At 42.4% G+C, this 144,179-nt stretch overlaps 1 protein-coding gene across 1 annotated transcript; it reads right to left on the bottom strand.

Annotated features, from left to right (window-relative positions):
- Window positions 1-731: 731 nt before the first annotated feature.
- LOC126162606 (prostaglandin reductase 1-like) lies at window positions 732-105,195 on the bottom strand. The gene is made up of 3 exons (XM_049919219.1): window positions 104,969-105,195; window positions 35,264-35,587; window positions 732-1,287 (listed from the first exon to the last, which is right to left on the bottom strand). Exons 1-3 carry the CDS (start codon window positions 105,167-105,169, stop codon window positions 805-807), a joined length of 1,008 nt encoding a protein of 335 aa, XP_049775176.1. The 5' UTR covers window positions 105,170-105,195; the 3' UTR covers window positions 732-804.
- Window positions 105,196-144,179: the final 38,984 nt, after the last annotated feature.

Raw genomic sequence — 144,179 nt, forward strand, 5'->3', positions numbered from 1 at the left:
AACCCTTTGTTGCACAGCTCGTACGGGTATGGCCTGGTGCGTTTGAATTTTGAATGGAAACATGTGTAGGCTCTTTCTCAGTATTTTCTGCGTGCTGGAACGCTTCAAACCAATCTCAGATGCAATTCTACGGACGGATGACATTGGATTTCGCTGAATAATTCCAGAAACTGTGGCGATATTTTCAGGCGTAACTGCGGTTTGCTTGCGGCCAACATGCCCCACTAGATCATCAGTTACGCTGCCTGTTCGTTGAAATTTTGCGAAGAGCGTATGAATGGTTTTCGCATCGGGTCCTTTTGGAACATTAAATCGGGCTTGAAAACTTCGCCTTGTTGCCGTAGGACTCTCTTCTAACCTGTGGTACTCTAGCACCATAAAAACGCGTTGTTCAATGGAGTACGTGGTTTTAATCTCTCCCTTCGGTACGCTAACCTCCTTTCACGTTTCAATAGTGGAACTGATCGCTCTGCGCTTCGGATCACTATTTATACTAGGCATTACGTATGACGATTACAGCGCCATCTGTTAGCAGCTTTTGTAGCTATTATTTCAAACTGCTGTATAAACTTCTTACAGCTTTCACAATAAACATATCGTTTACTGCATTCCTCTATCGATCTTTGTTTTCGAGATATTTAATTTTGAAATCAGGGAGTCCTTTTCTGGACACCCCGTATGAAAACTGAGCTACTTCGTCAAAAATAAAGGATACTAGCAGTTGACACACACTTTTTTTATTTTTGCTTTGGTACAGGGAGGCAGCTGAATGAGGAACAGCAGTGGTGGGTGAGCCGCCAGCCGTCAGACCTTGACGACGGCCTTGCCCAGGTTGTCGCCGCGCAGCATGCCGATGAAGGCTCGCGGCAGGCTGTCGAAGCCGTGGCTGACGGTCTCGCGGCAGACGAGCCGGCCGTCCAGCACCCAGCGGCGCATGCGCTCCACCGCCTCGTCCCAGCGCGGCAGCCAGCGAGACACCAGGAAGCCCTGCAGCACCAGCTCGCGGCCCACCACCGCCGGCTGCACCGTCGTCGCCCGCACCGGCGCCTCGCTGTTGTAGGCGCAGACGGCGCCGCAGATGGGCACGCGGCCGCCGTGGCGCATGCACGGCAGCACGGCGCTGCTCAGCTCGCCGCCCACGTTGTCGAAGTACACGTCCACCCCCGCCGGCGCCACCTCCTTCAGTGCGCGGCGGGCGTCCGTCGTGCGGTAGTTGAACGCCTCGTCGAACTGCAGCTCCTCCTTCAGCCAGCGCACCTTCTCGTCGCTGCCGGCGAAGCCTATAACCTGACACGTAGCAAACACAACTGAAGGCGGCGCCTTTCTGTCTCACAGGCCGTAGGCTAGATAAAATAACAGATATCTGTCCATTTACAAGGGCGTGCTGAAAAGTGATATCGCCGAATTTTTTATGTGTGTGAGGTAATGGGCGAGTTGTGGCGCCCTGTTCGGAGCTGGGGCGACAGCGCAGGACGCTCGTCACAGCCGCGGCTCGTTAGGCCGGTATTACACTATCAAATTTCTTTGTCAGATATCTTTGTCAAAGATATTTGATGGTGTAATAGGGAATTTTGTCAAATGTCGTCCAATATTTGATCAAATCTAGGGCCTCGCTGTAGATTTGATCAAAGAAGTCGCTTGTCTTCAGTTCACTGCAATGTGACATGTTACCACATTGAGCGTTAGCCTCGCTGCACTCTGTCGTCTGCAGTGTTTTTATAAACATTGCCGGTACATACAATTGGTGTGTGCCGACAACTACAAAATTAATAGAGATGTGTGAAGCTGATGAGACGCTTTACAACGTGAGGCACGCTGAATACAAAAATAGATTACGAAGGTTGGAGACCTGACCTGACCTGACCTGACATGACCTAACCTAACCCTCTTCTGTAGCAAGGAATCGGAGTGTTACAGTGAGCCTGTCCTCTGCAGATGTAGCAGTTCTTGAGGGAGTATTGTGCTTTGTGATATGAGGATACACTTCATTGAACACATACAGAAACGCATGCTCATCCATTCTTAAGTAATTGATGTACGACTTGACGTCCTCCACTATAAGCTCACGTAACAAGTTTTGTTGAATGCTTTTATCGTGTCGTAAAACCCACGGTTTTACCCAGGTTTGTTTCCTTTTTTTCTCCCGCTTCTCTTCCGCATGTGCACACAGTGCAATTGTGGTACATGCAGCTGCTGCGGTTAATAACAAGTTGTTGTTGTCAGCCATCTTGAACTTTGACGAAAAATTTAATGACAGTGTAATACCCCTTCTAGCGCTACGTCAAAGATCTTTGTCAAATATATTTGACGGAATATTTGATCACATCTTTGATCAAATCTTTGACAAAGAAATTTGATAGTGTAGTACAGGCCTTAGCAACCGCGTGATGCCGCACAATAGCTGGACCACGTAGTGCCGAATGTTAGCCGGCGTGGCGTGGCTGGGAATTCCCTGGCGACGAGGACGTTGCTTTGTGTCGATGAAAGAGATTTCTATGCCTTGTGAGCGAACTCAAAAATGGTTCAAATGGCTCTGAGCACTATGGGACTTAACTTCTAAGGTCATCAGTCCCCTAGAACTTAGAACTACTTAAACCTAACTAACCTAAGGACATCACACACATCCATGCCCGAGGCAGGATTCGAACCTGCAACCGTAGCGGCCGCGCGGTTCCAGACTGTAGCGCCTTTAACCGCTTGGCCACCACGGCCGGCTTGAGCGAACTGGTGTGTAGCATCTGTAAGTGGTTGTTCTTTGGAGGGCGACAATGCCCAGTGGCGCAAAGAGTCGCAAGCAGAGGCAGTTGTTGAGAGGCTGTTGAAGGTGTAGGCTGCGTGAGCCAAAGGCGGTTGCGTAGCGAAGGATTTATCTCTATGTTTAATAGTAGTGGCACACAGTTTGAATAATAGTGTGTTTATGTTTGTGCAGTGTGATAAAGGAAATAAATTAAATTTTACCAGTTTTTAATGCGTCAACATCAGTTAGTACCACACCATTGCATTTAACAATGAACAAAGTCTCGGTATACACGGTCAACTAAAACAAGAGGAATGTAACATAATAATCATTAATTAACCAATAATAGCTCCCATCTCCTTGGAGATTATATAGGTTAATTAATGATTATTAGCTGACAGGAAGAAGATGCTGTGATATGCAAATGATTAGCTTTTCAGAGCATTCACACAAGGTTGGTGCCGATGGCGACACCTACAACGTGCTGACAAGACGAAAGTTTCCAACCGATTTCTCATACACAAACAGCAGTTGACCGGCGTTGCCTGGTGAAGCGTTGTTGTGATGCCTCGTGTAAGGAGGGGAAATGCGTACCATCACGTTTCCGACTTTGATAAAGGTCGGATTGCCGACTTTGATAAAGGTCGGATTGTAGCCTATCGCGATTGCGGTTAATCGTATCGCGACATTGCTGCTCGCGTTGGTCGAGATCCAATGACTGTTAGCAGAATATGGAATCGGTGTGTTCAAGAGGTAACACGGAACGCCGTGCTGGATCCCAACGGCCTCGTATCACTAGCAGTCGAGATGACAGGCATCTTATCCGCATGGCTGTAAAGGATCGTGCAGCCACGTCTCGATCCCTGAGTCAACAGATGGGGACGTTTGCAAGACAGCAACCATCTGCACGAACAGTTGGACGACGTTTGCAGCAGCACGGGCTATTAGCTCGGAGACCATGGCTGCTGTTACTCTTGCCGTTGAATCACAGACAGGAGCGCCTGCGATTGTGTACTCAACGAAGAACCTGGGCGCACGAATGGCAAAACGTCATTTTTTCGGATGAATCCAGCTTCTGTTTACAGCACCATGGTGGTCGCATCCATGTTTGGCGACATCGCGGTGAACGCACATTGGAAGCGTGTATTCGTCATCGCCATACTGGTGTATCACCCGGCCAGATGGTATGGGGTGCGACTGGTTACACGTCTCGGTCACCTCTTGTTCGCATTGACGGCACTTTGAACACGGGACGTTACATTTCAGATGTGTTACGACCCGTGGCTCTACCCTTCATTCGATTCCTGCGAAACTCTACATTTCAGCAGGATAATGCACTACCGCATGTTGCAGGTCCTGTACGGACCTTTCTGGATACAGAAAATGTTCGACTGCTACCCTGCCCAGCACATTCTCCAGATCTCGCACCAATTGAAAACGTCTGGTCAATGGTGGCCGAGCAACTGGCTCGTCACAATACGCCAGTCACTACTCGTGATGAACTGAGGTACTCTGTTGGACTGCACGGGCAGCTGTACCAGTACACGCCATAGAAGTTCTGTTTGTCTCAATGCCCAGGCGTATCAAGGCCGTTATTACGGCCAGAGGTGGTTGTTCCGGGTACTGATTTCTCAGGATCTATGCACCCAAATTGAGTGAAAATGTAATCACATGTAGTTCTATTATGATATATTTGGCCAATGAATACCCGTTTATCATCTGTATTTCTTCTTGGTGTAGCAATTTTAATAGCCAGTATTGTATTTAAATGTAAATCCGATATTTCGAATGTGTTTCAATACCCTTGTGAGTATACATCTGCTTGGAGACATGGAGGGAGCTCTCTAGCCAATCACAGCGCTCTTTACTAAGGGAGGCGAGTACCGAAGTGAATGGAGGGAGTTAGCGACAGAGCGGAGCGATAGAGTCGCAGAGGACACGGGGAGGACGGCACAGGTCACGAGAAGTGCTGGACGCGACGGCGCGTTGTCGCGAGGGATAGAAATACTTAGGGGTGCCGACTTGTGCACTTGTTATATTTCCGTGGCTTCTACAGTGAAGACCTAGTGTGCGTTTGGAAGTGAATATCTCGAGAGCTATGTTGCCGTTCATAAGTAATAACGTGCAGTAGGAATCTATTATTTCCCTGTTATTCAGCTTATATTTTATTTAATTGCTGGACCATCGACACCAATAAGTGTTTTGCAGAAATATACCGCATTCTCAAAAGTACTTCGACTGTCGTACTCATCATTTAAAGTCGTTAAGATAAAATGCCTCCCCCCCCCCCCATGAACCATAGAACTCGCCGTGGGTGGGGAGGCTTGCGTGCCTCAGCGATACAGATAGCCGTACCGTAGGTGCAACCACAATGGAGGGGTATCTGTTGAGAGGCCAGACAAACGTGTGGTTCCTAAAGAGGGGCAACAGCCTTTTCAGTAGTTGCAGGGGCAACAGTCTGGATGATTGACTGATCTGGCCTTGTAACACTAATCAAAACGGCCTTGCTGTGCTGGTACTACGAACGGCAGAAAGCAAGGGGAAACTACGGCCGTAATTTTTCCCAAGGGCATGCAGCTTTACTGTATGGATAAATGATGATGGCGTCCTCTTCGGTAAAATATTCCGGAGATAAAATAGTGCCCATTCGGGTCTCCGGGCGGGGACTACTCAGGAGGACGTCGTTATCAGGAGAAAGGAAACTGGCGTTCTACGGATCGGAGCATGGAATGTCAGATCCCTTAATCGGGCAGGTAGGTTAGAAAATTTAAAAAGGGAAATGGGATAGGTTCAAGTTAGATATAGTGGGAATTAGTGAAGTTCGGTGGCAGGAGGAACAAGACTTTTGGTCAGGTGAATACAGGGTTATAAATACAAAATCAAATAGGGGTAATGCAGGAGTAGGTTTAATAATGAATAAAAATGTTGGAGTACGATAGATACGAAGCCCATACCTACTACAGTAGTACAAGTTCATATGCCAACTAGCTCTGCAGATGACGAAGAAATTGATGAAATGTATGATGAGATAAAAGAAATTATTCAGGTAGTGAAGGGAGACGAAAATTTAATAGTCATGGGTGACTGGAATTCAGTAGTAGGAAAAGGGAGAGAAAAAACGTAGTAGGTGAATATGGGTTGGGGATAAGAAATGAAAGAAGAAGCGGCCTGGTGGAATTTTGCACAGAGCACAACTTAATCATAGCTAAAACTTGGTTCAAGAATCATGAAAGAAGGTTGTATACATGGAAGAAGCCTGGAGATACTGACAGGTTTCAGATAGATTATGTAATGGTAAGACAGAGATTTAGGAACCAGGTTTTAAATTGTAAGACATTTCCAGGGGCAGATGTGGACTCTGGCCACAATCTATTGGTTATGAACTGTAGATTAAAACTGAAGAAACTGCAAAAAGGTGGGAATTTAAGGAGATGGGACCTGGATAAACTGACTAAACTAGAGGTTGAACAGAGTTTCAGGGAGAGCATAAGGGAACATTTGACAAGAGTGGGGGAAAGAAATACTGTAGAAGAAGAATGGGTAGCATTGAGGAATGAAGTAGTGAAGGCAGCAGAGGATCAAGTAGGTAAAAATACGAGGGCTAGTAGCAATCCTTGCGTGACAGAAGAAATATTGAATTTAATTGATGAAAGAAGAAAATATAAAAATGCAGTAAATGAAGCAGGCAAGAAGGAATACAAACGTCTCAAAAATGAGATCGACAGGAAGTGCAAAATGGCTAAGCAGGATGTAGAGGCTTGTCTCACTAGGGGTAAGATAGATACTGCCTACAGGAAAATTAAAGAGACCTTTGGAGAAAAGAGAACCACTTGCATGAATATCAAGAGCTCAGATGGCAACCCAGTTCTAAGCAAAGAAGGAAAATCAGAAAGGTGGAAGAAGTATATAGAGCGTCTATACAAGGGAGATGTACTTGAGGGCAATGTTATAGAAATGGAAGAGCATGTACACGAAGATGAAATGGGAGATATGATACTGCGTGAAGAATTTAATAGAGCACTGAAAGACCTAAGTCGAAACAAGGCCCGGGAGTAGACAACATTCCATTAGAACTACTGACAGCCTTTGAAGAGCCAGTCCTGACAAAATTCTACCATCTGGTGTGCAAAATATATGAGACAGGCGAATTACCCTCAGACTTCAAGAAGACTATAATAATTCCAATCCCAAACAACGCAGGCGTTGACAGATGTGAAAATTACCGAGCTATCAGTTTAATAAGTCACGGCTGCAAAATACTAACGTGAATTCTTTACAGACGAATGGAATAACTCGTAGAAGCTGACCTTGGGGGAGATCAGTTTGGATTCCTTAGAAATATGGGAACACGTGAGGCAATACTGACCGTACGACTTATTTTAGACGCTAGATTAAGAAAAGGCAAACCTACGTTTCTAGCATTTGTAGACTTAGAGAAAGCTTTTGACAATATTGACTGGAATACCCTCTTTCAAATTCTGAAGGCGGCAGGGGTAAAACACAGGGAGCGAAAGGCTATTTACAATTTGTACAGAACCCAGATGGCAGATATAAGAGTCGAGGGACATGAAAAGGAAGCAGTGGTTGGGAAGGGAGTGAGACACGGTTGTAGCCTCTCCCCGATGTTGTTCAATCTGTATTTTGAGCAAGCAGTAAAGAAAACAAAAGAAAAATTCGGAGTAGGTATTAAAATCCATGGAGAAGAAATAAAAACTTTAAGGTACGCCGGTGACATTGTAATTCTGTCACAGAGAGCAGAGGACTTGGAAGAGCAGCTGAACGGCATGGACACTGTCTTGAAAGGAGGATATAAGATGAACATCAACAAAAGCAAAATAAGGATAATGGAACGTAGTCTAATTAAGTCAGGTGATGCTGCGGGAATTAGATTAGGAAATGAGACACTTAAAATAGTAAAGGAGTTTTGCTATTTGGGTAGAAAAATAACTGATGATGGTCGAAGTAGAGAGGATATAAAATGTAGACTGGCGATGGCAAGGAAATCGTTTCTGAAGAAGAGAAATTTGTTAACATCGAGTATAGATTTAGGTGTCAGGAAGTCATTTCTGAAAGTATTTGTATGGAGTGTAGCCATGTATGGAAGTGAAACATGGACGATAACTAGTTTGGACAAGAAGAGAATAGAAGCTTTCGCATTGTGGTGCTACAGAATAATGCTGAAGATTAGATGGGTAGATCACATAACTAATGAGGAGGTACTGAATAGGATTGGGGAGAAGAGGAGTTTGTGGCACAACTTGACTAGAAGAAGGGATCGATTGGAAGGACATGTTCTGAGGCATCAAAGAATCACCAATTTAGTATTGGAGGGCAGCGTGGAGGGTAAAAATCCGTATGGGGAGACCAATAGATGAATACACTAAGCAGATTCAGAGGGATGTAGGTTGCAGTACGTACTGGGAGATGAAGAAGCTTGCACAGGATAGAGTAGCGTGGAGAGCTGCAGCAAGCCAGTCTCAGGACTGAAGACCACAACAACAACAACAACAACAAGATAAAATGGTTCAAATGGCTCTGAGCACTATGGGACTTAACATCGGAGGTCATCAGTCCCCTAGAACTTAGAACTGCTTAAACCTAACTAACCTAAGGACATCACACACATTCATGCCCGAGGCAGGATTCGAACCTGCGACCGTAGCAGTCGCGCGGCTCCGGACTGAAGCGCCTAGAACCGCTCGGCCACCGCGGCCGGCAGTCGTTAAGATAGTACCTGCTGATTTTATTTAATTGCAACCTTTTACTTATAAATGTATATGTTACTTTCATAATTCGCAATTTCCGAGTGACGGAAACCTTCGACCATTCGATTCATGTGTGTATTCTTATCGTTTACTGTAGACTCTGCAGTATTTGGCCTGTAATGAGGCAACTACGTATCCCAGCCCCTAGACAACGAAAACAGCCAAAACTTTTAATATTGCACCTCTGAGTCGGTGGGTGCGTAGTTATTTGAAAGCCCGGATGTGAAAACTCTTAAAGCTTTTAAATAAATCAAATGAAACTGTACGGTTGCAGAGACCTTTTCCAGTGTCTAAGATCTATGATGTTTATACAGATCAGCCAGAACATTATGACCACCGACCTACTATCGATATAAACCCCTTCAGGTGATCGCAACGTCACCTGTCGAGGAATGACCTCTAGTCAGACACACGCGTGTTGCATGCAGTGTCAGTGAGCGTGCTGTCCGTGTGTAGAATGGGGAAGGCGAGCGATCTATCCGAGTTTGACAGAGGGCAGATTGTGATGGCTCAGAGGCTCGGCACGAGCATTTCGGAATCTTCCCGGCTTGTCCGGTGTTGGGGGAATGCTGGTGAGTCTCTTCAACACGTGGCGAAACCAACGTGAAACCACGTCCAGACGTCCTGCAGCTTGCCGGCCACTCCCCGTTACTGATGTCGGACGTCGTAGGCTGAGCAGACATAAAACACGACAGGCGGCGAACTGTGGCGGAAATAACATCATACTTTAATGTTGGGCAGAGTACAAGTGCATCTGAACACAGGGTACACCTGACACACCTAAAGATGGGCGTCTGCAGCTAATGAACCATGTGTGTGCCAATGTTAACACCACGGCATTGCCAACTACGACTGAAATGGCCACGTGACCATCTGCACTGGACGTTGCCGCAGTGGCAGAGCGTTGCACGGTCTGATGAATCCCGATATCGTCTTCATCATGCCTATGGAAGAGCGCGAATCCGTCTTCTTCCAGAGGAACAGCTCCTTGGCACCTGTACTGCGGGATGGAGACAAGATGGCAGCGGCTCCATTATGCTCTGAGTGACATTCGTGTGGGTGTCCATGGATCCACTGGAGCTCGTGCAAGGCTCAAAGATGGCCAAGAAATATCGTACACAGGTTACAGACCACGTACATCCCTTCATGACGATCATGTTTCCCGACTGCAGTGGCATTTTTCAACGAGATAATACGCTATGTCACAAGGTCAAACGTATGAATCGTTGGTTCGAGGACACAGTAGCGAGTTCCAGTTAATGTGCTGGCCTCCCAACTCGCCAGACCTGAAACCGATCAAACACATCCGGGATGTGATTGAACGTGGCGGAATTTATGGGAATTAGGTGATTTGTGTCTGCAGATGTGATCCTAGCTCCATCCAGCGACCTACCAAGGCCTCACTGCTTCCACACCACGACACAATGCTGCTGTTATCTGCGCCAAATGTGGGCATACCGGCAATTAGGTCGTTATAATGTTCTCTCTGCTCAGTGTATGTGTGGACTGAAACGACGAATGAAAATTTTTACCAAGGCCAGTATTCAAATCGAGGCCTCTTACTTAGTAGAAAGATGCTCTGACCACTACGCCACTGTGGCATAGTGGCCTTGCACAACTCCACGGGCTATTACCCTACATGCTTCTCTCTTCAATCCAAATTCCCCTTCACACTTCTGCCCACTTGGTGATGTCCTAAATAAAACCAACGGTTTTAACATGTAAGGTGGCTATAATTTCGCACCTTACAAGCACTAATCTACAAACTTTGCCATGATTTACAAGCGGAATAACGTATCATTTGATAGGTTCTACACCTTATACAGGGTGTTACAAAAAGGTACGGCCAAACTTTCAGGGAACATTCCTCACACACAAATAAAGAAAAGATGTTATGTGTACATGTGTCCGGAAACGCTTAATTTCCATGTTAGAGCTCATTTTAGTTTCGTCCACCTACGCTCAGTGGAGCACGTTATCATGATTTCATACGGGATACTCTACCTGTGCCTTTACAAGTACGACACAACATGTGGTTCATCCGCGATGGAGCTCCTGCACATTTCAGTCGAAGTGTCCGTACGCTTCTCAACAACAGATTCGGTGACCGATGGATTGGTAGAGGCGGACCAATTCCATGGCCTCCACGCTCTCCTGACCTCAACCCTCTTCACTTTCATTTACGGGGGCATTTGAAAGCTCTTGTTTACGCAACCCCGGTACCAAATGTAGAGACTCTTCGTGCTCGTATTGTGGACGGCTGCGATACAATACGCCATTCTCCAGGGCTGCACCAGCGCATCAGGGATTCCATGCGACGGGGGATATTTTGAACATTTCCTGTAACAAAGTGTTTGAAGTCACGCTGGTACGGTCTGTTGCTGTGTGTTTCCATTCCATTATTAATGTGATTTGAAGAGAAGTAATAAAATGAGCTCTAATATAGAAAGTAAGCTTTTCCGGACACATGTCCACATAACATATTTTCTTTCTATGTGTGTGAGGAATGTTTCCTGAAAGTTTGGCCGTACCTTTTTGTAACACCCTGTATATGAATATTTAAAGAAGACTGACATTGTCACGTACACCTTGTAAATAGTTGTTAACGCTTATTGCACGAAAGGTGACGGAGTGTCTTTATTATCAAAACGGCGTAATGAATGATTGCCTGTACTAGTAGAGGTTGTAACGCCAGTCGAAATGAAACGGCAGGCGTAACGCAAGCGGTGGGTGGAAAAACCCGCACAGGTGTGCTGGTCCTGCTTGACACAGGAAGTAGCCGAGACGGACGGTCGGGGCACCTGAGCGCTGAAGCACAACACAGCGGCGGCTGGTCGGTTTTGTAGTGAGGCCGGAAGGGTAACCGGGTAATACTTCGAAAACTCTTAAAATCTTTGACGCATCAGAGAGGAGCGAGGAAGCGTTACCTCGGAAATCACGCAGGCTGGGTTATTTCCGAGGATTCTTACTCTGAGAAGCGTACCATTGTATGTATTCCTAATTAACGAGTATAGCTATTTCCTCGCAAACTTTCCGCGCTGGACGATAAAAGACTAAAATATGGTTGGTCGGCGTTCGGAAGAATCTGTAGAGAGGGAGAATATTCCGTGGTTTCGAGAATATGATTCGCCTTCTGCCGTTACGAGGGAGGGGAGCCGAGCTTTGCTGGGAATCCAGCGGTGGATGGAAAGAGGTCTTCCATTTTTGAGCGCACATGTTTGACGGTCGGTTAGTAGCAGATTTTGTTGGTACAGACCGACTTGTTGTCTTTGCTCTCAGTCGGTTATCTTATAGTTAGACCGGTTAGACACTGTACTGTTGCGAACCTATATGATTTTGGACTTCGCCTCCGGGTAGGGAGACGTCGTTGAACACACAGCCTTCAGTGACTGAGAACACTTCCTCTGTCTACACTCAAGCAGAGCCGTTATCTGAATAGCGTTCTTGTGGCTGGGAGTTCGCGTTTCTTGTCTGTAGAACACAGAGAGGAGAAGACAGTATTATATCGCACTAGTCAGAGGACCGCCTTCTACCGTCCTAGTGTTTGAAAGAGTTTTTATTTTGTGGCTGGAGTTCTTCCATCGTCGCAGACGTGTACGAGAACCATCACTCCGAAGCACCGGACACAGTACATATCGTCATATAGCTAACTGCTTCTGCTTATTAGGGCTATAAAGCTAAACAGCTGCGATCACGCAAATTTTATTTCCACGAGGTTGCACACCACTGTAGATCATTTTTGAAAGTAGTGTCTTCTAGTGCATGGTACGTAGGTGAAGTCAGTCATTTCGTGTTACTTATACAAGATCGCGTAGCCGTAAAAAGGGGTAGATTTGGGCAATTGATCAATCACATTAGTTATGAAATCCATTTGTATATCTTTATATCTATCGGAATCGATATATAAACATTTCTAATATTTAGAGGGGTTTTAATCCACAATAAATGTATAAGCAGAAAGAGCAGTTATCATTTGTAGCTACTTTTTCCTTTAACTATAAATTTATGTTTATATTGCAATTTATATGTTAAAGAGCAAGAAGGAGGAGATAATATCACCATTAAGAGATCCTAAGATCTGCTTCATGGGGTAGTCAAACAGAGCCAAATCTTCATTTACGCGTTCAGTATTTTCCGTTGCGCACATTCATTTTACACCCACCTGGAGTAGCATCTTGGAAACATTCTACATCTTTATTCTTCATGTCTACATTTTTGCAGCCCTCTGCCTCCACGGAGCCCAGAACTGTACCGTTTAATATGGTGTCGTCTAACATAACAATGTCAGTGCTTGAGAAACAGTGCTTCGAGTTTCTAACCAAAGAACAGACGAATAGAAAAACTGGTAGACGCCGACCTCGGGGAAGATCAGTTTGGATTCTTTAGAAATATTGGAACACGTGAGGCAATACTGACTCTACGATTTATCTTAGAAGCTAGATTAAGAAAAGGCATACTACGTTTCTAGCATTTCTAGACTTAGAGAAAGCTTTTGACAATGTTGACTGGAATACTCTCTTTCAAATTCTGAAGGTGGCAGGGGTAAAATACAGGGAGCGAAAGGCTATTTACAATTTGTACAGAAACCAGATGGCAGTTGTTGTTAGTTATAAGAGTCGAGGGACATGAAAAGGAAGCAATGGTTGGGGAGGGAGTGAGACACGATTGTAGCCTCCCCCCGATGTTACTCAGTCTGTATATTGAGCAAGCAGTAAAGGAAACAAAAGAAAAATTCGGAGTAGGTATTAAGATCTATGGAGAAGAAATAAAAACTTTGAGGTTCGCCGATGACATTGTAATTCTGTCAGAGACAGCAAAGGACTTGGAAGAGCAGTTGAACGGAATGGACAGTGTCTTGAAAGGAGGATATAAGATGAACATCAACAAAAGCAAAACGAGGATAATGGAATGTAGTCTAATTAAGTCAGGTGATGCTGCGGGAATTAGATTAGGGAATGAGACACTTAAAGTAGTAAAGGAGTTTTGTTATTTGGGAAGCAAAATAACTGATGATGGTCGAAGTAGAGAGGATATAAAACGTAGACTGGCAATGGCAAGGAAAGCGTTTCTGAAGAAGAGAAATTTGTTAACATCGAGTATAGATTTAAGTGAAGTGAAACATGGACTATAAATAGTTTAGACAAGAAGAGAATAGAAGCTTTCGAAATATGGTGCTACAGAAGAATGCTGAAGATTAGATGGGTAGATCACATAACTAATGAGGAGGTATTGAATACGATTGGGGAGAAGAAGAAGGGACCGATTGGTAGGACATGTTCTGAGGCATCAAGGGATCACCAATTTAGTATTGCAGGGCAGCGTGGAGGGTAAAAATCGTAGAGGGAGACCAAGAGATGAATACACTAAGCAGATTCAGAAGGATGTAGGCTGCAGTACGTACTGAGAGATGAAGAAGCTTGCACAGGATAGAGTAGCATGGAGAGCTGCATCAAACCAGTCTCAGGACTGAAGACCACAACAACAACCAAAGAAAGCGTCTGTCCACACATGGAGCACCCTCCCCTTCAGGATGACAACGCCAGACCACGTACGACAGCGCTGCGACATCTGCAACAATGCGACGCCTTGGGTTCACCGTCATCGATCATCCTCCATACAGTCCTGAAATTGTTCCATCCGACTTTTAAACTGTTTCCAAAAACGAAGAACACGTTTTTCACTTTGATAGCGATGAATCTGTGCAAGCAAAGGCTGTGCCTCCTTGAACGAAGTCAAACATTCTACAGCGACGGTAACAACAGATTTGTTTCGCATTGGGAGAAATGTGTTCGTCACAGGGTGACTATGATGCGAGATAAATATGTAGACATCGAAGAATAAAGATGTAGAATGTTGATAACGTTTGTTTTATTTAAAACGTTGAGAGTTTTCATATAATAAAATTCGGAGGCATTAATCTTCAACACTCCCTCATATTTACGAATTTATTTCACGTGGTAGCATTAACGCCTTCACTACCATTCTTACATCTTACATGCTTAGGGAGTAGAGTCGTAAAACTACTGTACGCTATTGTAGAATATCAGAAGTAAACGTAGACTACAGTAGTTTACCTAGAAGCCTTGGTCGATTAAGGTCGTAACCACATTACATTAGGTGTGTTGCATACCTATCGGGCTTTACCTCATTCTGATAGTGTTCTTTGCGTATGCATATTACTAGTTTCCGCTAGAAACAGGAAGCGGTCACCTGTCTAGAAACTGAATGAGGATATATAAAAGGCCTCGAAAACGATGGAACATTTTTGTTCTACATAGTTATCCTCCCACCTGTTACTTTAAAATAAATAGTATTTATAACAAAATTGAATGTGTCAGTTTAATTCAAGTTTTATTCGAAAATGTTGATCTGTAACGTGAAACAGAGAGGTTTGAAGCAAAAACAAAAAAAAAAAAATACAGATTGATCATGTAGCGTTAGAAAACGTAATGTCCTCAAAAAAAAGGTAAAATCAGAAAAACACGCAAAACGAACACATATCAAACATCGCGTCAGTACTTCTTCAAGCGTATGTAAAACAAGTTTCTGTTATTCGCAAACAACAGTCGCACTTATCAATAATAACAGAAAACTCTTGGCTTTGGCCATGATGAAGAACATAACTATGTAACTACAAAATAATAAGAGTAATCATGCAGATTTTTTGTATGTTTGTGGATGTAAGCCATTTCAAAAGTAATTGTTTTGAATGTATAAAAGACCAGAAATTGCGCAATGAACTAATTTTTTTTACTTATACAATTAATGTTTTGTAAGGATATAAAATATACAATGGGCTAACAGTGTACGATGTGCGGATGTGCGGTTTTAATTGTGTGTGTGTAGAAAAAAAACAAAAGAAAAAAAAAGATAAGTCGTTGGCTCCCAGATTCTCCCTCACACAATCATGTTCATTACTTTCCCTACCAATGCTACCGGCAATGCCAAAACTACCAAACCGTAGTTTCGGTAGAACATAACTGTAGTAGGGATTGAACATTACACTATCTATAATACAGGTTGGCGTGTAGCCGACTGATACGTTTCGACCTTGAATATTACACTAGCAGGGTAGGCTATATTGAGTGCCAGAGAGTAAAAGGTAAAGGAAAGAATGTCATTTTGTATGCCACAAATTGCAATTAAGTAAAACTCTTGATTGCACGGTCCTTTATTAAATGTTAATATCGAAAAATATCTTCAGAGATAAGATGTAGTTCTAGTTCTGAGTTTGACACTTGATTTCAGTGAATTCACAACGGTGTTACCATACGCAGCATTTACGAAGTGAGCATTGTATTGCTATATACAGTCAATGTGCCCAGTCTGTTGAGCCTAAAACTAGATCTGTGTCTTATGAGCGACCATGATTATTTGAAACGCGTAACATTTAATAAAGAATGGTGCAATCAGTCTTATGCAGAATTGAAATTTATGTCAAATTTGAAGGATCGCCTACCACTACTACTTTGGAAGAATTCCTGAATCAAGTAATTTTATATGCCAATAGCAATGAAAAGCTCGCTCATGCAACATCGTGTTAGCTCAGTTCGTAGTTATTTCTAAACTAAGTCCGTGAAAAAACGTAACTTTTTTTTAAGACAACACAGTCAGGTACCTTGATTTCTTGAATAATTTGTTCATGTTCAACAATGCCCGTTTCCATCTTTCACCAACAAAGAGAACTCACGATACAGGTCTCGAGTGAATCCTAAAGCGCTGCATGGAAGGTTGTCGTACTTCCCCAAAGTGACAGATAGTGTGGATTCGCTGTTTTTGGTATTGTAGACCGATATTTTTTGAGAATGAAGATGTGGAAACAGTGATTTTTAATTTAGACTGTTATGTCACTATGTTGTTGGAAAACTTTGTTCATCCTTGTTTATGACGGCTTTGCTTAACCCGAAGGCTCTTTACTTTCAGCAAGATGGTGCTGCATGCCACACCGCGCGAAACTGCTTGGCCGTTGTTCGTGGAAGGTTTGTGATTGTTATCTCTCGGTATGGAAACATCTCATGGGCCACGCGGTTACCAGAACTTATTGTCCAAGATTTTATTCCCGCAGGAATTCTTGAAAAACCGGATGTTCTGGACATGCACAGTGAACATTCGAGAAGTTAAACAAGCCACTGCTGATAAGATTACGACTACTGACGAAGATCTGTAGGGTTGCCAACACTTTAAAGAGAAAATAAGTAGTCGAGAAGGCAGCCTACAAAATAAATACTTCAAATGGTGTTTTCTACAAAGGACAGTAACAATATAATTAAAATGTGAGTGCATATCTTATTTTACGTTATTGCTTGTATTTATTTACAAACTATGCTTCGCAAAGGTTCATTCGATTTTACATGTGTACAAAATTCTCTGCAATTAAAATTCAGTATTACCTGCAGTTTTGCTTTTATAAGTTCGGTGGCACATCTGTTGCGTACCTCTGTCCACCTCTGCAGATAGAACAGAAGACTTTGGAAATATTAGCTCTCAGTGGACGAATCCAACATGAATAGTACACACACATTTTTAATTCTTTTCCTTGACAGTGATTTCACCTTATCTTCATCGTTATTCATACTAACACATGAAGTCGCAAACTCCGGATCAGACTAGAACAATGCTCACACACTCTAGCTTTGAATAATGTGGTCCTTCCTCCAGTTTCCGAGACGCCGGCCACCAGAGCAGGCTCGTAACGTAAGCGCTGTTGCCGGTTTACTTGTTCACCGCAGGAACAGAGATTGTGATAAAATCTATAATGTGTCAAGCAAAATAAATTATTTTAACTACCATTGCAAAAGCTGAAAAAATATGGGATAAAGTCTAAATAATACTGCATCTGACAAAAAAGTAGCCAACATACGGGATTTCCCGGGAAAAACGGTATAGTTGGCAACCCTGCTTATAGGGGAGTGTGTACGACAGCTGTGAACAGCCACTGCTTTTAGCTTCAGATGTCAATGACGCTTTTCCTTGCGGCACTCTTATTTTACTTCTGAATTTTTCTTTTCTAGGAGACTGAGTTGATAAATCGACTTCACTTACTACAGGAACAGCTGTTATGGGACACACTTCAGGAGCTGTGTCAGTGTTGGAATTTTTATTCATGCTTTCAACCCAAAAGCAAGACATTGGTATTACTTTGACTGAAGACAACAGAATGTGTTACAATTTAACTTATGCAAATGTTTTGAATTAGGCCCAGACCTATACGTTCACTCTAACAATAATGTAATGTGAACCACATTCGTTTTATAAATCATAATAAGTGTTGCAAAGAAAATTTTGTCAAGATTTGTCCTAAACATGAGATTATTTCAGCTTTTTCATTACGTAGCTATTCGTATGAAATGTTTTCTTCTTCATCATTTTCTACCAGCAGTGAGTACACCAACAACTAATGACCACTAAGTTGGGAAACGTGAATGTACTTCCTGAACTGCTCACAACTGAGCTCCAGATTACTTGTACGTGGTGCTGTGAGGCACTCAAATAAGATTTTTAAACTTCTATTTAGAAGCCTGCGCTGCGCTGCCTTGACTTGACCTGCCCTTCCCTCCGTCGGCTGCGTTCCAGTACGCGCCTGGCCTTCAGCGGGTCAATAAAGGTGCAAAGTAGCGCCTCAGTATTTATCAAACTGGGGCCGTGTGCGTGCAGCCGTGTGAAAAGGGCTGTTATCATGTTGGAAGGCAGCAGATGGTTCAAATGACTCTGAGGACTATGGGACTTAACATCGGAGGTCATCAGTCCCCTAGAACTTAGAACTACTTAAACCTAACTAACCTAAGGACATCACACACATCCATGCCCGAGGTAGGATTCGAACCTGCGACCGTAGCGGTCGCGCAGTTCCGGACTGACGCGCCTAGAACCACACGGCCACCGCTGCCGGCGAAGGCAGCAGAGTTTGCAGCATGTGCATCATGAAGATGAAGAAGGCAGGGCAACTCTTGGTCCCCGGGTATGTGAAATAAATGGTGGTTCATGTTCTCAGTAACCTGAATGAGTGGGCAAGAGTCACAGTACAGAAAACATCCCCAAATAACACCAGAACCACCTCCAGCGTTAACTACACCCTCCTCGCCCCCCCTCCCCCTAAAAAAAAAAGACTAATTGTTGAACGGCTTATTGGGCAGTCGTTGTAATCGACACCTTGCATCTTCTGAAATCGCTACTCGGCTAACCACACTATACGCCGCAGTCACCTACTGTCCACATTCGCCGCGTGGTCTCACGCGCCTTGCCACGGTTCGCACGGCTCTCCCCATAGGAGGTTCGAGTCCTCCCTCGGGCTTGGGCGTGGGTGTTGTCCTTAGCGCAAATTAGTTTAAGTTAGATTAAGTAGTGTGTAAACCTAGGGACCAATGACCTCAGCAGTTTGGTCCCATAGGAAATTACCACAAATTTCCAGATTCTGTGCCGTTTGGTCCATTTAAGATATTCAGAATTGTGTGCCACTGTAAACTATGGCATTTTCCGAGGTAGGGGAGACCGGGCGAATACAGACACTTTGCCAGCCGAGGTGGCCGAGCGGTTCTAGGCGCTAAAATCTGGAACCGCGCGACCGCTACTGTCGCAGGTTCGAATCCTGCCTCGGACATGGATGTGATGATGTCCTTAAGTTAGTTAGGTTTAAGTAGTTCTAAGTTATAGGGGACTGATGACCTTAGAAGTTAAGTCCCATAGTGCTCAGAGCCATTTGAATTGTTTGAATACAGACACTTTAAGAGAATTTTCGTTCTGTTTTGGAATCTGTCGATCCCATGTCGCAACAAAATAATAAAATTTTGTGAAACAAAGCAAAAAAAGTATTTCGTTTAGTTAATATAATTTTATTAGCCTAGCTTTGCCTTTATTATCTCTACTGTATCTATCCAGAGTCTTTACGCTGAAAACCTGTTCTACGAGTTGTGTTTTTCCAGTATTTCTGTTACGCTTCCCCGATGGTCAAACAAATCTGTGCTGCTCTTCTGCGTAAAAATTCGATGTTTCTCGCCATTCCGTCCTTGTACGAATTCCACACACTGGGACAATATGCTCGTACGGGCTGTACCGGTGTTTTACAAGCGATCTATTTCCTAGAAAAACAGCGTTGTTTCAGTCTCCTACTGATGAACCGAAATTTTGTATTTGCAATGTCTACAACTATTAATTTTACGTCATCGTTCCACATCATGTTTGTGTTCATTGTTACTCCCACGTATTTTCATGGTGTGAATGACTGGCTGTTATTCGTCACTCGTCACACCTATTCCGGTTTCCATATTAGCTACTGTATCTTTTGAGGACATTTATGCCTGCAGCCACCGCCTAAGACCCAAAACTTAACAGCTATCCTCTTCGCCGTTGATCCACTATACAGCCCGGGTATCGTAAAGAATGATAATCAACTCTTCGCAAACGGTTTGATATATGTTTGAAATTATGGATAGGTGAACGAAGCTATGGCTTGCTGGTCCAGTATGTTAGCGGATTAAAAATACAAAAAGAATATATAAGAACTTTTTCAGCATTTTGTACGGTCTGACTCTGTACAGCAACTAACTGGGATAAACCTTTTGAGAGTCACAATTCTTATAGGACTCGCTGTTTTTCCTATTTTGTCAACAACTAATCCTTTTTCCTGGACAATATTTGCATTTTGAGAAACTTAATAATCAACAGAAAAAATTTCACAGCAGATCGTATTGTTCATGTTCAGCGTAATTATAAAAATGTATTTCTCATAAAAGACTATTCGTAGACATTTTGTCTTAGTTAGTGTGATTATCACAGAGGAGATCTCATTATATATTCCTTTATTTTATTTGGAAGTAAGTGCCACGGAGACGAAACTCCATTCTCAGTGCGATGGACCAGTTCTACAGAAACAGCTTCGTGTCACTTTGAGCACTATCTAGAAAGAGTATTTACGTTTACGAACACTAGCTACAAAAGAGATTTAAGCCTAGAAGCCCAAAACCTCAGTTTGGGAGTACAATTTTCCCAAACACAGTGGAAGAAGAATGGAATAAACAAATTTATTAGTCATCACGTTTTTGTAAGAATTCACTTTCTTTTTATAAAGCACGATTTAGGCAAAGAAAGAATTTCATAAAAATTTCCGTTGTCAGCAAACTTTGTTTCTGTAGTAAACACTCGTAAGCATAGTATCTTCCTTGTTTTATTAACTGCCATTTCTTGAACTTCCAAAACGTTTGAAATTCGTAGAGAAAAAGATACTAACTGGAGATAGGGGGTGCCATTAAATGCGCTTACTAAAATGTCGTTAATTTTAATACATAAACTAAAAATTAGGACGGAATAAATTATTAGTTACTGCTTCGGCTTTTAATCAGACTAAACAACCATTTGAAAACGGGAATTTAGCAAACATGACGCACCAGCGTGTGTATCACAAATATCACACCCATGCTATTCTAACAGTCAAAACTAAAAATTAAAATAAAATAAATCGTAATCAGGGAAATCGCAACGACAGCACATGAATCAGCAGTTGCGTAATCGTTTTCCGTACGCACATTTGATTAACAGAGCACTTTCATTCGGTCGTCCAGTAATGTTAATTAGCTACATGACACGTTCTCTCTGGCCTTAATGGAAACAGAAATTTGTAATCAACGTTGACGAGTGATTTAAAGTTAAAAGTTTTGAATTACATCGAAGCTGGCATGGAAATATTGAGTTACAGTAACCAAAGCAGAAATGACGCAAGGTCTGAAAGTGTCACAATTATGAGACACCATTTCCGAACCTGTAAAGACGAATGTTTGGGGAATCAACTATCCTGTTCGGATTTTAATGGGGCGACTTTTGTTTTAATTTCTTTTGAACCTGCGGTGGTAACAATGGGACCTGAGCTTGGCTGTTGGCAACGCAGGACTTCGAACGCTGAGGATTATTGACGGTCGGCATCATTCTGTTGCAGGATAATGCTCGCCCACATGTTGCCACAACTGTTTCGACTGCGCTGCAGAAGCTTGGCTTGGAGGCCTTACACATCCTCCGTACAGTCCCGATCTCTCTCCATGCGATTTCATATTTTTGGAGCCCCCAAGAAAGACATTCGTGGTCGGCGATTAACTTCGGACGACGAGGTACACATCTGAGTACAATAACGGTTTCATAGGCAGTCGCAAACATTTTTCGATGAAGGCGTTGACCATTTTGCCTCACAGTCGGATAAATGAATTAACAGTTAATGGCGATTACATTGAGGTGACAAAAGTCAAGGATAACTCCTAATATCGTGTTGGACCCCCTATTGCCTGGCGTAGAACAAAAATTCTATGTGGCATGGACTCAACAAGTAGTTGAAAGTCCCTTACAGAAATATTGAGGCTCGCCGCCTCTATAACTGTCAACAATTCCGGAAGTGCTGCTGGTGCAGGATTTTGTGCACCAACCGACTTCTCGATTACATCCCATAAATGTTCGATGGGATTCATACCGGGCTATCAGGTTGGACAAATCTTTCGCTCGAATTGTCCAGAATGTTCTTCACACTAATCGCGAGCAGTTGCGCCCACGAGAAATGCCTATCGTCTCCCTAAAAATGTCATCGTTGTTTGGGAACATGAAGTCCATGAGTGGCTGCAAATGATCTCCAAATAGCCGAACATAACCAGGACCCAGTCAGTCCCATGTAAACAGAGCCGTCACCGTTATGGAGCCACTACCAGCTTTCACAATGCCTTGTTGGCTAATTGGGTCCACGGCTTAGTGGGGTATGCGCCACACTCGAACCCTACCATCAGCTCTGACCAACTGTTATCGGAACTCATCTGGCCAGGTCACGATTTTCCAATCGCCTAGGGTCCAACCAATGTGGTCACGGGCCCAGAGGAGGTGCCGCAGGCGTCGCGCTGTTAGAAAAGGCTCTCTCGTCCGTCTTCTGCTGCCATAGCCCATTAAAGCCAAATTTCGCCGTACGTCTTAACGGGTACGTTCGTAGTACGTCCAGCTTTGATTTCTGCAGTTATTTCAAGCAGTGTTGCTTGTCTGTTAGCACTGACAACTCTAAGCAATCGCCGATGCTCTTGGTCGTTAAGTGAAGACCGTCGGCCACTGCGTTGTCCGCAGTGACGTTGTAATATACCTAATATACAAGTACTTAATGAAAACTTCGATTCCCTGACATCGTGTAGTACAATACCTCACTTTAAAATGATTGGTGTTGTGGTGATTCGTGAATTTCATAAAAATGACACTAAATTGGAGACTAATTACCAGACACTATTACAAAATAAAACAAACAACGATGTATTTTAACAAACTGTGGCATTCATTGTAGTAATGGGAAAGACTTGAATTAGTGAAAGTGGTAGGAATAAAATATATGGTATTAATCACCAACTGTAATTATTCAAATAGCCTAATTGGACTTTTACGAAGGAAGTTTACTCATTCAAGAAGTTATTCTGTCGCTTGCAAATTAAGGTACATATTGTAAAACGTAAATTTAGGATGAAAGCTGTAAAGAACATTCCGTCTTAATGACTTCATTAATTAAACTCGTATTGTTGTAACCAGATATACGCCTAATTACAAAATTATACGCATCTGTTACAAATTTTGTCAATCAAAACCTGTTTCGTTTTACCCTCTTAGCTTCAATTATTGTTAGGAATGTGAGTCGTTGTGTAATTAGCGTGTATTAATTAATTTTGTGAAGTTCATTATTGTACTCATATTTAGATGGAATTTTGACATTTAAAAACATTTTTACATTATAACTTTCATATATTATTCAATTCCGTAATTTTAGACGTATTATTCAGTGTAATCAGAACATCTTAGCTTTGGAACTTTTATTGTAAATACGATTAAAATATGTTGTCATTATAAATAAAGGTCCAAGTTACCAACCATTATTTAGAATATATAAATAGGGAAGCAGCGAGGCTGCTGCAACGGGCAGTTTGAGCTGATATCTCGAAGTGTAACCTGTGTTAGTTATTTGAACATTATTTCACTAAGATTTAAAGTTGTGAAAAAGTATGTTTCTTGATTTGTGAACCAGTCAGTTGTTTTACGAAGACGTACTGTTCAACTCGTCCTCTTTGCAATGTGTCAAGATGGATTTGATCAGCTGTTACGAACGGAAGAATAAATGTTATAAAACTGGAACCGATCACTTTCACTGTTAACCGCACACTTGATGAAGATCCAGGCAATCTACGAATATTTCAGTTATGTGGAGAAAAATTTCGTTTTAATCTTCTACTTACGATTCTAGATAACATCAGACGACATGCATTTCTGATAAGTCAGTTCATCTGTCTTCAAAGTTTTGAGGATTACCTTACCGACGAGTAGATAATAATTAAGTAAAAATATTAAAACATAACGCTTGAAATTTGATATTCTCGACACACTCTTGACACTGTGAATCTCGTAATACTGAATTCCCTAACGATTTCCGAAATGGAATGTTCCATGCATCTAGCTCGAATTACCATTCTGCATTCAATGTCTGTTAACTCCCGTCGTGAAGCCTTAATCACGTCGGAAACCTTTTCATATCATCACCCGTGCATATCGCTGTCCCATGACTTTTGTCACATCAGTGTATTTTGAAATAATAAACGGTTTACTGACACTTTTTGCCAACTGCTTCGTTTTTATTTGATTGCCCCTTTTATGTACATAGTGTATCACAATTAATATTGCTGGCGCTGTGAACCTAACGATAGCAGAAGCAGAAGCATTTCGGTAAACATCGGTCCGCATACAAGCCGCTTGGAGGTGTAACGGAACCTATTAAAGGCTTTACTTTACCGAAGTATGCGACACCCTCCAAATTCAACCAGTTTCACGAGTATTTATGATCATAGAAAATTTATTGTGTATGTTAACAATGATTGCATAACATGTCTCCATAAACAGTCAACCCATTAAATTATACTGAATAACTGACCCACACAAAAGTTAATATCACTTGATCACTGATACAGCAAATGTCATCATGTAAAAACACTAAGTTCATCTTAAATAATTAATATGAAGTACGAAAAATAGTGGCCAACTTACGTATTTTGGATCTCCTTAAATAAAAATCACCCAGTGAAACCTATTTGTTCACTAGGACTGTTTTCACTCAGTATTCCGTAAACACACCTATTTTAGACGAAAACCAATGTAATCCTTAATAATTCATGCTATTTACTTATTTATGCAAATTAAAGAAGTCAATTGACAAACTTATAAAAAATGGCCTTTTTGTAACGAAGAATTATTCTGTCAAGTCAACAAATCTGTCTGTCATTTTAATAACCTGTTAAATTATGTCACTCGCTATAAATTAATAATTTTTCTGCACAAATTACGATACAAATGTACATGTGACTTATAAACTATATCTCTTTTTAGTAGTTCTTTGACAAGATTATAAATACAAGCAGCAAGAAGGGTCGGGAGCGGAGTCTGAATTCATTTTGATAAGTGTAAGTGTGTTATTGTTTGAGGTGGATAAACATTGCAAAGAACATGCAAAAGAAATGCTACTTTGTATTGTGTCATTGACTTTGGTGGACAGTGGAATTAAGATGGCCACCAGAGTAATAAATATTTGAAGTTTAAATATTTTTTGGTTTCGCTCATTATTTATCATCAAAAGCACATCAAAAACACGGAACCTCATCTTTTTACCCCTAGACAACCAGATTTAGAGCCAGCTTTCGCATCGAGACTCAGCAGTGATCCAGCGAGCAGCAGCGATTACCACAATGCATTTTAATGGCGCCAACCTAACATCAAGTGCTAACAAGCTCCGTAAATGGGAGTGAAATAGTGCGATTATAGCAATATCTACGACTAGGCGACCATTATACAGGGTAATTGCAAATGTATGTTTACGAACCGACACTAACTTCAGTATGAAGTACGAGGTGCATTCAAGTTCTAAAGCCTCCGATTTTTTTTCTCCGGACTGGAAAGAGATAGAAACAAGCGCATTGTTTTAAAATGAGGCCGCGTTCATTGTCAATACGTCCCAGAGCTGGCAGCACGTACGACAGATGGAATTTTACCGCCAGCGGCGAGAATGAGAACTCTTTTAAATACTTAAAATGGCGACGTTTTCCTTACTTGAACAGCGTGCAATCATTCGTTTTCTGAATTTGCGTGTTGTGAAACCAATTGAAATTCATCGACAGTTGAAGGAGACATGTGGTTATGGAGTTATGGATGTGTCGAAAGTGCGTTCGTGGATGCTACAGTTTAATGAAGGCAGAACATCATGTGACAACAAACCGAAACAACCTCGGGCTCGCACAAGCCGGTCTGACGACATGATCGAGAAAGTGGAGAGAATTGTTTTGGGGGATCACCGAATGACTGTTGAACAGATCGCCTCCAGAGTTGGCGTGGGTTCTATGCAGACAATCTTGCATGACGACCTGAAAATGCGAAAAGTGTCATCCAGGTGGGTGCCACGAATGCTGACGGACGACCATATGGCTGCCCGTGTGGCATGTTGCCAAGCAATGTTGACGCGCAACGACAGCATGAATGGGACTTTCTTTTCGTCGGTTGTGACAATGGATAAGACGTGGATGCCATTTTTGAATCCAGAAACAAATCGCCAGTCAGCTCAATGGAAGCACACAGATTCACCGCCACCAAAAAAATTTCGGGTAACCGCCAGTGCTGAAAAAATAATGGTGTCCACGTTCTGGGACAGCGAGGGCGTAATCCTTACCCACTGCGTTCCTTACGCACTTCGTTCCAAAGGGCACTACGGTAACAGGTGCATCCTACGAAAATGTTTTGAAGAACAAGTTCCTTCCTGCACTGCAACAAAAACGTCCGGGAAGGGCTGTGCGTGTGCTGTTTCACCAAGACAACTCAACCGCACATCGTGCTAACGTTACGCAATAGTTTCTTCGTGATAACAACTTTGAAGTGATTCCTCATGCTCCCTACTCACCTGACCTGGCTCCTAGTGACTTTTGGCTTTTTCCAACAATGAAAGACACTCTCCGTGGCCGCACATTCACCAGCCGTGCTGCTATTGCCTCAGCGATTTTCCAATGGTCAAAACAGACTCCTAAAGAAGCCTTCGCCGCTGCCACGGAATCATGGCGTCAGCGTTGTGAATAATGTGTACGTCTGCAGGGCGATTACGTCGAGAAGTAACGCCAGTTTCATCGATTTCGGGTGAGTAGTTAATTAGAAAAAAAATCGGAGGCCTTAGGACTTGAATGCACTTTGTATTGTCTTAGTCAGTACAAATGTTTTTGAATTGTTAACTTTTCGATGAAGTGCCTGCGTAATTGGGCTCAAATTTCACTCACGGCCTACATTACCTTGCGCAACTTGATACGCTCGATGGAACCCAGGCCTTTTCTGTTATTGATATAAGACGAAGTCTAACGTGCCATACCGTCCACGACGGGTGTGTCAAACGAGAACTGCCAGGATGGCACCACTCTACTGGTCGACGTCGGAGCCAGAGCCTTGCTAGATCAATAACCCCCACCCTCCCCCCATCATTATGTACTGCTTCCCCCGGAGTGCATACTTCATTGGGCCAAACAGATGGAAGTAAGAAGGTGCGAGATCCGGGATTTAGGGTAGATGAGAAAGAAGAATAAAGTTTTGTGAGCTCCTATCGGGTGAGCAGACTTGTATGAGGCCTTAGGTTGCCATGGAGAAGGAGAAGTTCGTTAGCAGTTTTGTGGCGACGAACACGCGGAAATCGTTTCTTCAATTTTCTGAAGGTAACAAAGTACACTTCAGAGTTAATCGTTGCACCATGAGGGAGGAAATCAAACAGAATAATCCCTTGTTAGCCCCAGACGACCATCGCCATGACTTTACCGGCTGATGGTGGTGCTGTGGCGCCACTACATGGATCGCAGTTTTGTTTCCTATTCGAGGGTGACCAAGCCATATTTCATCGCCTGCCACTATGTTCTACAAAAAATTGTCATGATCAGCCTCGTATCGCGCAAGCAACTACTCACAGAGGGTCCTTCGCTGTTCTTTATAGTCTTGTCTTAGGCGACGAGGAACACACCTTAGAGTACCCCAACTGATGGACGAGTGTGTCAACACTAACAGCACAGGCGCCCAGTTGTGCAGCGAAGTGTTTGTGATCTGTTGATGACCTGAGATGAGGGTGTGCGCACATTCCAACACCGCAGGTGACACAATTGTCTGCGACCGGCCGGAACGTGGCAGATCGGACAGGTTTGCGCGACCTTGTTGCGATGATGACAGGCGTGTCGCCCAACGAGTCACAGTGCTTTTGTTCACTGCCAGGTCTCCGAAGACATTCTGCAAGCACCTGCGACTATCTGCGATGCTCTGGTTTTACGCCAAAAGAATCTCAGTGACAGTTCCCTGCTTGGAACGCACCTCCGTTGCAGACGCCATTTTGAAGGCTACGTATGGCGCTGCCATCTATCAGAATTTCGTGAAACTATAGGGGCTGAGGCTCGAAAATTCCACACTGTCCGACATCAAATTCCGCATTTTTTTCATCCGAAATTGGGCGAGAAAAAAATATGTTGCATTACTTGTTGAATGCCACACATAGGTGTGCAGACCTACAGGGTTATTACAAACGATTGAGGCGATTTCACAGCTCTACAATAACTTTATTATTTGAGATATTTTCACAATGCTTTGCACACACATACAAAAACTCAAAAATTTTTTTAGGCATTCACAAATGTGCGATATGTGCCCCTTTAGTGATTCGGCAGACATCAAGCCGATAATCAAGTTCCTCCCACACTCGGCGCAGCATGTCCCCATCAATGAGTTTGAAAGCATCGTTGATGCGAGCTCGCAGTTCTGGCACGTTTCTTGGTAGAGGAGGTTTAAACACTGAATCTTTCACATAACCCCACAGAAAGAAATCGCATGGGGTTAAATCGCGAGAGCGTGGAGCCCATGACATGAATTGCTGATCATGATCTCCCCCACGACTGATCCATCGGTTTTCCAATCTCCTGTTTAAGAAATGCCGAACATCATGATGGAAGTGCGGTGGAGCACCATCCTGTTGAAAGATGAAGTTGGTGCTGTCGGTCTCCAGTTGTGGCATGAGCCAATTTTCCAGCATATCCAGATACACGTGTCCTGTAACGTTTTTTTCGCAAAAGAAAAAGGGGCCGTAAACTTTAAACCATGAGATTGCACAAAACACGTTAACTTTTGGTGAATTGCGAATTTGCTGCACAAATGCGTGAGGATTCTCTACCGCCCAGATTCGCGCATTGTGTCTGTTCACTTCACCATTAAGAAAAAATGTTGCTTCATCACTGAAAACAAGTTTCGCACTGAACGCATCCTCTTCCATGAGCTGTTGCAACCGCGCCGAAAATTCAAAGCGTTTGACTTTGTCATCGGGTGTCAGGGCTTGTAGCAATTGTAAACGGTAAGGCTTCTGCTTTAGCCTTTTCCGTAAGATTTTCCAAATCGTCGGCTGTGGTACGTTTAGCTCCCTGCTTGCTTTATTCGTCGACTTCCGCGGGCTACGCGTGAAACTTACCCGCACGCGTTCAACCGTTTCTTCGCTCACTGCAGGCCGACCCGTTGATTTCCCCTTACAGAGGCATCCAGAAGCTTTAAACTGCGCATACCATCGCCGAATGGAGTTAGCAGTTGGTGGATCTTTGTTGAACTTCGTCCTGAAGTGTCGTTGCACTGTTATGACTGACTGATGTGAGTGCATTTCAAGCACGACATACGCTTTCTCGGCTCCTGTCGCCATTTTGTCTCACTGCGCTCTCGAACGCTCTGGCGGCAGAAACCTGAAGTGCGGCTTCAGCCGAACAAAACTTAATCAGTTTTTCTACGTATCTGTAGTGTGTCGTGACCATATGTCAATGAATGGAGCTACAGTGAATTTATGAAATCGCTTCAATCATTTGTAATAGCCCTGTATTTGTATTGTAGGATGGTTGAAGGCTGTCATCTCGTGAGCGTTACTGCTTTCGCTTAGTTACCTTTGTTCAGTGAGTTATTAGCAAGTAAAAATGTTCTGTGTGTGTGTGTGTGTGTGTAAGCAATGCCACGTTGTGATGATGTGGACTGTAATGCTCACAGTCGTGAAAAAAAGGGACTGAAATAACGCTTCGTGCTTTGCGTCGCGATGAACGTTTGCAAAAAGATATGAGCGTCGGAATGCTGTAACAAAGAGTCTGTAAATATTTCAAACTGAAGACTTTGCTCTCGTCAATTAGAGAAAACTGATTATATTAGACAGTTGCCTCTCCTACTGCTAAATTTACAGCTGCAAATTCAAATCAGTTATTGCCTAGATCCATGTATACAACAGTTTGTCCAGGGAAGTTGCTGTCATTAAAGTTCCGTGTGCCAAACGTACCGAGTGTTTCCCTATTGTTCAACCAAAAGCAGTTAAAATTTATCCCAGAACGTTGGCTATCAACAAAAGATAAAACAATGAAAGCAGCAGCCGGTCACCATCGGAAAGAAAGGAAGCGCTGTTGGTCAGTTAGCTACTTAGCTGATTCGTTTGCTACATGTTCCATGGATCATTCAGCACAATAAATCGTAATGATGTGGAACGAGTCATTTTACATTCGCATCGCAAATTATTTTGTAAATATGGCTACATATTGAACATTTATAAGATATTTTTAAATATACAGATATGAGTTAGTAAATCCTATACAACAACTTTTACGCATTACGACGATAGGAATTCTCCCATGGAATAGGAGGAGTTGCTGTCTGTCAGACATTTTATATCACTGGACACGTGATCAAAATTTTGTGTTGCACCCCTTTTTGTGCTTAAGACAACCTTAGGTGTGGAGTAATGGACATCGTTTTTCCTTCTGGTACTATAATTATGTGCATCACTTTTCCTTTTCAACAGTAGTGGATTATTTACAACAAACATCATGATGGTATAAATATACTGTGAGACAGTAGTCAGAATGCCCAGCATCTTAAACAGATGTCTCCAATATGATCGTAGGTCAGCACCACATATTATTCTTCAGCAAGTTTTTGAGCAACGGAAACTTTCTTTCTTAAAGATGAACGACCCAAGAACATTATTCTACATGACGCAACTAAATGAAAATATGCAAAATATGTCAACTTACTGATTTGACTCTTCTCAAACATTGCTATCATTCTAAGTGCAAGCGTGTCTGAACTTAAGTTATTTTAGCAGTTCCAAAATATGCAATTTTCAGCTTACATTCTCATCGATATCGACATCTAAGAATTTCAAGTTTCCACCCTATTTGTTATTTCCTCACCATGTGTTATGCTTATCATTAGTGTAGTACCCCCAGATGTGCTGAACTGAAAATATTGCACCATTCTAAAATTGAGGGTGAGACCATTCGCAGAAAGAAATTTTTAGGAACATTGTTTTACATTTCTTCTGTTTCTGTATGTACCCTTGGACTGATTACACTACTAGTGTCATCTGCAAAAATAACCAATTCTGCTTGTTGTATATTAGAGGGAAGATCGTTTACCTATACGAGGAACAATAGTGGATCTAAGATGAGCCTTGGGGAACCCCGTACATGACTTCTCCCCACTCAGAATTACGTCCCCTGGCTATACTGGTGTAATTACTTAGTACACCTATTGGCATTCTTTTGGTTAGATATGACGTTTTTCATTGCTTGGCTATATCCTCAATCCCAACTTGGGATTGCGATTCATGCTGACAAATGTCTTAGACACGTCGCAGGAAATACCAAATGGTGCTATTTTATTGTTAAGTACTGACTGTAGGAGTGAGTGAATATGCAAAAGACATTCTCAATATTTGTCCGCCGCTCGTGGTCTCGCGGTAGCGTTCTCGCTTCCCGAGCACGGGGTCCCGGGTTCGATTCCCGGCGGGGTCAGGGATTTTCACCTGCCTCGAGATGACTGGGTGTTTGTGTTGTCCTCATCATTTCATCATCATCCAGGAAAGTGGCGAAATTGGACTGAGCAAAGATTGGATAATTGTACGGGCGCTGATAACCACGCAGTTGAGCGCCCCACAAACCAAACATCATCTCTCATCACATTCTCAATAGAGCACCTTTCATGAAAACCAGACTGTGGTATTGTTGTTGCTAAGGCGAGACTATTATAGGATACAACACCGTCTCAAAAATTTTGGAAAATGATGTCAATAGTGAAACAGGTCGGTACTTACTGATCTCTCTCCAAGTACATTTCTTAAAGAGGGGTTTAATAGCTGTTAATGTTGCACTCTACCAAAACTACAGTTTGATAGTTTTGGAACACTACATAAGTGACATATTAAATGGTAGAATTGGTAGTAGAAAAAGAAATATAAATGAATGTGTAAGGAAAAAACTGGGATCCAACGACTTCTCTTTGTTTTGTTTGTTTGTTTGTTTGTTTTGTACATAATTGTAACTACACATCATTCGGTGTTAGCCCACTGTGTGTTTTATTTCTGTACAAAATATAAATTGCATTTCATAAGTACAAAAAATCAGTTGATCATGTAACTTCGCAATTTTTTGTAAAGACAGTGTGTGTGTGTGTGTGTGTGTGTGTGTGTGTGTGTGTGTGTGTTTACAATAAATCGCGAAGTTACATGATCAACTGATTTTTTGTACTTATGAAATGCAATTTATATTTTGTACAGAAATAAAACACACAGTGGGCTAACACCGAATGTTATATAACTGTTGTTATTTTGGACTCAATAGAACATCCTTCATCGCGATCGAAGACAAGAGCTTGGTGTTTTCCCTGTCATTATTGATAAATGAGAAAGATGTTTATAGTAACATATGCTGGACGAAGTATTGAATCGATGTTTGCTATATTTTTGATTTTCAGTTCTTTTTATTTTAGCTTTTGGTAGGCAGGTTGGTTTCAAAGCGCTGTATGACAAATCTGTATTGTTTTCTTCATTTTCACTATCACAGCCCTCTGTTTGACATTACAAATCAACAATTTACGAATAAAATCAGAATTAAACTTTGATAATTTCAGTTTTTCTAGAAACATCATCATCTGTGTTCTGCCCAAACGCAAGTTTTCACGTGTTAACTCTCCATGTTCTCCTGTTTCTGCCATCCTCTTCAGGTCCGTGCAATTTCCACTTCCCTTTATGTCGGCTATCATCTTGTATCTCCTCCCACGAACTAGACCTTCCAGACTGTCTGTTATCAGGCACTCCCCTCGCCGCAGTGTCAATGTTTCTACTCCATGGAGTGCCACACTCCAGCCAAAAACTTGCTAAGTTTTTTCTTCAGACCTTGATCCAGTTTGTCACATAATAATCTCCTCTTTCTATTGGATGCCTCGTTCGCTTTAGCAATGCGAGTTTTCACCTCCTGATGGCATCTCAAGTCTTCAGTAATCGTACTTCCCAGATATTTAAATGTCCTTACTTGGCTAGTAACATCTCGTCCTGTCTTACCATGTGCCGATCTCCTTCCTTTGCCAATCACCATACTCTTTGTTTCTACTGTACTGATTCTCATCTCATATTATACACAAGCATCGTTTAGATCTTTTAGCATTTTATTTACTTTCCGCCACTAATACCGTATCATCAACAAATCGTATACATTCTATCCTTTTTCCACCAATACGCACTATTCCTTTTCCATCTAAGCACTCCGTCGTCAGGCCACAAGTGGCTCGTCGGGAACATCCGACCGCCGTGTCACCCTCAATTGAGGATGCGGATAGGAGGGGCGTGTGTTCAGAACACCGCTCTTCCGGTCGTTATGATGGTTTTCTTTGACCGGAGCCACTACTATACGGTCGAGTAGCTCCTCAATTGGCATCACGAGGCTGAGTGCATCCCGAAAAATGGCAGCAGCGCATGGTAGCCTGGATGGTCACCCAGCCAAGTGGCGGCCACCCCCAGCAGCGCGTAACTTCGGTGATCTCATGGGAGCCGGTGTATCCACTGCGGCAAGGCCGTTGCCCTTTTCCATCTAACTCTTTGCTGTAAATACTGTTTACTTTTAATTAACAAACAGGAGTGTAACTACACTCCTGGAAATGGAAAAAAGAACACATTGACACCGGTGTGTCAGACCCACCATACTTGCTCCGGACACTGCGAGAGGGCTGTACAAGCAATGATCACACGCACGGCACAACGGACACACCAGGAACCGCGGTGTTGGCCGTCGAATGGCGCTAGCTGCGCAGCATTTGTGCACCGCCGCCGTCAGTGTCAGCCAGTTTGCCGTGGCATACGGAGCTCCATCGCAGTCTTTAACACTGGTAGCATGCCGCGACAGCGTGGACGTGAACCGTATGTGCAGTTGACGGACTTTGAGCGAGGGCGTATAGTGGGCATGCGGGAGGCCGGGTGGACGTACCGCCGAATTGCTCAACACGTGGGGCGTGAGGTCTCCACAGTACATCGATGTTGTCGCCAGTGGTCGGCGGAAGGTGCACGTGCCCGTCGACCTGGGACCGGACCGCAGCGACGCACGGATGCACGCCAAGACCGTAGGATCCTACGCAGTGCCGTAGGGGACCGCACCGCCACTTCCCAGCAAATTAGGGACACTGTTGCTCCTGGGGTATCGGCGAGGACCATTCGCAACCGTCTCCATGAAGCTGGGCTACGGTCCCGCACACCGTTAGGCCGTCTTCCGCTCACGCCCCAACATCGTGCAGCCCGCCTCCAGTGGTGTCGCGACAGGCGTGAATGGAGGGACGAATGGAGACGTGTCGTCTTCAGCGATGAGAGTCGCTTCTGCCTTGGTGCCAATGATGCTCGTATGCGTGTTTGGCGCCGTGCGGGTGAGCGCCACAATCAGGACTGCATACGACCGAGGCACACAGGGCCAACACCCGGCATCATGGTGTGGTGAGCGATCTCCTACACTGGCCGTACACCACTGGTGATCGTCGAGGGGACACTGAATAGTGCACGGTACATCCAAACCGTCATCGAACCCATCGTTCTACCATTCCTAGACCGGCAAGGGAACTTGCTGTTCCAACAGGACAATGCACGTCCGCATGTATCCCGTGCCACCCAACGTGCTCTAGAAGGTGTAAGTCAACTACCCTGGCCAGCAAGATCTCCGGATCTGTCCCCCATTGAGCATGTTTGGGACTGGATGAAGCGTCGTCTCACGCGGTCTGCACGTCCAGCACGAACGCTGGTCCAACTGAGGCACCAGGTGGAAATGGCATGGCAAGCCGTTCCACAGGACTACATCCAGCATCTCTACGATCGTCTCCATGGGAGAATAGCAGCCTGCATTGCTGCGAAAGGTGGATATACACTGTACTAGTGCCGACATTGTGCATGCTCTGTTGCCTGTGTCTATGTGCCTGTGGTTCTGTCAGTGTGATCATGTGATGTATCTGACCCCAGGAATGTGTCAATAAATTTTCCCCTTCCTGGGACAATGAATTCACGGTGTTCTTATTTCAATTTCCAGGAGTGTAAGTAGAATAAAAATGTCCATAGGTTACACGACTCTTTATATATAGTAACTCAGTTCCTAGACGGTTCACTGCTTCAGGGGAATCTCGTAAGACATTGATCGTATACGCAAAGAAAGTGATCGTTATGAGGTAACGCCTGGTAATTATACAACACATCTAGCATACAGGTAAAGTGAGTACGAGATAAACCAAACAAAGGTACTAGGAAAACTACCGTTGTTTACGCTTCCTTACGATAGTCTACGGTAGCCTACGGTAGTTTTGCAACTCGAAGAACGGTATATTTCAGTTCTTTAGGACAAAAACGGACAGTATATTTTTAGGCGTGCAAGTTTATTTGGAGGCGCGGAGGTGAAGAGGTTACCTTGCAGCCGTGGATGCGAGCGATCTGTCCGACGAGCGAGCCGACGGCTCCGGCGGCGCCGCTGACGACGACGACGTCGCCGTGCTTGGGGCGGCCCAGCTCGAGCAGGCCGAAGTAGGCGGAGACGCCGGGGCGGCCGAGCGCGCCCAGCGCCAGCGAGTAGGGCGCCGCCCAGTCGGCGGGCAGCAGGCGCGTGGGCGTGGCGCCGGGCCGCGCGGGCGGCCGCCGCGGGTCCAGCACGGTGGCCGAGCGCCAGCCCAGGTCGCCCACCAGGTAGCGCCCCACCGGGAACTCGGCGCACCGGCTCTGCACGACCAGCGCCACCTGCCGGCACAAGCCAAAAAAAGGCTTCAAATGGCTCTGAGCACTATGCGACTTCTGAGATCATCAGTCGCCTAGAACTTAGAACTAATTAATCCGAACTAACCTAAGGACATGACACACATCCATGCCCGAGGCAGGATTCGAACCTGCGACCGTAGCGGTCGCTTGGCTCCAGACTGTAGCGCCTAGAATCGGGCACAAGTCACACGGACACGTCAACACACGCAGCACCGCAGGCTACAGCATTCGAAGAAAACCCTACTTCTTCCAGAACACGGCATACAGAAAAATGTATCAAACCGTAATAGACTGAGCTGACAAAAGTAATGGGATACCTCCAAATATCGTGTCGGTCCTCCTTTTGCCCGGCGTAGTGCAACAACTCGACGTGGCATGGGCGCAACAAATTATTGCAAGTCCCCTGCAGAAATATTGAGCCATCCTGCCTCTACCGTCTTCCATAACTGAGAAAGTGCTGGTCCAGGATTTTCTGTTCAAACTGACTTCTCGGTTGTGTATTATACGGGACGAGGTTCTCCTCACTCGGCTTCGGATAGGCAACAGTCCTATGACGCATGGCTTCCTGCTCATGGGTGAGGACCCTCCAATGTGTGGTGCTTGTGGCGTCCAGGTCACTGTGCGCAACGTTTGTTGGATTGCGTTTTATTTTCTGACCAGCGGGCCGCGGCTGACTTACCAGCGGATCTGCCATCTCTTTTAGAAAACACTCGAGCGAATGTGGTTAAAGTTTTAAAAATCTGTGACTTATCAAATGTTTTTACAAAGATTTTAGGGAGAGGGTCTTAATTTGCCCACTGTATGACACGCTCGCCCATATTTTACGTAAGAGGCCAGCCAACGACACTTCCCTGTGGCATTCTTCCTGCTACGTTTTCGTTCTCCTTACGTTTTACTTTCTTATGTAGCATTTTCCTTCTTTTCCTACTTTCTTTGCGTGTGTGCTTCGTTTTTGCTCAGTCTGTCCACATTCGTTACTTTTAATGTGTGTCAGGGCGGTGATGACCTCGACGTTGAGCGCTCGTAAACCCCAACACACACACTTGTGTATAATAAATGTTCAGTGGGATTCATGTCGGAAGATCTGGGAGGCCAAATGATTTGCAAGATTTGTGCAGAACGTTCTTCAAATCAATCACGAACAATCGTGGCTCGGTGGCATGGTGCATTGTCACCCACAAAAATTTCATCGTTGTTTGGGGCCGTGAAGTCCATGAATAGCTGCAAATAATCTCCGAGTAGCTGAACATCACCATTTCCAGTCAGTAATCGGTTCAATTGGACCAGAGGACCCTGCCCATTCCATACGAACACAACCCACACCGCTATGGAGCCACCACCAGCTTGCACAGTGCCTTGTTGACAATTGGGTCCATGGCTTCGTGGGATCTGCGCCACTCTCGAATCCTACTATCAGCTCCTACCAACTGAAACCGCGAATCATGCGCCCAGGTCACGGTTCCCCAATCGTCTAACGTCCAACTTGTCACTTCCAATTTGTCACTTCCAACTTGTCACGTCCAACTTGTCACGTCCAACTTGTCATGAGCTCAGAAGAGGCGCTGCAGGCCTCGTGCTGTTAGCAAAGACACTCGCTTTGGTCGTCTGCTGCCATAGCCCATTAACGCCAAATTCTACGGCACTGTCTTCACAGAAACGTTCGTCGCACGCCCCATATTGATTTCTGAGATTATTTAAAGCAGTGTTGCTCGTCTATAAGCACCGACAACTCAACGAAAACACCGCCGTTCCCGCTCGTTAAATGAAGGCCGTCAGCCACTGCAAAGTCTGTAGTGAGAGGTAACGCCTCAATTCGGTATTCTCGGCAAATCTTGATACCGTGGATCGTGGAATATTGAATTCCATAGCGATTTCCGAAATGGCATGTCCTATGCGTCTAGTTCCAACTACCATTTCACGTTAATTGCGTCGTGCTGTTATAATCAGGTCGTAAATCTTTTCACGTGAATCGCCTGAGTACAGCCAGCCGTTGTGGCCCAGCGGTTCTAGGCGCTTCAGTCCGGAACTGCGCTGCTCCTACGGTCACAGGTTCGAATTCTGCCTCTGACATGGATGTGTGTGATGTCCTTAAGTTAGTCAGACTTAAGTAGTTCTATGTCCAGGCGATTGATGACAGATGTTAAGTCCTATAGTGCTTAGAGCCATTTGAGCCTGAGTGCAAATGATAGCCTCCGCCAGTGCACTACCCTTTTATACCTTGTGTACGTGATACTGCCACCATCTGCATATGTGCATTTCACTATCCCATGTCTTTTGTCATCTCAGAGTAATTTTTCCAATAGGACAACCTATCAATAATGTTACAGTCAGGCGAATAGCTGGTCCCACACGGGCGGATTTCCGCGACGGGCCAATAAGGCGGACGAGATCAGCGGATATCTTACACGGATTCGGCCCGCCGAAATCAGGCCCGTAGTTTCCCACTGACGTGCAGGCCCTGCCCGTCACGGATTCACTTTCTCAGATCTTCCCAGAGGCCGGGCACCTTCCTGTGTATCACGAATCGGTGGATTTTCGTGACTTGCAAGCGAACTCAGGGCTACGATGCATGATCGACAGGTCAGATGCCTCGAGCGAGGGATTTCAGGAGTTCCGACTACGTTTCGCGTAAAGCACGAGGTCTTTTAGTCTGCTAAGGTCTAATCCGTTGCGAAATGGAAACCACAGAGAAAAAAAAATATTTCATTTGCAACAGTTAGCTATACTTTGCAGCTACTTCTCTACGTAGTCGCAACGCCGACTTAAGTCATTTGTTGTAGTATTGTTCAAATGGTTCAAATGGCTCTGAGCACTATGGGACTCAACATCTTAGGTCATAAGTCCCCTAGAACTAACCTAAGGACATCACACACACCCATGCCCGAGGCAGGATTCGAACCTGCAGTCGTAGCAGTCCCGCGGGTCCGGACTGCAGTGCCAGAACCGCACGGCCACCGCGACCGGCGGTTGTAGCATTGTACCAACTTCCCAATACCCTCGTCATACAAGACATGTTCAGGAAGTAAGTGTACTGTGATTTTTTGTTTTCTGAGGGTTGGCAACATTGAGTGGTAGAGAGGGGGGGGGGGGGCAAGAGAGAGCGATGCTGGAACATGGTTGTATGTAAACTCACGTTCTAGAGTCAAGTTGTGTGGAAGATTTCAGTAAGAAATCCCGACAAGTGCGAGCCGTGTGTTGATGTGCTTCCTAGACGCGAAAGTAATGATACTCACCGAATTTTTTTCGCTAACCAAAACGGTTTACGGTGAACGTGTTATGACGAGAACGAGTCTGTGTAATTGATGTAAGGAGTTTAGTGGAGACAGAACAATTGTTCATGACGAACAGAAGAGTGGGAGACCTTCCATTTTGGCTAATGAATTGGTGTAAAGAATAGAGGAAACTGTTCGTGAAGTTGCCGATTGATTGGATGAAATTTCTGCGATGTTTCCCACAGCCCTCCAAAACTGCCTTACACAAGTAACTCACAGAAACGCTGGGATACCGGAAACTGTGCAAGATGGGTCCCAAAACTGCTGACAGCACCACAAGAAAAATCGTGTCACTAGCTCCCGCAAGTGAATTGGTAGGAAAACATTTTTCTCGATAGTGCCCACGAGCGTCTTGAGCGACTTGAAATGGAAAATCAGAATTTTCTGAGCTGTACTGATTGCACGCCTTAGACAAAAGGACGGTCGTCACAGTGTCGTCACACCAATTCCCCCATCTGTCAAAAAAATCAAACCCACAATTCCGGGCAAAAAAACATGGCCTCTGTGTTTTGGAACTGAAAAGGCACTATTTTTGACGAATTTGTACCTGGGGGGGGGGGGGGGGAGTAGGAGGTGGGATCACCAATAATAATATTTTGAGGACCTAAAGTACTCTCGAAAGCAGCCAAAACATAAGGAGGGGAATGCTGACGAGAGGAAAGTGCTTGTTGTACAACACCGCCCATCCTCTTAGCCACCTAGGCGCTCTTGGGCTCATTTGGTTGGGACTTTTTAATCACACTCTGTATTCCCCTGACTTGGTGCCTCCAAATTATCGTCTTTTCACCTCTCTGAAGGCACACAAAAGTGAAATTATTCAAACGACGAGCAGGAGAAGGAGGAGGTTCTGAAGTGAGGGAAGGAGCTGGGGAGGGCGTCCTTCGAAGAGAGCATGAAGAAGCTTAGGCCACGGCTCATCACATGCAGTGTACAGTATCTTTACTATAGTACCGCGTGTCAGACCGGGGAACGAAGAACGGTGCCTCCAGCATATTTATCAGGTGATGGACTATGTACAGGCCTGAACCTGCCTTGTATCCAACGGTCTTAGTACATGGACCTAGAAGGTTATCGGTTGTTAAGCTTTTACTTATGACGTGAGCACATAGTTGCTTAGACTTATTTTTCTATATACATTCATATACATATGCATTCAAGTTCTAAGGCCTCCGATTTTTTTTTCTAATTAACTACTCACCCGAAATCGATGAAACTGGCGTTACTTCTCGACGTATTCGCCCTGCAGACGTACACATTTTTCACAACGCTGACGCCGTGATTCCATGGCAGCGGCGAAGGCTTCTTTAGGAGTCTGTTTTGACCACTGGAAAATCGCTGGGGCAATAGCAGCACGGCTGGTGAATTTGCGGCCACGGAGAGTGTCTTTCATTGTTGGAAAAAGCCAAAAGTCACTAGGAGCCAGGTCAGGTGAGTAGGGAGCATGAGGAGTCACTTCAGAGTTGTTATCACGAACAAACTGTTGCGTAACGTTAGCTCGATGTGCGGGTGCATTGTCTTGGTGAAACAGCACAAGCGTAGCCCTTCCCGGACGTTTTTGTTGCAGTGCAGGAAGGAATTTGTTCTTCAAAACATTTTCGTAGGATGCACCTATTACCGTAGTGCCCTTTGGAACGCAATGGGTAAGGATTACGCCCTCACTGTCCCAGAACATGGACACCATCATTTTTTCAGCACTGGCGGTTACCCGAAATTGTTTTGGTGGCGGTGAATCTGTGTGCTTCCATTGAGATGACTGGCGCTTTGTTTCTGGATTGAAAAGTCGCATCCACGTCTCATACATTGTCACAACCGACGAAAAGAAAGTCCCATTCATGCTGTCGTTGCGCGTCAACATTGCTTGGCAACATGCCACACGGGCAGCCATTTGGTCGTCTGTCAGCATTCGTGGCACCCACCTGGATGACACTTTTCGCATTTTCAGGTCGTCATGCAGGATTGTGTGCACAGAACCCACAGAAATGCCAACTCTGGAGGCGATCTGTTCAACAGTCATTCGGCGATCCCCCAAAACAATTCTCTCCACTTTCTCGATCCTGTCGTCACACCGGTTTGTGCGAGCCCGAGGTTGTTTCGGTTTGTTGTCACACGATGTTCTGCCTTCATTAAACTGTCGCACCCACGAACGCACTTTCGACCCATCCATAACTCCATCACCACATGTCTCCTTCAACTGTCGATGAATTTCAATTGGTTTCACACCACGCAAATTCAGAAAACGAATGATTGCACGCTGTTCAAGTAAGGAAAACGTCGCCATTTTAAGTATTTAAAACAGTTCTCATTCTCGCCGCTGGCGGCAAAATTCCACCTGCAGTATGGTGCTGCCATCTCTGGGACGTATTGACAATGAACGCGGCCTCATTTTAAAACAGTGCGCATGTTTCTATCTCTTTCCAGTCTGGAGAAAAAAAATCGGAGGCCTTAGAACTTGAATGCACCTCGTGTGACGAGGGAAGTCTGTTTTTGTCGATGCCCTAATCATGACACCCAAGACCCACTTTCTAACACTTGGTCAGTCTGAAGATACCTTGTTAAAGCGAAATGCGCATAATGAATAAATAAAGCAAAAATCAAATCTGCAATCAAGACTGCCGTTTTCAGCTCGTTCTCTAAAAAAAATTGTAAAACAATGTTTGAACATGCCTTTAGAAGGCAGCCACCTATGCTTTACGACAATTCTCTACATTGGTGTGCAGCTCGTGGTCTGTGACAAAATGTTGTCTTCATAGCCAGCGGTTTATGTGGGCAGAGCTGAAACAAAGAGTGAACAGTATGGTGGGTGATCAAACATATCCCACCGAAAACGCTGCAGGAGCGCCTTCATTGCCCCTGCAGAGTGCGGCCGAGAAACGTTATGAAGAAGGAAACACTTGACAGTCATGTTGTGTGGACTGCATGAAATCAGGCGAAAACTCTCAGCACGCCCTCATACTTGGCGGCATACATTATTTATCTCGGCATCTATACGTGTTCACTGTGCGATCAGAAACGGAAACAGTGACATGAGTGTTCGAGGACATACTAGAGACACTGACCAACTCATACATGGAACGTTTTACCCATACTTTCACTATGGTTTCCATTTCGCGACAGATCGGACCTTAATAAACGAATAGCACTCGTACGTTGCACAGTACGTCGTTTTCAAGACATTACTTGATTATAGTATATTTGCGGGTTTTGAAATTAGTTCACCTTGTGGAGAAGAAGTTATTATGGATGATAATAAGAAGAAAATTGTGGCAGTAGACGGCGATTTGTGCAACAAGTACTAATATATATCTCGAAAGAAAAATTCCAAAAAAGGTATCAAAAATTAATTGCCGAAATTGAACGTTTCAGACGTATAGATGTGATACAGAATCGTGAGCATTCGTCTGAGAATCATGACGGTGTAATATGCTAGGAACTAGGTGTTCTTGATCCTTTGTGAAGTATAGTAATTCGTAATATCCATAAAATACTGGCAATAAGACAGTTACAGGTAAAACAATACTGAACACAGTACAACCAACTTTTTATCGTCACCTAGCTTATAGAGTGCATTTCATCCTTTGGCGCTTCTTACAAGAGGCGTACACATTTCTGAGCCCTTTTCTGAAATTACTGCAGGTATTTGAAATTCATCTTTGCCAGTACAAGAAAATGCCTGTTTTTTCATCAAATGTGCTCTGTTTCAGTGAAATAAAACGTCACCAGTGGACCGTAAGTAAACATATTTACAATTTGGCATGCTTTCAAGGGATAAAAAGAGTTTGTTACAGAAGTTATTGATTTTTCGCGACTCAGACTTACCTATGTTACGGGCTTGCCATGCTCTTACGGTCTGATGTTAGTCATATTGTCGGATGACGTTTTAATGCAAGGAAAGTTTTCAATTAGCGTAACATTTTGACGTAAGCCAGCACTGCGGTGTACCTGACTAATTACTTCATATCTATTCTATGTAATTTTATGCCTCCTAGGTTACGGCATTAGTGTTAACTTGTTGATTATTCACTGGTTCAAGTATTATTATTTAAAACTCCTTATGAATTGTGAGACTTGTAACTTGTTTCGGTAATTATTCAAATAGTTCAAATGGCTCTAAGCACTGTGGGACTTAAGATCTGAGGTCATCAGGCCCCTAGACTTAGAACTACTTAAACCTAACTAACCTAAGGACATCACACTCATCCATGACCGAAGCAGCAGCGCGGTTACGGACTGAAACTCCTAGAACCGCTCTGCCACAGCCGCCGGCTGGTAATTATTATTATTATTATTGATTCTGAAAAACTAAGATTTTGCTTACATTGTGCTCTTTTAAAATAATCATCAAAAGAGAATTTGACTTCACAGTTCACTGATTTCGTTGAACAGTAGTGTTAATAATTAGTGATAGCATTGCTAAATTACCATTACCTTCACATCCCCCAGCCACTTCCACTCCACAGCCTATGTTGCCACTGATGCCAATTACTTTGCACCAGGCTGAGCGTGGCTGTGTGTTGTGAACGCATGTAGCTAATGTAGTATTCGATTTGCTTGTTTGCTGTTGCAGTATGTCTGTCGAAAATGTTCTGAAGATGGATTCACTGTGGAAGGATGTATTCTCCTACAACATTGTGGTTCATTGACAGGCCCCTGCTACTACGGTGCCTCAGCTGACAGAACTGCTTCCTCAGTCATTAGGAGAGTCAGTTCAGATTGCTTCTGATGGACAGCAGGATGAAGTTCAGGCAGCAGCTTTTGGAAGTGACTATGAGTCCTTTATTAAATTCCTGGAAGGAAAGTTCCTTCCCAGTCTCAATCTAAGAGGTTGCAAGCCAGGGTAGCACATTATGTTATTCGTCTGAGTGATTCGAAAATTCTGTTTAAGGAAGGGAAGGATAGTAATGTGGTGAGTATCCTCAAGTAAAGGTTGCGTAAGTGGAACTGGCATTAACTGGAACGTCAGCGGTGTCGTACTGATTAATAGAGGAGTCATAAACATAGAACAGGATGGTCAACGTTGACAGTCAGCAAATATCCGTGTGTGAAAGGTAGTTTTCTGCAGCGAGTGGCTAAGGCCATAGCATCACGGGAAACAGAATGGTTCAAATGGCTCTGAGCACTATGGGACTTAACATCTGTGGTCATCAGTCCCCTAGAACTTAGAACTAATTAAACCCAACTAACCTAAGGACATCACACACATCCATGCCCGAGGCAGGATTCGAACCTGCGACCGTAGCAGTCGTGCGGATCACGGGAAACCATTGATGGTTCTCACAGACAAGTCTGCTTCCAAGTAATCCCAGCTATGGAAATGTGGCATTTAACTGACGCGCAGGAACAAAGTGACAAGGAATCCTTTGGGGAGTATATGAACAGATTGAAAAACGTAGCAAGGGCCATGTGTCTGTCGTATACAGAGCAGGAAGTGGCATCGAACATCGTAGAGGGAATTGACCTTCGAAGAGATCGCGGATCATGTTTGCCCTACAACTCAAAAGAGTTTCATGGAGTTGAAAACGTTAGCGCAGAAGGTTGAAGGAATTAGGTACGTTGATAATTACCGGAGGGTCAGAAATTCTACTTACAGCCGAAGAAATTAGTCACTTTACGGACAAAAATTCCGATACATATCGGAAATTTTCCTTTCTATATTAATAAAAACCCGTAACAAATGTTTTATTTGAATACTTCACTTACAACACAAAAAATCTTAAAGCTATTATAAAATCTCCGCAGAGAGCAATGGGTCACAGAAAGAAATATGGTGAGAAATATACTGCTGCATTAAATTCCTGTACAGAAATAAAAGACAGTGTGTGGTGATTTCCCTGTCGTACTTGGAGTCTTCTAAGTTCATTGCTGCGAAGTGAATAGCCTCAGAAGTAGAAAAGAAAAGGAAAGTAAGGGAAACTGATTGGTATTGTGTAATGTATCAGATCACAATAAAATAACATAGGAGAAAAAAATCACAATAAAATAGTACAAGAGAAAAAGTTACCTAAGATTCTCACATTCCACAACAAGTTTGTAACATAGTGCTGAGGGTAAAGGCTAACGGAAATGAATTACATAATTGTAACCATTACGGGCACTTAAAAAATAAATCAATAAAATATTGTACTGTTACGTGGTCCATACAGTAGAAACAAGTGAAAAATGGAAAACGATGACTTCACAAATATTCTTTTCTATTACGGCATGAGATAATTGTCGATATGTGTGGCCATTAATTTAGTACGAAAAATGTTAAATACTCTTCCTACGAAATCTCTAATCGTTATTTGGACGTGCATATATTACTGTATAAGAGAACCGGACGTTGAAGCAGACTGCTGTTTCCCATCGTGAAGAGGGCTTTGCTGGGACTTTTCCGGAGCGGCCGTAGCGTACAGGTGGAGTGAGTCCACTGCGTGAGGGATGCGCCTGTTGCCCCACTGTTTGCCAAACACTCCAGTGCAAATGCCGAAACCTGGTTCCCTCAAGTAAAAGTTCATCGTTTCCACGAAAGGTAACGTTCGCAAAGCACAGAAAAAGCGCTTCTAAAGCAAACACTTTGGAACAGTAAGAATACCTATCCGCGTCCAGAAGTTGAACAGCATATGCTTTGTATACAGTGCAATAAATACAGTGATCATTTTGAATTCAGGACGGTTTAAAAAACAGAAAATACGATGAGAAATTACTCTCATTAGTCTCAATGGACTGCATCTTGGTTAGAAGAATTTCAAAAGGCTGTTGTGGGTGGTTAGCAAAATGGAGCAGTTTCTTGTAGTTTTTGGTATGCAGAAAAGTAGTTTTACAAATACTATCAACAAGAATACAGACCCAGAATGTTTGTAACAAACATCAACAGACATGAATTATTTTTTCTCGATGATCTCGTAATTGGCATTTTGTCCTTAAATTTCTCATACACGACATGAGTATAATATTTCTCATATTTTCGACTTCTCTTTAACGCATGATATTTCGGTTTCAAATTCAGTAATGGGACGGATTCTCAGCAGACACAAAGTAAAAGTGATTTTTCGTCCTCCACCCAAGACAGATGGACTCGTGGGCTCCGTCAAAGATGATTTGCTGCTCCGAAAATCTGGAGTTTACAAAATTCCATGAGAATGCAGCCTTTCTTACACTGGACAAACAACTCGTACTGTCCAAGAAAGATGTACAGAACACCGGAGGTACACACGACTTTTACAACCCAACAAGTCGGCAGTGGCAGAGCACTGTATTGACACTGGTCACAGTATGTTTTACGACAACGTCGAAATTTTGACAACTACATCGTCTTTTTGGGACTCGATAGTGAAGGAGGCAACTGAGATTCGCTTGACGACCAATTTAATTAATAGAGATAGTGGCTTCAACCTTGATAAATCATGGAATCCGGAGTCATAGATGTAACTCGCACATTGTGCACATCTCTGCCGCCGACCTACGTCTCTGGCGCATTTGCATCTAGGACCGCATGCGCAGTTTCGCGGTACACGAGTATAAAGGGACGAACCGAGCACTGGAGCGGCAGTCTTGCAGCTCACTTTGAAGATGGCTGAACGTTATACAGCTGAAATATTAGAAGAAGAAGAAGGAGAATTCTTGCGGCTGCACACCCGAAATTTAATGGAACAATTAAATAACTAATTGTAGATTGTAAACTATTCATATTTCTCTTATAAATGTTAATAATCTGAACTGGAGAGAACTTTATGAATGTATAATGTCAGCAGTAGTAGTCAAGAATTGTCGTTTTTGTTCCGTAACTTGGCGGAGACGCAAGCTGTGATGGGCGCATCGAACTGCTCATTGGCCTGAGGGGAGTGTCCAGCCTGATGGGTTCAAATACCGAGCGGATAGTAGACTTCTTCACTGCAGTGTTTCTGCTAATGAGCCGCCTCCGTGCCTTTTTCACGACAAGAATTAGATGAGAACTGTAAACGTGGCCACTCATTTCATTAATATAGAATAAAATAGCATCTTAAAGGCTAATTGAAAAACTATTTCTGTAGTCTTTTCGGCCCGAATTATGGTTCCAAAAATCCTGTTAAGTCAGATCGTTTTATTTATTATCATCAACACAATTGATTGTAGCCATACAACATCGTTGGTCTATCTGTCAAATAAGTTGTCACATAACTATTGCTTTAAAGAAAAGGAAGACAACCTGAAAATCATATCGAATAGCCAGTCATATCTAAAACACTAATGGAGTGCAATTAAAACAAAGAGACAGCGACAGAACCACCATAACTTACGGATGTCAGACCCACATGACATAACCTCAGGATGTCTATTTGCCGAAATACGCCTACTGTAACGAATAAAACGATCTGACTTAGCAGCGTTCATGGAATCGTAATTACTAAAACTTTTGTTCAAGTACCGTGATTTACCTGTTACAACAACCGATAAAGATGCTAGATAAACATATCTGATTGTTAAATTCGTGGGTAAAACTTAAAAAATTGCTGAAAACATTATGTGGTGGACTGCACTGAGAAGCAATTGCAACAAGCAACTCCAGAAATGCACTGTACCTGCTCATTACCAAAATATATGTATTAAAATTATTTTTAATAGCTAAGTGAGTGTGACTATGAGCGAAAAGTAAACTAATGTGTGAGTGAACGTAATTTTCATTATTTTGGCAATTAGATTTCTTGAAGCTGGTGTTCAGATCGCAGATACTTTGAAAGCCTTACTTGGATGTACGGCGTTGTGACTATCGTTGACATTAAAATTACGTGTGTTGTGTATCCTCGCCTGTAAACGTTTTATTCGTGATATTCTTGGTGATTTAGTGTTATTTCAGCGGGGGGGGAGGGGGAGGCGGAGAGGGGGGGGGGAGCTGAGGACTTCAAAAATGGATCAAATGGCTCTGAGCACTATGGGACTTAACATCTATGGTCATCAGTCCCCTAGAACTACTTAAACCTAACTAACCTAAGGACAGCACACAACACCCAGTCATCACGAGGCAGAGAAAATCCCTGACCCCGCCGGGAATCGAACCCGGGAACCCGGGCGTGGGAAGCGAGAACGCTACCGCACGACCACGAGATGCGGACAGCTGAAGACTACATTTATATTGGTTCAAATGGCTCTGAGCACTATGGGACTTAACTGCTGAGGTCATCAGTCCCCTAGAACTTAGAACTACTTAAACCTAACCAACCTAAGGACATCATACACATCCATGCCCGAGGCAGGATTCGAACGTGCGACCGTAGTGGTTGCGCTGTTCCAGACTGAAGCGCCTAGAACCGCTCGGCCACTTCGGCCGGCTACATTTATATTGTTTTAGTTAATTCTACCTGCTATCAGTTCGACTGCCAATAGAGACCGTAGGCTTTTTGAGCGGTAGGATTAAAAATGTGTCTCACTGTTGTGCGGAAATGCGTTATTTTAACGCAATATTTTTAACGCGTATTTTATTTTTAATTTTTAACGCTTTATTTTAACGCGTCAGTTGTGACGACGGCCCCCTATATGCTTACTCCACTTCTGTTTCGAGTAATCGTTTTAGAGTTGCTTTCTTTGTTACAGATACTGTTCGTATGCCATAGTCGTAAAGTAACATTTAGTGCTGCCAGTATAAGAATATATGAATGTACCCAAAGGAGCTGTTCTGTAGTATATTGATACACACTGAGAGAACTGGTAACTAAATATTTTGAAATGCAGCATTAGCACTAGATGTTTAAGAGAAACGACCACATCTCCCCTCATTGCCGCTCTGCACGAAGACTGAGCTGTCATTCTTTGTTCTAGAATCTTACTCACTCGATCGGAAGCACGAATGGGAGACTAGAGCTTGTCATGACTGAGATACACCCCTTACTAAGAGGGTAATGTTCAGCACGTCCGTATCTTTCCATGAGCTACACGCGCCTCCTGGAGGAGAGTAAACCAAGGAAACCACAGGAAGTTGAGTCTTCGATGGCTGGGTTCGGGGGTGACGATCCAGGGGATCCTGAGCAGATAGAAGCAGGCACTGCTGCCAGTCAACCGTAAGCGCCATGCATGCTTCAGAGACGATCGTGAGGTGTGATGGTAGAATGTTGTGTGTCGCAGAGAGCAGTAGTATTGGCTTGACCTCTTGGATAGCGTAGTTAGTACAAATCTCTATAAACAAAGAAGAAAGAAAGTTAAACCATTGACCTCGAGATGTGCCACGTGAGGATGATGTGGATGGTTGAGGAGAAACAGTCATTATCTGATTACGTACGGGGCCACTGCAGCATACCAAGTGAATTAGACTTGCTCAGATTACACTGAGCTCTGCCTCGATCGAGCTTTGTTTCCCTGGCTACTCGTGGGATAAAAATGGATCACAATTCTTCGGGATCAAAAACCATCCAGTTCGCTAAGTGAACCATTGACTGAAACTAGCTTCCAGCTAACCAAAAAGTGCTGGACAGGCTTATCTTCCAGACTAGCAAAAAAAATTATATTTGCTAGCAATAACATAGTAGTTCTGTATCACAATTGTAATCAAAAAGGTAGAACATTAATCAATATGTCATCTTTCTACATACAGCAGGCCTTAGAATCTATTACTGCCGACTTAAAGTCTCTATAATGGCGCTAAAAAATTCTTTGTTTATTCTACATCTACATCTATTCTGCACGTGAGAAGCTACCTTCACCCGATTCTTGTTGTAAGTGACGTCAAAATGATGTATTTGTAAAATTCGCCACGCGCATGAAACTCAATAGCAGGTCGAGAACGTTGGAGACACCATAATTGATTTCGTTATTGTCGCATTATTAGTTACCGTATTATAAGTTGCGCACTATAAGAGTATGTCACTTCAAAGCACGGGCGCACAAAAATCACTCTAGGTATGGTTAGTTACAATGTTCCTAGTGGTCCTGCCCTCCGACAATTTTGAAGTCCCGCTACCTACCGTGACGGCGCTCTAAGGCAAAGTCACGCCCCCAAACAGCTGTTTACGCAGCCTGCGGAGTGCAGCGTGTAGAGACGAAGTCTTCTCTCTCGTGACACCGAGCATGGCGGAACGAGGCTATGGGCTGCACCCGGCTGTGTGTTAAATTTTCCTCGTTTTGTTGCTGAGGCGCTCAGTCACGGATGAAATGAAATATCGTTCGCCTGGTGCAGGTCTTTCGAGTTGACGCCACTTCGGCGACCTGCGCGTCGATGGGGATGAAATGATGATGATTAGGACAACACAACACCCAGTCCCTGAGCGGAGAAAATCTCTGACCCAGCCGGGAATCGAACCCGGGACCTTAGGATTGACATTCCGTCACGCTGACCATTCAGCTACCGGGGCCGGACAGTCACGGATGAAGAAGTTGTATGACGCAGCAACTCCAAGTGCATAAGGTTTAGTGTTCTTACGGGAGCGGAAGTATTTTGAGTATTTTCCTCAGTGTTTTGCTTCTTTGGTTACTAAGTGGCGATTTGTTAGAGTTCGTACACTCTACACTAAGTGATCTACATCTACATACGTACTGCGCAAGCCGCCTGATGGTGCGTGGTGGAGCGCACCTTCTACCACCACATTTTCTTTCCTGTTCCACTCGCAAATAGAGCGATGGGAAAACGACTGTCTGTATGCCTCCGTAGAACCTAACCTTATCTTCGTGGTCCTTACGCGAGATGTACGTTGGCGGCAGTAGAATCGTTTTGCAGTCAGCCTCAAATGCCGGCTCTCTAAATTTGGCAATAGTGCTCTTTCCCTCCAGTGATTCCCATTTGATTTCCCGAAGCATCTCCTAATATTTGAGTGTTGTTCGAATCTACCGGTAACCAGTCTCGCAGCCCGCCTCTGAACTGCTTCGATGTCTTCCTTTAATCAGAACCGAACGAGTTGGCGCAGTGGTTAGTGCACTGGACTCGCATTCGGGATGACGACGGTTCAAACCGGCGTCCAGCCATCCTGGTTTAGGTTATCCGTGATTTCCCTACATCGCTTCAGGCATTTGCTGGGATGGTTCCTTTGAAAAGGCACCGCCGACTTCCTTCCCCATCTGTCCCTAATCCTATGGCACCGATGACCTTGCTGTTTGGTCCCTCCCTCCAAATCGAACAACCAACCTTTAATCAGACCCTACGGTACTCAACAACGTGTCGCCCTAGTGTCTTATTTGCGATCTGCGTTACAGATGAACCACACTTTCTTAAAATTCACCCAATAAACCGAAGTCGACCATTCACCTTCCCTACTACAACCTTTACATGCTTATTCCACTTAATATCGCTTTGCGTTGTAGTCCCCGGCACGCTGGACGCCTGTGTTGTTTCGCGGTAGGTTTAGGGTTCGTGTTGCTAGTCAGTGGCATTCGGAAATTTGGTTTGGCTCCTCTGTTTTTCGTAACGACGCGTAGTTGTAGATTATGGCACAGTCATTTGTTTCGTATGCAAACCGTGCGCAGGGTTACAGGGTCTGTTAGTATGACGTTCGCTGGGCCTGTGAAACATCTGGAGATTTGGGCCTCCTTCCTTATTTGCCGATGCTTCGTACGGTCGGCTGTACTTAAAGACGTTTTGGTTGCGCAGTCTTAGTGTAATGAAGTATTGCTTTCTGTAGCAGTGACTGCGCGTTGCTGTAATCAGCTTAGTGATGTGCAATAAAGCTGAACCGAGTTAGTTATTACGCGGTACCCTCCTGGAAGGGAAAGCGCGTTTGTTTTCAATTGTTCTCTCGGCTGTCACGTGGCTTGCTAATTTACGTATTAGTGCTTGATGCGGGACGTGAGAGAGAGAGAGAGAGAGAGAGAGAGTTTAATTTCGCTGGTTGTACAGTATTAAAGTGTCTGCCTTGTTGGTTGTCGATATGTTCGACGAATGCACCTAGTTATTGTCATTTCGTGCTGCTCTGTCTTGCCTTCACGATTATATGGCGTTTGGTATCACTAGGGACTGACCATACGGCTGCACAGTTAATTTAAGTTTCCACTGCGTTGTTGATTAGTTTGTCTTTCTCACGTTACTAGATGCTTTGTTATAAGCAATGATCAGTCGTTGCCTGCATTATGTGAACTTTTTGTAAAGTTGGTTCCCTTTCGGTGGACGTCACCGCATTTTATTGTGTTTCATTATGACGTGCGTACGTTCTCAAGTTGCATGCTGTCGTCATCGGCTATCCTGTACTCACAGCATAATCTTAGCATGAACCGTTTTCTTTTACTGATGAATTACCTTAGGGCGCTAATAGCCGTGTGCTTGTGGTATAACAGTGGTCAGGCTAGTACCTGCTCAGTGATAGAGGTTTACTCCCAGCTACAATCTGCAAATTTAGATTAAGGGACGGTTAGTGCCGACTCGTACAAGTGATTACCACCCTACAGTATTTCGTAATAGATGCCTACTCTAGTCAAGTAGCTTGGGTTTTGCTAATTGTAGCACCAAGAAGGTACGTCACATGTCTGTGTATATGACTTGTGGTGAATGTGTTCTCCTAATCGTAGTGCCTTCCGCACTTTGCATTTTATGGGTCCTGAGATTTCAGGGTCTTGATTAAACGATTTTTGTGTGCTTGTTCAGACTGAATATTGTTCGAAGGGATGTTCCCATTCGATATTTTTAAATGCGCTCAGCCATTGGTGCTGGCCGGTCTAAGACCACGTTGTATTGTATTGCATTGTATGGAACTGGGGACCTAGAAACGACGGAGAGGCTTCGTCCCCACCGTAGCCCCCAGTGGTTCACAACCCCACAACAGGCTACAGCAGTCCACTCACCCCACCGTCGCCCCATGCCGAACCCAGCGTTATTGTGCGGTTCGGCCCCTAGTGGACATCAGACGAGTGCAACCCCAATGTTTGCATGGTAGGGTTATTATGATGTACGCGTACGTGGAGAAAGTGTTCGGGCATCAGTCGCCGCCATAGTGCAACTGAGGCAGAATAAGGGGAACCAGCCCGCATTCGCCGAGGCAGATGGAAAACCGCCTTAAAAACCATCCACAGACTGGCCGGCACACCGGACCATGACGCTAATCCGCCGGGTGAATTCGTGCCGGGGACCGGCAGGCCTCCCCGCACGGAAAGCAGTGCATTAGGCTGCACAGCTAACCGGGCGGGCGAAGACCACTTTAGTTGTACAGCTGTCCGTTCCAACACGTCCGCTTTACATTCGTTGACTAGTCTCATCACATGAGAGGCGCGCCGTCTTTGACAACGACGTCGCGCTGGTCGAGATGGGAGGGTCTTCTCATCTGGCACCTAGCTCAAATTAGGGTGGTCCAGATTGGCATCGGATCGCAGTACTTTTAGCCGAATCGGAAATTTTTTTTAACAAAATTGAAAAATTTAGTGATGACCTATGGCGCTACATACTCGGATAGCTCCATGAATGGTATTTGCGTGGCTTTCTTCCTCCAGTCGTTCGGTACTCCATAGTGCAACGCCGTTTAGTATCTAGTTCGCAAAGTTCTGTCTGACAGGCGCATGGTGTCCTCAGTGAGGTGTTTGGACTGTTACCCTATTCGCCATTGTTATTAACAGTACAAGATTGACAGTGCAAACTCCAGTGCAATACTCCTTATTCGTGGACAATTTTGAAATTTTTCGTTCTTCCTCCAACCCTGTAACAGCTATTCGCCAGCTACAACTTACACTAAATAGGCTGAATGAGTGAATTCTCAATTTTGGATACATAGTACGAGGCTTAAGTACTGAATCAATACTTCCCAATGAAATTTTAAAACGTTCCTTTCTTCTGTGACTCAATTTCTGTGGCGTCGTGTGAAGCTTCAGTTGTGGCCGGCGACTGAATCCATGCTCTCCTAACAAGGGACACGTTTGAACTCGAATGCTCAAAACCACACAATACCATGCTGAGAATAACACTCCATCATAGAAAAACAGTGGTCTGCCTCATTTTCATGCGAAGCGTTGCATTCTACCACAGGTGACATTTTAATAAACAAGACGTCAGTACTATAGAAGGGAAATTATACGTAATCCAGTGACGTCAGTGTGTCGTTACATTTTCAATCAACGATGTCAAACACCCTCTGCATTAAGGAATTATAACAACGCAAAACACAAACACCTTACACACCTAACAGAGCGATGCGGGATTTCGAGGAAGTGGTTAAAACAAAGTAGAAGAGAACAATTCGCACACTCCAGTAAAGCCACGTTTCTACGATTGAAAATCACTTTCGCATTCAGGCATTCTAAATCAAAAGCCACACTAATTTCATTTCCGAATGATGATGTGGGTATATAAATGTCATAACCTGCCTTTCGCCAAGCATATTTTAACAAAGGCGTATACTGTAGTGCAGAAAATGGTAAATCAGGCCGGCCGCGGTGGTCTCGCGGTTCTAGGCGCGCAGTCCGGAACCGCGCGACTGCTACGGTCGCAGGTTCGTATCCTGCCTCGGGCATGGATGTGTGTGATGTCCTTAGGTTAGTTAGGTTTAAGTAGTTCTAAGTTCTAGGGGACTTATGACCTCAGCAATTGAGTCCCATAGTGCTCAGAGCCATTTGAACCATTTGTAAATCAGAATGAAGTTTGATGACGAAATAACGACCATGTATCTGCATTTGTGGTTCGGCACATTGTAGTCTTACCAAAGCAGTAGTCCTCCCGATAGGCCTATAGAGATTATATTGCTGAAAGAAGTAAACATCAAGGGCTTGGCAATATTTTTTTTGTTCACGGTGGCAGTATCTTCAAAAAAATGGCTCTGAGCACTATGGGACTTAACATCTGAGGTCATCAATACCCTAGAACTTAGAACTACTTAAACCTAACTAACCTAAGGACATCACACACATCCATGCCCGAGGCAGGATTCGAACCTGCGACCGTAGCGGTCGCGCGGTTCCAGTCTGAAGCGCCTAGAACCGCTCGGCCACATCGGCCGGCCAGTATCTTCAGCACAACATGTTTGTTTGGAAAACTAGAAGGGTACGATCGGAATGACCTGACCAGGAATCACACAGCAACAGGTTCTTTTTCACTTGTTACATATATCTGCCAAGGACTGAAGTTAGAAAACGTTTATGTGTCCTTTACTCGTTTTTCTACTTTTGCGCGCCTCCCCGTGAATGTTTCCCCGTGGGAAGGTTGTTTCAGGTTTCTTTGAAATACCTGGGCCGAAAATGCCTTTTATCCCTTGAAACCGGGTGTATAACTTGTTAGCTAGTCCGCTTGTCACTGATAAGGAAACATCAGTTGTGTAGCTGTGGGTAGACCTATACTCAGACGGTAACACAGTAGCTGTCGTTGTCTCTGAGAAAATGTTGGTGATGAAGGCATTTCATACTGTAATTGACTCTGGTCACTATTCCAAACTTCTCCTTTCACCATCCCTGCTCTCATATACATGTTCACTTCCTCCACGAACTGTTGCGCCTTCTGACGTATACTATTATCGCTTTGTATGTCCTTACGTGTGACAATTGTAGTAGTATGCCTGGATGAAATGTCATATCAGCCTTAAGATTGTCGATAAAAGAAATCAAAGTTTTTAAATTGTTCATGCCAACCATTTTAGGCGCTTCTGGTGCCCACGTTTGCAGATGTGTATAGTGAACTGTAGAGCCACACGACCTTTCTCTACCAAATTGCGATATTACATGCTTTTTTATAGTTCGTAATTGCGACAGTCTGTTTCCCTTGGATCCAGCTCCTGCTCCCTTTTTGCTAGACGCATAACTTAGAATTGATCTGCAGTTTGATTGACTTTTAATGCACTTCATTAGTTTGCTATAGGAAATGAAGCAAGGATTGTAATAGTCTTCATAAATGTTCTAACGCGCTATCATTAATAGCTTATACACTGGGCCGCGACTGTTGGGGTGGAGAGATTACGTATTCAGATTGACAGAACTGTTCCTCTTGCTCAGGAGACGAACCCCGTGTTCAGGTTCAGATTCTTCCTGTTCTTCGAAATCACTATAACGCAGAGGTGTACAAATTCTCCTTTGAGCCTGCCTGCCCCTTTCTCCGCCGCTACCATTAAAACAGCTTAACCTGCCCCAACGGAAGTCAAAGAGCACATCTGCACTGAAGTACAGTGGTTAAGGCAGGTCAACTTGAGTTTCCGCAGCCCTGGCAAGTTTCACCACGGGTCCCATTCAATCCGCTGCAGCCGACAACAGGTTGCACTGTCAATCCAACGTGACTATCCAGGTATATATTTGCGTAGGTATTTCACTCCATTTCAGTTATAGTCGCAGTGGGAGCAGCAATATGAACAATTCAAACTCAAACGAGATTGAGGTGAAACTGAGAAATCGGGAATATATATTAGGCACTTTCAGCAGTGGAAAAGTTTGCGATTATTTATGAGGCAGCTTCATATAAATCGGATGATGTCTTGCAATGTACATTGTGTGAAAAGTTACTAAACATTCATTTGGAAATCTCGAGTACTTTGACCAGCAGTTTTTCACTCCATAAATAGTTTGAAAAAGCACAAAGACTTAGTGGCCGACAAATGTATGGAAATGTATGCTACGGATTTGAGGCCATTCAGCAGTATAGAGACTTCCTAAATTTAGGGCAAATATTGATGGAAATTGGAAAAAATGAGTCAGTGGATATTATAAACAAAATTCTGGTGGTATGCAACATAGTGCGTAGGTTGCTTAGTATGAAAGTAAAGCTTCTTCTTTCAGACATGTGCTTCTTAGACAAACATAATACAAAAAACGAACTTAGTGTTTGCTAAAATGCATTTGGGAAGTTCAGATTGAACTATTTTGGCCTCTTAGAACTAATTCGCTGAACCCGCAATACACATCCCGAAAAGTTTTTAAAATTGGTATAACTGAATCACATTTGGCTTAAACATGCTAAGATTACAAAAACTAGACTTTCAAAACCACACTTAGGTTGGTTTTGCAGTATACAAGTCTTGTTCAGCTTCTTATGCGGAAAGGATTTAGATTTTCAAATGGTTCAAACGGCTCTAAGCACTATGTGACTTAACATCTGAAGTCATCAGTCCCCTAGACTTAGAACTACTTAAACCTAACTAACCTAAGGACACCACACACATCCATGCCCGAGGCAGGTTTCGAACCTGCGACCGTAGCAGCAGCTCGATTCCGGACTGAAGCGCCTCGAATCGCTCGGCTACAGCGGCCGGCATTTCGATTTTCAGAGATGGTTCTCGTTACCACAGAAAACGTGGAATATATGTGACCTCATAATGGTTCGAACTGAGAATAGGCAGTCCTAATGGAAAAGTGGTGAAGTCCCAGGGAAAACTGTTCCTAGCAAAAACAAACAAATAAATAAAACAGCCCGAGAAACGATGAAAAGGGAAAAAGGACGAATAAAATCCACCATTTTCCGGTCTACAATAACCTAAATGAATGTATGTTACGCGTATAATGACCCTCGTCTTGTAATAAAAAAGGCCTTCTCATCAACTTCAGAACCCTGCTCGTAACACTACATCAAAAACGTGCTAGATAAGCTGCTACGTAATGCAGCACAGCGGGAACACGGGCATCCAAGTATGATTCCCTTAGCCTGCTTGGCCTGGCGTATTTTGGATTGAATGGAAGTAAAGAAACCTGCCCGTTCCACTTAAAAGTGCGGCAACCTACCTGCCTAGCTGTTCCGCACGCAAGTTTATTTTTATGACAGTATTAGTCTAAGCATGGTTTCCTGCGGTTCCGAGCATTCAAGGTCAAAGGTGTCCATTGTAAGTGATGTGCGACGCCCGAGACAAATTACTCGACATACCGCTTTGCAGATTTTCTCGGAAATATTCATCCGCGAAGCCTGGTTAATTCTCAACTGTAATACACGTATAAAATCACTCTATATAAGAGTCCCCAGCCTCGCTATGAAAGATTAGGCAGGATTAAACTTCTGACCACACTAGTCATTCATTAAAAGCATTGTATCTGTCTAGGCAATCTCAGGAAGATTGAGACCCAACGACAGGGACATACACATCACTGAGAACAGTTCAGTCACTATCTCAGCTGGCTACTAGCAACTACCCCTCGATTATCTCCATAACAACAAAAATAGAACATATTTTAAAGTCAATATCGAAAGTCACAGAAAACATCATCACTTTAATTTCCATTGCCACAAATGGAATTTATTATCGTCAATTAAACCTCATGAATTCCGCCCGACTCCTGGATTTCGCGAACTCTGAACACATTCACGAATTAACATTCACGCCTTTTTGGCTAACCACACAGAAGCCGCACGCGGTCAGTCTCCTTCTGAAGTTAATCACTTCACTACAAAAGATCGCTTCCTGCAAGAACTTTTCAAAAGTTTTTATCAGGTGCCCTGAAACAATTGTCATCTTGAGAAAATCACTCCCCTTGAGCCGGCAGCGTAGACCACCAGCACATTCAGGAGGGTAGAGACAGACCAGACCATTATCTGCGAGCTGAGACCACATCCTTCTCCGAGACAGTGGCCCAGTTGTAGTCAATAGGCACAGGACGAGCACACAGATTCAAGCAGAAAATGTTACTATTTATCATGAATAATCCACCACAATTCTCTAGATAAAGTTTTGATTAAAAACTAGTAACATGTGTAGTACAGAAGACGAAGATGTTTATTTTGTTGTTCATTTAAGCATGTTTCACTTGCAACATGAGTAGTGTCGAAGATAAAGGTGACATGACTTAGTAAGCTTCAGTAAGACTTAACTTGTTGACTAAGCGTTTCGCTTGTTGAAGCAAGCCACAACTTGCCCTGGCTTGTCTGCATAAGAACGCGCACACGCATTTTTGTCAAATCAGTGGTGTATCACATGCATGGAGACTGCGAAAGTATTTACTCACTAAGCGAGAAGATATTCATTAGTAGAAGTAAATGACTGATGCTGCTGTCTCCTGTTCGTATGTCATCGGGGGATCTTGCACATCTGTAGGTGAAGATGAGGTAGCTCGGTAATCTAAGTGATAAATAATCTACGAATCAAGTTAAAATCAATGACGGTAGTCTAGAACGGGAGTGTGAGAATTCAACTCTTACCTCCAATATGTGCCGTTGTAATAGCCAATCCTGAGTTTGAATAGCATGTATAAGGTACAGCTAATATAATAATCAAAATCGCCATTCATACAGAAATGGGTTTGCCAAAGACCACATTAATCCAGTTCAGATCAAAACAACTAAATTTTCGTTAACAATAACACTCCTTTGAAAATTTGGTTTGGCAGTCAGTGCAGCTGCTCCAAACCTTCCTGCCCAGGAGGTCCCTAGTTTTATGTCTCCCATATTCCGCACATTTTTCATGGTTTTTCCAAGCACGTTATTACCCAACAGTTAGAAAAACTTTTTCTCGAAATCTTTGCTTGCACTCATCCATTTTCAGGCATTAATCTCAATGTATGGTTTCACCTACGTATACATGATTACTCAGCAGTTCACAATTAAGTGCGTGGCAGAGGGTTCATCGAACCACCTTTAAGCTACCTTTCTAGCTTTCCACTCTCGAACGGAGCGCTGGAAAAACGAACACTTCTAATCTTTCCGTGCGAGCTCTGATTTATTCTATTATGATGATCGTTTCTCCCTATGCAGGTGGGCGCCAACAAAATATTTTCATGCTCTGAGGAGAAGGCTCGTGATTGTAATTTCGTGAGAAGGTCCTGCCGCAGCGAAAAACCTCTTTGTTTTAATGACTGCCACCATAATTCTTGTATCATATCCGTGGCACTCTCCCCCTATTTCTCGATAATACAAAACGAACTGCCCTTCTTTGAACCTTTGCGATGTCCTCTATCAATCCTGTCTGATGTGGATGCCACACCGCACAGAAGAACTCCTAAAGAGGGCGGACAACTGTAGTGTAAGCAGTCTCTTTAGTACACCCGTTACCTTCTCTAAGTGTTCTGCCACATTCCAGTTTAAGTTTTTCGTAAATGTAATCACTAAGTATTTATTTGAGTTTACAGCCTTTCGACTTGTGTGCTTTATCGGGCCACTTTTTGCACCATACAGATATCTTGTCTAAATTATTTTGCAATTCGTTTTGATCATCTGATGACTTTACCTGACGGTAAATGACACCATAATCTGCAGACAATGTGAGAACTTCTCAGATTGTCTCCTAAATTGTTTATGTAGATCAGAAACAACAGATGGCCTGTAACACTTCCTTGGGGAACGCCAGATATTACTTCTGTTTTAATCGATGACTCTTTCGTCAGTTATTACGAACTGCGACCTTTCAGACAGGAAATCACGAAACTGAGACGATAATCCATAGGCTTGTGAGGAACGGTGTCAAAAGCCTTCTAGAAATCTAAAAATATGGAATCAGTTTGACGTCCCCTGTCGATAGCACTCATTACTTCGTGAGAATAAAGAGCTGTTTCACAAGACGATATTTTCTGAATCCGGGTTGACTATTTGTCTATAAATCATTTTCTTTGAGATGATTCATATAAAGTTCCAGCATCGTGTATGTTCCAAAATGCTACTGCAGATCGACGTTAGTGACATTCGTCTGTAATTCAGTGGGTTCCTCCTATTCCATTTCTTGGTTATTGCTTTCACTTGTGCAACTTCCCAGTCTTCAGGTACAGATCTTTCTACGAGCGAGCAATCGTATACGATTGAGTATGGAGCTATTTTATCAGCATGCTATGAAAGGAACCTGACTAGTATACAACCGGACCGGAAGCCTTGCCTTAAGCCTAACTTACACGACGATACTGGCTTGCGCCACTCGATGCGTGAAACGAGTTGCACGTAAAAGGTTTCGCATATGTCTGCAGACACGCCGCCACTAGTGAGTGGATCAAGAAAAGACGTCAGCTCGGTTGTTGAGCGACCTTGCTGAAAGAAACTGTCGCAGAAGATCCAAGAAGTTATTTTAATCACCTCCGAATGTCACCAGACTGGTTCACGTATCTTGTAAATACAGTGAACAGAGCAATAAGAAAAAAAGATACGGACGTCAGAGCTAAAATCACAAATCACATTGCGTTCCCTGGCAAGTAACGATACATATTCTTCACTACAGTACCTATATAGCGTTCTTAAATCCACAATTGCCCCATTTGTTCCAACTGCTTGTAGTGCCACCTACATGAGACTTGCGGAATACATGAAGGTAAACCACAATACTTAATAAAATATTCCGGGCTATTATGCCGTGTTCTAAGGCATTTCACTGCAGAACCCGACGTTTCGTCCCCATCTGTTGAGGACATTTTCAAGGGGGATCGTAGCTTTGTTGAACGTCCGATTCATATCCTCGAAAATGTTCTCCGCAGATGGGGACGGAACATCGGGTTTTGAAGTGAAATCCCTCAGATCACTGCACATTTTATTAATTGTGACAATTCCGGCCGTGAAAGTTTACATTTTACAAAACCATAACACTGTTCGATTGTTTTTGTAATATTATTATTAAATATCAAAAAATACATTTGCAGTAAGACCACAGCATTACAGTTTAACTTACTTCACTGTGGCGTCATAGTATAAGGGGATGGCTTCCGATTGTGACAGCCCTTCTTCCCCGACTAGTATTTCCTCTGCAGCAACTAACTGTCCTGAGTGGACCTGTTCTTTCTTTTGCCTTTCCGCCAAGAAACACTTCCGCTTATAGATAATTTGGGACTGGATTTCTTCCATCAGTACTATGTTATTCTTCTGGAAATTTCCACATTTGCTTCATGATGCTCTTGTAGAAACTGAGAATTTCAACCGGCCGCTGTGGCCGAGCGGTTCTAGACGTTTCAGTGCGGAACCGCGCTGCTGCTACGGTCGAAGGTTCGAATCCTGCCTCGGGCATGGATGTGTTTGATGTCCTTAGGTTAGTTAGGTTTAAGTAGTCAGATGTTAAGTCCTATAGTGCTTAGAGCCATTTGAACCTTTTTTTTTATCCTCCTCGTCAGGCTGATTTGCAATTTCACGCAGTCACTGATTTTGTTTATGCTTGATGTGGGTGGAGACTGTGGTTCACTTATTAGTGTGTCCTCCAATGCATGCTAATTTTCATCTGCTTCATTTTCTTTATTATCATCCTGGAAGTGAGAGAATGTGATTGTTATAACCTGACTTGTAGTATACCTGATCATAATTTGATATCATTTCAATAAGCTGCAATGTTCGGATCAGTAATCCTGATTACTTTTTTACAGGTACCCCAGATGAATGCAGGGGCATAATGAAAGACTTTGAGATTCGATGGAATTTCCCGTGCTTTGGTGCAGTAGATGGGCAACATGTAGTGACTAAATTCCAACCAAAAAGTGTTTCGGAGTTTCGCAGATATAAGGGAATCTTCATCATTGTTCTCTTTTCTGTTGCAGACAGTAATTACTGTTTCACTTATTTTGATATACGTAAAGCAGGAAGGGCGTCTGATGGTGGCATTTTTGCAAGCTGTACACTAAAATCGGCTATAGAATTCAGAACTCTCGGCCTGCTAGAAGATGCAGTTTTAGATGGTTATAATGCTTACCCGTTAACACCGTATTTAATGAAACCTTTTCTTTTAACATGGCCCACTGAGTGTAAAAGAAAAAAATATTCAATTACAGTCTTTTGAGTGCTCGCTGTGATGTAGAAAATGTGTTCGGAATTCGAGGTGTCAAAATTTGAAAAGCCAACAACACTTCCCCCACAAATAGTGGACAAAATTGTCAGGGCTACATGTGCCAGCCACAACTGGCAGAGAAAACAGCTCCTCAACAATATGTACAGCCCTAATTGATAAACCAAGAAATGCGGAAAGTGGAGTTTACCATCAGGGACATGGAGAAGCGTAACTGCTGGGACGCTGACAGACACAAAGCTACAAGCCGGCAGGTATAATTATTCAAAACAGGCAGCATAAAGAAGAGAATGGTTTGTAAACTTCTTTGTTACAGATGGAGCTGTATCTTGGCAAAATTCAACAGATTTAAAATATGTATCGGTACTACAATACGTGAATGTTAAGCTGTGACACAACTTTTTAAACAACTGAGGTTTGAGGAGAGAATTCAACTTACCAGATTTGTGTATACTGTCTCCTGTACACAATTTTTCTTAAAAACGAATCAGCAAACTCGAACCATGGGATTTTCGTCTTATAAACGTCGTCTCTTCAACAGCCAGAATTTTACTTGCCTGCATTTTTCTTAGTTCGTTTGTATATATACTTCTGATTAAATGTATTTTGTCCTGTAGCTCAGACATCGTCAGCACATCAATGTTTAGATCGCGTGGACGGCCTCAAGTGCAGCAATATTTTTCTGCTTGTTTTTGTAGTCGGCATCACTGAAATCCCACAAACACTTATGCACAACATAGATGTCCAATAAGCGAGGAATTTCTTCAGTTCTCCACTTCGTAATTCAGTCTGTTTACACTGTACTGATACACCTAACCTCAAAAGTCGTGCAAGCTGTGTCGCCAAAGTTGGAACGAGCCGAAACTACTCAGTTTCACCAACGAGTTGCGCAAACGCAGGCCGCGCATGCGCAGTGGTTAGGTAGCACAGTTGCATGCAACCTAGTGTCGTAGTGTAAACTAGGCCTTAAGTGTTTTAAGCTCCTTCGCTACAACGAGGATATCTACAGCTAAATTACTCATGTTCGCAGTTGTTCTTGATTCGAATTCATCCAGGCAGCGTGTTTAAATGATAAAATTTCGTGAATCTTTTTTTTTATCAATTTATGTTGCAAACATTACTTCAGATTTTTATAATGATTAACGCACTTTTTCTTATCATAAAAGGTTGAAAATAATTCCTTAGATTTCTTACTGTCAGAAGCTGAAGACTTTTTTCTGGACATAAGGGCAAATCTGAGTGAAAATTGTGAAAACTCTTGGGATATTTGTGATCCATTTCTAAAATGTCACCTATGTCGGAATCGACTGGTAGGTTTGTGACATTAAAAGTTTCCACACTCTCTGGAGAAGGTAGTACAAAACTAGACATTGGAAGATACTCTATGTACACTGGCCAGCTGTAAAGGCCATTCACACCAAGATACATAATGTAAGATTTATAAATTTCGTCATCGTGATTGGCTATGAATCTGTTGTTTGCAAAGGTGTGTCTGTAAGAACAACGAATAATACAGTCTCTAATGCATCTTCCAACAAACTGTGGTTGTCCAGTATAGATAAACAGCAATTCCATTTTAATATTTTTCAGCAGAGCATCCCATACCATGCCAAACCAGGCAGAATCCAGTTCATGTGTTTTAAGGCACAGACTGCGAAAGCTTTCGAATACATCAGACAAGCAGTAGTACATTAATTTTCAATTATAAATGTGTGTAATAGGCTATGCTGAACTATGAATGTAAATGTACGCAGTCACCTAATTAAAGCGTGAAGTCAAGCGCCGGCACGCCAGTCGGGAACGACAGGGAAGAGAAGGCTGTGAGAAGAGGTCAGCCAGTCGCACCCTGACCGACCTCCCCTCTAGGACGACAACGTGATAGCAGCGGCCCCTATGTGAAGAGGACGTAAACACCGCAAACTACTGGTGACGGCCAGTTCAATAGTAGCTTCAAGATTACCGACTTGGATAGCAGCGCCCACAATAGAGACTTCGACAGCAGTTCAGGAAATCAGCAGGCACTACAAAGACTGATTATTTCGTATGTCGCCCTTTGCGACACATCTGTGTAATTATCAAAGTTAAGTATTGTATTTGATTACTAATAATAAAACTCATTAATACGAGTTGTTTGATTGTTTGTCTAGCGAACCGAGTACTTAGGATTCCTAGACACTAAAAGATTGGCGACGAGGCTGGACGAAAAAGAAAAATGGTTCAAATGGCTCTGAGCAGTATGGGACATCTGAGGTCATCAGTCCCCTAGAACTTAGAACAACTTAAACCTAACTAACCTAAGGACATCACACATATCCACGCCCGAGGCATGATTCGAACCTGCGACCAAAGCGGTCGCGCGGTTCCAGACTAAAGCGCCTAGAACCGCTCGGCCACTTCGGCCGGCCTGGACGAGAAAAAGAACAGTTCTAAATGCAATCTTTTTGATAATAAATTGTATTATTTTCGAGCTTTTTCCCTCTCATTCCCCCTTTAGTATACTAAAAAGGCAAGAGTGAAATTTACTGGTGAGGTAGTAAGGTATTTGACATAGAGATGAAATTTACTGATGAGGTGGTACAGTACTTGGCATAAACATTAGTGGAGTATGAAACCAGATAACATAAAATACTGAGCTCTCTCTCTCTCTCTCTCTCTCTCTCTCTCTGTCTCTCTCTCTCTCTCTCTCTCTCTGAGTATGTGTGTGTTTCAGTATGTGTGTGTGTGTGTGTGTGTGTGTGAGAGAGAGAGAGAGAGAGAGAGAGAGAGAGAGTGTGTGTGTGTGTGTGTGTGTGTGTGTGTGAGAGAGAGAGAGAGAGAGAGAGAGAGAGAGAGAGAGAGAGAGATTTGAATGGTACCAATTTACGCAGTTCATGTGAAGAAATTTAAGGTTTACATAATGTTTCTTATGTAGAAATACTGTAGTTCATCTGCAGACTTCTCAGCGTGGTTGAAAAAATTCAGATTCCTTAAACATTGTGGAATATACATAATATTCGCTTATTTCGTTTGAAATTACAATCAAATCAATACCATTAGCTGCTGACAGGTGTTGATATACATAACGGGGACAGTTGAAAAAGTGTGCCCCGACCGGGATCTTCTGTTTACACGGCAGACGCTCTATCCAACTCTTTTTTTTTTATTTTGTTCGTTGTATTTGGCCGTAGCGGACATCACATGACATCCGTTGAAGTTCGTTGTTGATCCTTTCACTCTTTTTTTTTTTTATTACAGAGAGCAACCAGCTCTCTGACCGCACACGCTGAGTTAATCTGAGCCACCGAGGGCACAGAGGACAGTGCGACTGCAGGGACTCATCTCTGGCACGCTCCCCGTGAGACCCACACTCCCAACTTATAGTCCACACACTACATTCGTAGTGCCCGTGCCATTATACCCATTACTCGCTGCAGACAATCCACCGAGTCCCGTATGAGTTCAGGCAATTCGTGTACATCCGCACTGAAGAAGGTCATCAGCCGGTTAGCCTTAACGATATGAAGATGGCATCTGTTCTTTCGGACATGTGGTCTTTAATGGGGTTTTCTGTTTGCATATTTTTAAGTTTTAGGGCTATAATCAGACTCGCCAATAATTGGTCCTTCAAACGCGCTCACGCTCACACACACACACACACACACACACACACACTCACACACAAACCATCTTCACATTCATATTTGGTTTGAGGTAAAATACACTGTGCTAAGAATGACTGATTCATTTTTAAAAAGTTCACTTTAGCGCCATGTTGAATTTCTTAAATTTCCCGCATTGGCGTCTTGGATTTTTAAGTTCCCCGCACAATGTGACATCACCGAACAAGGGACCCAGTCTGTGACATCATGATGATGTCATAGACAAGGGGTGTGGCTTGTAGTGTCGTGGGTAACATGCTCATGCGATGCCATAGTTGTAAACAAAGTGAGATTGAGCCTCCGGTAATTAAGTTTCAATGATTCCAGTTTGTAATTTGCAATGTACGTAGTGAGCACATTTTGGAATGTGAATCCAGCGTTAGTCATGATTTTTGACTGGTTTACAGTATAATGCCCACCTACATGTTGCCAAGGTTGTTTTGACTACACTAAAGAAGTTTTGCTGGGAAACCCTTAACACCCTCCTCGTAGCCCCGATTTCCCATGTAATTCCATATTTCTGAAGCCCTGAAGTAATAAATTCTGTTTCTCACGGCGATGTTCTTCAATAAATTCTTCGAGAAGTTCCTGTCGCATTAGATTCTTCAATCCCGAGCTTTCGACTGACAAATCTAACGCAGTATGATCTCCGTGAAGAAGTTATTCAAGAGTTCAAAAGCCTCATATGTTTGACAACGCTTGTTTGCTCCTCTCTTATTATTTTTGACTGTGCCTAAAGGCATGTTAATTTTAATGTATTTTGGTTTGTGTAGTAATGAGAAATAATGATATATGTTGTCTTTTTTTCTTTACAGAACAGATAATGGCATAATGTGGTTCCGAAGATGTGACCATATAAAACAAATTTTCCATTGCGGATTTGTGGGTAAATGAACGAGGGGAGAGCGTGTGATTTTAATGGGGTTTCCTGTTTGCGTCTTTTTAAGTTTCAGAGTTATAATCAGACTTATCTTTATTTTAGCAAGAGCGCTAATAATTGGTACTTCAAACGCGCACGCACTCACATACACACACACACACACACACACACACACACACATATATATATATATATATATATATATATATATATATATATATATATATATAGGGTGTTTCAAAAATGACCGGTATATTTGAAACGGCAATAAAAACTAAACGAGCAGCGATAGAAATACAACGTTTGTTGCAATATGCTTGGGACAACAGTACATTTTCAGGCGGACAAACTTTCGAAATTACAGTAGTTACAATTTTCAACAACAGATGGCGCTGCAAGTGATGTGAACGATATAGAAGACAACGCAGTCTGTGGGTGCGCCATTCTGTACGTCGTCTTTTGCTGTAAGCGTGTGCTGTTCACAACGTGCAATTGTGCTGTAGACAACATGGTTTATTCCTTAGAACAGAGGATTTTTCTGGTGTTGGAATTCCACCGCCTAGAACACAGTGTTGTTGCAACAAGACGAAGTTTTCAACGGAGGTTTAATGTAACCAAAGGATCGAAAAGCGATACAATAAAGGATCTGTTTGAAAAATTTCAACGGACTGGGAACGTGACGGATGAACGTGCTGGAAAGGTAGGGCGACCGCATATGGCAACCACAGAGGGCAACGCGCAGCTAGTGCAGCAGGTGATCCAACAGCGGCCTCGGGTTTCCGTTCGCCGTGTTGCAGCTGCGGTCCAAATGACGCCAACGTCCACGTATCGTCTCATGCGCCAGAGTTTACACCTCTATCCATACAACATTCAAATGCGGCAACCCCTCAGCGCCGCTACCATTGCTGCATGAGAGACATTCGCTAACGATGTAGTGCACAGGACTGATGACGGCGATATACATGTGGGCAGCATTTGGTTTACTGACGAAGCTTATTTTTACCTGGACGGCTTTGTCAATAAACAGAACTGGCGCATATGGGGAACCGAAAAGCCCCATGTTGCAGTCCCATCGTCCCTGCATCCTCAAAAAGTACTGGTCTGGGCCGCCATTTCTTCCAAAGGAATCATTGGCCCATTTTTCAGATCCGAAACGATTACTGCATCACGCTATCTGGACATTCTTCGTGAATTTGTGGCGGTACAAACTGCCTTAGACGACACTGCGAACACCTCGTGGTTTATGCAAGATGGTGCCCGGCCACATCGCACGGCCGACGTCTTTAATTTCCTGAATGAATATTTCGATGATCGTGTGATTGCTTTGGGCTATCCGAAACATACAGGAGGCGGCGTGGATTGGCCTCCCTATTCGCCAGACATGAACCCCTGTGACTTCTTTCTGTGGGGACACTTGAAAGACCAGGTGTACAGGCAGAATCCAGAAACAATTGAACAGCTGAAGCAGTACATCTCATCTGCATGTGAAGCCATTCCGCCAGATACGTTGTCAAAGGTTTCGGGTAATTTCATTCAGAGACTACGCCATATTATTGCTACGCATGGTGGATATGTGGAAAATATCGTACAATAAAGTTTCCCAGACCGCAGCGCCATCTGTTGTTGAAAATTGTAACCACTGTAATTTCGAAAGTTTGTCTGCCTGAAAATGTACTGTTGTCCCAAGCATATTGCAACAAACGGTGTATTTCTATCGCTGCTCGTTTAGTTTTTATTGCCGTTTCAAATTTATATATATATATATAGCGCTGGCAGCCAGTTGCTATATACATTCGAATATTCTTCGTCTACTAATAAAAACAGTACATACAGAATCGTTACATCCAATGTTACATTACTCCGAATTCTCGTCTTAGAACTCTTTCTCAACAATGACATAACAAATACTTTCATAACAACATGCCGATATAGAAACGCTGTAACACATCCTGCGAGACCAGAGCTGTGTTTGAAAAATCCGTGGTACTTGTATGATGAACGTATTATTTCGACGTGCCGGCCACTGGTGGCCGAGCGGTTCTAGGCGCTACAGTCTGGAACTGCGCGACCGCTACGGTCGCAGGTTCGAATCCTGCCTCGGGCATGGATGTGTGTGACGTCCTTAGGTTAGTTAGGTTTAAGTAGCTCTAAGTTATAGGGGACTGATGACCTCAGAAATTAAGTTCCATTGTGCTCAGAGCCATTTGAACCATTTTTATTTCGACGTACCGTACTTATAGAAAAGGTCTACATTAAAGATAATTGTTTTAAATATTTGCTAAATCCGTAGATCCTAGTTAAATTCTTTATCACAGAAACTGAAGTAGTCACAGGAGACGAACGAATTATATTGGTTTGTCATATGACAGACCTGCCCATGTAACGTAACATGTAGAAGGCTAGTTTGCGACAAAGGAACAGCAGATAGACTCACGGAAATTCGCACAGGATTAAGAACCAATGTTCTAATGTTCCGGACACTCGGGGTAATGTTTGTGAAGTTTCCGCTGAATAAGTCAGGAGTCCACTACTTGTAGGAGACGGCTACACGGGTAGCAGGGTCTGCCTGGCGTGGACAGGGCGATTTTTTAGGTTAGAGGGTCTCGGTAAAACACAAAAAGGGCTTCAGTCACAAAGAGTGCAGGCCGAACACAGAAAGAACGTAGATGCAGAAACCATCGGTATAACGGCTGTAAATTGTCGTAGCTGTGTTGGGAAAGTACCAGAGCTCCAAGCGCTAATAGAAAGCACTGATGCTCAAATCGTTATATGCATTGAAAGCTGGCTAAAGCCGGAAATAAGCTCAGCCGAAATTTTTACGAAGAACCTAACGGTGTTCCGAAAGGATAGGCTAAACACGGTTGGCGGTGCCGTGTTTATTGCTGTTGAAGTAGATTATCTTGTCGCGAAATTGAAGTAGGAGTTAGTATGGGTAGAGGTCATTCTTGGCAACCGGAATAAAATAATAGTTGAATCCTTTAACCGACCTCCCAATTCAGATGATACAACTGCTGAAAGATTCAAAGAAAACTTGAGTCTGATTCCAAACACGTACAAGACTTATACGATTAAAGTTGGTGGTTAATTTACTCTCGATATGTTGGCGAAAATACGTATATAATTTCGGAAGTACGCATTAAACATTATCCGAAATTGTTCTAAACGCATTCTCTAAAAATTATTTCGAGCAGTTAGCTCGTGAGCCCACGCGAATAGTAAACGGTCGTGAAAACACGCTTGACCTCTTAGTAACAAATAAATCCTGAGTTAATAACGATCATCAAAACGGATACAGGGATTAGAGAACACAGGGCTGTCGTAGCGAGATTGACTATTGTCCTTTAAAAATAAACGAAAAATAGATCTATTCAAAAAAGCAGATAAAAATTCACTTGACGCCTTCCTGAGAGACCATCTCCACTTCTTCCAAATTAACAATGTAAGTGTAGACCAGATATGGCTTGAATTCAGAGAAATAGTATCGGCAGCAAGAGATTTATACCAAACAAAATAACAAACGACGGAGCTGATCCTCCTTGGTACACAAAAAGGGTCAGAACACTCTTGCAAAAACAACGAAACAAACATGCCAAATTTAAACAGACACAAAATTCCCAAGATTGGAAATCTATTACAGAAGCTCGAAATTTTGCCCGGACTTCAGTGCGAGATGCGTACAATAGTTTCCACAACGAAACTTCGTCTCGAAACCTGGCAGAAAATCCAAAGAGATTCTGGTCGTACGTGAAGTATGCTAGCGGCAAGACACAATCAATGCCTTCTCTGTGCGATAGTAAAGGAGATACTATCGAAGACAGTGCTGCCAAAGCAGACTTACTAAATACAGCCTTCCGAAATGCCTTCACAAAAGAAGACGAAGTAAATATTCCAGAATTCTAATCAAGAACAGCTGCCAACATGAGTAACGTAGAAGTAAATATCCTCGGAGTAGTGAAGCAACTTAAATCACTTAATAAAAGCAAGTCTTCTGGTCCAGACGTATACCAATTAGGTTCCTTTCAGAGTATACTGATGCAATAGCTCCATACTTAACAATCATATACAACCGTTCGCTCGACAAAAAATCCGTACCCAAAGACTGGAAAGTTGCACAGGGCACACCAAAGGTAGTAGGATTAAACCACTAAATTACAGGCCCGTATCATTAACGTCGATATGCAGGAGGATTTTAGAACATATATTGCATTCGAATATTATGAATTACGTAGAAGAAACGGTTTATCGACACTCAGTCAACATGAATTTAGAAAACATCGTTCTTGTGAAACACAACTAGCTCTTTACGCATGAGGTGTTCAGTGCTATTAACACAAGGGATATCAGGCTGATTCCGTATTTCTGGATTTCCAAAAGGCTTTTGACACCGTACCGCACAAGCGGCTTGTAGTGAAACTGCGTTCTTATGGAATATCGTCTCAGTTATGTGACTGGATTCGTGATTTCCTGTCAGAGAGGTTACAATTCGTTGTAATTCATGGAAAGTCATCGAGTACAACAGAAGTGATTTCTGGCGTTCCCCAAGGAGTGTTATAGGCCCTTTGCTGTTCCTTATCTATATAAACGATTTGGGAGACAATCTGAGCAACAGTCTTAGGTTGTTTACAGACGACGCTATCGTTTATCGACTAATAAATTACAGAACGATTTAGAAAAGATATCTGTATGGTGCGAAAATTGACAATTGACCCCAAATAACGAAAAGTGTGAGATCATCCACATGAGTGCTAAAAGGAATCCATTAAACTTCGGTTACACGATAAATTAGTCAAATCTAAAGGCCGTAAATTCAACTAAATACCTAGGAATTACAATTACGAACAACTTAATTTGGAAGGAACACATATAAAATGTTGTGGGAAAGACCTTTTATTGGCAGGACACCTACAAGAAGTAACAGATCTACTAAGGAGACCGTCTACACTACGCCGCCCTCTTTTAGAATACTGCTGAACGGTGTGGGATCCTTACCAGATATTATTGACGGAGTACATCGAAAAAGTTCAAAGAAAGGCAGCACGTTTTGTATTATCGCGAAATAGGGGAGAGAGTGGCACTTAAATGATACAGGATTTGGGGTGGACATCATTAAAACAAAGGCGTTTTTCGTTGCGGCGGAATCTTCTCACGAAATTCCAATCACTAACTTTCCCCCGAATGCGAAAATATTTTGTTGATGGCGACCTATATAGGGAGAAACGATCACCATGATAAAATAAGGGAAATTAGAGCTCGTACGGAAAGATACAGGTGTTCGTTCTTTCCGCGCGCTTTACGATATTAGAATAATAGAGAAGTGTGAACGTTCTTCGATGAACCCTCTGCCAGGCACTTGAATGTGATTTGCAGAGTATCCATGTAGATGTAGATGTAGACCGACAAGCCCTCCCACCCTACTCATCTCAGACAACGCTTAAGCTGTGACAGCAAAACACAGACAGCGATGTTTACACAATCGATACCAGAATGGCATATATCAAGGCTAGAGACGGGAAAAACTGACCCTTTAAAACCTGTACCGGTATTTTAGTTCTGAACAATCGGTATTTTTCAGTTTTTTTTGTTCTAGCTTATAACGGGTTTTTTAACTGTTTACGAATAATCGGATAAAAAACCGACATATCAATTTACCATAGCAGCAGTGATATTTTTTTATTTTAAATAAAAGTTTTTAAAAACGAGTAATATTTGATAGTAAAATTTCCACTGCTTTGAAATATTAGATTATTATACACACATCAAGAAAAGTTTTGCATCACCCCGGTTCCCACAACTCCTGAAGATAGACGTTGACTGTGGATATTGTATCACAGACACAGTCCCTTTGACTGTTCAGAGATGTCATTAAACCCGCCCAAAGATGTAAACAACCATGCATGAGTAGCGCCTATTAGGCGGAGGGGATCCGGCAGCCGATCAGTTCCAGTCGTTCCACCAGGAAGGAGGTACACGCCGCGTGTTGTCTGTAGTTCAACCATACCTAGACGGTCAGTACCGCGGTTCGATCGCGTCCGCATTGTTACTTTGTGGCAGGAGGAGCTCTCAACAAGTGAAGTGTCCAGGCGTCTCGGAGTGAACCAAAGCGATGTTATTCGGACATGGAGGAGATACAGAGAGACAGGAACTGTCGATGACATGCCTCGATCAGGCCACCCAAGGGCTACTACTGCAGTGGATGACCCCTACCTAGGGATTATGGTTCGGAGGAACCCTGACAGCAACGCCACCATGTTGAATAATGCTATTTGTGCAGCCAAAGGACGTCGTGTTACGACTAAAACTGTGCGCAGTAGGTTGCGTGATGCGCAACTTCCCTCCCGAAGTCCATGGCGAGGTCCATCTTTACAACCACGACATCATGCAGGGCGGTACAGATGACGAATGGACCGCTCAGGATTGGCATCAAGTTCTCTTCACCGATGAGTGTCGCAGATGCCTTCAACCAGACAATCGTCGGAGACGTGTGTGGAGGCAACCCGGTCAGGCTGAACGCCTTACACACACTGTCCAGCGAGTGAAACAAGGTGGAGGTTTCCCGCTGTTTTGGGGTGGCATTATGTGGGACCGACGTACGCCGCTGGTGGTCATAGTTCAAATGGTTCAAATGGCTCTAAGCACTATTGGACTTAACATCTCAGGTCATCAGTCCCCTAGACTTAGAACTACTTAAATCTAAGTAACCTAAGGACATCACACACATCCATGCCCGAAGCAGGATTCGAACCTGCGACCATAGCAGCAACGTGGTTCCAGACTGAATCGCCTAGAATCGCTCGGGCACAGCGGCCGGCGGTGGTCATGGAAGGCGCCGTTACGGCTGTACGATACGTGAATGCCATCATCCGACCGATAGTGCAACCATATCGGCAACATATTGGCGAGGTATTCGTCTTCATGGACGACAATTCGCGCCCTCATCGAGCACATCTTGTGAATGACTTCCTTCAGGATAACGACATCGCTCGACTAGATTGGCCAGCATGTTATCCAGACATAGATAGATTGAAAGGGGCTGTTTATGGACGACATGATCCACCAACCACTCTGAGGGATCTACGCCGAGTCGCCGTTGAGGAGTGGGACAATCTGGACCAACAGTGCCTTGATGAAATTCTGGATAGTATGCCACGACGAATACAGGAATGCATCAATGCAAGAGGACGTGCTACTGGGTATTAGAGGTACCGGTGTGTACAGCAATATGGACCACCCTGAAGGTCTCGCTGTACTGTGGTACACAATGCAATATGTGGTTTTCATGAGCAATAAAAAGGGCGGAAATGATATTTATGTTAACCTCTATTCCAATTTTCTGAACAAGTTCCGTAACTCTCGGAACCGAGCTGATGCAAACCTTTTTTGATCTGATTTGGGAAAAGCGAACACCACTACCTTAATAAGAGAGTCCATAGTTAGAAACTAGAAATACATGACACAAGCAGCGGTACGGCGTAGCAGAGACAGTAATGCACCTGTCGCCGTGTGATGCGGCCTACTGACAGAACGTGTATACAGGGTGGTCCATTGATAGTGACCGGGCCAAATATCTCATGAAATAAGCATCAAACGAAAAAACTACAAAGAACGAAACTCGTCTAGCTTGAAGGGGGAAACCAGATGGCCCTATGGTTGGCCCGCTAGATGGCGCTGCCATAGGTCAACTGCGTTTTTTTTAATAGGAACCCCTATTTTTTATTACATATTCGTATAGTACGTAAAGAAATATGAATGTTTTAGTTGGACCACTTTTTTCACTTTGTGATAGATGGCGCTGTAATAGTCACAAACATATGGCTCACAATTTCAGACCAACAGTTGGTAACAGGTAGGTTTTTTAAATTAAAATACAGAACCGAGGTACGTTTGAACATTTTATTTCGGTTGTTCCAATGTGATACATATACCTTTGTGAACTTATCATTTCTGAGAAAGCATGCTGTTACAGCGTAATTACCTGTAAATACCACATTAATGCAATAAATGCTCAAAATGATGTCAACCTCAATGCATTTGTCAATACGTGTAACGACATTCCTCTCAACAGCGAGTAGTTCGCCTTCCGTAATGTTCGCACATGCATTGACAATGCGCTGGCACAAGTCACAAGTTGTCAGGCGTTGTCGGTGGATCACGATAGCAAATATCCTTCAACTCTCACCACAGAAGGAAATCCTGGGACGTCAGATCCGGTGAACATGCGCGCCATGGTGCTTCGACGACCAATCCACCTGTCATGAAATATGCTATTCAATACCGCTTCAACCGCACGCGAGCTATGTGCCGGACATCCATCATGTTGGAAGTACATCGCCATTCTGTCATGCAGTGAAACATCTTGTAGTAACATCGGTAGAACATTACATAGGAAATCAGCATACATTGCACCATTTAGATTGCCATCGATAAAATGGGGGCCAATTATCCCTCCCATAATGCCGCACCATACATTAACTCGCCAAGGTCGTTGATGTTCCACTTGTCGCAGCCATCGTAGATTTTCCGTTGTCCAATACTGCATATTATGCCAGTTTACGTTATTGCTGTTGGTGAATGACGTTTCGTCGCTAAATAGAACGCGTGCAAAAACTGTGTCATCGTCCCGTAATTTCTCTTGTGCCCAGTGGCAGAACTGTACACGACGTTCATAGTCGTCGCCATGCAATTCCTGGTGCTTAGAAATATGGTACGGGTGCAATCGATGTTGATGTAGCATTCTCAACACCGACGTTTTTGAGATTCCCGATTCTCGCGCAATTTGTTTGCTACTGATGTGGGGATTAGCCGCGACAGCAGCTAAAACACCTCCTTGGGCATCACCATTTTTTGTAGGTCGTGGTTGACGTTTCACATGTGGCTGAACACTTCCTGTTTCCTTAAATAACGAAACTATCCGGCGGACGGTCCGGACACTTGGATGATGTCGTCCAGGATACGGAGCAGCATACATAGCACACGCCCGTTGGACATTTTGATCCCAATAACCATACATCAACATGATATCGACCTTTTCCGCAATTGGTAAACGGTCCATTTTCACACGGGTAACGTATCACGAAGCAAATACCGTCCGCACCGGCGGAATGTTACGTGATACCACGTACTTATACGTTTGTGACTATTACAGCGCCATCTATCACAAAGCAAAAACAGTGGTCCAACTAAAACATTCATATTTCTTTACGTACTATACAAATATTTAATAAAAAATGGGGGTGCCTATTTAAAAAAAAAACGCAGTTGATATCCGTTTGACCTATGGCAGCGCCATCTAGCGGGCCAACCACAGCGCCATCCGGTTTCCCCCTTCAAGCTAGACAAGTTTCGTTCTTTGTAGTTTTTTCGTTTGACGCTTATTTCGTGAGATATTTGGCCCGGCCACGATCAATGGACCACCCTGTATGAGCAGTGTGCAAGACTTTTCCCCCACATAGTCTATATGACAGTTTCTCGCTGTCGTCCTCGGAAAGCAGTTGTATTGCAGTCTGGTACCATCCCTAGTTTCTGGAAGTATTTTATGAAGTGTGGTGGCAATGCAGTATTGTGTCCCATTTGTTATAAAAGATTAAAAACGCGCTGTGGCACAGCAAACTTGCGACATCGCGTAAGGAGAAAACATCCACCACGTTCCATGGATGAGAAGATAAATTTGACTGAATGCCTATAATTTCATTGAGGCTCCACAAACTTGGGATATTCGCTGAAGCCGGCCGCGGTGGCCGAGCGGTTCTGGGGGCTTCAGTACGGAACAGCGCGACTGCTACGGTCGCAGGTTCGAATCCTGCCTCGGGCATGGATGTGTGTGATTTCCTTAGGTTAGTTAGGTTTAAGTAGTTCTAAGTTGTAGGGGACTGATGACCTCAGATGCTAAGTCCCATAGTGCTCAGAGCCATTTGAAACATAATCACTGAACCCTAACTTTTGTGGCTACTTCAGGTGAAAAACTTATACCATCCAAAAGTAATCAAGGCTGTGACGTGACGGATGGCATCCAATAGCAGAAAAAAGGGCCAACTCCAAGACAAGGGAAACCTCATCAGGGGTGGAGCCTGCTGCGCAACGAAATAAAACACAAAACTGATAGAATCATTTCTGCTCAGCTTTTCATCTACTGTGCCCACTGAGCACAAAGAAATCAATGTGACCGCTAAAACTGGCGTCAACTGTTCTCAAGTTCGAATGAATGAGGCTCACAGTAAATTACATTAGTCCGGCAACCTTTCACACTCAGACAATAATGATTCCACGAGGCGGCGGTAGACGGAGCGTTAAGATCAGAGCAAACACAGGAAGCTTCCTTCAATTCATTATCACGCTGGTGCACTAACTGATGCGACTAAGAAGTGGTAAGGTCACCTTCCTGCTTTAGCGACTGCATACGTGCAGAATTAACAAGTACAGCGGCCAAGTTCTACGGCGATACCTTTGCACTTGCTTGAACTTCAGCGTTTCAATGAGCGGAACGTTATGCAGAAAACCTACGGTGTCTCCCACATATGAAAAGTGTCAAATGCATACAAGTTAATGCTGCACCAGCTTTTATATGGCGTCTTTTTTTAGACAAAAGGCTGACAGTTTAACAGCATCTTTGTGCAAGACTGACAGTAACACTAACAAAGTGCCGCTCGCCGATTCCGATACACTTCGAATGTGTTGTAGTCTAGGTAAAAATATGAGAAACGTATTTTTTTTATATGTGCCCAAACGGCCATTGTAGTGGTGAATACCCACCGAAGAAAACTCGGTTGCTATCTTTCTGAGAACATATCGTCGTACAGTAGGAGATATAACAAAAATGTTGAAATATAATTTCCATGGGTGCTAACGTACTTTACAACTGGCCAATCATATCTTTGAACATTATGATATATTTCGAAAACCTCCCATCACCTCAGAATTTTTGAAATGGTAAAAATTTATGTATCATAAATCTAGTAGTACATCTAACAACAAATTTAACCATATCTGATAAAGTTATATCCCGAAGTCGCAGTAGTCAGATAAAAGTTGGAAGGACCCCAATATACCGCTATAAGTGCGCTCTGCCCGCCGTATGACGCTTGTCATACATGGCGATAGTGTTGTTCGCAATTTCACTGTGCGATTATAAAAGGCGGGCTCCTGAAGGGTTTAACTGAAACAATAAAGCCTCGCTCTCTGGCGAGTCCGGGAATAATCAACGTGGAGATGGCGACTGGCTATTCCCGATTTGTCTTTTCATGGTCATGGTTTTATTAGTTCGTTGTTTGTTTGCTTTCATTTCTTTGGTTTTGGATATTACGTTTGACATATATTTTGTTATTTTACGGTATTTAGGTTGTGTTGAATTATCTTTGATAGTCAGTGCAATAATGAACGGACGTTGAATGATACATTGCAAAGAAGTGTTGCATACACATATTTGTTGTGCACCACGTACATCCGATTACTGCAACATTATTGCACAATTTACATCGTGATCATAATTTTTAAAGCAATAATTAACATGATGTTCACATTTATCAAGTTTTTCTGTGATGTATCCTCTCTTAAACCACGCATACCGAAACACGTTCATAAGTCGAGGGGGTGAAAACTGATTACGAATCAAAGATTGAATTTTAGGACATTATTCCTCAGGTGCAAATTTACATTATGTACATTGTACGTCCTTATTTCCTTATTCCATAAATTGCCGAAAGATAGCCAGAAGAGAGTATTACGGGCAAAACCAATCTACGCTATAGATTATTACAAAGGCTGCTGCAACTATGAGCATGTAGGAAGCATTAATATGGATAGGACAAACGGAAAAGAAATTTAACAATATAATGAAGGTTAACCAGGACGTAAAAATTATGACGATTCCTGCTGGAACAAACAACATAACCTAGCCACTTTATGTTTACACATTCAGACCGTGGGAGAATTTTTAAAACAGTTCTCTGATGTAATCTTACAATACATCAATGATGTAAATTTGCGACAGTGGAATAATATCCTACATTGCAGCTATGATGTAAATTTGCAGCTGTGAAATAATATCCTGAAAATTCAATCTTTTATTCATAATCAGCTTTCGTCTCCTCGATTTGTGAACATGTTTACGTACGCGTGGTTCAAGAGCGGATACATCACAGAAAAACCTGATAAATGTGAACCTTCTGTTAATTATTGCTTTAAAAATTATGATAAACACGGTAAATTGTGCAGTAAAATATTGCAGTAATTAGATGTATGTGGTGCACAATAAGTATGGTATGCAACACTTCTTTTCAGTGGATAATACAAAGTCCACTCATTATTGCATTGACAACCAAAGATAATGCAACACAACGTAAATACCGTAAAATAATAAAATAGATGTCAAACGTAATATCCATAATCAAAGAAACGAAACCAAACAAACAACAAACCAATAAAACAAAGACTAAGAAAAGACAAAGCGGGAATAGCCACTCGCCACCTCCACGTTGATTATTCCCGGACTCGCCAGAGAGCGAGGCCTTATTGTTTCAGCTAAATCCTTCAGGAGCCCGTCTTTTATAATCGCACAGCGAAATTGCAAACAACACTATCGCCATGTATGACAAGCGTCATACGGCGGACAGAGCGCCCGTGTAGCGGTATATAGGGGTACTTCCAACTTTTATCTGACTACTACGACTTCGGGATATAACTTTATCAGATATGGTTAAATTTCTTGTTAAATGTACTACTAGATTTACTAGACATAAATTTTTACTGTTTCAGAAATTCTGAGGTGAGATGAAGTTTTAGAAATATGTCAAAATGTTCAAATATGTGACTAGTCAGTTGTAAAGTATAGTAGCAACCAACATTTTTGTTATACCTCCTACTGTGTCCACGATATGTGCTAAGAAAGATAACAACGGCTTTTTCTTCTTTATTAAAGTATCTGCGTAGCCTAACTATACACAATAGCCATTCAGCCTCCATTAAAAAATTTGTTTTTGGTAAAATTTTCGGTGTCGCCTGGAGAAGTAGAGCTAATGTAGGAATTACTGTGAAGGAGTTTAAGTTCACTGGAATTTTCCCCTTCAGTGTCAACAAAATACGTTCACGCAAAATGCTTCCTTCGTCCACATTCCTAAATGATGATTCCCTCTCTGTTATTATAGAATCAGAAGTAAATCCAGTCCTTGCATACGCCTTCTAATCCTTCGGTAACCCAAAACAGAATCGTCATCACCGCTGTCTTCTGTTTTGCCAATCCCAACGAAAACCACAGGAACCACAGGTGCGAGGAGAGATAAGAATTTGGCTTGTCATCTGACTTCACCAATTCGTCCCAGTCTTACAAGACGGAAGAGAAAATTACATTTTGAAAACTCCCAAAGAAACAAGGTCAAGGGTTGCAGAAATGCCCTGGTTGCTCAAAAGACACCTTCAAGTCCAGAAAAAGATTCATCTTCATCATTACTCGAAGGTGAAAGGAATAAAACATACCTTATGGTTTCTGCAACATCAAATATTGCAAAAATAGATCTGTGAAGAAAAGGGGAATGGATCAGGGAAGATAAGCGCACGGTGTGGTTTCACGAAATTTGCATGGCGGCTGCTGGTCGTAATCAGTTTCGCTGTCGGAAATGCATGTAAAAACTACTTTCGTTTTGTGCATAATTGTATGATCGTTTACAATGATTCGCGTAGTCCTATTTACGATTCAAATAGCGCCACCAATTTTAATTTTTCCTTTGTTTCTACATTTTATCTTTTGCTATTTACAATGAAGAAAAATAGATCTTGAAGCATGTACCTTTATCATACGAAACTCATAACTATGATCTGCTCACCAGTACAATTTAACAAGTGTCATAAAGTACTTACTATCCCTTTGGGGCCCAAAAAGTTTAAGTGATTCATTTAGCTCCATCTTACCGTATGTGTTCACAACTAAACTGCAAGTCTCAGCGCCCAGGACGGTGACTTGAACGATTGTGTGTAAATGGAGCTACGCCATCATGAATTCCATGGGAAGAACGAGTCTATGACGAGACACCGAAGCCCTTCACTTCCTGATTTGTGTAGTTCAGCAGAGTAAGTCTACCGAAGTGAATGATTTGTAGGTATAGTTGTTGTATGAGTGTTTTTATATGCACCACAATATTAGTCGTGGTATTTCATATCGATAATACTTTTCTAGTCACCGAATAATTCTTTAAGACACCACAGTACTCAAAGCATGTTCATTTTCCAGCTGCTCGGCCATTATATACGCCAGCTTCGATATTCATTACAGATACTGTGAATTTATTCAAGTCCAGTACAGAAATGAATTACCTCATTGTCATACGATGCGCCAAGACGGTCACACGGCTTTGAAGATGACTTGAACGCATCCCGCCAAAGCTGGTATTTTTCGAAACGTGATGCCGTGGCTTACCATTTGAAAACGTAGAATTGCACGTCTCTTGTCTTCTGAGGACGGAGGATGGACAGCGGTCTCCCAGTGCACTCATTGTTGCGATAATGTCATTGTGGCTTAATTTTGGTTATTTTCACTTCCACAGTCTTGTAATGTGTGCCACTGATCCACAAAACTTAGTTTCTCGTGCTGTTCGCCAGTCACGCATTACGAAAGTTGAGTGCCCATACTTGAGAGATAAGGGTCAAGGCTATCGTATACGACAGTTCCTATTTCACGGTCACTAGCAGTGCAGCCACTGTAGCTGAAAAGGATGGTTCCTACTTCTTCTGCCGCTAATTGCCAAGTTAGGTTAGCAGTAACGTTTATGACTGCAATACCGATCGAAATTTATCAGCTCCGACTAGAGTATTGACTATACGACGTCAGCAAGTAGATGGTGAGTTGCTGGTCCATATCATTAAACTGCCCATGGAGGACGGCGCTATGAGCATCAGTCCCTCAGTAGTGTTAATTTTGTGGAGTTGCGGCAGCGGTCACGTACAGGTCGTCACTGCCCACCGCTGCCACAGTGGAAATAGTGGAACCTGACACTCGACCGCAAAACCAAACACGAATCAGTGCTGGCACTTGTTCAGCTACCATAGTCACACTATCGATCGAGGTGGAACAGTAATAAGACGCTGGACTCTTCTTCGAGAGGACGCCACGTCAAAACCCCATCCGGCCATAGAGAGTTAGGTTTTCCGTGACTTCCCGAAATCGCTCAAGGTGAATGCTAGAAGGCATGAGAGGATGGGATTCCTTCAAAGAGGTGTGGCTAGTTTTCTTCTTTAATTTATACTTGCGCTCCCTCACAAGTAACTTCGTCATCAACAAGACTAAACTATAATGTAATAGGGTGTCAAATTGAATACCTTTTGGCCGCCAAATTTGCAGCCTTATTTCATTTGGCAACTAGTTTCATCGTTTTAGTACGCCATCTTCAGGCCCCTGACCGACGTGTAGGAAGAATCTGCCTCACCTGCAGGTGATGGTTGAAGTGATCACTGTGGCAAATATCTACTAGTACCAGTATTGCTGACCCTTGTTTTGATCACAACCGTGGTAGATTCTTCCTACACGTCGGTCAGGGGCCCGAAGATAGCGTAGTAAAAGGCTGAAACCGGTTACCAAATATAATAAGGTTGGAAATTTGATGGCCGAAAGGTGTTTAATTTGATGACAGTGACCAGCCTATCGACGGGATGCTCAAAACCGATGAAACGTGAGCCTCCACTTTAACCAATAAGTCGGGCACGAGTCGATACATTGGCGTCACAGTGACTCTCCTCGCAACAAAATGTTCCACCAGACCGTATCTGTCGGCAAATCGAACGGGATTTTGGATCTGTGGGGCATTTGTCGATCGATTTCCTCCGCTATGGTGGAGGCAGGTTGAATACAGATGGCTGACTGATAGGTCAATTCGGAATCAGACGCGTCAAATTTTCAGTGCAGATGCTAAGCTGGTTGTATACTCCTACCAGGTTTCTGGTAATTTTTCTTGTATCTTAATAACCAAGCCTGGTGCCATTATTATCATAAAATATCTGTGTCCATTCTAATCAATATTAATTGGAAATTAAGAATCTGGATGATTATTAAAGATTGCTGCATGAGTGGCGAAACAAATTTATCATGGCCATGTCGACTGCATAGACGACCAACTTCAATAAAAACATCGTCTGACAAAAAAATGGTTCAAATGGCTCTAAGCACTATGGGGACTTAACACCTGAGGTCATCAGTCCCCTAGACTTAGAACTACTTAAATCTAACTAACCTAAGGACATCAAACACACATCCATGCCCCAGGCAGGATTGGGACCTGCGACCGTAGCAGCAAAGCGGTTCCGGACTGAAGCGCCTAGAACCGCTCGGCCACAGAGGCCGGCTCAATGTGTTAGAGGCTACTGATATATTTTGTGGCGTGTCAAAAGCATCTGAATGTGGAAATCACAGTATCCTTTTAAATATATTCGAATAGTACGATGTGACAGGAAACGCTGCAAAATGGTTTAACCTACCGAGTGTGGACTAGGAGATCAATGGATTCATTGCAGGGGATACTGACAGACACTCTTGCGAAGTTCTTTTGAACATGTTTTCCAAAAACTGTCTCGAGCTGCTAGTTCGACAGGCCACGCACAATGGAAATATTGTAGACCTCATAGCTACAGACTCAAAACGATTATCGTGATTAAATTAAATAACACAAACTGAGATTGAAATCGAGTCTAACATAATGACCATCAAAATTCAACCCGTTGTCACGAACGGCTTTTACACCACAGTACTACTCACTAACAGTGATATGCGCTGCTCTTCTCCGACTTGTGAAAGAACTACCCTAGCTGCTTTCATGGGTGCCTTCCGTCTAATATGGTACAGATTGACGTTGTTCACGCACAGAAACAACTGACAGACACTAAAACCACGTTAAACGTCTGAAACTAATTCAAAGAGCAAAGTGAGACTGAAAATTGAATCTGTAGATTAGTAGTTAGACACGTAACCATGTCATCCACAAGCGAATGAGAACACCACTGCTGATAAATTGCACTTATGAAGGGCTCGGCGAAAGAAAGTGCTAACCCACATGAGCATCATTTTGAGTTATTGCATGTTATGTGTTGGCTAAATTGAAAGACAAGAACATAAACGCAATAAGACAATGCGACTTATACAGTAAACATTTCTTTTAGCATTACAAATAGAACTATATGTAACTAGCACGTGAGATATTGGAAAATACTAATATGATCAGATTACTCCTTGCGAAATTCGGGGGTTACACTTTCTTCCGCTGACCCATTCATATATTCGGCAATACAGTAAAGAGCTCCAATTCCGACTCTATATTACATTGCAATTTGCTGCGTGTTAATTCTAGAAAGACATTAGCGCACACTGTTGCCTGCATGAAATGCGCTACGGGTTATTTTCAGTCGGTAAAATATTACTCTAATGGTTACACTCCGAATTTTTACTTACAAAGATAATATTCGGTACACACTCAAACAGGCTCAATTCGTCGTAGTAATTTGTTTAATAAGATTGCATGGATAATGTTCATGTTCAAAACCTTTATTATCTAACTGATTCAAGTCCATTCGTGGAAATTCTATCATTAGCTGCACTTTGACCCTTCATCAATCGAAATATGGAGACCTTCTCTCCTGTGGTGTGTTTAGCTTTCGTATCAAGACGCAATATGTGTGGGGAGATAGCTGATAAGCTACAGTATATGCAAGTCACGGGTCGCCTTCTCGCACTCCACAGCTCGGTAAACAGATACCTTATCTGCATATCATTAGCTAGGTACAGTTTACGTACTACTGAAAGTTCTGGATTCCACCCAAGAAGAGAATAACAGCTATTAAATAGTTTTAAAAAAATCAAAAAATTAACGAAAGGACAATTTATGTGATAGTTCTGTAACTCACCTCACGCCGCGGAAAGTACGTGTTGTGTCACAAGAAATTTGCATACAAAGAGTATTGAGGTTTTGCGCTACGCTAAATGCTGCTCACACCAATCCGGACGAGACGTTTAAGTCATTAAGAGAAACCAATAGGCCACTAAATCGTTGCCACAGTGGTAACACCCGTTCCCGTCAAATCATGGAAGCGCTGTCGGGCTGGGTTAGCTCACGGATGGGTGACCATCCGGTCTGGCGAGCGCTGTTGGTAAGCGGGGCGCACTCAGCCCTTGTGAGGCAAAGTGAGGAGCTCCTTCATCGAGAAGTAGCGGCTCCGGTCTCGTAAACTGACAAACGGCTGGGAGAGCAGTGTGTTGACCACATACCCCTCCATATCCGAATCCAGTGACAGATTTGAGCTGAGGATGACACGGCGGCCAGTCGGTTCCATTGGGCCTTCATGACCTGTTCGGGTGGAGTTTAGTTTTTTAAAGGGCCACTAAATAAGATTAGATGTACAGATACGCATTGGCTCGAAAGACATCACTCGTTACTTTTTTGTACTTATTTATTTATCTTTTTTATGCTCATCACCGCATTAGTTACGATGCTGCTAATCGCTAAGAACTATCTTCGTTTGAGTAAGATTAAAGCATTGAGTTAGCGGTAAAGTCATTGAGGCAATCGTCCTGCAATTTGATGCGGAAGCCACGAAACAGCTAATTCACAAATATAGTATCAAGATTCGTTTGCAGTTCTTTGCAATTTTTTTAGTCAAAAATTTACATATGACACAGAAGCTGCCACGAAAAAACACGATGCCTCGTGTAAGGAGGAGAAATGTGTACCATCACGTTTCCGACTTTGATAAAAGTCGGATTGTATCCTATCGCGATTGCGGTTTATCGTATCGCGACATTCCTGCTCGCGCTGGTCGAGATCCAATGACTGTTGGCAGAATATGGAATCGGTGGGTTCAGGGGGGTAATACGGAACGCCGTGCTGTATCCCAACGGCCCTCGTATCACTAGCAGTCGAAATGACAGGCATCTTATCCGCATGGCTGTGACGGATCGTGCAGCCACGCCTCGATCCCTGATTCAACGTATGCAAGACAACAACCATCTGCACGAACAGATCGACGACGTTCGCAGCAAAAAAAAAAAAAAAAAAAAGGAAGAAGGTTCAAATGGCTCTGAGCACTATGGGACTTAACATCTTAGGTCATCAGTCCCCTAGAACTTAGAACTACTTAAACCTAACTAACCTAAAGACATCACACACATCCATGCCCGAGGCAGGATTCGAACCTGCGACCGTAGCAGTCCCGCGGTTCCGGACTGCAGCGCCTAGAACCGCACAACCACCGCGGCCGGCTCGTTCGCAGCAGCATGGACTATCAGCTCGGAGACCATGGCTGCGGTTACCCTTGACGCTGCATCACAGACAGGAGCGCCTGCGATGGTGTACTCAACGACGAACCTGAGTGCACGAATGGCAAAAAGTCATTTTTTCGGATGAATCCGGGTCCTGTTTACAGCATCATGATGGCAGCGTGTATTAGTCATCGCCCTACTGGCGTATTATCCTGCGTGATGGTATGGGATGCCATTGGTTACACGTCTCGGTCACCTCTTGTTCGCACTGACGGCACTTTGAACAGTGGACGTTACATTTCGGATGTGTTACGACCCGTGGCTCTACCCTTCATTCGATCCCTGCGAAACCCTACATTTCAGCAGGATAATGCACGACCGCATGTTGCAGGTCCTGCACGGGCCTTTCTGGATACGGAAAATGTTCGACTACTGCCCTGGGCAGCACATTCTCCAGATCTCTCACCAATTGAAAACGTCTGGTCAATGGTGGCCGAGCAACTGGCTCCTCACAATACGCCAGTCACTACTCTTGATGAACTGTGGTATCGTGTTGAAGCTGCATGGGCAGCTGTACCTGTACACGCCATCCAAGCTCTGTTTGACTCAATGCCCAGGCGTATCAAGGCCGTTATTGCAGCCAGAGGTGGTTGTTCTGGGTACTGATTTCTCAGGATCTATGCACCCAAATTGTGTGAAAATGTAATCATGTCTCAGTTCTAGTATACTATATTTGTCCAATGAATACCCGTTTATCACCTGCATTTCTTCTTGGTGTAACATTTTTAATGGCCAGTAGTGTAATATTGAGATTTGGTGACTGTCGTGGCCATGGAAGATGCGACAATTCATCATCGTGCTTACGAAACCTGAACTGGACGATGTGAGCTGCGAGAACAGGTGCCGTCATCTTGGATCACAGCGTCACCTGTGGGGAACAAACACTGTACCATGAGATGGACCTGATCAGACAAAATTCCTTAGCAGTAACTCGACCTTGCAGAGTAACTATGGTGCGATAGAACACCACGATATGGCTACCCAAATCATCACCAAACCGCGCGATGTTTCACTGTCGGGACGTAAATTGGGCCAGAAGTTAGAACCAGTGTGTAACAAGACTCATCCGACCAAATGAATTTCTTCCATTGTTCCACAGTCCAGGTTTTATGGTTTCGGAGATTTCCTATTAAGGGTATTTGCATAATGATGTGTGGTTTTTGGAATTCCAACTCACCTTGCAATTCCCAGGTTATAGAGCTCCCTTCGTGTTATTTTGGTGCTGACAGGGTTCGTGAACACCACATTCAGTTCTGCAGTGATTTTTGCAGGTGTAGACCTCTGTTTTTTCGTCACAATCATCTTCAATGACCATATGTCACGATCAGTAAGCACACACTTTCGTCCGCGCTGTGACTTAGCGGGTGATGTTATTCCGCTTTCCCTGTATGGGGTATAAGTCTTCAAAATGGTGTCTCTTGAAACAGCAAGCACTTCCACTAACTTTATCACGGAAGCACTCACCAATGTGCACCAATAATTTGCCCGCGTTCAAATTCACTTATCTCCGACATAACGCGCCTACAACTACACAGACACCGATATGACCACGAATGACACTTGAAAAATGAGGACTCTGAACAGGTGCCGTTCGTCGTAAAATGGAACAGCGCAGCGTGCAGGCTTGGCTAGCGAATGCGTTTATGTTCAGGCATGGCGACTCTCGTGGTGTTTCCATATTTTTGTCCAACCCCTGTAGGTTGACACAAAAAAACTCACCGTAAGGTGTCAGCGCTTTAGAAATCTAAACATGATTGTTGACTAGTCACAACACGCAATAATGCGAACTATAGATATCACTTCATTTTGAATACTCGGGCGATCAAAAAGTCAGTATAAATTTGAAAACTTAATAAACCACGGAAGAATGTAGATAGAGAGGCAAAAATTGACACACATGCTTGAAATGACATGGGGTTTTATTAGAACGCTAGACGCGTGAAAGATCTCTTGCACGCGTCGTTTGGTGATGATCGTGTGCTCAGCCGCCACTTTCGTCATGCTTGGCCTCCCAGGTCCCCAGACCTCAGTCCGTGCGATTATTGACTTTGGGGTTACCTGAAGTCGCAAGTGTATCGTGATCGACCGACATCTCTAGGGATGCTGAAAGACAACACCCGACGCCAATGCCTCACCGTAACTCCGGACATGCTTTACAGTGCTGTTCACAACATTATTCCTCGACCACAGCTATTGTTGAGGAATGATGGTGGGCATACTGAGCATTTCCTGTAAAGAACATCATCTTTGCTTTGTCTTACTCTGTTATGCTAATTCGGTTCTAGGCGCTTCAGTGTGGAACCGCGCGACCGCTACGGTCGCAGGTTCGAATCCTACCTCGGGCATGGATGTGTATGATGTCCTTAGGTTAGTTAGGTTTAAGTAGTTCTAAGTTCTAGGAGACTGATGACCTAAGATATCAAGTCCCATAGTGCTCAGAGCCACTTGAACCATTTGTTATGCTAATTATTGCTATTCTGATCAGATGAAGCCCCATCTGTCGGACATTTTTTGAATTTTTGTATTTTTTTTTTGTTCTAATAAAACCCCATGTCATTCCAAGCATGTGTGTCAATTTCTACTTCTCTATCTCCATTGTTCCGTGATTTATTCAGTCTTCAAATTCATACTGACTTTTTGATCACCCGGTACGTACTCAGAAGATTCAACATTGTTTTGTTTAATGATTTTTGTTACTGTAGAGCAAGGTACATCAGAGGTCTGTACAGAAGCTGAAGCCGGCCGGGGTGGCCGAGAGGTTCTAGGCGCTATAGTCTGGAACCGCGCGACTGCTACGGTCGCAGGTTCGAATCCTGCCTCGGGCATGGATGTGTGTGATGTCCTTAGGTTAGTTAGGTTTAAGTAGTTCTAAGTTCTAGGGGACTGATGATCTCAGAAGTTGAGTCCCATAGTTCTCAGAGCCGTTTGAACCAGAAGCATTCTGTTGGCACTCGACTCGGAAGTGGCAGGAACGATTCTTGATGGTGGAACGTGTTTTCACACTGAGATTTGGACGGCAAATGGAGATGTTGCTGCCCCATACCTGAGCACCAGCTTTGTGCGTGCATCCTGTGATGTATTCCAGATCTCACCGTAACGTCTCACGGAATGAGACAGCTTGACGCTATTGTCCGGGATCCGTCCTTGAGATGATAACGTTATTTTAGGCTGTCCCAGGAGCGCAGTATATTTGTAGCCTATGGGCTAACACTAGGTATCACCCATTGTTTTCGCCACCACCAAGTCAGCAGCACACATAGTACGCATTCATCAAAGTGATCTACGCTAAGCAACTGTGTGGCAGTCCTCCTCTTTCACGTGCACGCATCAAAGTTGACTACACTGAAGAAATAAGTGTGAGACGCAACTGTCATATAACACGCAGGAAGGATGGAAATGTACGTGAAAGAAGGAAAAGCAAACTGTTCCTTACGGACGTGAGTTCATCGTCATTGCCATCACACCATATTTTCAATTTAAGGAATTAGAAGCCGGCCAGAGTAGCCGAGCGGTTCTAGGCGCTACAGTCTGAAACCGCGCGACCGCTACGGTCGCAGGTTCGAATCCTGCCTCGGGCATGGATGTGTGTGATGTCCTTAGTTTAGTTAGGTTTAAGTAGTTCTAAGTTCTAGGGGACTGATGACCTCAGTAGTTAAGTCCCATAGTGCTCAGAGCCATTCTTTTATTTTTTATTTTATTTTTTTATTTTAAACAGAACTGTTACTTGTTTTCAACTCTTTCATTTGCTTCTCCACGCCACGGAAGCCAATTTTTTCATGACCTCCATGTACGACAGTCAAAAAGCGATATGTTTGTACGATCCCCTTCCATGAATGATTTCTTAAACGTGAAGTTTAAAACTTCAGCTTTCCTTTTGCTGTGTTCTATTGTCACACCAGACTGGTCGACGAGTGACTGGATAGATGCCTTCGACCCGCTTAGTGGTTTCACCAATGACCAGACTTTTCTCGGTTTTTCGGTAAGATCTTTCGCTAAGGTATGATGGTGGAAGCTGTTGTAGTATGCTTCGCGCACTGATCTTCCTATGGATGCACAAATTTCTACTAACTCTTGCCTATCAACATCTGCGCGCTCTTTTTTGAACCGAGAGAGCAACAATCTCTGTCTCTCAGCATTTTACGAGTTTCATTATTAGACTGCAGGGAAGTGTGATAGGACGGCTATTATTCTCTATATACATAAATAACCTGACGGACAGGGTGAGCAGCAAGTTACGGCTGTTTGCTAATGACGCGGTGGTGTGCGCGTAGGTGTCGTCGTCAAGACGACATAGACAGAATTTCTTGTTCGTGTGATGAATGGCATCTTTCTCTAAATTCAGAAAAATGTGAGCTACTGCAGGTGAGTAGGAAAAACAGCCCTGTAACGTTCGAATATAGCCGGTCGGAGTGGCCGTGCGGTTCTAGGAGCTACAGTCTGGAGCCGAGCGACCGCTACGGTCGCAGGTTCGAATCCTGCCTCGGGCATGGATGTGTGTGATGTCCTTAGGTTAGTTAGGTTTATTTAGTTCTAAGTTCTAGGTGACTGATGACCTCAGAAGTTAAGTCGCATAGTGCTCAGAGCCATTTGAACCATTTTTCGTTCGAATATAGCATTAGAAGAGTCCAGCTTGACACAGTGACATCGATGAAATATTTAGGATTAAACGTTGCAAAGGAATATGAAACGGAATGAGCACGGCAGGCGAATGTTCGACGTCGTTTTATTGGCAGACAGCCATAAAGGAGATGGCGCACGGAAAGCTAGTGTGACCCATTACTGAGTATTTTTCGAGTGTTTGGGATCTCCACCGTGCCGAATCAAAGAAAGACCCTCAAAGCAATTGAGAGCGGACTGCTAGATTTGTTACAGGCAGGCTGGATCGGCACCCAAGTACTAGGGAGAAGCTTCGTGAAATCAAATGGAATCGCCTGGAGGAAAGACGATGCTCCACCCGCAAGGTACTATTACGCAAATTTAGAGAATCGGGATTTGAGACAGACTGCAGAACCATTCTACTGCCGCGTAAGGGCCACGAAGACAAGAAGCGAGAAATTAGGGCTCGTACGGAGGCTTCTAGACAGTAGTTTTCCCCTCGCTCTATTTGCGAGTGGAACAGGAGAGGAAATGACTAGTAGTGGTACAAGGTAACCTCCGCCATGCTCAATACGGTGGTTTGCGGTAGTATGTACGAGGGTCACTCCAAAAGAAATGCACACTATTTTTGTAAAAATACAGTTTTCATTCTGCATGTGTGAAAGTTTTACAGTGTATAGATACATCCTTCCCGCTTGTTTTCAAACTTAGTTCAACCTGTTTCCGTGAGTTTCGCCGTCACAGCATGTCTTCAAGGTGGCTGCTACACTTCACGTTCGTCAGAAGCAACGTGCTGTCATAGAATTCCTGTGCTGTGGAAACGAGACAGTGGGAAACATCCACAAGAGGTTGAAAAAGGTGTACGGAGATGCTGCTGTCGATCGCAGTACAGTTAGTCGGTGGGCAAGCAGGTTACGTGATGAAAGCGGGCACGGCTATACTGAGGACTGTCCTCGCAGCGGCAGGCCTCGTACTTCCGCACACGGTCCAAACAATGTGCAGAGAGTTAACGAATTGGTGGCAGGTCACAGACGCATCACAGTGAACAAATTGTCACGTTACGTTGGGATAGGGGAAGGAAGTGTTTGCAGAATACTGGAAGTGTTGGCGTTAAAAAAGGTTTGTGCCAGGTGGGTTCCCAAGATGTTGACAGTGGCTCGCAAAGAAACAAGAAAAACGGTATGCAGCGAAATTTTGGAACAGTACGAGAATGGTGGAGATGAATTTCTTGGAAGAATTGTGACAGGTGATGAAACATGGCTTCATCATTTTTCACCAGAGACGAAGAGCCAATCAATGGAGTGGCATCATGCGAATTCACCCAACAAAAAAAATTCAAAACCACACCTTCTGCTGGAAAAGTTATGGCTACGGTGTTTTTCGATTCCGAAGGACTCTTGCTTGTGGACAGCATACCAAGTGGAACCACCATAAATTCTGATGCATATGTGATGCCACTGAAGAAACTTCAAGCTCGACTGAGTCGTGTTCGACCACATCGGCAAAAGCAGGATGTTTTGCTATTGCATGACAATGCACGGCCACATGTCAGTCAAAAACCATGGAAGCGATCACAAAACTCGGATGGACAACACTGAAACACCCGCTTTACAGTCCTGACCTGGCTCCATGTGACTATCATCTCTTTGGGAAACTGAAAGACTCTCATCGTGGAACAAGGTTTGAAGATGATGACTCCCTTGTGCACGCTGCCAAACAGTGGCTCCAACAGGTTTGTCCAGAATTTTACTGCGTGGCTATACAGCCGATAGTTCCAAGATGGTGTAAGGCAGTTGCGAGGGATGGAAATTATGTGGAGAAATGAAAATATTGTTCCTAAAGGATGTATCTACGCACTGTAAAACTTTCAGACATGTAGAATAAAAGATGGATTTAAAAAAAAATAGTGTGCATTTCTTTTGGAGTGACCCTCGTAGATATAGATGCAGATGCAGATTACATTGTTTTGCGAGCGTTTCATTCACGAAGCCCAAATATAATGCAGGTTGCCTCTAAACACTGCAAAACTCGGTTTTGAAATGTATTTCAACGTCTGCTTTTTAGTGAAAGTGAACAGTTGTGGTTTTTAACGGTGGTAAGGACCCACGAGCAGCTTTTTGCTCATGACATAGTGTATTCATTCAATTGATATTGTAAGACAGTACTGGCTCTTTTATTCGGGGAACTCGACTGCTGAAGCGCACTTTATCTTTCGTGTTTCTTTTTCGACATTTAAATTCATAAATGCAGAAACAAAGTACTGAGCACTAAAATTGAAACAACAAGAAGGGTAGCAAATAACGAAGTTGCTCTTATTGTGCGTATACGTAACATAAGAAGAAAATCTTACAAAATTTGTAGGTAACATGAGGACAGGATGCGAAATTTAGTAGCCGCCCCAGGCAATATCAATGGCTCTAACCCGGCTGCGGATCGAGTCGAACTCAACCTGGATGACAAATATGACGAATTCCACGTTGCTTCAAGTCTATGCCAGACTTAATATATCGTAGTGGCTGGTAAGTGATGGCGTGGCAGCCTCTCGGCAATACAGAACCAGGTGTTTTCAGTGGGTGAGATCTGTAAACTGTGCTGACCAGGACAACTATCAAATCCCCTTTGTGTCAAGGTACGTCAGAACAGCAAGGGCAACATGCTTTCTTCCGTTATTTTTTCATAAGACAGTGTTACGAAGAGCTTGGGATAAGACACAGCCGTCGCCCTTAACACGTCAGAAATATAACGCCTATTACCCAAATTACTAGCCACGCGAATCCCAGGTGATCGTGTTGAGCATCCAGCTACAACCCCTATCATTGCCCCATGTGCTTGGCCTGTATGAAAAATTTAGACTGCCAAGGTTCATTCTCCTCGGAGACTGCACTCCGGTTTCCATTGTTGTTACTGAACGTACACTTATGGCGCGCCTCTCTCTGCTCCCTAATCAAGGGATGCCCCAACGATGGACATCGTGCTAACCGTCCATTGGCTACAAAAGTCGTCGCACTGTCGGCGTGGGTATTTGTCTTGTTGCAGACAAACCTGTTTTCCAACTCAAGGTAGGTGACGAGGCTGTACCACACTGTACGGCCGAACGAGGAACGTCTGCCCTCTCGGGCGCTAATAGCGTGAGGCCGTTAGAGATCCTGCATGACATTGAGTATGGCGCTCCTGAATCCATCGATTCCATATTCGCATGACAGCCGTGGGATAGCAACCAACATGAGCAGCAAAATCGCAGAAAGTGAAACCGCAATCTCGATAGTCCATAACCAATCCGCTGTTGAATTCCAACACGTACAAGTATACGACTGTTTGTTTGTTTCTCCTTTTACTTGAGACATGACAGAAACAACGTTCAAATGCTATTTCTGAATGAGGAAAGGAGCTAGTTGAGGACTATGAAACAAGCAAATAATGTGATAAACATAGGTCAGAGAAGAAATGGTTTGCGCGATACGAAATGTTACGACTGAGTAGATGAACACGTAACAAAGCCCCCGAGGATCCAAACTGCAGATATGCATTTGAGGATAAACACATTAAACAAGTGTTCCACATGTTCGCCGTTCATATGAAGGCAGGCTTCATCATGCCTGCTAATCGAGGCCCAAACGTATTCAGAAATCTCATGTGTGTTCCGAGTGCTTAACAACCATCCACAATATTTTCGGGAGCTGATCCACTATCAACAGAGCCGAAACACAGCTAAACCTTTAAAGATTCCGCACAAAGAAATCTAACGGGTTCAAGTTGGAGGAGCTAGGAGGCGTGGTACTGACGAGCCAAGACCGATGTGCTTGTTGTCGAAGATTTGTGTTAAGTATTCCCATAAAGCCACACAAAAGTGTGCCAGTGAGCCATTATGCATGTACCACATATGCATCCTTTCACCATAAGGAACATATCTTAATAGATGTGCTGGCATAAGCTATCGCCAGCAAACCAGTCGGCAAAGATGTACCGTGAAAATCTATAATAGGCGCTGGATCAGGAGAGAGGCCAAAGACAGACTCGCAAGCAACACACCGCCAACGCCCTCTTGATCGCAAGTATTTAGATCGCAGCCGCTGATCGGAGGGCTCAGTCTGAGTCTCTCAGTCTCTCAGTCTCAGTCAATAGTGCAGTCTCAATCAGTAGCTCAAGTCAGTGACAGGTCAACTGGCACTCCAGTTTGGCATCTGTCATTCATCATATAGCGGGTCTTGTAGTTCACCAGCAGTGAGGCTAATGCGGACTACTATAGAAGAGCTTGTACCACAACACATAATAAAATAAGTAGCTTTCTGTTCTTGTAAATAAAGAACCCTGTTAATAAATGTGTACAGCTGTGTTGTAGAAAGAGAATACCGGCCACTGAACAATATCATCTCCCTTGATGCCTATGATACAAGACACTACAGTGGCGACGAGGATAATTCAGTGGTGATCGAAGTTCATCAACGTGGCCGAAGATTTTGTTTGCTTTACTTGTGATTTAGCTTGCAGGGGTGATCATTTTGCTAATTTCTTGTTGTGTTCTTGCATTTATCACAGGAAGGGAGCTGCAGAACTAATCAAATTTCTCTTTTCAGAGGCTTTGCTTGCTTTTTATTTGCTATAACGTATTTGTGTAAACCATGGCTACCCCTCCCCCTCCACCCCCTGCCCCCGCGCCACAGCCAAAGACGGCCAATGTGATGGATCTAACACAAGTTTTTCAATTCCATAACCAACAAATTGCTACCTTAGTGACGACGGTACAACAACTTCTAGCTGCACAAGCTGTGTCGACGGCACAACCAACCAACTCAACAAGTGCCGCCGACCAGCGTACCAACGTTCCGGAAATTTAACGACACAGAAGAGGAATGGCTCGAATACCTGACTCAGTTCCAAGCACATTGTCAAGTTCATCATGTTCAAGGTTGTATGTTGTGTGTTGTATGTTAACTGGGGACCTAGAAACGACGGAGATGCTCCGTCCCCGCCGCAGCCGCAGTGGTCCACAACCCCATGACGACTACCGCAGTCCACTTCATCCTTCCACCGCCCCATATTGAACCCAGGGTTATTGTGCGGTTCCCGGTAGACCCCCCAGGGAACGTCTCACACCAGACGAGTGTAACCCCTATGTTTGCGTGGCAGAGTAATGATGGTGTACGTGTACGTGGAGAACTTGTTTGCGCAGCAATCGCCGACATAGTATAGCTGAGGCGGAAAAAGGGGAACCGGCCCGCATTCGCCGAGGCAGATGGAAAACCGCCTACAAACCATCCACAGACTGGCCGGCTCACCGGACCTCGACACAAGTCCGCCTGGCGGATTCGTGCCGGGGACCAGGCGCTCCTTCCCGCTCCGGAAAGCCGTGCGTTAGGTCGATGTTCAAGGTACTGTAAAGTTACAAAACTTCCTTTCTGTTGCGGGGTCCCCAGAGTTCAGGTTAATACAAAACCTACTCCAAACTCCTTCTACCGACGAACTCAGTTGTGACCAAGTATCCGCTATATTAACTTAATATTACGACCAGCAAGTCCAAGTAGCTGCAGCTCGATGTCATTTCTTTCGTTTGCAGAAAAAGCCGGAACAGACGTACATCACTGGTACACAGAATTAACGCGCATGATTAGGAAGTATAAATCTACACGTAGTTGTGGCAACTTTTAAAGTGATTTAATGCTATAACATTCAATGTCCCAGATAGTATAATATGGGGGAGCAGATCTGAGACTACTCTGATCCATCACTTCCCCAAGTATTGCAAATCTTAGAGCAATATGACTCGGGTGCCATAGAGGCCAGTAATTTTGACCGGGCCCCGATTTGTTGGGTCAAGTCACCCCTTGTTCGCGGCCGCCCCAGGCAGACACAACAACGAGCGCGTACACAGCCGCGCGGACCGCCACGTATACATGTAAACAGGCGAATGAATTTAGTTCAGTCTTGTCCTAGATGTTCTGCTCGCCATGAAAGACAGGATTGCCCATCACGTAACGCAACGAGTTACACGCGTGGGAAAAAAGGGCAATGTCCAGGCAGTTTGTTTGCAGCGCAAAAAAAAATAAAAAAAATAAAAAAAATTAAAAAAAATAATAAAAAAATAATTTACCCGCTCCCAGAAAAGATAGGCTCTTGCACATGCAGAGAACGCTGTGTTTTCTAAGCCTGCAACAGGTTCTGACAAAAGTAAGATTAAGGTAGCGCCTCCTTCTCGCCCTACTGCTGTACAACGATGTTCTAACAAACTATTTGTCTCACTACGAGTTGCTGGCTGTCGTGTGAACTTTCAGTTGCCTCTGTAACTTTGCCTAATCGTGCCACGAACGAACTGTTAAGCTCACCACGCCTTTATAAACCTAGCAAGCACCTCACTGCTTACAACGGACAGGAAATTCCAGTGTTGGGACAGTTAGCTCGCCCGCCACTTATCAAGCTCACTCTAGGACAGTAAATTTTACTGTGTTAAAATCAAGAGACAGTGAGAACATATTCGGTTTGGATGCCTGTGGCTGTTTTGGACTAAGCATCCGAGATAATGTATTTTTCGAATCGGCTTTTGATCCAAAAGACAATGTAGTTAGGCTGGCCGCGGTGGTCTAGCGGTTCTAGGCGCTCAGTCCGGAACCGCGCGACTGCTACGGTCGCAGGTTCGAATCCTGCCTCGGGCATGGATGTGTGTGATGTCCTTAGGTTAGTTAGGTTTAAGTAGTTCTAAGTTCTAGGGGACTGATGCCCATGGATGTTAAGTCCCATAGTGCTCAGAGCCATTTGAACCATTTTGAACCAATGTAGTTAGCTTGCTTAAAGAATTTCCTGAACTACTTTCAGAAGGAATGGGAAAAGCTAATAAATTTGTAGCGCATGCTACATTGAAATACAATGCGCAACCTAGGTTTTTCCGGGCCCGCCCCATTACAATTGCTTTAAGCGACAAAGTAGCCAGTGAATTGAAAGAATTGCAAGATAGTAGTGTAATTGCTCCCACTAAAGCTAGACAATGGACAAGTCCTCTAGTTTTGTTGTCTAAGCCTTCCGGTCGCATTCGCATTTGTGTTGACTTCAAGTCTACAGTCAACCCACAGACAGTAGTTAACATTTATGCGTTACCTCGCCCTGAGGAACTCATGGACAGGCTTGGTACAGGACATTACTTTCGTAAGATAGATTTGCGTGATGGCCACTTGGCCGGCCGTTGTGGCCGTTCTAGGTGCTTCAGTCCGGAACCGCGCTGCTGCTACGGTCGCAGGTTCGAATCCTGCCTCGGGCATGGATGTGTGTGATGTCGTTAGGTTAGTTAGGTTTAAGTAGTTCTAAGTCCAGGGGACTGGTGACCTCAGATGTTAAGTCCCATAGTGCTCAGAGCCATTTGAACCATTTGACCCATTTGATGCCTACTTGCAGATTCCTTTGGATGAAGAATGAGAAGCCGGCCGCTGTGGCCGAGCGGTTCTAGGCGCTTCAGTCCGGAATCACGCGGCTGCTACGATCGCTGGTTTGAATGCTGCCTCGGACATGGATGTGTGTGGTGTCCTTAGGTTAGTTAGCTTTAAGTAGTTCTAAGTCTAGGCGACTGATGACCTCATATGTTAAGTCCCATAGTACTTAGAGCCATTTAAACCATTTTGAAGAATCAGAGAAAGTGTTTGTTGTCAATACGCACTTAGGATTGTTCAAGTATTTGCGTTTGCCCTTCAGCAGTGCTTCCGCACCCGCCATTTTTCAACGTTACTTGAAACAGATGACTGCAAAAGTGCCATTTTATTCAAACTACCTTGATAATGAAACTTCCTGGATACCTTGACAATATTGTTGTCTCAGATCTTTCGGTAGAGGAACACATTGCCAACTTGCGTACTCTTTTTCGAGTGTTGTCAGAAGCAGGACTTAAGTGTCGTCTCGAAAAGTGTGACTTTTTTCAAAACGAACCTCAGTACTTAGCTCACGTGATAAACAGTCAGGGTGTGCACCCTCTCCAATCTCATTTGCTTGCAATCTGTGACATGCGTGTTTCTCGCAATGTGTCTGAACTGCACTCAGTACTAGGCAAGATGAGGTACTACATTTGGTTCATACCGAATGCCTCTCAGAACGCGGCTCCATAGCATCGCTTGCGTAGCAGAAATGAACCTTTTGTGTGGACTAAAGATTGTCAAGAAACTCAAAAATCTTTTGCTTAGTGACAGATGTTTAGTACATTTTGACACTGGCAAGCCAGTAGTTTTGCAAGTCGATGCTTCTTCCTACGGAATCGGCGCTGTGCTTTCGCAGAGAATTGGTGCACAAGACAGACCTATTGCTTTTGCGTCAAAGGTGTTAACTCAAACTCAGTGCAATCATTCTCAAATTGAAAAATAAGCTCTCGGCCGTGCGGTTCTAGGCGCTTCAGTCTGGAACCGCGTGACCGCTACGGTCGCAGGTTCGAATGCTGCCTCGGGCATGGATGTGTGTGTTGTCCTTAGGTTAGTTAGGTTTAAGTAGTTCTAAGTTCTAGGGGACTGGTGACCTCAGATGTTAAGACCCATAGTGCTCAGAGCCATTTGAACAAATAAGCTCTCGCTTTTGTGTATGGTGTGACAAAATTCCATCACTATCTGTTTGGTCGCAAGCTCTATTTAGTGACAGATCACAAGCCTTTGTAGTTCTTGTTCCATCCGTCAAAGTCAGTTATTACGCGCACTGCTTAAAAATTGCAGCGATGGGACTTGCTGCTTTCGCAGTATCAGTATGAAATTGTACACAGACCCCGCCTTCTGACTGGCCCAGACTCTCATTTTGATGCATCTGCCGCATCTTGTTGCCAAATCGTTACGCAGGACTCTGATTTGCTGGAATCTTTTCCCTTAGACTACAGAAAAATTGCACAGGCCACAGATTCAGATCCAGATTTCAAGATTTTGTTGCATTACATTCGCACGTCTTGGCCTCGTTCATTGAACAGTATCGAAAACTCAATTGTGTGTCGATATATTGCACGTCAGCATAATCTTTCAGTTCAACGGGCTGTGATTCTAGTTTAAAATGACAGTGAACAGTCGCGTGTGCTTATTCCCAAAATGTTGCAAAAGGATGTGTTGCGATTGCTCCATCAAGGACATTGCGGAATTGTTCGCACTAAACAGTTAGCGCGCCGGCACTGTACTTGGCAGGGCATGGACGTCCACATTAAGCAGAGAACGTTACAGTGTCGGGCATGCGCAGAAAACCAATCCGTTCCGCCACAGACATTCTCAGCTTGGCCTAAGACTCAATCGCCGTGGCAACGAGTGCACATTAACTTTGCAGGACCGTTCTGGAACACTCGTTGGTTTATAGTGGTAGACTCTTCCAGCAAGTTCGCATTTGCGGTGCCTATGGCTTCTACCACATCACGTAGCACCATTCAAGCATTGTGCTCCTTATTTCGCATAGTAGGTTTGCCAGAAGTACTTATGTCGGACACTCACTACACGTGATAGTTTCCTGCCGTTATGTAGACAGGAGTGACACCACCAGCAGTCGACCAATGGAAGATGACCCTTACGTCCGGTTGAAACCGGTTGGCGGTACAATAATAATAATAAATACGATTAAGACAGTTTTTGAATAATTGATTAATCATACTAATCGCTGCTTCATCTCCACAACCAAGTTGTCCAAAAAAAGGAGAAGCAGAACGCTTAGTACGCACTCTTAAACAACACATGGCCAAGCTTCGCACCACCCACTCACGGGAACAGGCTCTGCAACTCTTTCTCGCTTCCTATCGCTCCCTCCCACGAGGCGGACCAACACCGGCGGAACTTCTGCATGGCCGCCGCAATCGGACGCTAATACATCTATATCTACATCTATATCTACATCCATCCTCCGCAAGCCACCTGACGGTGTGTGGCGGAGAGTACCTTGAGTACCTCTATCGGTTCTCCCTTCTATTCCAGTCTCGTATTGTTCGTGGAAAGAAGGATTGTCGGTATGCCTCTGTGTGGGCTCTAATCTCTCTGATTTTATCCTCATGATCTCTTCGCGAGATATACGTAGGAGGGAGCAATATACTGCTTGACTCTTCGGTGAAGGTATGAACTTTGACAAAAGCCCGTACCGAGCTACTGAGCGTCTCTCCTGCAGAGTCTTCCACTGCAGTTTATCTATCATCTCCGTAACGCTTTCGCGATTACTAAATGATCCTGTAACGAAGCGCGCTGCTCTCCGTTGGATCTTCTCTATCTCTTCTATCAACCCTATCTGGTACGGATCCCACACTTCTGAGCAGTATTCAAGCAGTGGGCGAACAAGCGTACTGTAACCTACTTCCTTTGTTTTCGGATTGCATTTCCTTAGGATTCTTCCAATGAATCTCAGTTTGGCATCTGCTTTACCGACGATCAACTTTATATGATCATTCCATTTTAAATCACTCCTAATGCGTACTCCCAGATAATTTATGGAATTAACTGCTTCCAGTTGCTGACCTGCTATATTGTAGCTAAATGATAAGAGATCTATCTTTCTATGTATTCGCTGCACATTACACTTGCCTTCATTGAGATTCAACTGCCATTCCCTGCACCATGCGTCAATTCGCTGCACATCCTCCTTGCTACACCCACCGCAGCATCCAGAGCAGCCACTGGTCCGCAAGTATCGCTTTGCGCTGCGCGATCTGGTTCTTTTCAGGGTTTATGGTAACCGTGGGCGCTGGGAAAGGGGCGTGATCCAGGAACGCATTGGCTCTTTTATGTACTTGATTGCAGGGCCCGATGGTTTGCAGCGCTGCCACCAGAGCAAAATTCGTGCATGTCATTTGCCCCGTGATTTTGCTGGTTTTCTTCCCCAAGATTCACAGCCTCACAGGACAGCGCGGCCTTTGCAAACACCCGCTGGTGCCACCAGGACACCCCAGGAGGAGCGGATGTGCGATGCGCCCTAGCCCCGAAGTTCCCGCTCGTCGACCCGGTGGAGCTGGAACCGCCATCGCCGTCGCCGTCGTCGCTCCAGAACACACCCTCAGGCCTGACGTGTGCCCTGTCAGTACAGTACCGGAGGATGTTGCTGTTACCTCACAAGCCAGGTGGCGGGGTACGGTCGGGAGAACGCCGTCCTCCACAGTCACGGCTCGCGGCTCTTCTCAACGTCTAACGTCCTGCCTCCCTCTCCATTGTCGTTAGCTATCTTCCTTACACGGCAAGGGTGCGCCATTTCGGAGGGGGGGGGGGGGGAGTTAACGTGCACACTGCAGAGCGCTGAATACGTCGTTGAGGGAAATGTCATTGACTGGATGCAAGCTGTCTTTATTATTCCAATATTACGCGTTTCGGACATTGCCATTATCAAATACCCTGAAACATCATGTTTCCCATAAATACAAAAGTTATTGTGTAGTAGTAACGATCAAAAACATGTAAAATTGTCAGAAAGCATTTCGAACATTTTCCATAAGAATTTAAATAATGACACTCAATGTTTTTAAAACTGTTGCTAGTATGTGATGGTTTACAGATAGGTAGTAAACAGCGTTGAGACTGCACCTTAAAATGCTAATTATCTCCACGTAGATGCAAATTTGGGGCGTGGCTGCTACAGAGTATGGCCCTTGCAGGCTTCTGGAGTGTCCACCTAACGGGGTCTAAGGAATAGTACCAACCTCCACATGATTGCCACGATCTTATAAGGAACAGAGTGACTGAAATTCTACTCTCTAATTTGTCTGTATTACTCTATTATGCTTTGAAGCGTCGTTAATTGACGTTTGGTGTTAATGTTTTGATAGCGTTAATTTTAATTTTTTTGTTTATCCCCTTGTACTGCGAATGCTATCCAACGTAGTAAAGGCATGGAAACTTTGTAAATGTCTCACTAGAGAGTTTGGTAACTGAGGAAAACTTGACAAGCCAAGGTCGCTAAAAAAGGAGATTTATTGAATGGCCGGTTTCGACGGAGGTATGCTGTCATCGTCGGATCCTCAAGAGGAAAATATTTTGCAATCATGGTATTATAACTTGATAAACTGTCTTGTTACGTAACCTGTGGAATCATAACATGCCTTATACATTAAAATTTTTACAACAACTTTTCCATGAGTGTTGCATGTCGCTTCACACTGCATATTCACTTCTCACTGTCATGAAGACCACTACACAATGACATGACAAAAGTAAAAGTATACATTGCGCCGATTGCAAATGTTCATGTTCAATACCAGCTTGCAACTGACAGAAGTTGTGTAAACACAACGACCACCATGTACGACCATCAGTTGGCACTGTGGCGGTTGAATCGATTATCGTCTCGCATACAGCATAAAACGTAGATACACAGTTCCGTATATTTGGTAATACATTATTAAGGACCATTTTTATTTGCATTACTATACAATCCAAATCAGAGAAATAAAGGAATTTTTACGTACAATTAATGTACATATCTTTGATAATTTTGTAGGATAAAGTACGTATGACAGCCTTTAGGGAACAAGAATTAGCCTCACAATAGGCTAACTGTAGACAAAATTTCATAAGAAATTCTTCAGGCAGGATGTCAATATTCAGGTTGTAGCATTCCAGGCTCATGGTTACCACCCCTGCATTATGTATTGCTAGAACAACACTCGTATACCTCCAGCTATAATTAAAATCAATTACTTTTTGGTAATAGGAAAAAGGCTTTTAGAAGAATAATAGCAATACTAAACAATGGTTGTTACGATACCCTTTGTACCATAAACAATCAAAATCAGATTCAGGAAATTAATACACGGAAAATGTTTAGATAAAAGAATAATATATTCCGTTCTCATCATCTGTAAATGGTAGAAATTAAATCTCGAGCCTAATGAACAAAATATAGATAACTGATCGTTTAGCATTGTTAGAATGCTTATTTCTGCAATTTCAATACTAATGTGATTTTTATGTGTTTATAAAATGTCTTAAACTTGTTCTGGCAAAGTAGGGAATATAATAAGAGTGTTTGATAATGTTAAACTATTTCATATTATAAATTATGTTTTGCATCATTATAATCAGTAGTACATTGTAGGAAGACTATAAATACTCGGCCTCGAGTATTGTTAGGGCAGATGACTGTTGGACCCACTGTGCGTAGAGTTGAGATAAGTTCTTGGTGCATGATTCAGGTTTGGACTTACAATAGAGGAACTCGTGTGTTGGACATTGTCTAAAACAGCATATTAGAACAGTGCAGTGACGGATTATATCGGAGTATTAAATAGTTTGATTTAATATCGCAAAAGGCAGAATGATATGTGACTTAATATTCGTTCTTTGTTGAGTATTAGTGTTGAACAATGCAATGGACCTCACACACGCATTTCTATCAAACTACTGCATCTCGACTATTTAACATCGCCAATGTAGTCCGTACTACCATTGGTTAGCTGTAGTAATAATAACGAGGCTTATTACACCGAACATTGCTCATGAGCTCATAAGATACAGGTTTTGAAGTGAATAAATCTACGTATTTACTTTACTTCAGTTGTGGACTACATCACTATAGTGAAATCCATTATGGTATCCTGTATTTATTGAACAAGCATATTTTAGCTCATGTATGCAGTCGTCGAGGGACACAGAAGGTAAGATATTCACAGGTATTTAAACTATTTTGAAGTACCCACTAACCGGTGGGACGTTACAAGGTGGACTATGCTAATTTTTGTTCCCTAACGTATGCCACATATATCTATATATTCGCGATTTTGGCTTGTGAAGTGTTCTTCAGTTACCATATATTGGAGATCGTCCCCAGACTGACCATGTCAAGAATATAATTAACACTAGAGTGTCCTGGAGTGTAGTATCATGTCAGCACCTAGCGAGAGTTCGTCAAACTATCACATGAAATAAGGGCGCGAAACATATGCCAACGGCGTTTGCTTGATAAAGTGCGTTAAGTAAAACAATTTCTACTGCTTCTACTTTCGGCGCATTTTAACGATTTTCGTAACGTCAGCATTAAGTAGTAAAATAAAGCTATCATCAACCTGAAGTGCTTTGGTAGGCGTGGCCCTACTGAGGGTGGTACGCAGTTGCCTTCCGCCGATCTTTAAACTGATTGACCCAGTCAGTTATGGGTGGGCCTGCAGTTTAACGTGGATTCCGAATCACGCTGCAGCTCGGCCTCTTTCACATTAAGAAAAATTCCAGACGTGAAAGAAGTGAAAAATCATGCTAGGAATAACCGGGGATGGCACGACGAGCCGCGTGTGGTAGGAGGTGCGCCTCACCTGGTAGCCCATGATGGTGTCCCCGGGCTGGAGGCTGGCGGCGCGCGCCCGCTGGTAGGGGTCTACGCTGAGGTAGGCGGCCTGGCAGAGCACCTCTCCCTCGCGCACCGCGGGCAGCTCCTCCTCCTCCACGCGGAAGTCGTCTTCTCGCGGCTCCCCGCGGAAATGTCGCGCCAGCACGATCTTGCGCGCGGTCTCCATGTCGGCGCGTCTGCTCCGCGGGCCCGCTGCGCTGCTACTGACGGCTGGGCGCGCCGCCCCACCGCCGGTTACGCAACCCCGCCCGGCTCAACGTTCAAGTACGTCGCGCCGCAGATAAACAACGCCTCGCTAGCCTCGGGACGACCAGTCGTCGCAGCCGATCTGCTAGTCAGCTGTGCGACCGTATGAGTTTCCTAAGACGCACAAGGACCCATTGTTAGTAACAACGACGCACCTACGTCAAAGGCTGTAAATTAGGTGAACCGTCGCTGCGGGAAACAGAAAAATGGCTTTGCTCGAGGACGTGTTCTAGCTCCCATCTGTTTAACATACGCTGAAGTGCCAAAGAAACTGGTATAGGCATGCGTATTCAAATACAGAGATATGTTGAAACGTCCCCTTAGAAAAATTATTGAATTACTGTGCTGATAAATCTCTTACAATATTTGATTTTCAAACAGCTGAGCAAAACTGAACGTACTCACACATTTCGCTCTTTACCTATTCTGATCAACACTAAACTGACACACAATATTTTTTTAGCGCAACGCACTCTGACTTTCAATAATCCCTACAAAAGAATGGCCCTGACTAACATTAACCTATACCTTTCACAAATCACTTACCTCACAAAAATCTTCGTTACTCGAACTACTGCAATACAGCGAGCGTCACTACCGCCAGCTAAATAAAAGATTCAAACTACTGAAGGCACTAACTACTGATAGGCATAGTTAGGATATGAAAGATTTTGAGAAAGAACAAACAATGTATTTACCTTAATAGTGTTCAAAAGTCATAATACACTCCTGGAAATGGAAAAAAGAACACATTGACACCGGTGTGTCAGACCCACCATACTTGCTCCGGACACTGCGAGAGGGCTGTACAAGCAATGATCACACGCACGGCACAGCGGACACACCAGGAACCGCGGTGTTGGCCGTCGAATGGCGCTAGCTGCGCAGCATTTGTGCACCGCCGCCGTCAGTGTCAGCCAGTTTGCCGTGGCATACGGAGCTCCATCGCAGTCTTTAACACTGGTAGCATGCCGCGACAGCGTGGACGTGAACCGTATGTGCAGTTGACGGACTTTGAGCGAGGGCGTATAGTGGGCATGCGGGAGGCCGGGTGGACGTACCGCCGAATTGCTCAACACGTGGGGCGTGAGGTCTCCACAGTACATCGATGTTGTCGCCAGTGGTCGGCGGGGCGGAAGGTGCACGTGCCCGTCGACCTGGGACCGGACCGCAGCGACGCACGGATGCACGCCAAGACCGTAGGATCCTACGCAGTGCCGTAGGGGACCGCACCGCCACTTCCCAGCAAATTAGGGACACTGTTGCTCCTGGGGTATCGGCGAGGACCATTCGCAACCGTCTCCATGAAGCTGGGCTACGGTCCCGCACACCGTTAGGCCGTCTTCCGCTCACGCCCCAACATCGTGCAGCCCGCCTCCAGTGGTGTCGCGACAGGCGTGAATGGAGGGACGAATGGAGACGTGTCGTCTTCAGCGATGAGAGTCGCTTCTGCCTTGGTGCCAATGATGGTCGTATGCGTGTTTGGCGCCGTGCAGGTGAGCGCCACAATCACGACTGCATACGACCGAGGCACACAGGGCCAACACCCGGCATCATGGTGTGGGGAGCGATCTCCTACACTGGCCGTACACCACTGGTGATCGTCGAGGGGACACTGAATAGTGCACGGTACATCCAAACCGTCATCGAACCCATCGTTCTACCATTCCTAGACCGGCAAGGGAACTTGCTGTTCCAACAGGACAATGCACGTCCGCATGTATCCCGTGCCACCCAACGTGCTCTAGAAGGTGTAAGTCAAGTACCCTGGCCAGCAAGATCTCCGGATCTGTCCCCCATTGAGCATGTTTGGGACTGGATGAAGCGTCGTCTCACGCGGTCTGCACGTCCAGCACGAACGCTGGTCCAACTGAGGCGCCAGGTGGAAATGGCATGGCAAGCCGTTCCACAGGACTACATCCAGCATCTCTACGATCGTCTCCATGGGAGAATAGCAGCCTGCATTGCTGCGAAAGGTGGATATACACTGTACTAGTGCCGACATTGTGCATGCTCTGTTGCCTGTGTCTATGTGCCTGTGGTTCTGTCAGTGTGATCATGTGATGTATCTGACCCCAGGAATGTGTCAATAAAGTTTCCCCTTCCTGAGACAATGAATTCACGGTGTTCTTATTTCAATTTCCAGGAGTGTATATATAGCAGTTCATGACATCCATTCTTACAAATGTACTGCTTCTGATGGACACACGTCCAGATCATCCGCTCTCAAAAATCCGCCATCTCACTTCCCCACATCCACCACTGCTGGCGGCTCACCTCCAACTGCGCAACGCTACGCGCTGTTAACAGCCATCATCCCAACACTACAATAGCGAATATTACAACAATGCCACCCAGCCACAGACTGCACACAGCACAGCCAGTGATTTTTATACAGAGCGCTACGTGGCGTTACCAATGTAAAAACCTAAACAGCCTACTTACAATCTAAACAGGTAGAATAAGGCGCTGCAGTCGGCAACGTCTATATATGACAGCAAGTGTCTGGGGCATTCGTTAGATCGGTTACTGCTGCTACAATGGCAGATTATCAAGATTTAAGTTAGGTTGAACGTGGTGTTATAGTCGGGGCACGAACGATGGAGTACAGCACCTCCGAGGTAGCGATAAAATGGGGATTTTCCCGTACCATTATTTCACAAGTGTACAGTGAATATCAGGAATCCATTAAAACATCAAATATCTGACATCGCTGCGGCCGGAAAAAGATCCCGCAACAACGGGACCAACGACGACTGAAGAGATTCGTTCAACGTGATAGAAGTGCAACCCTTCCGCAAATTGCTGCAAATGTCAATGCTGGGCCATCAACAAATGTCAGCGTACGAACCATTCAACCAAACGTAGTCGATATGGGCTTTCGGAGCCGAAGGCTCATTCGTGTACCCTTGATGACGGCCGGCCGGAGTGGCCGAGCGGTTCTAAGCGCTACAGTCTGGAATTGCGTGACCGCTACGGTCGCAGGTTCGAATCCTGCCTCGGGCATGGATGTGAGTGATGTCCTTAGGTTAGTTAGGTTTAAGTAGTTCTACGTTCTAGGGGACTGATGACCTCAGCAGTTATATAAGTCTCATAGTGCTCAGAGCCATTTGAACCATTTGAACCTTGATAATGCACGACACAAAGCATTATGCCTCGACTGGGCCCGCCGACACCGACATTGGACTGTTGATGACTGGAAACACGTTGTCTAGTCGGACGAGTCTCGTTTCAAATTGTATCGAGCGAATGGACGCGTACGGGTATGGAGACAACATCATGAATCCATGGATCTTGCATGTCAGCAAGGGACTGTTCAAGCTCGTGGAGGTTCTGTAATGGCGTGGGGCGCTTGAAGTTCCAGTGCCTCCATTTCATGTGCAGGTACCACCATTTCTGCAGTATAATCACTCTGCTGAAGACTGGGAAACTTATTAAAAATGGTTCCATCAGCATTTTATTGCATCTCAACTGACACATGCAGAGATTTGCAAGGCTTTGTTCTTGTCTTGAATTCCTCCACACGCGTACCAGTTGACACATTTAACAGTTGTTGTGTCAACTGGCCTCTCTGCAGGAACCAGCCTCACTCTCCTTTGAAGTCATGGGTAGTTTGTTGTCTTCTTACCATCACAAGCACAACCGTATCATTGCCACTCATGTAGAATTTTACCAGTTCCACGAGCAGCCACATCAGTCTTATTGGTCTTTGGCAGCAGAACTACAGGATTTGAGCCATAAATGTCACTGTATTATTAAAACCTCCAAGGAACCCCTTGCATACTCCACTATTAAAGATGCAATTATCTGCCTAACACCTGATAAAGAAGTTTGTCAGATACTACTCCCATGTGAGGCTATGTCCTTGGAAGAAGTTTAACACATTGCTGAATCCTTTTAAGTCTCCTGCACAGTAGGCCACCAAATCAAAGTGTGGGAAGATGTTTCTGTCATTGATAGTGACCCACATCAGTGCATAGCAACAGCTCACTGAGCAGAGAGAAAGTCAATGCCACTCAGACCGGGAAATCTAACTGCAACTGATAACCATGTCAGCAACAACAACAAGGGCATTGTGCACCACTTCTGTCATGCCCCTCTTGCTTTATGCAGCATGAGAGAGTTGAGTGCATTGGATGACATGCCACAAGTGTCACAAGAAAGGCCACATTGCGTCAGTTTTTAATACTCAGTCTTCCTCAGGACAAATGGACATTGACATACATTCTATTTCATCATTGTCTGCAGATCATAATAAGCTCTTTATTGAAGTGTCCGTGCTGAACGAACCATTGTCACTGCAAGCAGACACCAGAGTAGCTATTTTTCTCCTCATCTTTCACATGCTTGCATGGCTGGGCATCCCACCACTGACTCACATCAAATGCCAGCAATAAATAGCATTTTCCTGTTCTTGTCAATTTACTGTCACCATGGCTTACAAATCTCTAGTCTGTGCAATTATTTATTTCATTGTTAATTATCTTCATACTGAGAGTTTGTTTGGGTTAGACACTTTTGTTGCTTTTGAATTTTCCATTACTGACACTGTACATCTTGTATCAGATGAGATTCCTTGTTACTTATCAAGACCTAGATTCATTGTATTTTGAATTATTGCATTTATTTTCTGAAGGATTAGGATGTGCAAACAACTAAACAGCAAATATCATGATTAAATCTTTGGCTTGGTCGCATTTTTTCTGGGTACAACCCATAACTGTGTCCTTACATTAACAATTTAAGTCTGAGTTGGATCATTTGAGATCACTAGGCATCATTTTTCCACAAATGAGTGGGCTACGTTATAGGTGACTGTCAAAAAACCACCAGGTCAGCTCTGACTTTGTGGCTACTTTAAAGTTACTGTAGACACACATCCTGTTATTGACACATAATCTCTGCCTTGGACTGATGAATTACCAGCAATATAGCCAGGGGCCAGACCTTTCCCAAAACTCACTCAGCTGAGGCCTATCTGCAGGTTCCATTAGATGACAACTCAAAATAATTGCTTGCCATGAATGCACCTTTTGGTCATTAACCATATCAGCATTTAATGTTTGGAGTGGCTGACTATTTTACAACACTTTTCAGAGTAACTCATGGATGAGCTTCCCTACTGCATCAACTACCTTGACAATATTATAGTACTGGGTGCTATGATGGAAGAACACTTACATAACCTCTGTTCTCTCTTTACTGTTTTGAGAACCACAGGCCTCAAGTGTAATCTTATTAAGTCACAGTTTTTTCAACCCTCTATTGTGTATCTCAGTCATGAACTTTCCAGACATATTGTTCAAACCCTGGAATAGTCTGTCAGTATTATTATGGCTTTGCTTCATCAGACAAATTTGAATGCACTAAAAGCATTCCTTGGTAAAATAGCATGCTATCATTGATTTATTCTGGTTGCTGCCACTCTGGCTCACCCTCTGCTCCATTTTCTTCATAAAAATGTCCTTTTCCAGTGGTTTCCGATCTATGAACATGCATTTGAGCAATGTAAAAGCAAATTAAACTCACCACCTTGCCTTTCAGCTTTCTAAGCTGCTTAACATTTAGTCTTGGTCATGGACGCACTCCAGTACGGGGTAGGGGTAGTTCTGGTCCTTCATCATGCAGATGGCTCTGAGCAACCAATCACTTTTCCACCCAAAATGCTCAATACAGCTCAGCATCACTATTCACAAGTTGAAAAAGAAGTCATTGTGACTGTTCCACTTAGTCACAGATCATAAACGTTTACTTCCTGTCTTTCAACTTGCAGCTGTTATCTGAAAAAGCTTCTAATCACCTCCAATGTTGGTCCTAATTTTTGCTGAATTATAGTCCTGAGATCCATTTCAGCTCTATGTTGCAGCACAGAAATTTTTGACACGTTGTCTTGGCTGCCCATGGAACCTGATCCATTGTTTGATCAGGAAGAACTGTTACATTTTCAACTTGACATGGAAGCAAGTCAGACTACTGATGTGTTCCCCATTACCAACTATAGGACTGCCCAGCATGGGCTGTGGACGCATTGCTTAAACAAGTTGTGCACATGATATGACATGTGAGGTCTGACCATCCGCCGGGCCAAGCATCCCTGAAGCTTCCCAGTGGACTGCTGCACCAATGCCTCTTCCAGTGGAATTGCCATTCACTGCCTGCAGCACACCACCTGGGCTATGCCTGCCCGCCCTTCCAATGTGATCTCTGGGTGCTCCATCAATAGCCCAGCTCCACATGGGGGAGGTCGCTAGGCCTCTCGATACCTCTGCTGTGCCTTCTCTCACAGGGGATGTTGCCAGAGCTTCATTGGTGAACCCACAGGCACCTCTTACACTGACACAGGCACCTTCTATGCTGACACAAGTGCCTCCTGCACTGATACTAGCACCTGCCAACCTCCTACAACCTACAATACCTCTGGACACTGTGGCTGCCCAGCTAACAGCACCTAGCTCCAAGTCTGACACTGACATGACACCTGACTATGATGTGCTAGGGAATCTGCATGCTCTCCTGGAGGGGGAGGAAAATGCACATGTCTGTGCTTGTGTCACTTCTGTCCTTACTCATTGATTCAAGTTGATTGGGAACTGTTGCACCCAGCACAGCCACTTCAGACACTATGGATGTTCAACCATCAGAGCATTGCGGAGGAGCCAGCATCTGGTCGCTCTTCTCCCAAAGGAAGGAGAGGTGTAGTAACCTGCACATTAGTATACCTCTGCCAGCACTATCATGGTGAACATCACATATTTGAGTAGCACATTGTTCAGCTGCTCCAGGCTCCCACCCAGGCCATCAACTGTGGTCAGAGCTTCAGTTGCCTGCAGTCTGTAGCCAGAAGCCCCTGGGGGGTAAATGCTCTATACTGCTGTGCACCAGCTCCAGCCAGCCATCTTGTACAAGCCACTGAACTGTATTGTACAACCTATATTTATGCTGTCATGCTGTGACCTGATAAACTGTGGATTTCTATAACCATGTCTTTTAATGTGTTTGATGTTAGAACTATCACATCAACTTCAACACATCATTATCATCATCATCAATATTCATGAAAAATCTCAACATTATATCACAATCTTCAACCTATCAACTCACTATTACAAAAGACATTCTGAATACAGTATATTAATATCTAATTCATAACCATCTATTACATATTCAAAATTTTTAATTTCTTATCCAAAGCATTTTAAAAACTTCTTCAATTACTCACAAAAAGCAGGGGAGAGTGTTGTACCTTGGAACTCCAGACTTTTGCCTCTAGCTTGCCCAGTAATAGAGGTTAAATACATTTTCTTACTCCAATTTGAAATGATAGCATTCCCCTTATGCGTGCCACAGTATTTTTCTGAAATTACAAAAATTACTACAGAAAAGTAAGGTTTCTCCATATGTAAAGAACTGTTCCAAGGTTCAACATGGCCATAGACCTAGAAACAAATATTATTTTCAAATTTCTTCTACTAATTACAGGCCTCTGAAACTATGATTAAGCAGTCTTGGCTCAGAATAGTGTTTTATTGTGTCCTGTTGCCTCTCTAATTGTCAATACTCTTTTTAATAGACTATGTGTTACATTACTACAATACCACACAAAAATAAGAAGAAAAATTATCAAAAACTACATAGAAGTTAAATACATTTTGAAATAGAAGCTATTGGCAACTAACACAAATTTCAAATTTTGAGACAGGTGAAATTGCTCAGACATTAAGGAAATTCAGTTCATTTGCAAATATCAAGTGGTCCATCAGAAAAAGACCTACTATTTGAAGCTACAAGGTAGTGCACAACTGGAAAAACGTGTCCACAATCTATGTAACTAGTTTTAAAAATAGACAGAATTTTACTCACTGTAAACCTATGTGACAAGAATTAACATATCCTCAAACTGAAATTGTCGAAATATATGAAATTTTAGCTTAAAGTACTCTACTCACAATAATATTCATAATACTTATGCTTTCTTTCAATAATCATATGCAGTTGCAGACTACAATCTTTTGATATTACAGTAATGAGTCAAGAAATCTGACTTTTCATCTATCATTAGATAATTCAGATATACTTTGTATATATACATAATAATTCCCAAATATAATCAAAACTCATGCACATAAATTTCATAAAGCCAGACAAAAGAAACAGAAAGCATGTCAAAAGTTATTTCATTCAGAAATATTTTGAATCACAAACACTAAGTTGTATATTCCACTTCAACATTAAAACATTTTTTTTTCATTTCCCAGGCTCTAAATGAAATTAAATTTCTCATTCCACTGTGAGGCTACACTCAATAACTTTAAGGATTTGCACATTTACTATTAAACAAAAGAGAAAATAGTATTGCAGGAAATGATAACTCAGGAAGATAAACAGAAAAGTTGAGGAAATGACATAGCACACAAGGATGGAAAACAGGAAAGTAGTGCTACAAAGCTTGAGGTACTGTGGTCACGAGACATGTGTCATGAAAAGAGCTCATGACCCTCTGAGAGCATAAATGGTAATGCTAATTTATAGTGTCACTGTTTCTACATCACCCCTACTATTATCATCAACCTATTTGCAGACATTAGTTTTGACATTTCTTCGCAAATTAACCGAACAAAAGATAGCACTGGCCTGCCCAGTTAGCCGTGCAGTCTAACGCACAGCTTTCCAGGTGGGAAGGCATGCCAGTCCCCAGCACGAATCCGCCTGGTGGATTAGTGTCGAAATCTGGTGTGCTGACCAGTCTGTGGAGGGTTTTTAAGGCAGTTTTCCATCTGCCTGGTTCCCCTCATTCCACATCAGTTACACAATGTCAGTGATTGCTGCGCACTTTCTCCACATAGGCGTACACCACAATTACCTACCATACAAACATTGGGGTTACACTCGTCTGGTGTGAGGTGTTCCTGGGGGGCCAAACCACACAGTAACCTTGGGTTCAGTGTGGGGCGGTGGTGGGGCGAGTGGACTGCTATAGCCTGTTGTGGTGTTGTGTACCACTGAGGGCTACAGCAGGGATGAAGCCTCTCCATTGTTTCTAGGTCCCCAGTTCCATAACGTAACAAATCATAGGGTGACACAAAAATCAGTCTCCTTTTGACAAATGCCTTTGTGACTTCACTTATAAATAAATGAATCTGTTACAACTTTAGTTTTACATATTTCTCCAGAATGAAGTTCCCAATATTCTCAAACAACTATCAAAATAATAATATTCAATACCAGTATGGCTAATGCAAGGCTGTTATTATAGGACTAAGACAGCATCAAAACTGTCATCACTTCCCTTACAGACACTCTTAATATATAAATCTTCAACTCCTCACACTTGCTTATATATACTTAGTTGCTGTTTTACAAAGCTTCCTTAACATTATGTTATTTTGAACAACAAATAAGTCATTATTTGCTACAGTTAAGTCAACATCAGTCACATTTGTCTCTATTTTACCATCACTGTTTGAAACTTTGCTTTGAAAACTATCACAAAATACTTTGTGTTTTACAACGAGAAAATTACTGTCATTCTCATTTAAGTTGTGGGTATTTTAACCATAATAGACATCACACTTATAAGAAAGCTAAATGAGAACCAAAATTTGTTCGCAACTTGCAAATATACATTTGACTTCAACTCATGCACAAGAAGACAGATTGTTTGCATACAGGTAAACTAAAAGTTCGATTCACAAGGAACAGAGACGCAACATGCACACTAAAGACTATACATTAAATTCAAAGCACATCTACTCCCACACAGTACGTCCTCCCACAACCCCTGTTCACTCTTCCCCACCACTGTGGTAGAGAAGAGCTCTGTGAATGCAATGGAATCTGTGATGAACTTTATAACCAGCCCTCATATGAACAGGTGCTAGGGATTGTGGAATTTGGAGGGTGTCCTGGTTAGATGACAGTGCCATACCTGTTGTTGCCATCAGTAGATCAAAGCCATCAATTGTTGCATATGGGGATGAACCGGAGTAGCACTGAGCTGGCAGGCTGTGCTGGTTAGCTGGTCAGCTGGTTACACCCTTACAAGTGACAGTCAGATTATTGTTGCATAAAATTATCACAGTAAGATCATTACGTGTTAAAGCTTGGAGAGGGCCAGTATCAGACTGTTGCAGTGGTGCACAAATGGGATATGTCTTGTCCTCAGCATAATATGTGAACACTTTTTGATGAAAATGTTTGCTTCTCCATGGTGGGATGCTGGTGTAAGGTGAAGCTTGGAGATTAGATGGTTCACCTGCTGCAACAAAAATAGCAATTTCTGTGTGGAAGGGTATGAGTGTGAAAAACTCTGATGGAAGCCTCAGTGTTTCCCCATAGACTATCTCAGCCGATGATGCACTGATATTGTGTTTGACTGCAGAGGCCAAGTAATACCAATAATAATGCCACGATCTAGGTCATAACATGGTGCATAAGTGCTGCTTTTAGTATCCTGTGCCTGTGCTCTAACATCTCGTTTTAATAAAGGAATTTTTAGATTTTTGTACTTATTCTGCTCTAGTGTGTTCTTATTAATATCTGCCACCACACCAACATATGACAGTCCAATGTATTAATTGTCAGTACAAACTGTATATCCTCACTTAAAACATCATACGCAGCAAAAGACAGTTCCAGCATCTAAAACCATACTTCTAGTTACTGCAGTAAATAGTGTGCAATTTATATTTTGCTTCATGGTTTGATTAATACACTGCAAGTGATGGGGTGAACCCACATATGGAAGCTCCCAAACTCAGCAGTAACTTCTGTTTCTCACTATTTGGAGTTGTCTGAAAAATAAAGTCAGTATACGCACTGAAACTGTCAGCACACTGTTGTCCCAGTAAAATATTGTCATTTGCTGTAGGCATTGTTGGCTTACTCTTAATCTCCTGCTTGCTGGTGTCCATTCTCTTCCTGAGGTCACCAATTTCATCTTATAATTAAATAGCTCTGAAACTATGATTAAGAAACCCTAGGCTCCAAATAGCATTTTATTGTGTCATGTTGTCTCTCCATATGTACTTAGAAATATTCTCTTTGTAAAGGTTCTTCAACCTTGAATGGAACTGTGGATACCAATATTATAAAATGGTGTGTTATATGTAAGGTGATGATATTGCATTAATGTTTTGCTATAACTGTGAACAATGTCACTGCAGGTCAAACAAGGTAGGGGTTGTGAATATAGTCACTACTACATTCCTGTGACATCCACAGGTGAATATTATCATAAATTCACATTTTGGATGCCTAGGCTAGAATCATGCAACAAACACCACTGACAATCTAATTTACCATACCTTTAGTTTGTTAATGTCAATATGCATTGTTCCATTTAAAATAGTGTATGTTTGCACAGAAAATACTCTTTCTAATTATTGTTATACTCTGTTTATTGGCTAACAAAACAAGGATCTGACTACCAATGCATTTTGTGAAAACCACACATCAACAGCACTTTCCATTTCCGTAATATTTGTGGTTCGAGTTGATGAGAACAAAGAAGAGTCACGTGTCTTAAAAGATACAAATGTAATATTGCCATGTGAGGGGAAAGAAGTGGCAGGTTCACATTAAGTGTGTATTATTTTCAGTCAGCACTATATAGCTATAGTGGAGAAACTCCTAAAACAAGACCAAGGAACATGGTAAGCCCCATAAGAATGGCTGAGAGTTTACACCTACTCCCTACAGATGAACTGGAAGTTGTGGTGTGTGGTGTAATTGTGTGTCTTGTAATACACAATTTTGGCAAGATTACAATAAAACTAGTTGCTTATTTTTAATGTAACATGAGTTTTTATTTAATCACTGCTTTTCCTGGCTAATGGACATTATTTTGTTAAAGAAATCTCCAGCTGGGAACATGTAGCAATGTTGTCTGTCAAGCGGGGTAAATGTCACTAAGATCATTTACAAAAGCAATAATTTATAACCAAGAAACAAGCTAAATGTATGGTAAGTAACCCGAACTAAAGAAAAGTAATGAATTTTTGTAATTTCAGTGCTGTTGTTTAAAGGACTCTTTGCTAGTTGCAAATCATTTATCAAAATTAATGCTACTGTTCTCTCGAGGGAGCAACACTTTTCTTTAAGCAAAATGAACAATTTTGTCACACAATATGTACATACACAACACTAATGTATTTTCCTGTTAAGATATTTCATAAAAGTTGTTATGAAATTACCAAGCTTCATACATCAGCAAATGAGAATTTATATCACTTAAGATGCTGTTTGCATTCATAGAAGTTCGATATGTTCACAGTCTAACTGGAATTTATTAGATCAGAGTGGGTCCTCGGCCACTAATACACAATCACTATTGCAATTATAGCGAACAACATTTAAGTCTGCATAGAAAATCAATTTAAAAGTGCCACTGCAACATATCACTAAGATGGTAGCTAACGTAAGACAATCACTTATGGATTCTGCTTCAGGCAGTATTTTACTTGTAATAAATATTATATTTTAAATCTTTTGTCACCTTCACTATATGCATTAACATCGAAAATATTAAGGCAAAGGTCCCAAGTTCGAGTTTCAGTCTGGCACATAGTTTTAATCTGCCAGGAAGTTTCATATCAGTGCACACTCCGCTGCAGAGTGAAAATCTCATTCTGGTATCAAAAATATTTGTCAACGTTTCGTGACACATTAATATTCACTATATACCAATAAACTGCATTGTAGATCAATAGCGCTGATGGCTGCTCTCTTTGGTAGCTGAGCCAAAAATTTAACATTTATGTGGAATGAGAATTACAATGAAATAAAACTCCAAACAAAGAAGATTCATTTCAATAACACAAAATTTCTATTTTCAAATATCAGTTAGCAATATAACAATACTTAATACAGTTTTTTACTGACCTGTGTGTTACGAGACATCAATCACATCCTATCAGAAGAATTTTTCTACGAAAATCATAGATAACAACAGACAGATTTTCATTATCTTTATACGTGGGTATTGTCTCAGATATGATTTTTTACAAAATATTAAATTATAACATTAACAATAATTATTTATTATTTTATTAACGATTAAGTCCCTTTTATCAGTATCACAAGAATACGATCAAAGTTCAGTCATATTCCACATACAATGCTGTCACGAATATTATTTTGAATGAAATATATGTGTGGATATTACAAAGCTTCAAAAAGATTACAGCACTAAAAAATAAATATACTGAGGGTAAGGATGACATACATGCAAAACTGATAAAACAATGTGCTAGATACCTTTCAAAGCCTCTGACATTCTTGATATTCCTAGTAAGGAAAAAAGGAGTATTCCCAAAATGTTTAAAAAGTCCAAAGCATTTAGAAGAGGGGATAAAGGAGAGCCAGGAAACTACAGACCTATAACAACCACAACTGTTCTGTTTAAAATAGTGTAAACAGTGATTAAAGACAGAATTATAAAATTCACAGAGGAACAAAACATCTTAAGTGAAGCACATCATGGATTTAGAAAGAAAAGATCAATTAAGGCTGCAGTGACAAACTTTATAACATGCACTACTGAGGTCTTGGATCATCAAAGAAAGAATCTAGTGTATACTAGACCTTTCAAAAGGTTTTGATTATGTCTGTCATAAAATTCTTCCAGAAAAACTGGACTGCTAAGGCATAAGGGGAAAAGCTGCACATATTATAAAAACCTTTTCTGAAAACAGGCAACAGTGTGTTGAAATAAAACATAAATCCATAAATACAGAAAAATATGTCTCATCTGCTTTTCTACAGGTAAAACATGGAATTGCTCATGGTTTAGCACTAGGACCTCTACTCTTTATCTTGTATATAAATAGTATGCCCACAGCATAAAACTGAAAAGTGATTGTGTATGGTGATGACACAACTTTACTAATCTGTAGTGACTCTGTGAAGGATTTAGAGAAGACACGTAGTGACAACTTGCAAATGACACAATGGTATTTTAGAGAAAATACTTTATTGATAAACAGCAAGAAAACAATGAGTACAAAATTTTAAACAAACAGAATTATCAGCTCAGATGACTTCATTCTGAGCATTGAGGATGCAGGCACAGATGAAGTGGACTGTAACAGGTTTCTCGAGATAGAGGTGGACAAATTTTTGCACAGAAAAATCACATTCATAAGATCAATTCAAAAACAAGTACAAATATTTTCTTATTAACAAAAATTTTCTGTACAGTGGGCACAGAAACATTGCTAATGTGCAGCAAATGTACACATTTAGAAAACTTTAAAATTTCAAAAGGAAGCTAGCAGGTGAGTTGCTAAGTTAACACTATGGTAATCCTGCAGAAACATATTCAAAGAATTTAAAATATTAAGTGTTCCAAATTTGTACACATAGGAGACAAATCGCACAGCACCTCTAAACAGAGATTTTCATGACCACAACACAAGAACTAGAGAAAGCAAAAGATTGAAAATGAAAAACAGGGACCCTACAAATGCAGGAAACTTATTTTATAACAGATTGTCACTTAGCACAAAAAGCATAAAGGAACTGAGCACAAAAGAAAACAAAGGGAACATCTCATTTCTGGGTGTTAGTAAAAGGTGAAACAATACTTGCAGGCAAATCCATAGGACAAATGTACATACAAAGTTGGAAACAGAATAAACGCTTCCTTCTTCAAATGGAAACAAATTTACCAAAAGAAGAAAAACAAAAACAAAGTGCAGTGCTGTAAATGCAGGCAAAACATATATACCGAGTGTATTTTGGTGCAAATATGATTTGAATGAGTTTTCACTATGTAAAAATGCCTAAATATGGCTAAAAATATACAATATAAAAAATTTGTTTTAATATTTTTTAAATGTATTTTAGTATTTTTTATGGCAAAATTGTGTAACTCCTTAGGAATGCAAAGACTGTTGCAAAAATTAATGTAGTGTATTACCATATATCATCAACGCATATTACTATTGTTTATCTGTTAACATTACTGCAGAAAAAAAAGAATTATTACTGTGTACCTATGCAAAGAAATTTTTTTAACTGACAGGGTGAGTCACTAACTGTTTCCACCAAGAATAACTCCAAAAGTATGATAGGAGCTGAAAAGTTCGTGGGACAAATGTTGCATGGGACAAATGGGGTCATAATATGATGTTGGTTTTTTGTTGCTAGGCGGGGTCGCATCAGAGATACGAAAGTCAACTTCGTTTTTTTTTATTGGGATGATACAGTTTGGTACTCAGTTTCTGATAGTGGCTATCAAGTCAAACCCAATGACATGTGACAGTAAGGTCTTTGAAGGTCAACGAATGTCAAATGGTGGCATGAACATTTGCTTACAGAAGGTGTTGGAAGTGATGATCATTGGTATGAGTGTAGTGCTGCAATCTTCTTACCATGGATTGAGTGGTATTTCTTATCACATCAGCACTTATCGAAACACGTACTCTGACAAATCTCTCTCGGATATCTTCAGACATAGTTGAAATGTCTTTACAAACAATGTCTTTTATGAATCCCCGTACGAAAAAATCCAGAGACGTCAAGTCTGGCAAGCAAGCCAGCCATGACACATCTCCTCCACATCCAATCCAATGATTTGGGAATTGTCTCAGCAATTCATTTCCAGCCACCAGCGAAAAATGTGCTGGACACCCATTGTGTTGATACTACATTCTGTTCCTTGTTCCTAAAGGTATTTCTTCCAATAACAGACCTAATGTTTCTTGCAGGGATGCGGTGTACTTCCTACCATTAATATATCCTTTGATGAAATAGTGGCCTATAATTCTGTCCTCCAGAATCCCACACCACACATTCACCGACCATGGTGTTTGGTGTGCAACTTGATTAGATTAGGTTAGATTAGATTAGATTAATACTAGTTCCATGGATCATGAATACAATATTTCGTAATGATGTGGAATGAGTCAAATTTTCCAATACATGACATAATTAAGTTAATTTAACAACATACTTAAGTTAATATAACAACTTTTCATTTTTTGTGTTTTTTATTTATATTTATTATTTTATGTTTTTAAATTTTGTTTTGTTTGTTTTGTTTGTTTGTTTTTTTTTCTTTTTATCTAAAAATTCCTCTATGGAGTAGAAGGAGTTGTCATTCAGAAATTCTTTTAATTTCTTCTTAAATACTTGTTGGTTATCTGTCAGACTTTTGATACTATTTGGTAAGTGACCAAAGACTTTAGTGCCAGTATAATTCACCCCTTTCTGTGCCAAAGTTAAATTTAATCTTGAATAGTGAAGATCATCCTTTCTCCTAGTATTGTAGTCATGCACACTGCTATTACTTTTGAATTGGGGTTGGTTGTTAATAACAAATTTCATAAGAGAGTATATATACTGAGAAGCTACCGTGAATATCCCTAGATCCTTAAATAAATGTCAGCAGGATGATAATCTTATTCTGATTACACGCTTTTGTGCAATAAATACTTTATTCCTCAGTGATGAATTACCCCAAAATATGATCCCATATGAAAGCAACGAGTGAAAATAGGCGTAGTAAGCTAATTTACTAAGATGTTTATCACCAAAATTTGCAATGATCCTTATTGCATAAGTAGCTGAACTCAAATGTTTCAGCAGATCATCAATGTGTTTCTTCCAATTTAATCTCTCATCAATGGACACACCTAAAAATTTGGAATATTCTACCTTAGCTATATGCTTCTGATTAAGGACTATATTTATTAATGGTGTCATACCATTCACTGTACAGAACTGTATGTGCTGTGTCTTATCAAAATTCAGTGAGAGTCCGTTTACAAGGAACCACTTAGTAATTTTCTGAAAGACAGTATAGACAATTTCATCAGTTAATTCTTGTTTGTCAGGTGTGATTACTATACTTGTATCATCAGCAAAGAGAACTAACTTTGTCTCTTCATGAATATAGAATGGCAAGTCATTAATATATATTAAGAACAACAAAGGACCCAAGACTGACCCTTGTGGAACCCCATTCTTGATAGTTCCCCAGTTTGAGGAATGTGCTGATCTTTGCATATTATGAGAACTACTTATTTCAACTTTCTGCACTCTTCCAGTTAGGTACGAATTAAACCATTTGTGCACTGTCCCACTCATGCCACAATACTTGAGCTTGTCTAGCAGAATTTCATGATTTACACAATCAAAAGCCTTTGAGAGATCACAAAAAATCCCAATGGGTGGTGTTCGGTTATTCAGATCATTCAAAATTTGATTGGTGAAAGCATATATGGCATTTTCTGTTGAAAAACCTTTCTGGAAACCAAACTGACATTTTGTTAGTACTTCATTGTTACAGATATGTGAAGCTACTCTTAAATACATTACTTTCTCAAAAATTTTGGATAAATCTGTTAGAAGGGAGATTGGACAGTAATTGTTGACATCAGATCTATCCCCCTTTTTATGCAAAGGTATAACAATAGCATATTTCAGTCTATCAGGGAAAATGCCCTGTTCCAGAGAGCTATTACACAGGTGGCTGAGAATCTTACTTATCTGTTGAACAAGCTTTTAGTATTTTGCTGTAAATGCCATCAATTCCATGTGAGTTTTTGCTTTTAAGCAAGTTTATTATTTTCCTAATTTCAGAGGGAGAAGTGGGTGAGATTTCAATTGTATCAAATTGCATAGGTATGACCTCTTCCATTAACAGCCTAGCATCTTCTAATGAACACCTGGATCCTACTATATCCACAACATTTACAAAATGATTATTAAAAATATTTTCAACTTCTGACTTTTTGTTCATAAAGTTTTCATTCAATTTGATGGTAATACTGTCTTCCTGTGCTCTTGGTTGACCTGTTTCTCTTTTAATAATATTCCAAATTGTTTTAATTTTATTATCAGAGTTGCTGATTTCAGACATGATACACATACTTCTGGATTTTTTAATAACTTTTCTTAATATAACACAGTAATTTTTATAATGTTTGATAGTTTCTGGGTCACTACTCTTTCTTGCTGTCAGATACATTTCCCATTTCCGGTTACAAGATATTTTTATACCCTTAGTAATCCATGGTTTGTTACAAGGTTTCTTACGAGTATATTTAACTATTTTCTTGGGGAAGCAGTTTTCAAATGCATTTACAAAAATGTCATGAAATAAATTATATTTTAAATTGGCATCAGGTTCACAGTACACCTCATCCCAGTCTAACTGCTGTAGGCTTTCCCTGAAATTTGCAATTGTTAAATCGTTGACTGAACGTACTATTTTGTAGGACTGTTTAGTATTGCTGAATGGAGCTATGTCATATATTGTAACTAGCTGTGCACCATGATCAGAAAGACCATTCTCAACAGGCTGAGCATTTATCTGGTTAAACTTATCTTGGTCTATAAAGAAGTTATCTATCAGTGAGCTGCTATCCTTTACCACCCGAGTAGGAAAATCAATAACGGGTGTCAAATTGAAAGAACCGAGTAATACTTCAAGGTCATTTTTCCTATTACCCTCTTTCAGAGAATCTACATTGAAGTCCCCACAAATAATAATTTGGTTCCCCCTGTCTGACAGATAGCACAACAAGGAGTCCAAATTTTTCAGAAATAGATGAAAATTTCCTGATGGGGACCTATATACAGTTGCAATTATAAATGTGCCTTTATTTAATTTAAGCTCACAGGCACATGCTTCTATATGTTTCTCTACACAAAACTTTTTTGTTTCTATACTATTTGCACAATGATAACTTTTGACATATATGGCAACTCCTCCTTTCTCCATATTTTCTCTCATTACATGTGCAGAGAGCTTATATCCACTTACATTTACCTTATCCATATCAGTAACAATGTGATGCTCAGACAGGCATAGTATATCTATTTCATCCTCAGCTTCTAAATCTTCTAAACAAACCAGAAGCTCATCTATTTTATTCTTTAAACTCCCAATATTTTGATGAAATATACTTACATTATTTTTAATTATACTTTTACGAGAACCTTTCCTTATTCTAACATTTGCAGTACTCTCCTGTCTGATTTTCTCATTGTGCTTAGGCCTAGTTGCTATACCAGTGGTCACATGGTGTTCAGAGAGGCAGATTATGTCAACTGGGTTGGGTGACTTTAATTCATCAATGCAATTACCTAGGACTGAGATACAACTTGGTGGAGATAAAATTTCTGGTGATTGGTGAAAATTTATAATTGACAGCTGTGATTGGTGATCCAATGTGCTAGGATTGTGCTGTTTAATTTCTTTCCTAAACTGAAGATTTGTTTCAATCCTGACCTCTTGTAGAACTTGACATCTTTCTGTCTTACCTATCCTAAAAAAGGTGCTGCTCCAACACCCGTAACCACTGGTATTTTACCATTCATGGTAGTGCCTCCCCCCCTTAAATTTCCTGCTATTATCCCAGCCAGTTTCCCCTTCCCTTTCCTGTTGATATGTAGGCCGTGCCTGGTATAGTGCCACCTACTGAGAGAATCAACAGGAACCACACCAATATGAGCCCCCGCACCCGACCCAAGCAGCCGTTCCAACTCCAAATTAACTCTCCCAACAGAAGAGTTCAAATGAGGCTGGTCATGGCATCTCAGGACAGATACAAATTCAACACTGGTGTGTCTCGATGCCGACATAATCTTTACCAGGTCACACTCTATACTGTACCCAGGATCTCTGTCGATGCTGTTCCCTGGCCCTCCCACAATAACCACGGTGTCTTCCCTGGTAAATCCTTTACAGAGTGAACCTAAATCCTCTGTCACCTGATCCAGACTAGCACTTGGTTTGAAAAAATTTGTGACCTGGTATTCTGGTCCTAATTCCTCCTGCAGAAGTTGGCCTACACCTCTGGCATGAGAACTGCCTAACAACAAAACTTTCTTCCTTTTCGATGGCTTTCCTACATTCTTTTTCAATTTCCTATTGAAAGTTTGTTGTGTCCTGTCTACACCTACCTGCAGCAAACATGGATTTTCAGTTGCCCAACAATGCATGTTACGCAAATTAACATTTCCATGATTCGTGAATGTAACCTCATCAGTAAATAAAATCAAATTAATAAATGTGTCATCCCTCTGAATCTGAAGTTGAGGCCATCTCCAGAATTCAATGCAATGCATACAATCCATATCAGTTAATTCTTGGTGGAGACTGACATGGTAAGGATGACATTTATCATGATGCAGAACATGAACAACACTACTCTGACTCATGCCAGATTTCCTTGCAATTTGATGCAAACTAACACCCACAGTGGCAAAAGTACCAATTTCCATTTCCTCATTAACTTTCCTTTGCCAGATATGTTTCTGATGCATTAAAGATCCAGTTGTTCTCAATTTATCATACACACATTTAAATTTATGACATGTAGGATAAGTACATTGAGGATATCTTTTAAAGTATAAGTCTCTAACTCTCACTGAATTTTATTGGGATTCTCCATAAATGTGAAGCATTCAACTTGTTCTTTGAAGGAATGCATCATTCACATTCACTTGATTCGACGATACTAGTCTTACCATTCCTACTAGAGTAACTGTCGAATGGTGTTTACATGTCAATGGCACGTTAGATGAATACGCCGTATTCAGCAAATATTTACTATTTGCACAACATACGAGAGAGAATTGTCAAAGCATGTGCTTCAATAAGTGCTGAAGTGCTAAGGAATACCAACCACTCCATCCATGACAAGAAGATTGCAGCATTGCAAGATTGCATCACTTTGAACACCTTCTGCAAATGGACGTTCATGCCACCTTTTTGACCTTCATTGACCTTCGAAGACCTTACTGGACTTGCTTTATTGTTTGGACTTGTCTTGATAGCTGCTATCAGAAAATGAGTACCAAACTATAGCATCCCATTTAAAAAAAAACAGAGTTGACCTTCGTATCTCTGACATGACCTCATCTAGCAACAAAAAATCAACATCATATTATGGCCCCCATTGTCCCATGCTACATTTGTCCCACAAACTTTTCAGATAATATCATACTTTCAGAGTTATTCTAGGTAGCAATAGTTAGTGACTCACCTTGTATATAAAACTGGCAACATGATATGTTGAATGTCATTGTGAGATATGATCTATGGACAAAAACATAAGCTCTGTGTAATTATGCCTGTTGCCTATCATTCCTGTCTTTTGTGTTGTTACTGAACGTGTAATAGCATTGTATTTTAACATTTTATAAATACTATCTGCTTGAATAGACACCATTAACTATACCACAATCAGTCACTGCTGCGTTATAGTAAAGTACAGTGAAACATATAAAGTTCTGGTTACGCAGTCATTGAGTAAGGTTCATAAAGTCACTGTTCCACTTAACCCATACAGCCAGCCATGTATTTAAGTTAAACTTCTTGAAGTGTCAGTACTTTGCCAACCTAGTCTTTGACAATAAAGCAACATTTCATCTGCAAGCTGATCATCATAAATATGTTCTAAGACAATAATGTGCTTTAACTGAAATTTAACTTCAACAGTGTCATCTTGGATATTTAAAGTTGTTGGAGGACTTCTCAGTTCATCTGCTGGACAAGAAATGAAAATGACAGCGAAGCCAAATAAGGACAATAATGTTACAAATTCTCTTATGGCTTTTGTAGGGAATGTGTTTTTGCACGCTGGCATTTCTATATGTGACTGGTTACAGTGATTTATATTTTCAAACTGAGCAATTTTCACTCTATTCAAAACACTATCAGTGAAATATATAAAGTTTTTAATGTTTTCATGATGCCCTTACAGTGAAACATTCTGATAAAGCTTCAGAAGAAATGTAATTATAATTGGAGCACATACTGACAAACGCTGTAGCTAGGACAGAACTGAGGATATGAAAGAACACAGCTGCAGTAATTTATTTATATCCTTTTGTTCATTTATTCTTTCATTAATCATGATCTGTAGATCAACCTCTGTAGAGAACCTCCAGAGATGTGGAACAACTGAAGGCTTACATTTAAAAAAGACAAGAAAATTATAGAAACTTAATCTGCATACTATGTTAACTGTAAACTATCACTATTCTGCTTACCACTATTCAGCCAAATTTAGCCAAATAAATTAGAAAGAAAGCTTTTACATGGAAAAGCTGGCTGCCTCCTCAGTTATGCTAAAACGCTACTGTTTATCTCCAGTTCGTGGCTTAATATTGCTTTGATTACATCTGTACTTTTTACATGAAATAGTTGGCTACAATTGTAAATATTATCCTTTTTACAATCCATAAATCCTGCCCATTTTACAGTACATTACTACTTGTTATGCAGCTTTAGAACAAACACTGGTACTAACAATGTACCGGTGGCTAATGGAACTTTTCACTCATTCAGTTTACACATTCTGGTAATTTGTAGAAATAGTGCCCAAAGAGACATATTTTTAAATTTCTTTTGAAATTTTTGGACTCCCAATTTGTTCCTTTATGTTAGGTGGAAGTTTGTTAAGCACCTTTGCATCAGAGTACACAACTGCATTCTGAACCACAGAAAAGTAAGCAAAATCTACTTAAACACTATTTTCATGCCATGAATTGTGATTATGTACATCACAATTAAGTTGACATTGAGTTTCATAGTCATCAACAAAAACTATTAGGGAGTAAATGTATTGTGCAGCTGGCTGGAGTGGCCAAGCGGTTCTAGGTGCAACAGTCTGGAACCGCGCAACCGCTATGGTCGCATGTTCGAATCCTACCTCAGGCATGGATGTGTGTGATGTCCTTAGGTTAGTTAGGTTTAAGTAGTTCTAAGTTCTAGGGGACTGATGACCTCAGCAGTTAGGTCCCATACTGCCCAGAACCATTATTTTTGTATTGTGCAGTGAGTATATGAATTCCAAAAGCCTTAAAAATGCTCCTACAAAATGTACTGACATCTATTTTGCACAATACTCTTATTGCTCAGATCTCTCAATGAACACTTTATTTATGTTAGGTGTACTGCATTACAAGATAATTTCATAGAACAACAAGGAGTGTAAACACCCAAAATAGGCCAACACTCTTATCTACAGATAAATACAATGAGAGATGTTTCTAAGGGCTAAACGTGATTTACTGAACTTCTTTGTAGATTATCAAAGTCTCCATTATAAATGGAAAATTCACTGGAGGAACCTACAAAATTATGAGACAAATTTTCTGGCCAGTATTTGCCTAGCACCGATTAAATATTTAGCACTGCTGATAGAAATATATAAAAGTACACAACACTATCCTAGTTTTCATAACTATTGGTATCCTCCTTGGGCAGGAGAGTGATTGTGGCAGATGGCAGATCACTCAAACCTCATAATGAGAGCAACTTAGCTGTTGTGATGGTGAGGAAGACAAAGAAGAAAGCCCATCCTGTGATCTCAGTTACCTGCCCTTTCATTTTAACCTACACAAACGTATCCCTCTCCCAGCCCTAAGTGTGGAACTAACTATTGCAAATTCAGAAAATGTCATGCACTTTAATATGTATCTATTGGGAGTACAAAATATTTCATCTCCTGAAACTGAGTATTATCCAGCAACTGTTTCCCATAATTTTAAATCTATGGTTCACTCCGTTTCAACTTGTTATCCAACTGGACCCCCAGAAATTTTAGTCTATTGTATGACCATTAATCTCTATATCTGTAGCTAGCAGGTCACTTCTAGTTCTTTGAAATCATATAATATGAGTCTTTGTGAGATTAAGCTGTTCACTATGAACCACTTTAAGGTATTTTCAGCCATCATCTGACTGTATTTAGTAAAGCTGAGTTTTGAGCTTATGACTAGTATGCTTATGTCATCAGTAAATATTGTAATTACCAGTAAGTACCAGTCATTTCAGAACACCACAGTCTACCAACAAACCCTATGCATACTGTTACTAACATCTTCATACATAATCAACAAATAATTATGAAGTGTGTAGCAGAAGGTAGTTTCCATTGAACCAGATTTTGAAATATTTCCCCATCCTATTCACATACGATGAGCAAGAAGAACGAGTGCTTAAATGTCTCTTTGCAGGATGCAATTAATCTAATCTTATCTTTGCAGCCCCTAATGGAAGTTATACATAGGGACCTGCAGTATATTGCTAAATCTGCCTCTTTATACAGGTTGTTGAAACTTTTCAAGTTAGCTTTCTCTGAGTAACTGGTGTCTATCTTCAGTGTCTGGTGATTCAGGTTTTTCGGCATTTTTATCATGCTCTCCGATGAGTGAAACACATCTGTGTCCAATTGAAGATCACTACTTTATATACATTCAATACATTGCAAGTATTTCTCATTTGGTACAGGTCCCACATACTTGGACAATATTTTAAGATGAAATGCACAAAAGTTTCATAAGCAGTCTATTTTAGACACTAAATGAATTTTTTAAGTATCATACAAATGAAATGAAGTCTAGTGCCTGCTACTTGTACATCAGAGTCTATGTAATAATTCCTTTCTGTAGCCCTACAAATTGTTACATCAAGGCATTTGTATGAAATGACTAATACCACTTGTGACTCATTGGTATTGCGCACAACAATTTGAATTAGAATAGATTACTACTCACCAATCAGAGGAGGTATTAAGCCATGGAAATGTAAATTTAAAAGTAGACTAAGCAATCAGATAAAGTCCTTCTCCAGATTTCGAAAAAAACACATACATACACACAAAGACGTGGTCTCTGTTGTCTCTGACTGCTGAGACCTGACCACGTCAAGTAGTGATCTCAGCTGGGGAGGGTAGCTCAAAATTTAGCACAGACTTCAATGTGAGATGCTTATAATAGTTTCCACAGCAAAACTCTCTATCAAAACTTTGTCTCAAAGATCCAAAGAGATTCTGGTTGTATGTAAAGTATGCTAGTGCAAAGACACAGCAGTGCCTTCCATTCACAATGGCAATAGAAATGCTATCAATGGCAGTGCTGCTAAGGTAGAGTTACTAAACGCAGCCTTCCAAAATTCCTTCACCAAAGAAGATGAAGTAAATATTTCGGAATTTGGATCAAGAATAGCTGCCAATATGAGTAACTTAAAAGTAGATATCCTCAAAGTAGTGAATAGAAGCAAGTCTTCCAGTCCAGACAGTATACCAACTGGGTTACTTTTAGAGTATGGTGATGCAATAGCCCCCCCACTTAACAATCATATACAACTGCTTGCTCGACAAAAGATCTGTACACAAAGATTGGAAAGTTGCCGAGGTCACACCAATATTCAGGAAAGACAACAGGACTAATCCACTAAATTACAGACCCATATCATTAACATCAATATGCAGCAGGATTTTGGAACACAGATTGTGTCCGAACATTGTGAATTACCTTTAAGAGAATGGTCTATTGATACACAGTCACCAAGGATTTAGAAAACATCATTTTTGTGAAACACAACTAGCTCTTTACTCTCACAAAGTCTTCAGTTTTACTGACTATGGATTTCAAATTGATTCCATATTTTTTAGATTTCCAGAAGGCTTTTGACACTGTACCTCACAAGCAGCTACATATCAAATTGCATACTTATGGAATATCATCTAGATTCATGTTTTTCAGTAAGAGAGATCACAGTTTGCAGTAATTGACAGAATGTCATTGAGTAAAACAGAAGTGGTTTCTGGTGTTCCCCAAGGTAGTGTTATAGGCCCTCTGCTGTTCCTTACTTACTTAAATAATTTAGGAGACAAGCTGAGCAGCTGTCAGGTTGTTTTCATATGATACTGCCATTTATTGACTAGTAAAGTTATCAGAAGATCAAAACAAATTACAAAACAATTTAGAAAAGATATCTGTATCATGCGGAAATTGGCAGTTGACCCTAAATACAAAAAGTGTAAGATCACCCACATGAGTACTAAACAGAACCCATTAAACTTAGGTTAGATGATAAATCAATCAGATCTAAAGGCCATACATTTCACTAAATGCCTTGTAATTACAATTATGAACAACTTAAATTGGAAAGAACACACAGAAAATATTGTGAGGAAGGCAGACCAAAGACTGTGATTTATTGGCAGAACATTTAGAACATGCAACAGATCTATTAAAGAGACTGCCTACACAATGTTTGTCCATCATCTTTCGGAGTACTGCTGTGCAATGTGGGAGCCTTACCAGATATAGTTAACAGGGTACATCAAGAAAGTTCAAAGAGGAGCAGCATGTTTTGTATTATCAAGAAACAGGGGAGAGAATATCACAGATGTGATACAGGAATTGGGGTGGACATCACCAAAACAAAGGCATTTCTCATTGCAGCAGGATCTTCTCATGAAATTCAATCACCAACTTTCTCCTCCAACTATGAAAATATTTTGTTGATGCCAGTCTACATAGGGATAAATGATCTTCAAGGGAAATCAGAGCTCACATGGAAAGATAAAGGTGTTCATTTTTTCTGTGTGCTGTTTGAGACTGGAATAATAGAGAATTATTGTGAAGGTGGTTTGATGAACCCTTTGCCAGGCACTTAAGTGTGTTTTGCAGAGTATCCATTTAGATGTAGATGTTGATATACGAGTACATGTCCAGGTGTGGCCACAGGTGGGGAGGGGGTTACAGAAGTGAAGGATATGTAGCAGAAAGAGTTCCAGTTGTTGTTGTGGTCTTCAGTCCTGAGACTGGTTTGATGCAGCTCTCCCTGCTACACTATCCTGTGCAAGCTTCTTCATCTCCCAGTACCTAATGCAGCCTACATCCTCCTGAATCTGCTTAGTGTATTCATGTCTTGGTCTCCCTCTATGATTTTTACCCTCCACGATGCCTTCCAATGCTAAATTTGTAATTCCTTGATGCCTCAGAACATGTCCTACCAACTGGTCCTTTCTTCTTGTCAAGTTGTGCTACAAACTCCTCTTCTCCTCAAGTTTATTTGATACCTCCTCATTAGTTATGTGATCTACCCATCTAATCTACAGCATTCTTCTGTAGCACCACATTTTGAAAGCTTCTATTCTCTTCTTGTCCAAACTATTTATCGTCCATGTTTCACTTCCATACATGGCTACACTCCATACAAATACTTTCAAAAACGACTTCCTGATGCTTAAATCTATACTCGATGTTAACAAATTTCTCTTCTTCAGAAATGCTTTCCTTGCCATTGCCAGTCTACATTTTATATCCTCTCTACTTCGACCATCATCAGTTATTTTGCTCCCCAAATAGCAAAACTCCTTTACTACTTTAAGTGTCTCATTTCCTAATCTAATTCCCTCAGCATCACCCAACTTAATTCGACTACATTCCATTATCCTCGTTTTGCTTTTGTTGATGTTCATCTTATACCCTCCTTTCAAGACACTGTCCATTCTGTTCAACTGCTCTTCCAAGTCCTTTGCTGCCTCTGATAGAATTACAATGTCATCGGCGAACCTCAAAGTTTTTATTTCTTCTCCATAGATTTTAATACCTACTCCAAACTTTTCTTTTGTTTCCTTTACTGCTTGCTCAATATACAGATTGAATAACATCAGGGAGACGCTACAATCCTGTCTCACTCCCTTCCCAACTACTGCTTCCCTTTCATGTCCCTCGACTCTTATAACTGCCATCTGCTTTCTGTACAAATTGTAAATAGCCTTTTGCTCCCTGTATTTTACCCATGCCACCTTCAGAATTTGAAAGAGAGCACTCCAGTCAACACCATCAAAAGCCCTCTCCAAGTCCACAAATGCTAGAAACGTAGGTTTGCCTTTCCTTAATCTTTCTTCTAAGATAAGTCGTAAGGTCAGTTTGCCTCACGTGTTCCAATATTTCTACGGAATCCTAACTGATCTTCCCCGAGGTCAGCTTCAATCAGTTTTTCCATTCGTCTGTAAAGAATTCGCGTTAGTATTTTGAAGCTGTCACTTATTAAACTGATAGTTTGGTAATTTTCACATGTGTCAACACCTGCTTTCTTTTGGATTGGGATTATTATATTCTTCTTGAAGTCTGAGGGTATTTCACCTGTCTCATACATCTTGCTCACCAGATGGTAGACTTTTGTCAGGACTGGCTCTCCCAAGGCTGTCAGTAGTTCTAATGGAATGTTGTCTACTCCTGGGGCCATGTTTCGACTCAGGTCTTTCAGTGGTCTGTCAAACTCTTCACGCAGTATCATATCTCCCATTTCAACTTCATCTACCTCCTCTTCCACTTCCATAATACTGTCCTCAAGAACATCACCCCTGTATAGACCCTCTATATACTCCTTCCATCTTTCTGCTTTCCCTTCTTTGCTTAGAACTGGGTTTCCATCTGAGCTCTTGATATTCATGCAAGTGGTTCTCTTTTCTCCAAAGGTCTCTTTAATTTTCCTGTAGGCAGTATCTATCTTACCCCTCGTGAGATATACCGAGCAAGGTGGCGCAGTGGTTAACACACTGAACTCGCAATAGGGAGGACGATGGTTCAGTCCCGCGTCCGGCCATCCTGATTTAGGTTTTCCGTGATTTCCCAAAATCGCTCCAGGCAAATGCCAGGATGGTTCCTTTCAAAGGGCATGGCCGACTTCCTTCCCCATCCTTCCCTAATCCAATGAGACCAATGACCTCGCTGTCTGGTCTCCTCCCCCAAAACAACCCAACCCAACCCAACCCCTCGTGAGATAAGCCTCTACATCCTTACATTTGTCCTCTATCTATCCCTGCTTAGTCATTTTGCACTTCCTGTCAATCTCATTTTTGAGACGTTTGTATTCCTTTTTGCGTGCTTTGTTTACTGCATTTTTATATTTTCTCCTTTCATCAATTAAATTCAATATTTCTTCTGTTGCCCAAGGGTTTCTACTAGCCCTTGTCTTTTTACCTACTTGATCCTCTGCTGCCTTTACTATTTCATTCCTCAAAGCTACCCATTCTTCTTCTACTGTACTTCTTTCCCCCATTCCTGTCAATTGTTCCCTTATGCTCTCCCTGAAACTCTGTACAACCTCTGGTTCTTTCAGTTTATCCAGGTCCCATCTCCTTAAATTCCCACCTTTTTGCAGTTTTTTCAGTTTTAATCTACAGTTCATAACCAATAGACTGTGGTCACAGTCCACATCTGCCCCTGGAAATGTCTTACAATTTAAAACCTGGTTCCTAAATCTCTGTATTACCATTATATAATCTATCTGAAACCTTCTAGTATCTCCAGGGTTCTTCCATGTTTACAATCTTCTTTCACGATTCTTGAACCAAGTGTTAGCTGTGATGAAGTTATGTTCTGTGCAAAATCCTACCAGACGGCTTCCTCTTTCATTTCTTAGCCCCAATCCATATTCACCTGCTACGTTTCCAGTCACCCATGACTATTAAATTTTTGTCTCCCTTCACTACCTGAATAATTTCTTTTATCTCATCATACATTTCATCAATTTCTTCATCATCTGCAGAGCTAGTTGGCATATAAACTCGTTTTACTGTAGTAGGTGTGGGCTTCGTGTCTATCTTGGCCACAATAATGTGTTCACTATGCTGTTTGTAGTAGCTTACCCGCACTCCTATTTTTTTATTCTTATTAAACCTACTCCTGCATTACCCCTATTTGATTTTGTATTTATAACCCTGTATTCACCTGACCAAAAGTCTTGTTCCTCCTGCCACCAAACATCGCTAATTCCCACTATATCTAACTTTAACCTATCCATTTCCCTTTTTAAATTTTCTAACCTACCTGCCCGATTAAGGGATCTGACATTCCACGCTCCGATTCGTAGAACACCAGTTTTCTTTCTCCTGATAACGACGTCCTCTTGAGTAGTCCCTGCCTGGAGATCCGAATGGGGGACTATTTTACCTCCGGAATATTTTACCCAAGAGGACGCCATCATCATTTAATCATACAGTAAAGCTGCATGCCCTTGGGAAAAATTACGGCTGTAGTTTCCCCTTGCTACAGCCGTTCGCAGTACCACAACAGCAAGGCTGTTATGGTTAGTGTTACAGGGCCAGATCAGTCAATCATCCAGACTGTTGCCCCTGCAACTACTGAAAAGGCTGCTGCCCCTCTTCAGGAACCACATGTTTGTCTGGCCTCTCAACAGATACCCCTCCATTGTGGTTGCACCTACGGTACGGCTATCTGTATTATTAAGGTACGCAAGCCTCCCCACCTATGGTCCTTGGTTCATGTGAGTGGGGGGGGGGGGGGGGGGGGAGAGTTCCTACTTATATAATTTAGAAAAACTGGTGTTAGTGTGAAGGATTAAGATGACATGGGCTGTAAAGCAGTCACTGAAGTTAAATGCACCATGATGCACAGCCTGCTAGCAACTCGATGGACCAGCTGTGTCTCAGCCACAGTATGGTGATGGCCATTCATACAGACAGACAGCTTGTTAGTGGTCACACCCAAGTAGAATGCTACACAGTGATTGTAGCCATGTTGGTAGACTACATGGCTGATTTCACAGGTGGATCTGCCTTTGATGGAGAAGAAATGCTTGTGACAGGTCTGGAGTAGGTGGTGGTGAGAGCATCTATGGTACAGGTTTTGCATATAGGTCAAATACAGGGATATGTGATGACCACGGTTGACTGGGCTGTTTCAAAGGAAGTTATTGGTATGGAATAAGTGGCACCTGTTTAAATGTAGGTATCGTAGGTGGCTGTTGGTAGTTTTGATGTAGATGGAGGTTGAGGACAACCTTGAGGAAAGTGGCTTGTTGGAATGAGGAAGACCAGTTCCTGGTCACCATGACTACCAATAACCTCACCTACAATTACTTCTCCTTCAAAGTCATCACCTACAAACAAATCCACAGTACAGCCATGGGTACCAATATGGCAGCATCTAAAGCCAACCTATTCTTGGGACATCTAGAGGAATCCTTCCTTGCTACCCAGAATGGCAAACCCGTCACCTAGTTCAGATTCACTGACGATGCCTTTGTGATCTGGACTAAGGGGGAGCACACCCTATCCATAACAATCCAGCACCTCAACGTCTTCTTTTTAATTTGCTTCACCTGTTTCTCTTCAGCCCAACAAGCTGCCTACCTCAATGTCCATGTGACAGATGACTTCATCAGTACCTCCATCTACATCAAACCTACCAGTCACCACCAGTACCTCCTTTTCTGCAGCTGACACTCATTCCACACCACAAAGACCCTTTCACACGTATTAGCCACATGCACTCACTGCAGCTGAAGTGATGAGCAATCCCTTCAAAACATGTCTAGGGACTCACTGAAGACTCCACATGTTGTCCAAAATAGAACTCCAGTACCTTGTCTGCCACGTCACCTACTGTCCTTCACATACCAACCAACTGTCCATTAAGGAAGGCCCCTCATGTCTCAGTGCCATCCAGGAGTGGAGCAACTGGTAACTGAATAATTTATCTGCCAGAATTTTATCTCTTACCGTGCCTTGAAATGAGGAATATTCTCACCGTTACCCTCCTCATCTCTCCCACAGTGCTATACCACCAGCCACCCAACCTATGAAATATCCTTAACCATCCCTATTCTACCCCTGCATCCAACTCCTTGCCTCATGGCTCATACCTCCAAAAAAGACACACATGTAATGTCTGACCCATATACCTCCCACCACCACCTACTCCAGTCCTGACACATGCATTTCCTAACCCATCAAAGGCAGAGCCAAATGTAAAAGCACCCATGTATTCTGCCAACTTGGCTGCAGTCACTGAGTGACATTCTGCATGGGCATGACCATTAACAAGTGATCTGTCTGCATGAATGACCACTATCAAACTGAATCATCCAGTTGCTGAGCATCCCATGCAACATGGTGTTTTTGAGATCAATGAGTGCTTCGCAGTCCATGCCATCTCGTCCCCATCACATCCTTGCACACACTCACTGGCAGCACTATAGCATCTTTTCTCACACCTACCCTGCTACCCATCCTACTTCCTGCCCAAGCCTCTTCTGACACCCCCTGGCCCCCATCTACATCAGCTGAGATTACTAACCATAGCACTCAGGCCCCAGCACACAGAGATGACAGTGACCATGTGTCTGCAAGTTATGTATATGTATGTGTCAGTGTTTTTCTAAATCTGAAGAAGGTTTTTGTATAATAGCTTAGTCTGGTTTCAAACATATTTTTAAATGTGCTGATACACCTTTCAGAGCCTCTTCTATATAGTGATAAACAATCTATTCTGATTCATGTTGTTATTAGTCCAAATTGCATGTACATTACCATTTTGTGCAGTGCAGAATTTTATATTGCTGAATGTTTGAAGCAAGATGCCAGTCTTTGCAGCATTTGAAATATTATCCTGGTCGGCCTACATATCGCTGCAGCTTTTTGACATAGTTCTTCATTATATATAACTGTATAATCTTTAATATGTCTGATGTTACTATGAATAATTTTCTAATTTTATATTTCAGCCTCAGGTCACACAACTGGTATCATTATGGTTTCAGTTATTACCAAGTTATCATCAGATGATCTGTTTAAAAGGAGATTACTAAAATACTAGGAAACTAAATTACAAATAAGACTAACTTCTCCAAACTGACATACATATCTGAATGTGTTGCATAGTAACAAATCAACTCAATAGACTAAGAGATGCACTCATAATATAAATAGATCTGTGCCCTAATTTCTGGAGCCATCAGCTACAAGTTTGTTACTCACAAGACACATTTGCAGGTGACCATCATTTATCTTCCTTCTATTGTATTTCTAGCTTATCTGCACCAATAGTTAAGTAATATTTTAACTAATTTTCACTTAAGGAAATCTTTCTCCTAAAATTGATTTGCTATTGTGAACAGTTTGAATCTTATATCTGCCATGTAACAAGTACCAACATTGTACTATTAGATAAATGATTCTAGCCCTCAGTTCCAACAATCAGAATGTAGAAGTATTTACATTGTGAACACCTCTCTGTTTAGTTGATGACTCAGTATGTAATACATTTAAGTATGTATACTTGTATTGTTGTTGTTGTGGTCTTCAGTCCTGAGACTGGTTTGATGCAGCTCTCCATGCTACTCTATCCTGTGCAAGGTTCTTCATCTCCCAGTACCTACTGCAACCTACATCCTTCTGAATCTGTTTAGCGTATTCATCTCTTGGTCTCCCTCTACGATTTTTATCCTCCACGCTGCCCTCCAATACTAAATTGGTGATCCCCTTGATGCCTCAGAACATGTCCTACCAACCGATCCCTTCTTCTGATTTGTAATAGAGTTATTTAGCATTTTACTATCCATCTTTCTTCTCTCTTTTTAAGTAGATCATTTGACAAACACTTAGTAAAAAGTCAAAACTGGTAAAGATACTATTTTTGTATGACAAGAGGCTGAAACAAATATTTTTAATTAAAAGATGGTGACCAGGTTCTCTAAGATAATATGCCTAGTCTGTGTAAAATTGATATTGTTTGGCAAGTCATTAATACACAATATGAACAACAAAACTCCCAATGCACATGCTTCTGTCAATGACTCTTCACCCACAATAACATGCTGCATTTCCCATTCTGAGAAATCCTGAATCCAGACACAAATTTCATTTGTTACATTATAGGATCACACTTTTGTAAATACATATTGATAGCACACTCAGTCAAATGCTATTGAGAACTACAAAATACTATATCCAGCTGATTACTTTGATCCATGACTTCCAGGCTGTCATGACAGAAAAGCACAAGATGGGTTTCATATGACGAATGTTTTTGGAATCCATGTTGGCTGGCACAAAGGAGGTCATTCTATTCTAGATACCTCATTAATTTTGAGCTCAGAATGTGTTCTAAAAGTCTGCAATAGGTGAACAGCAAAGAAACTGGATAGTAATTTCTACTGTTCTTGTAGAAGGCTATGATTCTTCCAATCACGTATCGCAGGATTTTGTCAGTTAGTTTCAGGTCCCATGGATCATTTGCCCAATAAATGATAATGATATGGAATGAATCATTTTGCATTCAAATAACTAATCAATTTGTAAATATTGCTACATATTGACTTCTCTCTCTCCTCCCCCCCCCCCCTCTCTCTCTCTCTCTCTCTCTTCAGGAACCACATTCTTGATTTTTCCCAGTCAGAAGAACCTCCCAATTACTGGAGTGGAGTTACTAACTACAATTTCCTGCATTCTTTTGGTTATATATGACATTATTCATTGGTTGGCTATACTGTCAGTCGATAAATCATCAGTTTATCTAGGAGAATATTGTGATTCACACGCTGAAATACCTTAGGAAGGTTGCAAAAAACAATGGCTGTGCTATTTTATTTTTTTAAGCTTGTAGAATTTGGTGAGAGTCTGAGTAAATGGCGTTCTGAGTTGAGTAACCATTCTGAAAATCCAAACTGTGGTTTACTGAGGATATTATTGTTAGTCAGGTGGGATATTATTCTAGAATACATTACCTTCTCAAAAATTTCGAAAAATGATGTCAGTAGTTACTGACATCTCTCCTATCACCTATCTTACAGAGAGTGTAATGGTGGCATGTTTCAGTCTCTCTGTTAAAATGCCCTTAGGTAGTTATGCATTACATATTTCAAATACTAAATGGCTTATTATATGGGAACAAATCTTTAGTACTCTGTAGGAAACACCATCATATCCAGATGAGCTTTCCTTCTCATCCCATCCGATAAGTCTCCCCTGACCCAAGGTTTTTGGTGACTTTTCCAAACTCTACCCATTTTCCTAAATTTCATCAGTCCTTTTCCTTCACCCCTCTTCCTTCTTTCCAACCCTTTTCCCAGTAGAGGGAGCCACTGGCTCTCAAAGCTTGCAGACTGTCAGTCATATGCATATTAACAACAATAATCAATTTTTGAAAATATAAATAATTTGATAGATAAAAAGCTACTCATCAAATGGCACCAGGAGAACACACACATAAAAAGGTATTAATTTCATGAGAGTTGCTTTTTCAACATACTGCTGTGATTTTTCTCTTGAACTATTTCACCCTACATTTTCTGCTACATTTAGAAAATTATTATTTCAACTCATCATTTATAGCCTTAAGCCTGTTAGTAGAATTACTAATTTCTGACATAAAAGGCATGTTTCTTAATTTTCTTAATAGCTTTCTTATCAATTCTGAGTGGTTTTTGTATTGTGCAACTACTACAGGATCTTTACTTCCTCTTGACAACAGATACATTTTCCTTTTCCTTTCACATGATTCTGTAATCTCTTTAATGATCCATGGGTTTTTACATGGCCATTTAATGTCCTTACTAATAAGTATATGCAGAAAGCTATTTTCAAATAATGAAATGAATTTATCATGGAACAGATTAAGTTTTATATCAGCGTGTGGTTCATTATATATTGCATCCCAGATCATCTCTTGTAAACTACTCTTAAAAACATTTGCTCTTGAGTCATTAACTATTCTAATTAATTTCCACTGAGGAGTATCTATACTGCAAGGCATTTTCTTATTTATCCTAACTAACTGTGTATCATAATCAGAGGTATCACTTGTCACTGGGTATACTGTTATTTTTTAGCTTCAAATTCTATCAAAGAAAATTTTATCACTTAGGGTCCTACTGTCCTTATCCACCCATGTTTAGTTGATCTACAGTACATTATGGTTAAAGTTGGAGCCAGCTCAGCTGCAGTTTCTCTGTAGTAACTGACAGGGATTCCACCATGCCCTGTAGTCTTGTTTAGTTATAACAATTTCAGTTGTTTCAAATTGCTGTTGACCATAATACACTGAAGAGTCAAAACTTCCTGACCAATGGCTTAATAGCAAGTTAATGCACCTTGAAATGCGTAGCATGGATTTGACAAGTCCGTGAGGTTTCTGGATGTATGTGGCACCAGATATCTACATACAGATCACATAGTTATTGTAAGTCATTGGCCAGTGGTTAGTGGGCACAAAGCTGTCGTACAATAGTGACACATTCCATCAGGTTCAGATCATGCAAATTTGGTGGCCAAAATATCAGCATGAGTTTGCTATCATGCTCTCCAAACCACTATAGCATGTTCTTGGACTTTTTGACACAGATAATTAAACTGCACAAAGATGCCATCATAATCTGGGAAGATGTCAAGCATGAAAGGATTCAGGTAGTCTCCAATAATTGTCAAGTAGTTCACAGCTGTAATTGTGCCATCGGTTATTACCACAAGTTCGATGGATGCAGTCCAATCTCAGTGACCCCATTCCCACAGATTTTGTAATTGAGAATGTCATTGGGTCATGATAAGAACACTGTTGTTGTCTACTATGAAGCTCTATGATCAACACTGTGCACTGGCCCATGTACTCCAAAATATGTGTGCACCAAGACTGTGATCTGTCATCAGATCTGTCACAGACTGCTGCATATCTTGCTCTAAGAATGGGCAAGCCTCTGATCTCCATGTTCTGTGATGAGGTATAGACTTCCAACACTTAGTCACCTACACATGGCTTGACCATCCTTAGCTACTTTCTGCAGGTGCTCTGACATTAGCCCATGAACAGCTAAGCGCATTCATTATTTCCAAGATGCTCATTCCCAGGTGTTAGGCTGTAATAATCTGTCCTTTGTCAAAGCTGCTTACGTCAGTGAATTTCTTTATCTATGGCCCATATTATCACTAGAATGATTCCCCATTCATATTTCATTCAAAATTTTTCAATATACAGCCCAATGTTTTGTTTTACACCTGTTATGAAGTAGTCACTATTTATTTAAAAGTTTCTTTACAGTGACTGTACACCAAGGAAGATCCCTTCCATCATAAACTGTTGTACTAGGTACACATCTATCTTCTGGTTAGCCAATTACTCTTTTCAATGTGGACCATAGTTTCTCTACCTACTCATGCCTACATGTAAATCTTTGGAGTTCCTCCTTTGAAATTTGATACTAATGTCTCATTATCTTGTTTACTGAATGTGTAAATCTTTCTACTTGTTTTAGGTTACCTTTGAACTTCAGTAATTATTGCTGCTACAACTGTTTCATGGTTACTGATAGCAGTTTCAATGTTGACATCCTCCAGGTGATCAGATTTATTTGTTGTCAATAGATGTAATACATGTCCATCATGAGTTAGCTTGTTTGTTCCAAGCAGTTTGCAGAGAAAGCATTTAGCATTATTTTGCAGGATGTCTTGTCCTGAATATCAATTGCAAGGTAAGATCCCATCCATGCAAGAGTATTAATGCCACAAAACTTCAACTTGCCAAATAGAATTATATGATACACACTAACAAAGGCTTTGACAATGTCAAAAAATATACTAAAAGGACAATTTTTCTTTTTTAGCTCTCCCAGGATTTTATTTTTGAGGTCTTATACTATTTTCTCTGTGGAGACATTTTTAAAAAAACGAAACTGTGAGGCACTTAAAAAGTTATGCTCAGTTAAATAGTCAGTTTTTTATCATAAGTGACTTTTCCAACAAAAAAAAGAAAAGAACGACTAGAATGAGTGAAAAGAGTCTGTAATTAGACTATGTGCAGTTAGATTATGTGCAGTTTAATATTTTGGTATTTCTACTGTATATTAAATTCACCAGGAAATATACTTCGAGTCATTGACTGATTGCAAAGGTAACTTATGGATAGCTCCATCAAATCAGCACAAAATTTTAGTACTGCACCATTCAACAACACTATGGAAACTGAATAGCTGGTGCAGCATTACTGTTGACTGCTGGGGCACCCTTGCTCAGAGGGTGCTGGTCATCAGGAGCATACTCTGATGGAACTATGCCAGAATACAGCATATAAGAGGCCAAGAACCGGTCTGAGGTATTTGTGGTATGCTGTGTGAAGTGCATGGTGAGAGTAATACCAGTCTGGTTTGGGTGCTACTATCATGGATTCTTATTATTAGCAGAACACTGATAATGCATGGACTGGACATTACTCTTAAAAATGGGCGTAGCACTGTCTCTGAGGAGCATCCTGTGTATACAGAATGGTCAGAAAAAGTCTGAGAATCTTGTAAGGATGTTGTAGGGTAGCTTAAGCTGTGAAATAATTGCTATGAAAAAAATTGAATACATTCTGCCCTTTCTGAGTTAATTAGCATTGAACCTGTGAAGGGTTCTTAGGTGTCCAGCCAGATACGATCGTCGAATGCCCATGATGCACTGAAGAGCCAAAGAAACTGATACACCTACCCAATACTGTGTAGGGCCACCCTGATCACACAGGAGTGCCGCAACATGATGCTGTATGGACTCAACTCGTATCTGAAGTAGTGCTGCAGGGAATTGACAACATGAATCTTGCATGGCTGTCCATAAATCCACAAGAGCACGAGGGGGTAGAGATCTTTTCTGAACAGCATGTTGCAAGGCATCCCAGATATGCTCAATAATGTTCATGTCTGGGGCATTTGGTGGCCAGCGGAAGTGTTTAAACTCAGAGGAGTGTTCCTGGAGCCACTCTGTAGCAATTCTGGACATGTGGGGAGTCGCGCTGTCCTGCTGGGATTGCCCAAGTTCATCAGAATGCACAATGGACAATAATGGATGCAGGTGATCAAACAGGATGCTTATGTATTTGTCACCTGTCAGGGTCATATCCATATGTATCAGGGGTTCCATATCAGCACAATTGCACACACCCCACACCATTACAGAGCCTCCACCAGCTTGAACAGTCCCGTGCTTACATGATAGGTCCATGGATTTGTGATCCATACCCATACACATCCATCTGCTTGATAAAATTTGAAATGAGACTCATCTGACAAGGCAACATGTTTCCAGTCATCAGAGTCCAACGTCGGTGTTGACAGGCCTGGCTTTGTGTTGTGCAGTTATCAAAAATGGTTCAAATGGCTCTGAGCACTATGGGACTTAACATCTGAGGTCATCAGTCCCCTAGAATTTAGAACTACTTAAACCTAACTGACCTAAGGACAACACACACATCCATGGCTGAGGCAGGATTCGAACCTGCGACCGTAGCAGTCATGCGGTTTTGGACTTAAGCGCCTAGAACCACTCAGCCACAGTGGCCGGCTGTTCAGTTAACAAGGCTACACGAGTGGGCCTTCAGCTCTGAAAACCCATATCAATGAT

This window comes from Schistocerca cancellata, chromosome 1 (genome assembly GCF_023864275.1).
Source record: "Schistocerca cancellata isolate TAMUIC-IGC-003103 chromosome 1, iqSchCanc2.1, whole genome shotgun sequence".
Classification (NCBI taxonomy): Eukaryota; Metazoa; Arthropoda; class Insecta; order Orthoptera; family Acrididae; genus Schistocerca; species Schistocerca cancellata.

Coding starts and splice junctions, on each gene's coding strand:
- LOC126162606 (XM_049919219.1), bottom strand. CDS start 105,169: ATGGAGACCGCGCGCAAGATCGTGCTGGCGCGACATTTCCGCGGGGAG. Junction 35,588..104,968: donor ACACCATCATGGGCTACCAG/GTGAGGCGCACC, acceptor TTGTGCCGGCAG/GTGGCGCTGGTCGTGCAGAG. Junction 1,288..35,263: donor CTCGCATCCACGGCTGCAAG/GTAACCTCTTCA, acceptor GCTACGTGTCAG/GTTATAGGCTTCGCCGGCAG.